General features: G+C 38.2%; 6 protein-coding genes and 1 long non-coding RNA gene across 14 annotated transcripts; 5 read left to right on the top strand and 2 right to left on the bottom strand.

Moving 5' to 3' along the window:
• On the top strand, nucleotides 16,998-17,589 carry LOC109824792. Its single transcript, XM_020391438.1, has 3 exons — nucleotides 16,998-17,130; nucleotides 17,227-17,286; nucleotides 17,360-17,589. The coding sequence occupies exons 1-3, from the start codon at nucleotides 17,010-17,012 to the stop codon at nucleotides 17,569-17,571; spliced, it is 393 nt and encodes a 130-aa protein (XP_020247027.1). The 5' UTR covers nucleotides 16,998-17,009; the 3' UTR covers nucleotides 17,572-17,589.
• LOC109824633 lies at nucleotides 46,975-75,057 on the bottom strand. 5 transcript variants are annotated; one of them, XR_002242714.1, is made up of 6 exons: nucleotides 74,897-75,057; nucleotides 74,641-74,823; nucleotides 52,170-52,265; nucleotides 48,432-48,485; nucleotides 48,059-48,192; nucleotides 46,975-47,849 (listed from the first exon to the last, which is right to left on the bottom strand). XR_002242714.1 is itself a non-coding variant. In XM_020391263.1 (6 exons), the coding sequence occupies exons 2-6, from the start codon at nucleotides 74,797-74,799 to the stop codon at nucleotides 48,157-48,159; spliced, it is 264 nt and encodes an 87-aa protein (XP_020246852.1). In that variant the 5' UTR covers nucleotides 74,800-74,823; nucleotides 74,897-75,057; the 3' UTR covers nucleotides 47,951-48,156. The 5 variants fall into 5 exon arrangements, 4 of the variants coding, with proteins under 4 accessions (XP_020246852.1, XP_020246849.1, XP_020246848.1 ...); XM_020391263.1 differs by lacking the exon at nucleotides 46,975-47,849 and having other exon boundaries at nucleotides 47,951-48,192; nucleotides 74,641-74,685; nucleotides 74,767-74,823; XM_020391260.1 differs by lacking the exon at nucleotides 46,975-47,849 and having other exon boundaries at nucleotides 47,951-48,208.
• LOC109824693 lies at nucleotides 78,060-78,502 on the top strand. The gene is made up of 3 exons (XR_002242738.1): nucleotides 78,060-78,187; nucleotides 78,273-78,375; nucleotides 78,444-78,502. It is a non-coding gene; the product is annotated as an uncharacterized LOC109824693 (long non-coding RNA).
• On the top strand, nucleotides 79,875-89,092 carry LOC109824484 (TLD domain-containing protein 1). Of its 3 annotated transcripts, none has more exons than XM_020391094.1 (9): nucleotides 79,875-79,989; nucleotides 80,075-80,177; nucleotides 80,246-80,350; nucleotides 80,425-80,510; nucleotides 86,576-86,814; nucleotides 87,380-87,560; nucleotides 88,006-88,189; nucleotides 88,326-88,653; nucleotides 88,771-89,092. In XM_020391094.1, exons 1-8 carry the CDS (start codon nucleotides 79,937-79,939, stop codon nucleotides 88,629-88,631), a joined length of 1,257 nt encoding a protein of 418 aa, XP_020246683.1. In that variant the 5' UTR covers nucleotides 79,875-79,936; the 3' UTR covers nucleotides 88,632-88,653; nucleotides 88,771-89,092. The 3 variants fall into 3 exon arrangements, with proteins under 3 accessions (XP_020246683.1, XP_020246682.1, XP_020246681.1); XM_020391093.1 differs by having other exon boundaries at nucleotides 87,371-87,560; nucleotides 88,735-89,092; XM_020391092.1 differs by having other exon boundaries at nucleotides 79,878-79,989; nucleotides 87,371-87,560.
• On the bottom strand, nucleotides 89,674-100,321 carry LOC109824011 (momilactone A synthase-like). Of its 2 annotated transcripts, none has more exons than XM_020390510.1 (3): nucleotides 90,972-91,753; nucleotides 90,391-90,653; nucleotides 89,674-90,320 (listed from the first exon to the last, which is right to left on the bottom strand). In XM_020390510.1, the coding sequence occupies exons 1-3, from the start codon at nucleotides 91,016-91,018 to the stop codon at nucleotides 89,788-89,790; spliced, it is 843 nt and encodes a 280-aa protein (XP_020246099.1). In that variant the 5' UTR covers nucleotides 91,019-91,753; the 3' UTR covers nucleotides 89,674-89,787. The 2 variants fall into 2 exon arrangements, with proteins under 2 accessions (XP_020246099.1, XP_020246098.1); XM_020390509.1 differs by lacking the exons at nucleotides 89,674-90,320; nucleotides 90,972-91,753 and adding exons at nucleotides 98,000-98,100; nucleotides 98,717-100,321 and having other exon boundaries at nucleotides 90,570-90,653.
• Nucleotides 105,769-111,907, top strand: LOC109824124 (lysosomal Pro-X carboxypeptidase-like). The gene is made up of 12 exons (XM_020390650.1): nucleotides 105,769-106,137; nucleotides 106,331-106,517; nucleotides 106,627-106,760; nucleotides 106,982-107,094; nucleotides 107,193-107,328; nucleotides 107,427-107,582; nucleotides 107,683-107,742; nucleotides 107,774-107,848; nucleotides 107,949-108,101; nucleotides 111,391-111,470; nucleotides 111,563-111,612; nucleotides 111,723-111,907. The coding sequence occupies exons 1-12, from the start codon at nucleotides 105,769-105,771 to the stop codon at nucleotides 111,875-111,877; spliced, it is 1,668 nt and encodes a 555-aa protein (XP_020246239.1). The 3' UTR covers nucleotides 111,878-111,907.
• LOC109824123 (lysosomal Pro-X carboxypeptidase-like) lies at nucleotides 119,302-121,982 on the top strand (the record flags this gene model as incomplete). Its single annotated transcript, XM_020390649.1, is given in 10 exon segments — nucleotides 119,302-119,544; nucleotides 120,173-120,359; nucleotides 120,452-120,585; nucleotides 120,683-120,795; nucleotides 120,869-121,004; nucleotides 121,085-121,243; nucleotides 121,332-121,434; nucleotides 121,437-121,483; nucleotides 121,576-121,655; nucleotides 121,736-121,982. Coding segments are annotated over 10 exon segments (1,359 nt in total), but the record flags the coding sequence as incomplete, so codon positions are not given.

Below are 122,056 nucleotides of genomic sequence, written 5' to 3'. Positions count from 1 at the left end.
ATGAGCTCGGCGACGACGAATTGTTCGGTGAACCCTCGTCGTCATCTTCGCCCACCGCCATCCTCGATGTGTTTCCTCTCGCTGCTGTCAGCGAAGACAGGTTCAGCTTCAGGCCCACCCTCGGGCTCCTCCCGTTGTTTCTACTCATTCTTAGTTACGAGAGTAGAACATTGATCAGTGATTGAAAATTTGCTAATTTTGGAAAAGATGAGGGGTTGAGGAGATGTACGTACCTTTGTTGATGTTGGTGATGAAGGAGACTTGAGTGGAGTTTGTGTAATACAAGAAAACAATGAATGAATAAATGAGTGCTTAACTGCTTTGTCTTTCTTTTCTTGTTTAGGCGTGTTTTATATGAGATTGTGTAGTTTTTGACCGGGGATGAATTTGGAGGGAGTTGCAGTAAATTTGAGTTTTTACAGAGATCAAAGCTCGTTCTTTTGCTCGCTGGTTGCATGGTAGAAGTAGTGTTAAATTGATGGAAGGAGAATCTTATAGAGAAAAAAAATCATATGCATGGGAGCTCATACAGAATATATAAAAGAAGGAAAGATGTTTAGAGATAAACCTAAAAGAATTTAGTTGGCAGTAATTAAGAGATGTAAGATAATAGTTAATTTAACCGAGGAAATGATTATTTAAAATTGTACTGATGGAAGCATGTATGTGAAGTGGCGGACTCAAAAAATTTTTGGGATAGTTTTTATTGTCGTTGTTGATGTTGTACTATACAGGGAAGAAGGAGAATTCGATACATATTTCTAAACTAATTTTGAAGTTGATGATTGTATTTGTATTACAAGTTGTATTGATTCAATAGTTAGTTTGCATTTATATGTTAATTGTTTACACTGATTTCTACCGATTGCATTCATTTTATATGCTAAATTAAAATTAAGGGAAAAATTGCAAAATAGACCGTTTTTGCTAATTATTTAGCAAAATAGACCGTTTTGCTAAATAATTAGCAAAATAGACCTCTTTTTTGCCAACAGGCCAAAAAGATGTCTATTTTGCAAAACAGCTCAGAAAACATACGGGACTAGTAGTCCCGTATGTTTTAATCACGGATTAGTAAAAATTTTTACTCAGAAAATATACGGGACTACTAGTCCCGTATGTTTTCTGAGTCACTAATCCGTGATTAGTTAGCTTTAAACATACGGGACTAGTAGTCCCGTATGTTTTCTGAGCCTTGTTTTTTAAAATCGACCTCTTTTTTTCAAAAGAGGTCTATTTTGTTAATTATTTTTCAAAATGGTCTATTTCGCTATATATTTCATAAAAATGGTCTATTTTGCTAATTATTTTTCAAAATGGTCTATTTCGCTATATATTTCATAAAAATGGTCTATTTTGCAAATTTGTCATCGCATTATGCTTTTTTATGCCATGTTTTGCACCTTCGTTTCTTAGTTTGCGCTTTATTATTATTATTATGGGATCAATGAGAAAATTGCATAGTTTTAGAGGGTAAAAGAGGTCTTTTATAATAATTTTTTTATTTGTAATATTCGAGGCATTATGTGCGTCGAGTCAATTTTAGGTTGGATTGACGTGGGACACGGGGGCCTACATTGGATGATGGATCAAAGTCAAAATATCACGAGATGTACACGTGCTACTCGGCGACGAGCTGACGCGAGATTTTAAGGCGAAGAGTTTGATGCTTTAGCTTTGCAAGTTAGTAAATTGGCATGGTTTTTAATTTAAAAATTTGTTAGCTTGTTTTGTTTGTTTGAAAAAGAATTAAATGGAGAAGTAGCGTAGAGCGTTCCTTACTGGTTTCATGTTGAAAAATTGGATCCATGCTTTCTCTTCTTTTGTTGTATTATTTCAAAATTTTTACGGTATATTATTTCATTTTTTATCTCTAATTTACCATTCTCATTCCACAACAATGGTAATGTACGTAAGAAGAGAAAAAAAAAACATACATCATTAGATGTCTTCCTCAGTTTTCTTCGTTTCGTTTCGTTTTCTTTCTCTCATGTTTAAATCACATCAAGAACATGAGAGTTTCTACAAGTTTGATAGTGATTTACTGAAATTTTTAACCTTGAGTTTGGAATCTTTTTATCCAGCTTGCACTTCATCAGTAAGTAAAATTTCAGTGCTCTTATAGTTGTTCAACATCAACTTGATATAATATGGAGTTCAAGAATTTGATTTCAGACTCGACCAAAAAACATTGATGAACTTGACGTACTTAGCTGATCCTTATTTCTGTGTGTTTAGATGCTAAAATTTTGCGTTAGATGAAGGAGTTTAGTTCTACTAATAGAGTTTTTTTTTCGTTTTTGAGAAAGTTGTCTAAGAATTGCTCACAACATTTACTCACTGTTGATAATAGTGTATTGTAGTGGGTTTTAGTCCCACATTGCTTGGGAGAACAAACCTCACACTCCTCTACTTGTATAAATATATGTGCATACTCAATATTCAATTCAAGGAAAATTTACCCAAGATTCTCTCTATCTTACTTTAACATGGTATCAGAGCTAGGGCTATTTCCCTTCCAATAAAATTTTTTAACGCTTCTGCGTTCTTTTGCAAAATCTTGGCCTTATTGATTTGCAGCCGTTTAATGTTTTTTTTTCTGCCAGATATTTTGGCATTGTCGCTTTGCGGCCTCTTAACGCGTTTCGCGTTCTTGTTTAAACCTTCGGGTTTGTTGCGCGCAGCGGAAATTTCGGCAGCACTTCGGCAGCACAACAAGAGAGTCAGGTCGCAATAAGAATTCCCGTCTCACCAAGGAGACAAGAATCTGAAGCGGATATCTCAACCAAGTGAGATATCGGCTCTTCCTCTCATCAGTTCTAGGACTGACCTGTCGAGGGATCCTAAAAAGCTATTACAAATCACACAAAAGCAGTACAACCAATTTTTAACGTGGTTCGGCAAATTGCCTACGTCCACGGGGCAAGGAGGGGGAGATCTACTATTAGAAAGAAAAAGAATACAAATAGGTATCCCTCACAAAATCTCTCTACAAATAAAACAAAAGGACTCCACAAAAGCCTCAACACAACCACAATTTGTCCTCTGTGTTTTTCACCTGCAGCCGCACAAAAGAGACAAACCAAATCTCCTGCTTGCCTTTTCCTGTAGCCGCACAAGTACACCCTCCTTCGCTGCTCAAACCCTATGAATTAACAAGTCTTATATAGGGACATTGGAAGTCGGGTCATGGGCCTCATCACGCGGAAAAAATTAAAACCAAAACCGCGTTCACCTTTTTTTTCTTCTTCAAAGCTTGCACGTGGGTGGGGACCACAGTCCTATCCGCGTTCACAATTCTCCACCTCGGTGAAGTTTTCTCAAAACTGAGCCGACACCAAAACAACCAAATGTCCCACTCATTCGACAACAAGTCGGGAACCCAAACGAGAGCTCAAACAATCTCACCCCCATCAAAATCCAAACCGGCTGCATCAAACATGACTGCCTACGTATCCTCTTGCCCAAGGAATCAAGCCGAACGTAGTTCACCCAAATGGCCGCCAACGGTCTCAACAATCACGAATGTGCAACAAGTCTCGATAATAATCAAACTTGTTGCTCGGAACCACCTTAGTGAGCATATCTGCCGGATTATCCTTCGTGTGGACTTTCACAATCTCCACATCGCCATCTTCAAGAACATCCTGAACGAAGTGATAACGAACATCAATGTGCTTCGTTCTCGCATGAAAAACCTGATTCTTCGTCAAATAGATAGCACTCATGCTATCACAATGAATAGTGATGGACCTCTGCGATATACCAAGTTCCTCCAAAAGTCCTTGAAGCCAAATAGCCTCCTTCACAGCCTCCGTAACTGCCATATACTCTGCCTCCGTCGTAGACAAAGCCACCGTCGACTGTAAGGTGCTTCTCCAACACACCGGCGCACGAGTCAAAGTAAACACATACCCTGTCGTAGACCGGCGCTTATCCAAATCCCCGGCATAATCCGAATCAACATAGCCATTGCACAACTGCCCACCTGTAATGTCCCGCTCATAAACTAAACCAACATTGAGTGTACCTCGAATGTACCTCAAAATCCATTTCACAGCGTCCCAATGACCCACTCCTGGATCATGCATGTATCTCGATACCATGCTTACCGTCTGTGACAAATCTGGCCTCGTACATACCATCGCTTACATCAAGCTCCCAACCGCACTCGCATATGGAGTCTTCGACATTAACTCTCGATCTTCAACTGACTTCGGTGAAAGACCAGCTGAAAGCTTCAAATGGGCTCCCAAAGGTACACTAACTGGCTTCGTATCCATGCTAACATGGAATCGCTGTAGAACCTTCTTCAAATAAGCCACCTGTGTCAAACAAATTCTGCCCTTCTTCTTGTCTCTGCCGATCTCCATCCCTAAAATACGCTTCGCTTCGCCCAAGTCCTTCATCTCAAACTCATTTGAAAGCTGAACTTTCAACTCATCTATAGCCGACCTGGAAATAGAGGCAACCAACATGTCATCGACATAGAGCAACAAAGAAATGTACGCACCTCCTTTCAACTTGCGAAAATATACGCAAGGATCAAACTGGCTCCGAGTGTACGAATGACCAATCATAAAACCATCAAATCGCCTATACCACTGTCGAGGAGACTGCTTCAAACCGTATAGCGATTTCTTCAACCTGCAAACCAACTTATCTTTCCCTGCAGCTCGGAATCCCAATGGCTGAGTCATATATATTTCTTCATCAAGATCACCATGAAGAAATGCCGTCTTCACATCCAACTGATCTAACTCCAAACCATACTGTGCCACCAAAGCTAGCAAAATCCGAATCGAAGAATGCTTCACCACCGGAGAGAAAACCTCATTATAGTCAATACCTTCCTCCTGTGCATAGCCCTTCGCAACCAACCTAGCATTGAACCACCTGCCACGAATCAGCCTCCGAACTCTGCTCGGCCTCTCTGAATGTAGTAGGTACTAACTCATCGATACTCTCCACCGGAAGTGCATACGCAACTGTGTCGGCATACCGTGCTGGCATCTGTATGTTTCTCCTCTGTCTCCTAACCGCAATAGAATCCTAAACCTGAGCCGTCGGTTCCTGATCCTGCACATTTGTACTCGTATCCTCTGTGTCACCGTCGTGCTCGCCTGGCGTCACCTCAGTCGGCACCTGTAAGGATACTGTACCATCTGGACAATGTGGAGCTGCATCGATCTCCACCACCTGCGATATCTCCTCCGTCGGATCGCTCTCCACCTGATGAGAGCTGGGAAGCTTCAAGATAGAAGCCTCATCGAATGTGACGTCCCTACTCAGCACAATCTTCTTATCAACTGGATCCCAAAGCTTGTATCCCTTGACACCACGCTTGAATCCTACAAATATGGCCTTCCTAGCTCGATGTTCTAATTTATCAGTTCTAACATGATAATATGCAGGGCACCCGAATACCTTGAGCTGGTCATAGTCATGTGCTGGCTTTCCCGACCACATCTCCATAGGGGTTTTCCCCTCAATCGCAGATGAAGGCAGCCTATTAATGAGGTGGCTCGCATATGTAAGTGCCTCAGCCCAAAAGATCTTCTCCAAACCACTCTGCGACAATAAGCATCAGATCTTCTCCAGTAAAGACCGATTCAACCTCTCTGCCACACCATTTTGCTGCGGTGTATGACTAACCGTGAAGTGCCTTTCTATACCCTCGTCTCGACATAGCTGCAGAAAGGGGTCAGAAGTATACTCACCACCGTTGTCGGATCGTAACGTCTTGATCTTTCTCCCAGTCTGCAGTTCCAATCTCTTCTTCCACTCCACAAACAAATCTAGGACTTCACTCTTCTTCGTCATGGTGTACACCCAACAACGCCTAGAATAGTCATCTACAAAAGTGACGAACCAATGTCTACCACCAAGTGATGCAGTCTTGGTAGGACCCCAAACGTCTGTGTGCACGTAATCAAGGATGCCCCTCGTCTGATGAATGGCAGTCCCGAACTTCACCTTCGTCTTCTTGCCAAGAACACAGTGCTCACAGAACTCAATCTTCCCACTCTTGGCTCCCTTCAATAGCCCCTGCTTGCACAATGCCTGCAGTGACTTTTCACCTGTGTGCCCCAATCTATAGTGCCAAAGTCTGCTCATGTCCGCTTCTGAAATAACCGAAGCAACCTGGCCAATCTCGGTGCTTCCCTTCAGATAATACAAATTTTGATTGCGGACTCCCCTCATCACCACCAATGATCCCTTAGTAACCTTCGCTACAGCGTTTTCGAAAGTCACCTTGAATCCCTTCGCCTCCAAAGCTCCAACTGAGATAAGATTTTTCTTCAGTTGAGGAACAAGTTTTCGAAAGTCACCTTGAATCCCGTCGCCTCCAAAGCTCCAACTGAGATAAGATTTTTCTTCAGTTGAGGAACAAATCTCACCTCTTTCAACTCACGGACTACTCCATCATGCATCCTAATCCGCACGGTACCTATCCCACAAACGCCACAGGATTGATCATTTCCCATGACAACAACGCCCCCGTCGACTTTCTCAAAAGATGCAAACCAGTCTCGCCTAGGGGTCACATGAAAGGTAGCGCCGGAATCAAGCATCCAATCTGATGCATCCACATGGTTCACCTCCGGAGTAATCAGTAGAGAAAAGCACGAATCATCGGAATCATCGCCTTTCGCAATGTTCACCTCATTGGCCTTCGGGCCCTTTTTCTTGCTATTCTCCTTCTCTTTGAGCTTCGGGCAGTCTCTCTTCCAATGTCCCTGCTCCTTGCAGAATGCACATTGGTTCTTTGTTAATTGGTGGCGGCCTCTAGACTTTGACCTCCCTCTGTTACCACCTTTCGGATATGGGCTTCTACCTCTTGTCGACAAGGCCTCTCCTGAAGTACTAGCGCGGGAAGTCTCCTTATCCTTCCTCCTCAAATCGTAGTTCGTCAAAGCGTTAGTCACTTCACTATAGCTGATAGAAGATCTCCCGTTCAACAAAGTGAGCACGAAGGTATCATACTCCTCATCCGGTAAGGAGCCCAACAAAATAATCGCCTTGTACTCATCCGATATCTTCTCATCAACATTCGCCAAGTCCGACAACAACTTCGTATAGTTGTTCACATGAGCCGCAAGCGAGGTGCCTCTGGACATCTGGAATCTGAATAACCTACGCAGCAAGTGCAATCGGTTCTCAACACTCTTCGTAAGGTACTTATTGTTGAGAATTTCCCACATCTTCATCGCAGACGTCACCCCAATCACATCATACTTCAGCTCCTGTTCCAAACAGGACCTGATCACCCCACAAGCGTTCCTATTCATTTTCTCCCATACCGCCTCTTCATATTTAGGTGGCCTCTCGTGGACCATGATGGTCTCTTCCAAATTCTGAGCATTTAACGCATCCTGTACGTCGCTCATCCACAAACCAAAGTTGATTTTTCCGTCATATTTCACCACACTAATTTTGGTGTTTTGAAAACCAACTTGTATTGTACCCGCCATCGATTTGCTGCTTTCACCTTCTTCTCCCATTGCGAACTAACTCCAAATTGTAGAGAAAGAACAAATTTGATAGAATTAGGAACCACCCAACTGAACCCTAGATCGGATTCCAAATAGATCTCCTATCCACACGAGGAAAGCGAAATCTCCAACGGCAACTCCTAATGCTATCTCCACCGAAGCCGAGAACTCCAAGAACTAAGCTTCACACAAGAATCTTCCTCCACCAAAAAACCCTAGATCTGAAATCTGGGCTCTGATACCACTTGTTGCGCGCAGCGGAAATTTCGGCAGCACTTCGGCAGCACAACAAGAGAGTCAGGTCGCAATAAGAATTCTTGTTTCTCAAAGGGAACAAGAATCTGAAGCCTATATCCTATCAAAGTAGGATATTAGCTCTTCCTCTCGTCAGCTCTAGGGAGGGAGAGATTACAACTAGGGTTTACAATCACTCACAAACTAAACCCTCAAACAAATTCTCAAATCCCTCACAAAATCTCTCTACAAATAAAACAAAAGGACTCCACAAAAGCCTCAACACAACCACAATTTGTCCTCTGTGTTTTTCACCTGCAGCCGCACAAAAGAGACAAGCCAAATCTCCTGCTTGCCTTTTCCTGTAGCCGCACAAGTACACCCTCCTTCGCTGCTCAAACCCTATGAATTAACAAGTCTTATATAAGGACATTGGAAGTCGGGTCATGGGCCTTCATCACGCGGAAAAAATTAAAACCAAAACCGCGTTCACCTTTTTTTTTCTTCTTCAAAGCTTGCACGTGGGTGGGGACCACAGTCCTATCCGCGTTCACAGGGTTTTCATTCTAACCTTCGGGTTTTATTTTAACGGCATTACAGTTTCAAGACCGTCTCTCGGTCTCAAATTAACGGCATCGTCGTTTCAAGCCGTCTCTCGGCCTCAAACGAACGGCATTGCCGTTTCGCAGTCAGTAACGACATCTCGACATCTTAACGTCTCAACATTGCTGTTATGGCTCATTCAGAGAAGATTCCCAAACCATATTTGCCACTCAATGATCAAAGTGACTGGTGCGCTGGTTTGCTTGATCATCTCACCAGTACGGGACCAGTTCCACCGTCCATCAGCACTGTTGCTTCATCTAGTACTATTGCCTCTGACAGTGGTAATGTTGATCTTCAGACTACTCGTGCTCTCTATGTCAAGGAGAGTTCAGAGTGGCAATTGCAGGAATTTCGTGTCATGGATTATCTCACTCGCTGTGTTGGCTCTGGTCTCACTGTTGAGATTGGCTCGCTTCCCTCTGCTCGGGCCATGTGGACTCGTCTCACTGAGCGTTTCACTGAGTGCTCGGGTGCACGGGAGGCATATCTTCTGCAACGCATTGCTCTACAACGCAAAGGTAGTTCATCTCTGCAGTCCCATTTTGGACAAATACAAGCTTTTTGGACAGAGTTACGCTCCATGCTTCCTGGACGTAATTCCACATATGAAGACTGGCTAGCCTGATACGAACGACATGAGGTGCATCAACTGTTTCAGTCCTTTCCTGAATATTCAACTATGGCTGATCAACTACTTCATCAGCCTCAATTTTCGACTTTGGCCTCAGTTATGGGAGCTCTCACTGCTTATGAGACCCGGCAGCAGACGACACGACTCAATTTGTCAACAGACACTGCTACCTCTTCACTCGAGACTGTTTTGTCTTTACCTGTCACTGCTCCTGTTATGAATCATACTTCTCCACAGGCTCCCTCTCCACAGGCTCGATCTAAGCTCTCTTGCAAATATTGCAAGAAGGAAGGACACCGTATTGAGACATGCTTCAAGCTTCATCCTGAGTTACGTTCCTCGGGTACTGGTCGTGGTCGGTGACCCCCTCAGTCTCAACCCTCTCGTACACCAAGATTGTTGGCCAATGCTATACCTTTTACTACTTCAGACTCTACTATTTAAGCTATTGAAAGTCTTCGCCGTCAACTTGATGCTTTCCAACATATCACCTCTACATCCGCCGCACAACTCTCTGGTATGCATTTTGCTAGTTCTTCAGCTAATCCTTCGGTCTCTAGTATGAATGATCTCTGGATTTTTGACTCTGGTTGTTCCTTTCATATGACTTGTAATGCCTCACTTTTATCCTCTGTCTTTACTTCATCCTCTCTTCCTCCTATCTACACAGCTGCTGGACAACCATTGTTCATTACTCAATATGGCTCTATTACCCCCACAAAATGATCCATCTGGTAGTCTAACACTTGGTTCCGTCTATGTGGCTCCTCAGTTGTGCTTGAATTTAATTTCTATTAGCTCTTTATGCATGGCGGGCTTGTTTGTCTCATTTTCTTCTGATACTTGTATTGTGCAGGATCCACAGACGGGCAAGACGGTTGGGGCGGGTCGTAGGAGGCACAAACTGTATTTTATGGAATATCTTCACCTTCCAGAGTCCATACGTCCACGTTCTCTTGTTGCTTCTCTTTGTTCGTCAAAACCCTCTACCTCGCTTCCTGCCAATTTATGGCATAGACGACTTGGTCATGTGTGTAATAAAAGGCTGGAGAGTCTTATTCAGTCTGGAGTACTTGGTCCTGTATCATCTAGTTCTAGTATTGAGTCATGTGCTGGTTGCAAATTGGCTAAATTCACTGCTTTACCATTTAAAATGAGTACATCTGTATCCACTTCCTTATTTGATTTAGTACATTCTGATATTTGGGGGCCAGCTCCTTTGCCTTCTTCATCTGGCTACTTATATTATGTTAGTTTTATCGACGATTTCTCTCGTTTTACATGGGTTTACCTACTTAAGAATCGCTCTGACGTACTTACTGCTTATCAAGCCTTCACTGCTATGATTTTCACTCAATGGCAATCTCGTATTAAAGTTTTTCGTTCTGATTGTGCCAAAGAGTACCTATCCTCTGCCATGCGCTCTATCATGTCCTCTCATGGGACTATCTTTCAACAGTCATGTCCCTACACTCATGAGCAAAATGGTGTTGCTGAACGCAAACATCGTCATATCCTCGATACTGCCCGATCAATGCTCATTTCTTACTCTGTTCCTCGTCGTTTCTGGGCTGAGGCTATTCTCACCGCGACTCATGCCATTAATATCACTCCATCTAGCTCTCTTTCCGGTGCTACTCCTTATAGTCGTGTTTATACTCATCCTCCCCGTTATGATCTAGTTCGCGTTTTTGGTTGTCGATGTTTTGTTCTTCTGCCATCTCACGAACGTGATAAATTGTCTCCCAGAGCTGTTTCTTGTGTTTATTTAGGAATTAGTTCAGAACATCGAGGTTATCGTTGTTATGATCCAGCAACTCGTCGATTTCATATATCTCGTCATGTTCAGTTCGAAGAGGATTCTCCATATTATTCTGCTTCTGATGACTTTAATTTCCTCCACTTTACTAATCATGCTTCCCCGTCAACTGCATCACCCACTTCTTCACCTCAATTTTCCTTTCGAGATCTCCCTGACATATTTCCCTCTCCTTCTGTTGACTCTTCCTCACCTGAGTCTTCTTTTACACCATCTAATCCATATCCCATGGACACAACTCTCACTCCAGAAAATACTGTTGATCTCCACGCACTTGCGCCAGCATCTCCCCCGCCTGAGGTTCCTCTTGCTCTTCGTCGAGGCAAACGCCCACATGTCATGCATGTCCGGTATGCTTCTGTTACTTCTTATTCACCTATCTTTCATAACTTTCTTACTGCCATTCATACTATTGTTGAGCCAAAGTCCTTCCAAGAGGCAGTTCAAATTCCAGAGTGGCGACAGGCTATGGCTGAGGAATTTCAAGCCTTTCAGCAAACTCATACATGGGATGTTGTTCCCTGTCCTCCTGGGATCTCTCTTGTTGGCAGTAAATGGGTTTATAAGGTCAAGTTTCGTCCTGATGGCACCATTGAACGTCGAAAAGCTCGTTTAGTGGCTAGAGGTTTTACTCAGCAACAAGGTATTGATTATGAGGAGACCTTTGCTCCTGTTGCTCAGATGCCCACTGTGCGTACTCTCCTTGCGGTCGCTGCTGCTCATCGTTGGCCCTTATACCAGATGGATGTCAAAAATGCTTTTCTTCATGGCTCTTTATCAGAGACCGTATATATGCAACCGCCTCCAGGGTCAAATATTCCTCCGGGACATGTATGTCTCCTTCGCCGTGCTGTTTATGGTCTCAAGCAGGCACCCCGCGCTTGGTTTGAGTGTTTTCACGATGTCGTGCTCAAAGCGGGCTTTATAGAAAGTCATCAAGATGCTTCTCTGTTTGTTCGCACTACATCGCGCGGCAGAGTTTTATTACTCATCTATGTAGATGATATGATCATTAAGGTGATGATATGGCAGGTATACAATACACAAAATCTCAGTTGCAACAACAGTTCCACATGAAGGATCTTGGATCTCTTCGGTATTTCCTTGGTCTAGAAATTTCTCAAGGCCCGCGGGGTGTATTACTGTCTCAACAGAAGTATCTCTCAGATATTCTAAATCAAGCTGAGTTAACTGATAATACAACTGTCGATACTCCACTCCAGCAGAATGTCAAACTTTGCTCTACTGACGGTGAGCCTCTATCTGATCCTACCCGATATCGACATCTTGTTGGTCAGTTGGTCTATTTGTGCATCTCTCGACCAGATATCTCTCATGCTGTTGGTATTGTCAGTCAATTTGTTAGTGCCCCACGTTCTGTACACTATGCTGTCTTATTACGGATTCTTCGGTACCTCCGGGGTACTAGCACTCGCTCACTTTTGTTTCCTGCTACATCTAAGTTAGAGCTTTGTGCATATTCTGATGCTGATTGGGCTGGTGATCCAACTACCAGAAAGTCTACCACAGGTTATTGTATATTTCTTGGTGATTCCCTTATTTCCTGGCGAAGTAAGAAACAAGATGTTATTGCTCTTTCCAGTACTGAGGCAGAGTATCGTGCAATGTCCACAACAGCTAAAGAGATTATTCATCTTCGTCGCCTTCTCAGTGATTTCGGTATTTCTGTTACGACTCCTACTCCTCTCTACTGTGATAATAAGAGTGCCATCCTTTCATCGTGCTTGAAACCGCTCTCCCACGACTTTTAACCACTTTTTTCGTGGTTTAACCGCTTGTCCACGTCAGCACACGTTCTATTTCTGATATTCCGCCACGTGGACTCCAAAAAATCATCGAATAACTGCCTCACAACTGCCACAATACCTCTCATAATAGCCGCGACACCATGGGCTGCCGCGCCTTAGCCGCGGCACCTTGGACTACCGCGCCTTGGCCGCGACACCATTGGCTGCCGCGCCTTGGCCGCGGCACCATTGGCTGTCGCGCCTTGGCCGCGGCACCCTGGACTGCCGCGCCTTAGCCGCGGCACCTTGTCCTGAGGCGCTGCGTTGTGTTGCCTGATGATGTGTATATTGTTCTTCTATCTTGTCTTAAGAGGTGTTTGGATGTCCGTAAACATTTTTTGACGCCTACAGATACCCCCTCCAAAGTATCTCAGACTCATCATTTTTAGAGAGGAGTCTGGGACACTTTGGATATGATAAGCTTTCCTTGCAATTTCTCCAGTGCTTTGTTGAGGAAGTTGCGTAGAATGGTCTGTGAATGGCTTCAATTCTTGACTTCTTTATCTTTTAAGATTCCTCCGGTGCTGCGTTTATCGCGTGGCCGTTGTCGAAGTCTTGAATCAGAACCGTTGTTGAAAATTGGGGAAATAGTTTATACTCATATACTCTATTGGAGTGTTCAGGAAATAGTTTAATCTCATATACCCGTTGGGAGGTTTAAGGAGATGCAGTTTATACTCATATACTCATCGGAGTGTCCGGGAATGTATTCCAAATACAGAGGGAGATGTATGTGTTCAAACACCGAAGAATTATCATGTATGCACCATGTTTCTGTATGTCGAAGTGGATCTTATTGGGTTAGCTGCCGCGGCAGCTTATACTGTCGCGCTTGAGCGCGGCAGCATAGACTGTCGCGCTCGAGCGCGACAGCATCTTGTGCCGCGCAGCGCCTCAGTCAGTCGGGTTATAAGACTGATGTTGGGCTTCTTCGGGTCACTTTTCCCCGCTTCTCTGAGTTCGAAACAACCTCTTCAAAACCCTATAAAGGGATTTTTTCTGGCTTTCCCCTCTTTCAACTCTTCCTATTCGGGTGCTAGGGTTTTCTTGAGATCTAGGGTTTTGACTCCTCGTTGATTTTGATCTCTTCTTAACTTGATTTCTTCTAATCCCAGGTAAAAATCGCCCCTGCATCTTATGCTTTATGGTCCGATTCCGTTCTTTTGTTTGGGATCTCACAAAAACCCTAGTTTTTTGATTCTTTAGGCCGGTCTCACTATGTCTCCAAAGAAGACTCGTGGTTCGAAGGGAAAATCAGCGGCACCAGCACCTGAGGATGTTGAGGCTGCAGTTCCTTCCTTTGGGGGTAAGTTTCTTCCACTTGTCTTCTCTGAAACTGTCGATTTTGTGCATATAACCTCGTTTATCTCCGTTGAGAGGCATTCGAGAAGAGTTGACATCCCCCACCGAGGGGATTGACACTTCGACACGCATACCTTGTTCAATCGAGGTATGTACCACAGTTAAAATGCGCGTTTTCATCGAACTCGTGTCTTTTCAACATCAAAGGCCGCTGCTCAGTTACCGCGGCAGCTCGTGCCGTCGCGCCTGAACGCGACAGTGTATGCTGCCGCGGTAACGCGCGCCGGCCACGTCTGTCGCGGCTGCTTAGTGCGAGTTTTCTCGTCTGTTAGCCTTTTTGTTCAATTTTTTTCCAACTTTTCTTTGTAGTCCCCTTTCCCTCTGTGGCCTTCTCTGATAGAGAAGACCCAGGCCAGAGTGGTACCCTTCACGCCTCCTTTCGCGGCGACTTTTTGGTTAGAGAGGCCCACCAATTTAGTGAAGATTGTGATAATAAAGTTCCGGAGTTGATTCGCGAGGGAGGTCGCCGCACTCTGCGTGCTTTGCTGACCGACTCGCCCTTAAATCCAACTAGAGATTCTACCGAACCGTTGAAGAAGCCTGACTATCTGTTCGGAGATTCGATAGAAGATCCAGACAATCTCTGCCGTGGCTCTGAAATTTGGTTGAATGAGTATGAAGGTTCTTTTCTATTTCTTCCTCCATTCTCTCGTCAATATTCAATTCTGCAATTAAGGAATCTGGCTGTTTCGAGAAAAATGGCGTGGCATCTAACAGAAGACCATGAGCATATCCATTGTGGATTTATTGGCAATGATGTCAGTGCTCCTGGTTCCACCGGCAGGCATAATGTCCGTGGCCTTCACCCAGGAATATTTGGACCAGATAGCGGGCCCCAGAACGAACTGATGATAAGGGCCAATACTGTAAAGAATAGGCTCGCTCGGGTTGGCCGAGAATTCCCCATTCCAAAATTTAGATGTTATGGATGAGTTCATTCTTTTCCCGACAAATGGTGGGCTAGGATGACCAAGTATGTACTCAATCGTTGGGATCAAGAGTTAAGGAATTTGGGGTTATATGCTCCGATCCGAGCCAGCATGCATGGTCTTCCAGTCAGCGTAGATCATTTCCTTGCTTTATTTGAGTCTTATATTCTTCTTACCAAGTATGGGGAGTTAGGGCTTCCGCTCCACGAAATGATGCAAGTATCTGGACTGCCATTGGGGAACACTCCTTATCAAGAATATTTTCCCAACAATCGTCAGCTCATGAAGATGAAGAAGGCTGGCTCTCCTGCTTATGACATACTCTGGGAATTAACTTGTCACTATCAGATAGCGATAGCCCAGATTGAAGTAAAGAGTAAGAAGGCAGCTCGAGTTAGTTTAAAACAGTTCGCTCACTATTTGTTTCAGAATCTCGAGAGCCCGACCGGTGAAGCTGTCTGCGAATCACCGATTCTGACCCCTTCGGACGTTAACAGGCTGATTACGAAGATTAATGCCCAATCTTATAGAACCGAGTCATCTGAAGGCGGTTTTCTTAAGGGCACTAAATTCAGCACCTTCTTGTGGCAAGCCACCAAGAGAATGAAGCCTGCGACTCTTCTTGCTGGTTATCTGGCCATATGGCTAAAGAAATGTGTAGTGCCGCATCAGTCTTCGGAGGCGCTTCCTCTTGAGGTTCTTCTTCCCGCCGTACAACTAGCCGTTGGAGGTAGGTTATCCTTACTCTCCGCTATGATTGCTGACCTCCATAGCGGTTTGCGTAACCTAGCTACCACTTTTACCAAAGTGGGTGCCGAGCCTTCAATTAAAATTCCATTGTCGAGTGTCGAACTGCCGTACACATATTTAATGGCGTGGCTAGTTCTCCATCGAGCGGACATGATGTCAGCACCTGACGCGTCTGATCCAGAAATCCCCTTGTTGCAGCTCTTAGAAGGATGTAAGTGGTTATATCCTTCCCGACCGTGGATTGACCGGGTGAGGCAATTCAAGAATGCCAAGTGCTGGGAATTTTACAAGTGTTTCCCTCAGTTTTCTGGTGCCTATAATGACACTCTTGTTGACGAGGAGATGCCTGGGGCTGACAGGACCTCTCTCGACATGGGTAGTTTCCACTGGCTCATGAACATTCGCCCAGGCTATAATGTTTTTCGGTCGAAGAACCTTTGCAGGATTGAGCCTTATTTTCCTTGCCGTTTTGCGCGACAATTTGGTTACGATCAACTGTACGTCGGGAATCCCAACAGATGGTTGATAACCTGCGGGAGCCTCATTGATGGAGTACGAGCCTGGTTCTGGAATGTTGCCGGGTGTACCGGAGCTCAATTTAGTCTACCTGTCGCTGAGCCTGGCCTTCATTTAACTTTCCTCTACTGTCGGTGGGTTTTAGCCGCCAACACTCCTCTTGCAAAGAAGAAGCTTTCCGAACTGGAATCCGAGGCTGTGGTTCGGAGAATTATTAAAAAGGACAAGGAGCCCGCTACCTCTTCTCGTAAAGGAAAACAAGCAGTTGATTCCGAGGAGAGCGACGACTTCGAAACATCTAGTGAGGAGGATGAGACTAGAGATGAAGCAGAAGCTGATGTCCCCCTGTCTCCTGTGGCTCACAGAACTCGTCGAGCTTCTTCGCCCAAATCACCTGGTGCTCCTTCAAAGGGTATTAGAATGAAGGAAAAGAACATTCCCCTATCATCCTCCAATAAGATGACCGTGAGATGGCCTGCTCAGGAGGAAGAGGCAGAAGAAGAAGAAGAAGAGGTTGCCCCACTTCTTAGCAGGAAAAGATCTCGGCCTACTGCTCCTTCTGAAGCTCAACCTCAGCCGGCTCAAGGAACCGAATTGCGTACCAAGTTTAGACATGAGAGCTCTGAGGTTCCTCGAGATTCTCGTGCCTCGAAGAGGATTAAAAAGACGGCTCATCGGGAACGCCAACTTTCTCCGTTATTTGAGGAGAAGTTTACTCAGGATCTTCCAGAGGGTAAGATTTCATCATTTTTTTTATTATTTCACCTTTGAATATAGCGTCTTATTTCTCTCTTTGCCATTATAGCTGAGCCAGAAGAGGAAGGGGAAATCGTGCCCGAGCCTTCTTCTCCGGGTTTAATGGATGTTGATGAATCTAGCTTCACTGAACAAGTGCACAAGGCTATGAACGAGGAACCCCTTCATATGGACATTGTTCCTCCTCCAGCCACCACATCGACCTCGCCAACCGCAGATACAGGTACTGATGTTTTCTCTTTTGGGGGACATTTTCGGAAGATAAGTGAATCAGAACGTGTTCCTCTCCTACTAACTTGTGCGCTTTATCTTCTTTTAGTTAAACTAAAGGAGGTGAGTGCGGGTAGTAGCGCTGCTAATCCCGCAACTATTGTTGAAGGTAATCTCACTTTATTTGTTTTGATTCTTTCATATTTCTTGCATATATGTTGACAGATTTTTCTGCTTAATAGACATCCCTGTCAACGAACCGAAAGACATAGAACTTACCCATGATATGGGTATCGGAGATTTCGATGAGCGAGACTTCGATCTTGACATTTCTGAAGATGTACACCAGGAGATCTCCGATATACTATCGACTCCGGTTCCATCCGCTACTACAGGACCAACTACTCGAGTTGATTCAGCTGAAGCAGATGCATCAAAAGGTATACCCTTTTAGACTCCAGTTTTCAACTGTACTTTCATCTGTTATTGTTCTTGAAGAGGACCAACCAACGAAGTTGATGCATCTACCGTCATTGGTGAATGTGATCAACCTGAAGGTTTGGGTTTCTTACTTCTGGCAAGTCCTCCAGCTGAAGTTGAACCACCAGCCGCTGCTCCTTCGACTTCCACTTCGAAGCTGGACCTGTTGTGCCTTTCACTCCGATTCCAGTGGATCATGAAGTAGGAGGGTCGAATGTTATGGTAGAAGAGCAACCTCCTGCTACTTCAGCTCAACTTGGTACGTCTTATCTAATTGTGCTTCGCAGTTAGATTAATACTTGTGAAGTGTTTATTCATTCTTTTCTCATTGACAGAACTTGCTCCTCAAGACCTTGGCGACTTAGACCCGAAGTCGTCAAAAATTGTAATTGAACAACAGCTTGATGTAATGAATCCACCGCCCAGCATTACCTCTACACAAACTTCGGATGTCGTGGAGCAGGTCTCAGCCTCGACAAGTCAAGGTAATCACACTTTGAATTTGGGATAATTCTACTCATTGCCGTATGCGAACGTGTATATTTTATATCTATTTCTCTTTGCAGATCTTTCTTCATCATTGTCCGATTGCATTCGAGCTTTATTGGCAGGTGAAGATCCGGACAAAATTTCCCTTTGTATTGACATCCAAAGCTTCATTCTTTTCTTAAACGCCATGGTTGATCGAATTCTCCTTAAAGGTTCACCATTTGAACTTTTCAAGAAGTCTCTCGATCACCATGTGTCAGGAATTAAAGAACAGGGGTGCACCGAATTGTCTAACTCCCTTGAAGCTTATTTGGTTGATCTTAAACAACACATCGAGCAGTTACAGAATTTCCGAGCTAATGGCGCGCCTTCTTATATCGCTTCTCAAATGGACCTGAGGCTGCAAGTATGGCGTGATTCTCAAAAATCCGTTGAATCTGAACTTCAAGTAGTTAAAACTCGCATCAATCAACTCCAGGTGAGTGTTGCCAAGAAGGCACAAATAAAGGTGGACATGTATCGTGACTTGGAGTCGCGTCGGGCAGAGATAGCTCATTTAGAAAAGCAACTTGCCGAAGCTAAGGATGCTTGTGAATTTTTGGAGTCTGATCTAGCGGAGGTAACTCAAGCCGAGGTGATTACACTCCGACAACTGAATCTTCAGGACAAGATTTTTGCTGACAAGGAACAAGAAGCCGCCAAAATCCGAAGCATCGATGAAAGGAAATTTAAAGCAAATCTGATACCTGAGCTCGAGTTGGCTTTTGCGACAAGGCTTTCCCAATTAGAAGATGAACTCCGCCATTACAAATTATTGTAATTTTGAGAACATACATTTATTTATTTTTTTTATGCTGTCTTGTTTAAACTCTTTTGGTTAATATAGTGAACTATTTTGGTTATTGATATTTTATTATGATTACTCGTTCTTGTTAAGAATAAATAATCACAATACTTATAGAATTTTTGGCAAATCCTCAGCCATCAACGGATTTGATATGCCTTTACCAACTACCGTTTGAGTCGGGCTAGTATGTGAATTATCTAAGTCCGTTTCACATATAACGTTGTGCTAAAAGAATTAAACTCTTTTAGACTTTAAACTATCATATTGAATATGTAGGCTACATGTGTTAGATGTAGGCTTATCTCTAATAAGGGATAGAGATAACATCCCCCATGTGCGAACGACATGGATTTTAGAATGAGAATATGTTATATTTCCTACACAGGAAAATGAACCCGGAATTGGAGAGAAAAAGAATTGCATATTCCGTTTCTCAATCTCTTGTTTGTCGGTAGAGATAAACCCGGAATCGGAGAGGAAGAATTTTATATTCTATCTCCTAGTCTCTTGTTTGTGTTAGACCCTAGAGGGGGGGTTATTAGGGTCTTATGCTAATCTAATCCGATTAAATGCCAATTAAAAATAATTAACAACTTTATTCTTGTAAGATAGGTATACAATCTATTATGGGCAAGAATATGCAATATACACAAAGTGATATATCCTATATGATGAAATATATATGCAAGGATATATAAACTAAGGGTGATATAAACATAAACAAGATAAACAAGATAGTGGACAATGTGAACAATAGATAATGGCGACAAGAATGATATGAACAATAAGCACAAGTGAGACGCCAAGACAATCACAAACACACAAAGATGATCACGGAGTTCGGACCTTCCGTCCTACGTCTCCGCTCCCCACTCCCGGGGAGAAATCCACTATCAACCGGGTTTTCTACGTTCACCCGAACAACGTTTACACCTCACACACTCGGTTTTCTAGCTAACCGAAATTTACAATCAACACACTATTGTAATCACACTCTACACCCACTAAGTGTTGGACCTAGCCGTGTCTCCCTCAAGTGCTCGGTTACAACCTCTCCCTAGGCACGTCAACCGACGCCACTCCTCTTGGGACGATCCCCGACTCTCACCACACACTCCTCGCTCGGTGTACAAGTGTATTACAAAGTGAATCTCACAATAAGCACAATATAACAAATGATTGTTCTCTACAATAGATGAGAACACAATTAAGCACAACTCAAAGTTACAAACTCTCACCACCCAACTATACTATGTATGTAAATACTAAAAGCTCAATGTGGGTGTGTGTAACAATGAGTAAAATGAAATCTAACTCAAATATCAAACTAGCAATAATTAATATATGATAAATCAATAAAAATTGCTAGATAAAAGAGTTAGAAAACTTCTCTAAGAACACAAAGAAGAGGATGAAGGGGATTGAGAATGAATCCCTCAATCTGCAGTGAAAACTTCCTCCTTTGTAAACAGAAACCCAAAAACCCTTGTTTAAAAACTTTCTTAAACTTGTTTTTAAAACTCTCTTAATCAATCTGAAAAGACATCAGCAATGGGGTATATATAGTCTCTAAAGATCTTAGCAAAAACCCCCAAAACAAATGACAAAATAGCCCCCAGAGAAACAGCTCAGAAATAGCCGTTAGTAGCCAAACGGTCATATTGTCGGTCGACCGAAAATCCCGTCGGTCGACCGATGAGAGCAAAAACACGAAGAAAACGTTCGGGACCATCGTCGGTCGACCGGAAATTCTGTCGGTCGACCGATTTGAGCTCTCGGTCGACCGATGCGAGCTCTCGGTCGACCGGACCGGTCGACCGATGACTCTCTGGAAAAATACTGACGAATGGTCAATTGACCGGTCGACCGTACCGGTCGACCGAAAACTGACATTCCAGAAAAAATCGGTTTAGAGCTGATTTTAAAACACTGTTTAAAAATATCAAATAAATTCCAAAAAATGTAAAACTTTGGGGAATGATTGTAGACATGATAATAAACATGCTACAATGACTGGTTTCGAAAAAGGACTTCCCAAATGAAAAATATCATCATTTTACAAAATAGTCCAAAACATGAAAACCTGAAAATTGATATTTTGATATTTTGACTTAAACAACATTTTGGAACCTTATGAAATGATTGTATAGACTTGATAAAAGATATAATATGTTGTTATGAAGTCTATAACCTAGAAATGCAATATTTTCATAAAATTGCATATTCTATGCAATATATTCAAAACACTAAATATGATTTCATTAAATATAAGCTTGTTAAAGATGAAATCATATATAGGCATATAAACATGAAACAAAATAGTATTTTCCAATTCTATTCATTTGTTTCATAGTAAAACTTGAAAACTATCAAACCAAAACATATATGTATATATATAACTATATATATACAAAAACCAAAACGTGTATGTGTGTATATGATTGAGCTTAAAGTACTAACACACATAATATAAATTCCTAAACTAAATTACCCAAGCAATCTTGATCTTCAACGAAGCTCTATCTTGGTAATCTTGCGGATGAAGCTTAAACTTGGATCTTGACTTAAATGTGCATTGCTTCACTCCACTATTCCGCCAACCTCCTTTGGATATGATCGTTGAAGCTCGATTCCATCCATCCTCCAACAACGTTGTTTGTCTATAATAAATAAGAAAACACAAATACTAGACAAACAATATTAGTGGTAAATTGTTTGTTAAACATCATCAAAACAAGAAGGCCAACAATCTCTCCATTTTTGATGATGACAAACAATTTACAAAAATGATATATGCATGAAAGGGAATGAATATATAAATTATAATTCACATGCATATATAAACAAGAAAGAATATACTCACAATATTTCTCCCCCTTTGACAACATCAAAAAGGGACAAAAGAATTAAGAGAGCGAAAGCTCCCCCTATCAATAAGCATAGGTGAGTAAAAAAATATAGAAAGATATAGGGATTGCTCCCCCTATTAAAATGCCTCATGAATATATGAAATGAAAATCATGGCAAACATATGTGAGTAAGCATAGATGAATATGCTAAAAATCACTCACATCCAAGAAATAATGAGAACACATAATGATATGTCACGATAAATAGGTGTCTCAAAATATAAGCCTAAAAACCATGTATAAAAAATAGATTTATGAAATCAAAAGAGAGAAAACATGAGAATCATGCAAAAAGAGTTTTCGAATGAAAACAAATCAACCAAATGAAATCATAAATCAACCATTTAAACCAAAAATGATGTTTGATCAACAAAAAATTCTTTTGTAAGACTTGATCAAACCACTCATAGAATACATTGTAAAGCACGAATAGATGATCCATTAGCACAAACACATAAATATCATCATATAAGTGAATTATAATGAATTCAAAGCAACAAATCAAAACAAAATTTTTAAGAGAGGCAACAATTATATCAAGCTATTTAGCTTGTTCCAACCCATATAATCATTTAAGCATCCGGTCCTTCCCATTTAGGTTCAAATTTGCCTTTCTTCTTGGAAGTGAGAATCATAGGTCTTCGAACAGCAAGGACTAGATCTCCTTCTTTAAAGCTTCGTCGTCGGACCTTTTTATCGAAAGCCCAAGAAATTCTAGCTTGATAAAACTCGATTTGTTGTTGAGCTTCCAAGCGTTTCTCATCTAACATCTCTAATTCCTCGAGACGTTTCTGATGATGTTCTTCCGTCGTCATTCCCGTTACGAGAGCGATACGGAGAGAAGGAATCTGTATTTTCAATGGAAGGACGGCTTCACACCCATATGTTAAAGCATACGGGGTAGTTCCGGTAGGCGTGCGGACGGTCGTACGATAAGCCCAGAGAGCTTCGCCGAGTTTGTCGTCCCAATCTCGTTTATTGGTTTTCACCAATTTTGCCAGAATTTTGATGATAGTCTTGTTAAAAGCTTCGGCCAATCCGTTAGCTGTAGGATTATAAGCAGTCGACGAAACGTCTTTAATCCCGAATTTACCGCAGAACTTGATGAATGCGTTGCTCACGAACTGAGGACCGTTGTCGTGCACTATTCGCCTTGGCACACCATACCGATATATGATGTGGTGTTTGATAAATTTGATAACATCCGCCGTCTTTACTTCTCTAAGTGGAACTGCTTCTGCCCATTTCGAGAAATAATCGGTGATTGCCAAAATGAAACGGTCCCCTTTAACCGAAGGCGGGAAAATAGGACCTACTATATCCATTCCCCAAGTTTCGAATGGCCATGATGTCGCCGATGGGTGTAAATACTCAGGCGGAATGTGCATATAATTTGCATGTAATTGACACGCTTCACATTGCCGTGCGTACTCAACCGCGTCTTTTACCATAGTTGGCCAATAATACCCGATTCTCCTAAGTCGATCACAGAGTTTAGGACCGGGCTGATGTGCACCACATATCCCATCATGCGCCTCTTTGAGTGCTTGTTCTGCTTCTTTGCCGGATAGACAGCGGAGTAAAAGACCATCATACGATCGTCGATACAACGTTTGCGCTGTGGCATTGTAGTAAAATCTCGGCGCTCTTCGCCGAATCGATTCCCTTTCTCTTACATCTTCAGGTAATATACCATGTAAGACATAGTCGATAATGGGAAAGCGCCAATCTCGAACTTCGGGTTCAACTCCAGTTGAGTATACCTCTTTAGCATTCGAATCGTAGATTGGAACAATAAGCTGATGAGTCCTCACTGTAATTAATTGCTCTGTTTCGGGAGGTTGAGCCAAGGACACTGACAATGCTGCCAACGCGTCTGCGTATGTGTTTTGGAGACGCGGAACGTACTCAATGAAAAATTCTTCAAACGAGCTTGCTATTTCGATGGCCACCTGGTGGTATGGAATCAGGTCTCGATTTCTGACTTCATACTCTCCTCGTATTTGATTAACCACCAGTTGAGAATCTCCAAAAGCCTCAAGGTATTCGACCCCCAGCTCTTTGGCGAAATTAAGTCCGATTATTAATGCATTGTATTCAGCCACGTTATTAGAGCATGGTTCAGTCAGTGAATATGCTCTAGGCAAGACGTGCTTTTCCGGGGAAACTAAAACGACCCCCACTCCTGAGGAGATTTTAGAACATCCGGGTACACTTGCCACGTTGGTTGATCGGGAAGCCCCATCGAAGTACAATTGCCACACTTGTTGATGTGAGGTGGTATTAACTTCGTGAGTTTCATCTGGCAGGTCGTCGTACAATTCGACTACATCCTTCGTAGGGTTTTCTGCCAGAAGGTCGCAAATAGCTCGTCCTTTAACAGATTTCTGCTGTTTGAAGTACAAGTCATATTGCGATAAGAGTAAAGCCCATCTGGCCAAACGCCAATTCATGGAAGCCGGTTGGGTCATGAACACTCGGACGGGATTTATGTTGGAAATGACATAAATCGTCTGTCCGACTAAATAATGTCGCATTTTCTGAATCGCGAATACCAAAGCGAGGCATTCCTTCTCAATCATCGGATAACGAGACTCAGCTCCTACCAATGTACGACTCAGATAATACACAGCTTGCTCGTGACCGTTATCGTCGTCTTGTGCAAGTAAGGCACTTAACGAATGGCTCGTCGCTTTGACATAAATCAAAAACGGCTTGCCCGATTTCGGTGCAACGAGAATAGGTGGATTCGCTAGATATTTCTTGATATCTTCGAATGCCTTCTGACATGCTTCATCCCAAATGAACGACACGCCTTTCTTTGCGAGTTTGGAAAACGGTTGACATTTTCCGGACAAGTTCGATATAAACCGACGGATATATGCTAATCGACCTTGCAATCCTCTGAGTTCTTTAAGATTTCTTGGAGGCTGCAGTTCGTTTATCGCCTTCACCTTATCAGGATCAATATGAATACCTTTTGTGGTGACGACGAACCCAAGAAATTTACCGCTCGACATTCCAAGGAAGGATTTAGTCGGGTTCATCTTTAACTGATGAGTTCTCATAAGTTCGAACATTGTCTTCAGATCGTTAATGTGGTCGTTTTTATCACGACTCTTAACGACTAGGTCATCAACGTAGCATTCGACTGTCTTCCTAAGGTGTTCTTGAAAGATCTTCGTCATCGCCCGTTGATACGTAGCACCGGCGTTCTTCAAACCGAAAGGCATAACGGTATAACAAAAGACGCCAAGAGGTGTTCTGAAAGCTGTATGCTTTTCATCATCCGGATGCATCTTGATTTGATTATACCCAGAAAATCCATCCATGAACGACATTCTTTCAAACCCGCATGTGTTGTCGATAATGACGTCCGTAATCGGTAGGGGAAAATCATCCTTGGGGCATGCTGTATTCAGATCTCTGAAGTCAATACAGATTCTGATTTTTCCGTTCTTTTTGAGGACTGGAACGATATTGGCCAACCATTCAGGATGTTGTTCCTCTCTGACAAAACCCGAGTCAATTAGCTTCTTAACTTCAGCTTCTATTGCCTCCATAATTTGCGGACGAAACCGTCTTTGTTGTTGCTTGACAGGTTTAGCATCCGATTTTATGTTAAGGGTATGCATTGCTACATTTGGGTCGAGTCCTGGCATATCTTCGTAGTTCCATGCGAAAACGTCGATATACTCTTTAACGAGGGCAATTAATTCCTCTTTTTCGTCTGGCGGGAGATCACCGCTGATAAATATAGGCTTCGGATTATTTTCGTCACCCATATTAACTTGAACCACTTTATCCTCGGTAGGAGGTTCTCTTTGCTCAAATCGATCACCGTATTGGATATTCATGTAATGCATCCATGGATCTTCCCAAACAGGTAACTGATCGTCTTCTTCTGTTGTGGAAGGGTCAACCGTCGCCATGTTCGACATTAGGGATTTGAATCTTTCACCAATGCTCACGTCAGAATCCCAATTTGAAGTATCGGATGAATGTCCACTCCTGTCTATTAATTGGTTAATAATCTGTTGGCCATAATCGTCTTCGGATGAATCATAACCCAGACCTCTATTACGACTGTAGTAATTATCTGGTTTTCCTTTTGGTACATAGGTAGAACGGGGTGGAACCCTAATACCTTGACCAAAATAAAGGCCTTCACCAAGTGAAAGGTCATAGCCTCGACTCATCATATAATCATTCGCTTGAGAACTATACCGAGAGAAGTGTCGCCCGGGTTTTTCTTCATCCGAATTACTATCTAAGAAATGATCTGGAGTGGGGGATGATTCCCCTTTTCCAAAGATTATCTCTTTTTCACCCCCTGCCTTTGCGGGTAGGATCATAGTTGTTCCAGATGAGCTTTGGAGGTGTTTCGTCGCCGTACAAGACGAACGAAGTGGCATATGTAGACTAGAGTCGTCATACAATTTCTGCATTACGTCATCTAGACAATGCGAGTACTCTAAATCATGGTTTATTATTTCATCGGCAAGCTGCCAGTTACAACTTTCGTCCGACGATTCATCACCGTCAAGATCGATTACAAGAGGTTCAATGTCATTTAGTACAAGACCTTCACTATAATCGAGCCCGGCTTCGGTATCAGCTTCTTCTCCGCTGTCCGTGCCATGGGCCGATGGTTCAGTTTCGGACTCAGCACCATAAAGAAGGGAGTCAGTAAAGTAATTTTCTAACCCCTTGAATGGTTGCTTATCCGCGACCACCGTCTTGACCTCCTCATTAGTGTCGACATATTTCAAACACTGATGGAGGGTGGAGGGAACTATAAGATTACCGTGGATCCATGGGCGACCCAACAGTAAGTTATAGGAAGTCTCCGCATCGATCACATAGCAGGTGACTTCAGACTTCAGATCTCCGAGTTGACACTTCACCCGGATTTTTCCCAACGGTCGTGACCCGCTTGTGTTGAAACCATAGATAACCGTTCCAGTGGAGGCTAACTTGCTGGCGGGAATTCCGAGGTGGTACATCAAACGAAGTGGCATGATACTAACAGCGGAACCCGGATCGACTTGGATCCGGTTAACCATGCTCGAACCGATATATCCAGTAAAATATAACGGTCTATCATGCTTTGAATTCCTGACTTGCATGTCTTCTTTTGTGAAAGCAATGCAAGGAAATTTGGTGGCTGCCAGATTGCAATGCTGCACTGACGATTCTGGCTCTTCAGGAGCTGGCTTGACCTGAGTTAAGAATACTTCAGAATCAGCCAAAGCTTCTTGTAAAGCTTCTCTGGTTTCTTTTGAGAGGCGCAGCAACTCGTACAATGTGATTCTTGCTGGGATATTAGCCAGCTGAGCCATAACGTCGAAACGATATGGTGCGTTCGAGCTTTCCGGTTTGTCTCGTCCAATCGGTCGACTAAAACGAGACTGCTTCGGAATTTGAACCTCTCTGTGTTGAGGTTCTTTTTCTTTTTGCTTAACAACTTTCTGAGGTTTTTCAGCTGCTACTGGTGGAGTTATGGCTACCCCCAGCTCCGTAAGAGTTTTGGCATTTGGATCTGAGGTTTCCGGATACCTATAATGGTACTCGTTTCCACTTCTTGTAGCAAAAACTTCCTGTTCTCCATCAGAAAGTGATAAAGCTGCTATATCCTCATCGTTCTTCTCGGGAATCGCCGAGGCTCCATAGCAGGACTTCTCCTTTCCCTTGCCTTTTGACTTCTTCTTTGATGTGGGTGTCGTCCACTGTTCATCTTCAAGCAAATCCGGATGAACCCAAAGGATTTCGCCGTTGGGGGCTGTGTGAGATACGAGCCCCTTCTGGCGCTGTCCATGAGGGTCATCGTTGATGGTTTGCATCTTGACCTTTGATACTGGCTCGGCTTGAAACCAGGACAAAGGAACCGATCCGAAGCTAATAGAGACCGCGTTTGCGCCTACCTTCTTCTCCTTTGGCTTCGGTGTCACAATACCAACATCAATCAATGTTTGAATTTTATCCTTTAAAACATAACATGTCTTAGTAGGATGGTGGACCCTTCTGTGATATGCACAATACTTTGGGTCATTGATCTTCGTTGCTTCTTCTTGGTTTGTGACCGGTGGAAGCTTGATCTTGTTGTTCTCTAACAAGTATTTGAAGATGACCGGAACTTCATCATCTTTGAAAGAGTATTCCTTTGGGAATCTGGGCTCAGAATTCTTAAACTGCTTCGAAGGCTGTTGATTCTGGTTTGGCGCCAACTGGAAGGATGATTGTTGCGGTTGTTGCGGTGGCTGTTGTGACGTCTGATGTGCGTCCACAGCGGCTACAGACCCTCTTCCTCTGCCTCGAGGGTTAAAGTTCTGCTTTTGATTTTGATTCTGATTATTAGCTGGTGGCAAACCTCGCTCCAAATTCTTTCTCTTGAGGAAGCGTTCAGCTTGTTCACCTCTTACTTTCATCTCTTTCCAAGTTTTAGAGGGAACAACCCCCACCACTTCTAATACATCCAAGGACAGATTATTATGACATGTTTGCAGAATAAATTCCTCAGTGAGTGGATCTCTGCAGTTCACCGCTTTGTCCCGGAATCGTTTGACAAAGACATCAACCGATTCCCCATCCTTCTGCTTCTCATCCAACAACGTGCCGATCGAGACTTCCGTGTCGTCGTCGAAGAAATTGGTGAGGAATAACTCTTCCATGTCTGCCCAGCTAGTGATACTCCCAGGCTTAAGGCGTCGGTACCAATCGAAGGCAGGCCCGCGAAGGGTTCCTACGAATGACCGGACCATCAGGGCTTCGTTCCCAGATATTGCGCCGAGATGCGACTTGAAATAGATCAAGTGCTGAGTTGGTGAACCCCTGCCATCAAAAGGAGTAAAGTTAATCAAATTAAATTTCTGGGGATAAGGAATCAGGTCCCACTCCCTCGGGTACGGGTATGGGATGCCCGTTTTCTTCACTTCTTGAGCCGTCATCAAAGCGTTGACTTTGCTCTCAAGATCGTGCATCTTCTTGTCCTCTTCCTCGCTTTTCTTCAAATAGATCTGTGGAGGTTGAGTGGCTGACTTGGTCGGATCGCTTCCGGAGTTGTCTTTATCTGGAGGAGGATCTTCAAATATCGTCTCATCCTCTTCATTACGCCGACTGGATTCTGCTCTTTGGCTTGATTCCGGTTGGTGTTGCTGAACCTGCAAATCCCGCATCTGCTGCATAGTCAACTCCATTTCGGTTTTGAACTCAGCTCTAATTTCTTCGCGTTGTTTAGCCAACGCTTCCTGCAGCATGTGAGCCAATTGATCTGGCGTAATTGCAAATGATTCTCTGGCTTGTCCAACACTGGATGTGGTGTCGTCAGAAGCGACAGCAGAACAAGTGTCTGATAATTCTTCGTCCGAAGATAACCCCTCGTGCATTCTCTTGTAATCTCGTCGTAGGTTGGCTCTTCTTTGTAATCGCGCCATCCTTTGAGAAAGACCCTGCTCAACTCTCCCTCCCGGAGAGAAATCAGGGTCGGGGTTAACTAACTGTTTCTTTCCTTTGTTGGTCATGTTGATAGTGACCTCAGGGAATTCATCTCGTTGGATTACAGATTTTTTCTTGTTGAAACGTCTCATTTTGGGTTTTGACGCTTCATTGGACAATCTTTGAAATACGGAGACTCTTGTTGAATTATTCTTAGAGCATCCGCATTCTGTCAGCACTGCTTTGATGAGTCTCTCGCAAGCGCAATGGGACTCATTCTCTCGGACAATCCTCTTTCTTAAATTCTTCTTCTGATAGTACAGCTCGTCATTATTGTGATTCGAGCAACCTATCCTTTGCCTCTGAACTTTGTTAACATACATAGGACGACTGGTCGTCGCCTCTGAGCGATCCAAAGTTGAATTTTTGAATCCACCCCCTTGCGGGAGTGGAGTTTTCATAGGTCCTAAACGAGAGTGAACTGGTATTCTCTCGTTCTGGACTTGTGAGGTTCTGACAGGTGGGTGTTTACGACCCCCTGCATATGAAACCACTATGGGTTTATTTGCAGCATCTGATGGTTGTTTAACTGGGGCTTTGCCTCGATCGTCAACCGAAGGACCGAGGCGATCTGCCATTGTCACTTTAAACTTAGACAAATCTGGGCTAACCCAGGGTTTCACCGACGACGCAGTAGATGGGCCCGGAACAGATGCTTGCGGCGTCTTTGGCATCCAGACTTTACGATTTCTCCTCGTATTTGATTAACCACCAGTTGAGAATCTCCAAAAGCTTCAAGGTATTCGACCCCCAGCTCTTTGGCGAAATTAAGTCCGATTATTAATGCATTGTATTCAGCCACGTTATTAGAGCATGGTTCAGTCAGTGAATATGCTCTAGGCAAGACGTGCTTTTCCGGGGAAACTAAAACGACCCCCACTCCTGAGGAGATTTTAGAACATCCGGGTGCACTTGCCACGTTGGTTGATCGGGAAGCCCCATCGAAGTACAATTGCCACACTTGTTGATGTGAGGTGGTATTAACTTCGTGAGTTTCATCTGGCAGGTCGTCGTACAATTCGACTACATCCTTCGTAGGGTTTTCTGCCAGAAGGTCGCAAATAGCTCGTCCTTTAACAGATTTCTGCTGTTTGAAGTACAAGTCATATTGCGATAAGAGTAAAGCCCATCTGGCCAAACGCCAATTCATGGAAGCCGGTTGGGTCATGAACACTCGGACGGGATTTATGTTGGAAATGACATAAATCGTCTGTCCGACTAAATAATGTCGCATTTTCTGAATCGCGAATACCAAAGCGAGGCATTCCTTCTCAATCATCGGATAACGAGACTCAGCTCCTACCAATGTACGACTCAGATAATACACAGCTTGCTCGTGACCGTTATCGTCGTCTTGTGCAAGTAAGGCACTTAACGAATGGCTCGTCGCTTTGACATAAATCAAAAACGGCTTGCCCGATTTCGGTGCAACGAGAATAGGTGGATTCGCTAGATATTTCTTGATATCTTCGAATGCCTTCTGACATGCTTCATCCCAAATGAACGACACGCCTTTCTTTGCGAGTTTGGAAAACGGTTGACATTTTCCGGACAAGTTCGATATAAACCGACGGATATATGCTAATCGACCTTGCAATCCTCTGAGTTCTTTAAGATTTCTTGGAGGCTGCAGTTCGTTTATCGCCTTCACCTTATCAGGATCAATATGAATACCTTTTGTGGTGACGACGAATCCAAGAAATTTGCCGCTCGACATTCCCAGGAAGGATTTAGTCGGGTTCATTTTCAGCTGATGAGTTCTCATAAGCTCGAACATTGTCTTTAGATCGTTAATGTGGTCATTTTTATCACGACTCTTAACGACTAGGTCATCAACGTAGCATTCGACTGTCTTCCTAAGGTGTTCTTGAAAGATCTTCGTCATCGCCCGTTGATACGTAGCACCGGCGTTCTTCAAACCGAAAGGCATAACGGTATAACAAAAGACGCCAAGAGGTGTTCTGAAAGCTGTATGCTTTTCATCATCCGGATGCATCTTGATTTGATTATACCCAGAAAATCCATCCATGAACGACATTCTTTCAAACCCGCATGTGTTGTCGATAATGACGTCCGTAATCGGTAGGGGAAAATCATCCTTGGGGCATGCTGTATTCAGATCTCTGAAGTCAATACAGATTCTGATTTTTCCGTTCTTTTTGAGGACTGGAACGATATTGGCCAACCATTCAGGATGTTGTTCCTCTCTGACAAAACCCGAGTCAATTAGCTTCTTAACTTCAGCTTCTATTGCCTCCATAATTTGCGGACGAAACCGTCTTTGTTGTTGCTTGACAGGTTTAGCATCCGATTTTATGTTAAGGGTATGCATTGCTACATTTGGGTCGAGTCCTGGCATATCTTCGTAGTTCCATGCGAAAACGTCGATATACTCTTTAACGAGGGCAATTAATTCCTCTTTTTCGTCTGGCGGGAGATCACCGCTGATAAATATAGGCTTCGGATTATTTTCGTCACCCATATTAACTTGAACCACTTTATCCTCGGTAGGAGGTTCTCTTTGCTCAAATCGATCACCGTATTGGATATTCATGTAATGCATCCATGGATCTTCCCAAACAGGTAACTGATCGTCTTCTTCTGTTGTGGAAGGGTCAACCGTCGCCATGTTCGACATTAGGGATTTGAATCTTTCACCAATGCTCACGTCAGAATCCCAATTTGAAGTGTCGGATGAATGTCCGCTCCTATCTATTAATTGGTTAATGATTTGTTGGCCATAATCGTCTTCGGATGAATCATAACCCAGACCTCTATTACGACTGTAGTAATTATCTGGTTTTCCTTTTGGTACATAGGTAGAACGGGGTGGAACCCTAATACCTTGACCAAAATAAAGGCCTTCACCAAGTGAAAGGTCATAGCCTCGACTCATCATATAATCATTCGCTTGAGAACTATACCGAGAGAAGTGTCGCCCGGGTTTTTCTTCATCCGAATTACTATCTAAGAAATGATCTGGAGTGGGGGATGATTCCCCTTTTCCAAAGATTATCTCTTTTTCACCCCCTGCCTTTGCGGGTAGGATCATAGTTGTTCCAGATGAGCTTTGGAGGTGTTTCGTCGCCGTACAAGACGAACGAAGTGGCATATGTAGACTAGAGTCGTCGTACAATTTCTGCATTACATCATCAAGACAATGCGAGTACTCTAAATCATGATTTATTATTTCATCGGCAAGCTGCCAGTTACAACTTTCGTCCGACGATTCATCACCGTCAAGATCGATTACAAGAGGTTCAATGTCATTTAGTACAAGACCTTCACTATAATCGAGCCCGGCTTCGGTATCAGCTTCTTCTCCGCTGTCCGTGCCATGGGCCGATGGTTCAGTTTCGGACTCAGCACCATAAAGAAGGGAGTCAGTAAAGTAATTTTCTAACCCCTTGAATGGTTGCTTATCCGCGACCACCGTCTTGACCTCCTCATTAGTGTCGACATATTTCAAACACTGATGGAGGGTGGAGGGAACTATAAGATTACCGTGGATCCATGGGCGACCCAACAGTAAGTTATAGGAAGTCTCCGCATCGATCACATAGCAGGTGACTTCAGACTTCAGATCTCCGAGTTGACACTTCACCCGGATTTTTCCCAACGGTCGTGACCCGCTTGTGTTGAAACCATAGATAACCGTTCCAGTGGAGGCTAACTTGCTGGCGGGAATTCCGAGGTGGTACATCAAACGAAGTGGCATGATACTAACAGCGGAACCCGGATCGACTTGGATCCGGTTAACCATGCTCGAACCGATATATCCAGTAAAATATAACGGTCTATCATGCTTTGAATTCCTGACTTGCATGTCTTCTTTTGTGAAAGCAATGCAAGGAAATTTGGTGGCTGCTAGATTGCAGTGCTGCACTGATGACTCTGGCTCTTCAGGAGCTGGCTTGACCTGAGTTAAGAATACTTCAGAATCAGCCAAAGCTTCTTGTAAAGCTTCTCTGGTTTCTTTTGAGAGGCGCAGCAACTCGTACAATGTGATTCTTGCTGGGATATTAGCCAGCTGAGCCATAACGTCGAAACGATATGGTGCGTTCGAGCTTTCCGGTTTGTCTCGTCCAATCGGTCTACTAAAACGAGACTGCTTCGGAATTTGAACCTCTCTGTGTTGAGGTTCTTTCTCCTTTTGCTTAACAACTTTCTGAGGTTTTTCAGCTGCTACTGGTGGAGTTATGGCTACCCCCAGCTCCGTAAGAGTTTTGGCATTTGGATCTGAGGTTTCCGGATACCTATAATGGTACTCGTTTCCACTTCTTGTAGCAAAAACTTCCTGTTCTCCATCAGAAAGTGATAAAGCTGCTATATCCTCATCGTTCTTCTCGGGAATCGCCGAGGCTCCATAGCAGGACTTCTCCTTTCCCTTGCCCTTTGACTTCTTCTTCGACGTGGATGTCGTCCACTGTTCATCTTCAAGCAAATCCGGATGAACCCAAAGAATTTCGTCGTTGGGGGTTGTGTGAAATACAAGCCCCTTCTGGCGCTGTCCATGAGGGTCATCGTTGATGGTTTTTCCCTTGCCCTTTGACTTCTTCTTCGACGTGGATGTCGTCCACTGTTCATCTTCAAGCAAATCCGGATGAACCCAAAGGATTTCGCCGTTGGGAGCTGTGTGAGATACGAGCCCCTTCTGGCGCTGTCCATGAGGGTCATCGTTGATGGTTTGCATCTTGACCTTTGATACTGGCTCGGCTTGAAACCAGGACAAAGGAACCGATCCGAAGCTAATAGAGACCGCGTTTGCGCCTACCTTCTTCTCCTTTGGCTTCGGTGTCACAATACCAACATCAATCAATGTTTGAATTTTATCCTTTAAAACATAACATGTCTTAGTAGGATGGTGGACCCTTCTGTGATATGCACAATACTTCGGGTCATTGGTCTTCGTTGCTTCTTCTTGGTTTGTGACCGGTGGAAGCTTGATCTTGTTGTTCTCTAACAAGTATTTGAAGATGACCGGGACTTCATCATCTTTGAAAGAGTATTCCTTCGGGAATCTGGGCTCAGAATTCTTAAACTGCTTCGAAGGCTGTTGATTCTGGTTTGGCGCCAACTGGAAGGATGATTGTTGCGGTTGTTGCTGCGGTGGCTGTTGTGACGTTTGATGTGCATCGACAGCGGCCACCGACCCTCTTCCTCTGCCTCGAGGATTAAAGTTCTGCTTTTGATTATTAGCTGGCGGCAGACCTCTCTCCAAATTCTTTCTCTTGAGAAAGCGGTTCAGCTTGCTCACCCCTCACTTTCAATTCCTTCCAAGTTTTAGAGGGCACAACCCCCATCACCTCTAACACATCCAATGACAAGTTGTTGTGACATGTCTGTAGGATGAACTCTTCTGTGAGTGGATCTCTGCAGTTCACCGCTTTATCCCGGAATCTTTTGACAAAGACGTCAACCGATTCCCCATCCTTCTGCTTCTCATCCAACAACGTGCCAATTGAAACCTCAGTATCGTCGTCGAAGAAATTGGTGAGAAATAGTTCTTCCATATCTTCCCAGCTAGTGATACTCCCAGGCTTAAGGCGTCGGTACCAATCGAAGGCAGGCCCGCGGAGGGTTCCTACGAATGACCGGACCATCAGGGCTTCGTTCCCGGATATCGCGCCGAGATGTGACTTGAAATAGATCAAGTGTTGAGTTGGCAAACCCCTGCCATCAAAAGGAGTAAAGTTAATCAAATTAAATTTCTGGGGATAAAGAATCAGGTCCCACTCCCTCGGGTACGGGTATGGAATGCCCGTTTTCTTCACTTCTTGGGCTGTCATCAGAGCGTTGACTTTGCTTTCGAGATCATGCATCTTCTTGTCTTCTTCCTCGCTCTTCTTCAAGTAGATCTGCGGAGGTTGAGTGGATGACTTGGTCGGACCGCTTCCGGAGTTGTCTTTATCTGGAGGAGGATCTTCAAAGATGGTCTCATCCTCTTCATTACGCCGACTGGATTCCGCCCTCTGGCTCGACTCCGGTTGGTGTTGCTGAACCTGCAAGTCTCACATCTGCTGCATAGTCAACTCCATTTTAGTTTTGAACTCAGCTCTGATTTCCTCGCGTTGTTTATGATTCTCTGGCTCGTCCAACACTGGATGCGGTATCGTCCGACGCAAGGGCTGAACAAGTATCTGATATTTCTTCATCTGAAGATAGCCCCTCGTGCATTTTCCTGTAATCTCGACGTAAATTGGCTCTTCTTTGTAGCCGTGCCATCCTTTGAGAAAGACCCCGCTCAACTCTTCCTCCTGGAGAGAAATCAGGGTCGGGATTGACTGACTTTTGCTTCCCTTTGTTGGTCATGTTGATAGTGATCTCAGGGAACTCATCTTGTCGGATTGCCGGTTTCTTCTTGTTGAAACACCTCATCTTGGGTCTTGACGCTTCATTGGAAAGTCTTTGGAATACGGAGACTCTTGTTGAATCAGTCTTGGAACATCCGCATTCTGTCAGCACTGCCTTAATGAGTCTCTCACATGCACAATGGGACTCATTCTCTCGGACAATCCTTTTTCTTGAGTTCTTCTTCTGATAGTACAGCTCGTCATTATTGTGATTCGAGCAACCTATCTTTTGCCTCTGAACTTTGTTAACAAGCACAGAACGACTAGTCGTCGCTTCTGGGCGATCCAAAGTTGAATTTTTAAATCCACCCCCTTGCGGGAATGGTGTCTTCATCGGTCCTAGACGAGAATGAACTGGTATTCTCTCGTTCTGGACTTGTGCAGTTCTGACAGGAGGATGTTTACGACCCCCTGTATAAGAAACCACTAAGGGTTTACTTGCTGGGTTTGACTGCTCTTTGGTTGGGGCTTTGCCCTGATTATCAAATGCCAAACTAAGGAGATCTAATTCTGTGAGTTTGACTTTCAATATGTCCGGCTTGTCCTGAATCTTCACTGGTGACGCAGCAGACGGGCTTGGGACGGATGCTGAAGGAGTTGAAATGGGGTCTTCATTGACCTTCTCTTTGCCGCGGCAGCCATAACTGTCGCGGTTGTTTGATGGGCCGCGGCAGTATGGGCTGCCGCGGTTATATGATGAGCCGCGGCAGTACGTGCTGCCGCGGTTATATGATGAGCCGCGACAGTCTGTGCTGCCGCGGTTGAAGACTGACTTCCTCTGTATTCTTTGGGTGTTCTCGTTTTTGGGAACCCAAACTCTACAGTTCTTTTGTGGTTTTCCAGATACCACTTCCTTCTTGTTTTCCTGCGCTTGTTGACGAAGGGCACGAGCGCGAGCAGCTTTTGCTTGACGCCTTTGTATACGCTCCTTCAGGGTAGAACGGGCTTTTTTGACCAGAGTCCATTCCTCTGTCGTAAGCTGTGCAGAGATGTGATTATCTTGCCTTTTAGGCGACTGAACCATCTTTTGATTTCTCGACTTTAGGTCTGTATAATAATGGACCCCGTCGGTTTGTTGCAAAGCCTTTGCCAATTGACGAGCGCGACGTTGACGCTGTCTTTGACGAGCTCTCTTCGTCAATGCTGGTTCATTTTGATTCGGTGACTCCTTAACTGGTGCGGGGTCACTCGGAGCAGAAATGTTGCAGGCAGATTCCTTGGAGAGAACTTGGCGAGAATCTTCGCCTGTGGTCTTCGTTGGAATTGAAGACTTAGAAACTCTTTTAGGAGAGGAAATCTTCTTACACCTGCGGGGCGAGGGAGATTTTGAAGATGAGGATGACAGATATTCCTCAAATTTGGCTTGATCGAACTCATATTCGATCTCTTCAGTGACGATGATCTTAATCGGCTGCGACACTGCGGCCTCGACAGCGAGGCCGCTGGCTCCCACTGTGGTCGCCAGTTTGTTTTCAGCGAAAGTTGTTTCCATTGCAAATTCCATTAAAACTTCGATCGTTTACAAAGAATTACAATGAAAATAAAAGAAAATACAACTCTCGAGAAAATAACACAGAAATTGTCTATCAACTCCTGCTTTTGTGGGACTTTGCCTATGCCGGGAACGCTTTAGTTCGTGGACCACCGATTCGTAGATCGAGAGGTTGTTTAGGGATCTCTCCTTCGTTTATCGAAGTACAGATTTGAAAACGAATATCTTATCGGTGTAAGATGTTCGTTCTTCCAAAGATCAAACTGAGCTTAGATCTCTAGGATTCACCAAATGATGCTTGTCAAAGGGTGAAAATTCTCTCTTTCTTTCTCAAAATCACCAAAGACTCAAGTCTCCTCTGCTCCAAAATGCTCTCTCCTCTTTATTTCGTGCTTAGGGAGGTATTTATAGGGGTCTCAGTGCACCACAGTTGAAACGGAGGTGAAACAACTGTCCAAGTGTTTCCTCTTTGGCCGCTGCAGTCTATACTGCCGCGGCTATTGGCGCGGCAATACAGGCTGCCGCGGCCAAAGAGGCGGTTACCAGCACGTTTCATCGTGCTTGAAACCTCTGATCCTACCCGATATCGACATCTTGTTGGTCAGTTGGTCTATTTGTGCATCTCTCGACCAGATATCTCTCATGCTGTTGGTATTGTCAGTCAATTTGTTAGTGCCCCACGTTCTGTACACTATGCTGTCTTATTACGGATTCTTCGGTACCTCCGGGGTACTAGCACTCGCTCACTTTTGTTTCCTGCTACATCTAAGTTAGAGCTTTGTGCATATTCTGATGCTGATTGGGCTGGTGATCCAACTACCAGAAAGTCTACCACAGGTTATTGTATATTTCTTGGTGATTCCCTTATTTCCTGGCGAAGTAAGAAACAAGATGTTATTGCTCTTTCCAGTACTGAGGCAGAGTATCGTGCAATGTCCACAACAACTAAAGAGATTATTCATCTTCGTCGCCTTCTCAGTGATTTCGGCATTTCTGTTACGACTCCTACTCCTCTCTACTGTGATAATAAGAGTGCCATCCAGATTGCTAATAATCCAGTATTTCATGAAAGGACCAAACATATTGAGATCGACGCTCATTTTGTCCGTCACCAAGTTATCAAGGACAAGACAATTCTACTTCCTCATGTTTCATCCGCTGACGAGCTTGCAGATTTCTTTACAAAGGCTTTACCTGTTCATCGGTTCCAGTTTCTTGTACGCAAACTCACTTTGTTTGATCCAACATGAGTTTGAAGGGGGCTGTTGATAATAGTGTATTGTAGTGGGTTTTAGTCCCACATTGCTTGGGAGAACAAACCTCACACTCCTCTACTTGTATAAATATATGTGCATACTCAATATTCAATTCAAGGGAAATTCACCCAAGATTCTCTCTCTTACTTTAACACTCACAAAATTAAGTCATGTGGTTTTCAACATTATGGTCTCTCTCTCTCTTTTATTATTATAATTGTATCTTTTTTTTTTTTTTTTTTGGCGGTGGGTGATTATGGGACGTATGACTCCAAATATCATAGCGAAGCAAAGTAAACGGTATTGAATGCATCTATTGTTGTCTTAGAAATAATTGTTATTAAATACTTCTATTCTACCTTTAAGCAAATGAGTCCTTGCTCAAATTTAATGAAAGATGCGAGACGTGTAGCTCCACAAATCATTGCTGTGAGTGTGAGATAAGCACGAATTAATGTTACTTGTTTTTGATGCATGTGAATGTAATTTAGTCAAGAGGAGATCAATTAATCCTAATGTTTTTTTTTCTTCTAATTGTCCTCATTCGTTTTGGTTGAAGACAGGTTAGCAAAAAAGTTAAAAGGCTTAATGTGGGATCTTACTCTCATATCACTTGCTTAAACTAGCATAGATTAGTAGGAGTCAGTCTAACACAAAGGCACTACTCCTTGCTTATATTATAATTTGTAAGTAGCTTATTAATGCCTCACTTAATGTCCAAGTCAAAAGTAAAAGAGAGATAATGTGGCCATTAATGAAGAGTCAATAATTTAGCCTAAGAATTAAATGAAAATTTTTCCCCCTTAAAATTATCCACCATCCATCACGATTCATTGTAGGTGGGGAGAGATTAATGGTGCTTTTAATTTTTAAAGAAAATTATATTAAGTAGATTTGACTTGGGGCAATCCAGCTAGGTAAGTTATGAGAAGGGGGTATGGTTTAATAATGGGGTGATTAAATAATTATGTAATTAGTTGGTATAATGGGCACAAGGCCATGTGATCTAGGGAGATTATTACAGATGGGCAAAGGATTAATGGTAGACGATTAAATTTTTTTTTTCCTAGGCATTGATTGTGGGAGATATATTACGGCTATGAAAGAGCAATCAGTTGAAGGTCTCCAAATTTTCAGTCACACCTTTTAATTTCATTGTTTTCCAAGTGAAGGCTTAGTGTTTCCAACTAGTATTTTTCCTTTGCTCATTTCATATTTGCGTATTCGAGGAACGAAATATGCGGTAGCACCTCATTTAGCAAAATGAATTAGATAAAAACGACCTGACCCGCACCCTATGCTTATTTTTTTGATTTGTATAAATCTAAGTGTTTTTTTTCCTTCTCAAACGACCAAAAAGATTTTTAGGCTTTTCTTGTAATCCAATTTTCTTACTAATATGTGGACCCATAATTTGAGTTGTCACCATCGGCTACTAGATGACACATAAGAGAGAGGTAGGACCAAGAAACAAAAAGCATATAGAGAAATGTAGGGAACTCCATCATTGAGCAAGGACTCACTCAAAGATTTCCTCCTCAAAATTCTAAGTTGAAGAAATAGTAGGATACATAGTCAGAAGAAAGCTCTTTGAGTCTTGACTAAACAGATGGGGCCGTTTATGATGTCGACAAAGCACATAAGGGGTTATTATTAATTTGTAATAAATTTACTCTTTAGCCATTTGTGAAATCCTTAGGGTTGAGGCAATGTTTTTGCTTCCTTGTAAACAAAAGAGAGCTCCTCAGTCACTTGTAGGCTTTGCTTCTAAATTTTGCATTATCAGTAGAGGGTTAGTAATTAACCATGAGCTTGAGTCGTGCAGCCCACTAACTCAACCTCTGATATAGGATGAATTTTTGTTGGGTTCATGCATCTGAATATTTTTTAGTATTGTACCCCATACAAGCTAAAAACCTCCAGAAGAAATTAATATAAATAAATGAAGGCAGGCATCCAGCCCAAATAAGTAAATAAAATATTCTTAGCACGAAGAAAGATTACTCGTAGGAAAACAACAAAAGATTTGCTCAAGATTTGCTCTGCTCCCCCAGTTCTCGCCATAATCATCTCTAATGCGATTCGCATCTAATGAGAAAACAGATAGGTCTCAAGAGAAATAAAAAATATCCACCTAACACACACTTTTTCAAAAAGATATTCTTACCTGGCTACAAGAAAATTCAGCAAACAAAAAGGACCTTGTCATTGTCGACGGGTTCTCCACAGAACCCCACATTTTAAGGAAAATTATCTTTTAGAAATGTAAGAGACACACCCTTAAACCACACTCCCAACCACATCTCTCTCTCTCTATAGTGCTTCTTGGGACCCACATGTTTCATTAAAAAAAATCTAAAAAACACTATAGAGAGAGAGGGATGTGGTTGGGAGTGTGGTTTAAGGGTGTGTCCCTAGCACCACTTATTATCTTTCAAGTAGAAATTGTATAATTGTTTGCGTCAAAAATTGACTTTGTCATGGAATTCATTATATCTTCGGTCGATTACAATAAATTCAAAAAAAAAAGATAGCCTTTTTATAAGACTCCTTTTACACAACAAAAGGAAAAATTACAACTCTTAAGAAACAAACGCAGGATCGTTGTTTGGATCGCTGCTTGCGTGGGATCTTTGCCTGTGCCGGGAGCGCTTTGACTCGTGGACCACCAAATCACAGATTCTGATTAAATCGTGAGGGGTTTAATGATTCTTCCTTCGTTTATCGAAGTAAGAATTTGAAGCGAATATCTTATCGATGTAAGATGTTCACTCTTCCAAAGATCAAGTCTGAGCTTAGATCTCTAGGACTCGCTAGAAGCTTCTTGAGGATGTTTGTGAAGAAGGAAGACTCTCTCTCTTGCTCTAATTCACCAAAACTCAAGGCTCTCTGCTCTAATCTCTCTGGAAAATGCTCAGCCCCCGTCAATGATGGCCATAGGGGGGTATTTATAGCCTCCGAGCCAGTGTTTGCTGTCTCGGCGGGTGAGACAGTGTTTGCTGTCTCGGCCCGCGAGACAATAAACACTGTCTCGGAAAAGGAATATTCCTGGCAGTTTTCGCTGTAACTGTCTTTCCATGTTTCAAACTCCGTTATTTTGGCAGTTATCAACGTGATTCTCGCCCACGACGTTTCCCCCGTTCTTGAACAGTTAGTGGCCACGTGTTGGTGGTTATGCAAAGTAGTTTTGACCCTCTGAGAGCTGTCTCACGTGCGAGACAGTAAATTCTGTCTCGCACAGTAAGACAGTAAAGACTGTCTCGCACGGCGAGACAGTAAAGATAGTGAAGACTGTCTCGCGTGGGCGAGACAGTAAAAGTCTGTCTTGCCCGCGAGACAGTAAAGACTGTCTCGCACGCGAGACGATCTATACTTGTGTTCTTTTTTGACATTTTAGATGACTTCCTTTTGAGCTGTGTTTGGATATCTCTCAGCATTTTTTTTGACGCCTACAGATACCCCCTCCAAAGTATTCCAGACTCATTCTTTTATAGAGGAGTCTGTGATACTTTGGATAAGATAGATCTTATCTGCAATCCCTTCAATGCTTGATTGAGTAGATCGTACGGAAGGATCCATAAATGACTTCAACTTTTGACTTCTTCATCTTCTAGCCTATTCAGTGCTTTGTAGAATAGCTAGAATTTTTGCGGTGCTGCGCTTATCGCGTGGCCGTTGTCGAAGTCTTGAATTGAAGTTGGTATTTGCTCTTGTGGGTTCAGCTTTTATCACTGAATTGATATATCCATCGAGAGCTCATTAGGTTATCCTCAAGAATATTCAGATTAATATTCTTCAGAAACTTCCTGTTGGGCGTGGGCGTAGGGAAACAGTTTAAACTCGTGTACCTATTGGAGTATTCAGGTTATTCTTAAGAATATTCTGAGTGATATTCTCTAGAAACTTCCTGTTGAGATTAGGGAAATAGTTTAGACTCGTATACCTATTGGAGTATTCGGGAAATAGTTTAACCTCATATACCCGTTGGGAGGAAGTCGGGTCTCTTTTTTGTTGGTAGAGATGAACCCGATGATGGAGAGGAAGAATTTTATATTCTATCTCCTGGTCTCTTGTTTGTTGGTAGAGATGAACCCGATGATGGAGAGGAAGAATTTTATATCCTATCTCCTGGTCTCTTGTTTGTTGGTAGAGATGAACCCGATGATGGAGAGGAAGAATTTTATATTCTATCTCCTGGTCTCTTGTTTGTTGGTAGAGATGAACCCGATGATGAAGAGGAAGAATTTTATATCCTACCTCCTGGTCTCTTGTTTGTTGGTAGAGATGAACCCGGTGATGGAGAGGAAGAATTTTATATCCTATCTCCTGGTGCAAAAGAAACTCAAAGTGGGATCTCCACTTAAAGGATCTGGACTGGTTTGAATAATCCTGACTGTTATAGGGTTTGATTATTCAATTCAAAAGTAGACCTCTCGTTCATGAAATGAATCGAAAGGGGATTTTGGTTAAGGTTTGACCAAGTGGGAGTTTTGAGGCGATCCTGACTGTTTAAAGATTTGATCATTCGATTTGTGGACTTCTCGTTCATGGAAAGAATCGAGAGGGGGTTTTGGCTTTGGTCCTAACTGTTTAAAGGTTTGACCATGAGAGAATTTTGTGAGGGAAGATTGATCCAACGAAGTGATCGAATCTCACCTCAGCAAAAGAGTATTCGTAAATCACCGTGGGGATGTAGTGTTTATCACTTTGTTTGTAATGATCGGGTTATCCCTAAGAAAATTACATATAGCATTCTTCCGAGAACTTCCCGTTACATGAAGCATCCACCCCCAGCTTTTCTTGCGAAGCTGGGTTTATCATCATGTTTAGCTGTATGATCGGGTTATCCTTAAAAGTACCATGCATGACATTCTTCAGGAACTTCCCGTGAAGGAAAGGAAATAGTTTAGACTCATATACCTGTTGGAGTATTAATGAGCAGTTTATACTCGTATACTTTTCGGAGTGAGATGGAAAAGCAATTTATACTCGTATACTCATCGGAGTCAGGGGAAAACAGTTTATACTCGTGTATCCTATGGAGTATAGTGTCGTCTTTATTTGGCTTGTTTCGCCATTATGACGCCGGAGTCAATTAATGTTTGGATCTTATTTTTGAGTCCAAAGCAAATATTGGTGGGATGAAGAATCCTTCTGTGGTATGCACAGTAGTTTGGATCTGTAATCATCTTAGCACCCTCCTGATCTTTAATAGGCGGTAGCTCGATTTTATCATTGGCGAGGAGGTATTCCAATATGGCTGGAGCTTCATCATCTTGGAAAGAATACTCCTTTTGGAACCTCGGATCGAGAGTCGCGTTCACAGCGATTGTAGATGTTGTCGGTTGGCTTTTCTCAGCTTTCTTTCTTTTAAGAAAGTGTTCAGCTTGTTCGCCACGTAATTTTAACTCTTTCCAAGTTTTGGATGGTACGACCCCCAGGGCTTCCAGGACATCGATGGGGAGATTATTATGGCATGTTTGCAGGATGAACTCTTCTGTAACAGGATCTCTGCAATTCATTGCTTTGTTACGGAAGCGCTTGACAAAATTATCAACTGACTCTCCGTCTTTTTGCTTCTCATCTAGAAGGGTTCCGATCGACACTTCGGTGTCATCATCGAAGAAATTACTGAGGAACAAACTTTCCATGTCATCCCAGCAATTGATGCTCCCTGGCTTGAGCCGTCGGTACCAATCGAAGGCGGGCCCACGAAAAGTGTCAACGAATGACCGGACCATTAAAGCCTCATTTCCAGAGATCATGCCCAAATGAGACTTGAAATAAATCAAGTGTTGAGTAGGCGCGCTCTTCCCGTTAAACGGTGTGAAGTTAATCAGATTGGATTTTGACGGGTACGGTATTGAATCCCATTCTCTTGGATAGGGACATGGAATACCTATCTTTTTTACTTCTTGAGCCGTCATCAAAGCGTTGATTTTGTTTTCAAGCTCTTGCATTTTCTTATCATCATATTCATCTCTCTTTGAGTGATGTCGAGCAGAAATAATTGGACCACCCCCAGTGTTACTAAGCGTTGCAATTGAACCACTCCCAATGTTGTTATTGGGAGGATCTGTTGAACCACCCCCAGTGTTATTGTCATTGGGAGGTGTATCAGTCATAATGACTTCATCCACTTCTGGATCACTGTCATCTACAACATTCTGAGTGTGGTGGCTGGATTCAGCTCGCTGACTGGACTCAGGAGGTTGAGGTTGTTGAGTTAGCAACTCTCTCATTTGTTGAATAGCTAACTCCATCTCTGTCTTCATCTCGGCTCTAATTTCTTCACGTTGCTTCGTTAGAGCTTCTTGAAGCATTTGAGCAAATTGATCAGAGGTGATCGTGAGTACTTCTCTGGTTTGTCCCATGCTAGACATTGTATCGTCAGAAACGATTGCAGAACAAGTGTCCGAGAATTCATCCTCCGAGGACATTCCTTCTTGCATTCTTTTGTAATCTCTGCGTCTGATGACTCCTAATTGGAGTCGAGACGTCCTTTGAGCAATTCTTGGATTGACTTTTCCTTTCGGGGAAAAGTCAGGATTTGAGTCACTTGAATGCCGCTTAGACTTTCTTTTATCAGCCACGTTGATGGTGACTTCAGGGAATTCATGGGCAGCTGATTTTCTTTTGCGGAAATGTCTCGGCTTAGGCTTCGACAATACAGAGACTCTTCGTGGGATGGCTTCTCGTTTGAAACAGTCACATTCTGATAATGCTGCTTTAACGAGTCGCGCACAGGAACAATGAGAGTTTATTTCTCGAATAACTCTCTTTCGAAAATTATTCACAACCCCAACTTGATAATACGATTCATCGGTATGATTGCCAAAAAATCGTATCGTCTGTTGGCATGACCTCCCAGGTATGACGATATCATTTGGTGAATGCGCAGGACAATTTATTTCTGTCTTTGAGCGATCCAAGGTTATGTCGGGAGTCGCACGTTTAAAACCACCCCATTGCGGGTATGGAGTCTTAACGGGATCCGAATGCTGATTTTGCATAAGTCCAGACTTTGGAATCCAAACTTAGCAGAGTTTCGGTGGTTCTTTGGTCACCGTTTCCTTCCTCCTTTCTCGTCTTTGTTGTAAGAGAGCACGGGCATGAGCAGCGTTTGCACGACGTTTTTGTATACGTTCTTTGAGGGTCGATCGAGCCCTCTTGACAAAAGTCCATTCATCCATCGTTATTTTAGCAGAGATATGAGTGATTGGTTGTTGAGACAACTGAACCAATCGATGTCTCCTTGACTATAGGTCCGCGTGATAACGAACCCCGTCGGTTTGTTCCAACGCCTTACCTATTTGGCGAGCACGGCGTTGGCGTTGTCTCCGACGAGCTCTTTTCGTCAATGCCGGTGGGCTTTGATTTAATGACTCTTTACTTGACGAAGAGCCATTATGAGCAGAGAGGTTGTGAGTAGAATCCTCAGCAACAATCAGGCGAGAGTCTTCATTCTGTGCCTTCTTTGGCATGGAAGTCTTCTTCAATGGTGAGATCCTCTTGTACTTGCGAGACAATGAAGATCTTGAAGAGGATGATGAGAGATATTCCTCAAACTTGGTTTGGTCGAATTCGTATTCGACCATGGATTTAACTGGAATCTTGATCGGCTGCGACACGACGGTCTCGGCAGCGAGACCGTTGGCTCCCACTATGGTCGCCAGCTTGTTTGCGTCAAAAGTTGACTTTGTCATGGAATTCATTATATCTTCGGTCGATTACAATAAATTTAAAAAAAAGAGATAGCCTTTTTATAAGACTCCTTTTACACAACAAAAGAAAAAATTACAACTCTTGAGAAACAAACGCAGGATCGTTGTTTGGATCACTGCTTGCGTGGGATCTTTGCCTGTACCGGGAGCGCTTTGACTCGTGGACCACCAAATCACAGATTCTGATTGAATCGTGAGGGGTTTAATGATTCTTCCTTCGTTTATCGAAGTGAGAATTTAAAACGATATCCTATCAAAGTAAGATAGTCGTTCTTCTTAAGATCAAGTCAAAGATCGAATCTCAAGGAATTGCTAGAAGCTCAAGAACTCTGCTCTCTCTCTGCTCTGGATTGCTCTGAAGTGCTCAAAATGACGTGGGCGAGACAGTGAAGACTGTCTCGCGTGGGCGAGACAGTAAAAGTCTGTCTCGCCCGGGAGACAATAAAGACTATCTCGCACGCGAGACGGTCTATACTTGTGTTCTTTTTTGACATTTTGGATGACTTCCTTTTGAGCTGTGTTTGGATATCTCTCAACATTTTTTTTTGACGCCTACAATAATCGTCATTCACAACCAAAATTGTTAACCACACCTCCTCTATGTATTTACCCTCATTAATTTTTATTTTGCGTTAATGGGAATCATAGGTCCTTAAAACAACAACAACAATAATAATAGAGGTGAAAGATAGAGAAAAATGAATAGCTCATGGGCTCCCCTGATTTGCATTAATTTCTGTGCATAATTCATTTCTCTCTCTCTCTCCTCTCTTATAGAGTGCTCATGGACACTCCATAGAAAAACAGTAATAATAATAAGTGGCTTCAAATTTTAGACCCCTAAAAGCAAACACATTAACAATGTTGAACTTCCAAGATCATTTATATATTGGGAAGAAAATATGACCCCATATTAGTACAAGTAGTAAAAATCTGCTCAGCTCATTGAGAATCCTTGCCCCCAAACTCGATGCTGGACTGTTTGGTTGGGATCTTAATGCCACTGATATTCATTAATAAGATGAAAAGAGAGAGAGAGAAGGGGGGAGAGGAAATGTGAGCGCAACACTAAATTCAACCAAGTTGATATCTTCCCATTTAAGGGACTACAACCCTAAACTCAGCCAAGTAAATGGACACTGGCCCAAGTCTCTCTGGACTCATTAAACAAGCAGCTTCCACTATCAATGTGAGCAGTTACCTTGATACGAGCAGCGTCAAGTCATCAACACCTGATTATAATGAAAGAGAGCAGTAGTCGATGCCAACCAAGTCCATTTAAGATTTTCATTCAAGAGTCTCCTTTCATTTCAATCTTTATGGGTGATAAAGGAGGGGGAGGAGGAGGTGGTGGTGGTGGTGGTGGTGTTTTAAAGCAAAAGAGATGCCTTCCTCTGCTCTGCTTTTATCTATGGGCCATCGCTACTATGCGTAAATAATATTGCGCCCCAACTTCCTACGTCTCCTTTCAATGCCCATCAATTTCTCTTAGTACAGAAGCCGTGTTAATAATGCATTTCCTCTTGGTTTTCTACCTAAATTTATGAGGTGTGACGATGTAAAATTTACAAGAACTAGCTCCTACGAACTCGTCTCAGCATGCAACCGAAGTTTTCGTGTCAAGAAATGACGCACGCTGTTATGCCACTGAGCTAAGCTGGTACGTTTGCGTAAACAGCAACATTTATCTGTTGGGTACATGTAAATCAATGATGCCATTTATTAGAATTAAAATGCAACAGCACAGAAGGGACTCACCCGCACCATAGAAATAAGAGGAAATTGCACGTAATAAACAAGCCGTCCTTAATTAATTTTGGTATAAATGAGATGGATGGTAAGAGTATCAGCACGCAGAGCAGAAAACAGAACATTAATGGCATAAACAGTCGCGTACCTCCTGGAGATGTATTAGGCATCTCACCGAATGCTACAGGAGATAGAAAGACAGAGAAGAAGATACCGCCGATCTTGCATTTATAACAGAAGATAACATCAGCTTATAGTTTGTGGCCTTTCATCGGCGCTCACCTGGAATATATAGTTGCTGTGACCAACATTGGTATAGTTTCAAAATGCAAAAACGTAACTTGGGTATTGCATGAAATTGAGAAACTAGATCATTTGCAACTATGCTAAACTTACAAGCTACGATTAGGTGTTCAAAAGCACGCATAACTTCAAACATCATAAGCAAATAGAAAACAGTTTCAAGACCAAGACTCACTTTATTTGCTATAAGGATAACCGGCAAGCGTACAGTCACTTACCTCGAGCCACCTCCCACTATCGTGCACACATGATGGCGAGAACCTCTCCACGCTCTTAAGCATCACAATTACGAAGACCAGAAGGAAAAAAAAAAAAAAGAGAATTGAGCATATTCAGATCCAAAGGAAAGAAAATACATGTATTATTCAAAGGCAAGATTCAGCATTTAAAAGTTCGATTCACTATTTGATTCTTACATGGAGGACTATAACTAGTGAAAGAAAACACGCAGTTCCACAAAAATCGTAGTACTGCTGGGAATACCCAAGTTACATTTGTCCACCAGAAACAAAGACTTCATGCCATTGTCGCTGAGTACAGGCGAGAATTATGCGAACAGATTGTTTCACGTCTTGACGGTGTTCACAGCAATGGGAAGGTAATTCAATAATTGTAAACCATAATACACATTTAAATTCAGCGGTGTAAGCATTGCTTAATTAATAAAAAGATAGCTAAAAAAGTAATCTTCAGATCCCAGTATGTTAAAGAATATGTATATAGTATAATACCAACGGGAATAGACCCCGAAAGAAACTGCGTTATGCATGTCTGAGGCAAGTAACCTCACCATCTAACAGGAATTAGACAACTCCTTCGTTCCTATTGAAACATGTGTAACATTCATGTCATAGAAGTACACTTTCTGATGTGAATTTAACAAGCAGGCACTCAGTTAAAGGTATTTATTTATAGACTTTCAGATTGATCCCACCTTCAACTACCTCCAGCTTTACACAGCTGTNTCACAAGCAACCACACAATTGATGAAGGTCGCATACTTTCACCATTGTTCCCCTAGAAGGGAAAACATCTGCATCAGAGCTTTCAAGCCACTAACTAATAATCTTGATTTCCTCTGACCATCGAAGTTTTTGAAAGGGACATCTAAAACGGTCTCAAATCAGCCGTGCCATCCACGTATGCCAAGGATGCTAAAAAAAGAAAAGATTCTAGCACCATAGTTGCTGACTGTCTGCTACTCCTTAAACAAAAAGTGTAAGCACATCATGTTGCTCAAGCTCATCCAAAAGCATAGAGCCTTTCCAAAGGTGAATAACAAAGGCATTGTCGCTTGTTCATTTGTCTGCAAGTGGAAAAATGATATCCATTTCCACAGGAAAATAGGATCGAAGTTAGTGAGTCGTAAATCTATGGGCGCCTGAGTTTGTATATATACAAACTCCAGATTCATTTTTAATGTAAAATACATCAGTGTTTCACGAACTATGCGTCCAAACTAAGCCTACTCATGTGTACAGGTACAGCTTCTTCAGGTACTCTATGAAACTGATTACTAGCGAGATCTATAAAGGGAGTCAAGTCACTGCTCTTTAATATCCTAATGTTGATGTCCATGCATCACAGATCTAAAGGACGTAGCCTACTAAACTTGGGAGAACATGAAAATGTGAAGTGGATCAGCAGGTGGTTACTGATATAGAAGATGCTTTCTCCTATTTTTCTTTATGAGGTCATCATTCTGTAAGAACCGTTCGCAAAGGATGTTTTGAAGGTAAATAGAAGGAAACACTACTTTGAAGAATATAGTTGAATGCTAGCAATGTGATTTCCATTCATCTCACTATGGCAGTTGTGCCGCAAAATCATATGTGACTACTTCAAATTGTTGATCATTTGATATGATATGAAGATCTAAATTTTTTTAAAAAAAAAATAGTAATGAAAAAAGGAAAAAAAAGGAAAAAAGTCTGTCGACTCTTAGAGGTAGCAAAACGACGAAGTCTTATCATTTGCAATGAACATATATAGAATGACGGGTACTTCTTAGGTCAACTACCCTACATGAGATGATATCTGGTACTCAGGTATTCCCATGCTACAGAGCTGCCTACCTGGTACTGAGCATGTCAAGCACAAAGAATGGTGCAAAAGCTGAATACCATGATGAAATAAGTAACATCTGGAAGTATCACGATGCAAATTATCAACAAACTGAACTTCTGGCATTCATTGAATAGCAAGAGAGAAGGGTTCTTAATATAGTCAAGGTAGAATTATAAGGTTAAACATCATATGAACAGAGGTTAAAATGATGTTTAAATACAAAAATTACTTTTAACGCCAATTATGGATTGGACGGATACAAGACAGTTACCATGAACTTGATGAGAGCTTCATGATCTGCTTTCATCATTCTAAATGGCAGCAAACTGTTGCTGAGGCCATAAGCCTAGACTCTCAAGCAGTAGGGAAGGGGAATAAATTCTAGTATTCTCATTGCCTTTTAAGCACAACATGAGACTAGGGCTTCCCTCTGATAATTAAATATCCGAAGCTAGAAGAATCCCAAATATATCAACTCAAATAAGCCGTGAAAGTAGATATGTCAATACATGCACAAGTGATGTCCCATTATAGCACAATGACAGATCCTCTTGAGGTGATGCACGGGAGGTCTGGGACTAAAATCTTTCTTACATCATGCTATGGTTTTTACTCCAAAAGAGGAGGGTGGTGGTAGTGGTGGTGGTGGTGGTGGTGGGTTTTTCTTTTATTTTCTCTTTTTTTGTGGGTGGGGGTGAGGGGAAGCAGGTCAAGAACATTACATTCTATTAAAAAGGTCTTTCTTGCGTCAAACCATTGAAGTTAATGGAGTCTCTATTTTAAGTTTAAACTTTGCCTCTACTTACTGAGTTTACATTTTCAAAAACAAACCACAAACAGAAGAAATTCATGACCAGAACACAGAATAAGTATCGCATAGCAAAAACAAGGAATCACCCTGAATTCAGAAGTGTATCTCATCATAATATGTCTTCCTTTAAGCATTAATATTGGTGAAATGTAAGCACAAAGATACAGAGAGTGTCGGCAAAAGAAATAGCACAAGTTTTAATTAAAAAGAGAAACCTCCAAAGAAGAGAACAAGGCAGTCACACCTTCTAAGTAAGAAATAAAATCCATCAAGTCACATCACCACCTTTTAATCTGCAAAAGCAGCTTCATGTTCCGAGCTCTTTACACGAATTAAAACAAAATACATGAGCTTGTACTCAGTACCCATTATTTATATTCCCTTTGCTATAGAGCAAACCACAATCATCTTTAGTGCTAAAATCAGTAAATTTAATTGAACTATTTCCATTCATTCAATAAAAGATAGCCTTCTGTACTCTCTCTAACGAGCTCTCTCCATCTAGACAGCCAAGTAAATCAATGAATTGCCTTAACAATGACTTTCCATCCAGCCAAAAAAGAAAAAAAGAAAAAGAAAAAGAAACTGGAAAGTTTGGGATTTTGAAGAAGTCTGAATTTGTCAGAATTCCAAAACCTGATTTCTCAGTCAAACAACCCCTAAACTTCACAACTGTCTGCTACTACCTGATAGGTCCCAAATAGTTCATTAAACAGATAACCATTTCAAAGTTCTTTTGTGACTCAATAAACTCTGCCACTATTTAACACACATTTATATTGGCTCAAACAGTGAGCTGTGACAAATTACTCAGGAAATTTTTTATGGCATGAAAGATTGTACTAGCAGAATTCAAGCAAACTATTAAAAAAAACACATTTCCTTCTAGTATTTTCAGGTGAGTAACATCCTTTCGGCTATAATCAAGGCGTAGTGATTCTTTAAGGTAGACACAGCCAGTCCAACTCATTTACAAACTATAGACAGTACAACAGTGAAGGCTTCATTAATCTTCCAGGCGATGTTGCCTTTTGTTCTCATTAACACTTGCATCCAAAGAATTTCAAGAGATATTTACCGTGTTTTTTATTTCTCGGCATTGCAGCAATTGCTGCTGTAGGCTTTGAACAAGCTCATTAAGTTTTTGAATGTTCTTCTCTTGAGATAAAATTATCTGTAACAACAAAAAACATGTGATCAGTGACAAAACATCAAACACCACTTCTGGGTGAAAGCCAAAGAACTTTTGACGCCTAAAATATTAAACCTCTTAGATAGGGATAATAACAAAAAAACGTAGCTGTTGGACCCCTAAAAGGAAACAGACAAGACGGAAAAAATTGGATAAATGCTTGACTATGCTAGTATTTCCAGACAGAATAATGTAACACAACTGGCATAAAAGGATTCTAATTAACTTAATTCATGTAATGTTGTGCCATAACTCTTGTTAATTCTTATTATTTTTCTTTACCTAATTGAGTTTCTGAAATATGTATTCTCTACTTCAAAAATTTAAATACCACTACTGCCCAAGAGTTTTTTTACTAAGCTCGTGAAAACATCATATTTTTTTAATATGGATAAGCTCCAATATTTACACCCTTAGATGTGATTTTCTTTAGTACCAGCTAAAGGGCAATAGGCAAAATACTGAAGACTGATTCTAGAAATAACATTGTCAGGAGTCCCATCCGTACATAGTCCAAGTCCAAACCCTAGCTATCACTACTGAAAGGTCTCTAACTAAAATAGTCCTGTCTTATATATATATATATATATATATATATATATATATATATATATATATATATATATAATATATAGAAGAGATGGAGAAACTTGGTACCAAGTTTCTTCATTGAACTTGGTAGTGAGGTGGCCAAATCCCCACCCTACATCACACCTTGAAGAGAGAGCCTCATCACTATTCACCTACTTTTAAAAAGAGGCTCCATTTTCAAGGTGTGATGTAGGGGGGTGATTGGCCACCTCACTACCAAGTTCAATGCAAGAACTTGGTACCAAGTTTCTCCATATTTCTCTCTCTCCTCTCTCTCTCTCTCTTATAATATATATATAATATATATATATATATTATATATATATATATATATATATATATATAATATATAATATGAGGGAATTAAAGAAAAAGAAGAAGAAAGCAAAACAGGTTGCAATTCTAAAAAATGTGATCCCTTGAGTAGAGAAAAAGAAGAAGAAAACAAAACAGGTTGCAATTCTAAAAAATGTGATCCCTTGCGTAGCTTTATGTTATGTGTTAGAACATAAAACTATAACCTTTAACCCTCACCACAACTTCAAAGTTTTGGTGTCACAGCTAGAGGTTTATACTTTTATATTCTAACATGCCCTCTCAGGTTGAGTGTTATAATTTTATTTATATTAATTCTAACCTTGCGTAACCTTGGTATGATAGAATGACAACAGATGGAGATCATGTAGTTGCTATCGTAATCCAATCACCTTACGATAAGTCCCTATGCACAATAATTCTAGAAATTGTGGCTCCATCGACTAGAATTCTCAAGAACCTATAACCTATGATCTTTTTTGCCAATTTTATTTGTTTTGATCCCAAGGCAAATAATTTAGTGCAGTCCAAAATTTCACGATTTCATGAATCATTAACCACGATCTTTTGTTATTTTTAGTCGTTATGGCCCATTTGGAAATAATTTCACGGTAGCCAAAATTCATAATTTCATGAGCTATAACCCATTATTTTTTGTCATTTTTAGTTGTTTGACCTAATGGCAAATATTTTGCGAAGTCCAAAATTTGCGATTTCATGAGTTATAACTCATGATTTTTCGCCATTTTAACTCGTTTCAATCTACTGAAAATTTATTTTGAGGAGTTCAAAATTTACGATTGCATGAGCAAAATCCCATAAGTTTTTGCTATTTTTAGCCATTCCAAGCTATTGGCAAATAATTTTGCCACGACCAATATTCACATTTCATGAGCTATATCCCATGATTTTTTTGTCACTTATATTCATTTCGACCTAGGTAGTAAATAATTTTGTGGAGTCTTCATGAGCTGTATCCCATGATTTTTGGCTATTTTTAGTCATTATGACCCATTGATATATAATTCATGATTTTTGGCCATTTTTAGTTGTTTGCAACCATTGGCAAATAATTTTCAAAGGTCAAAATTTTTTGACATGAGCTAACCGATGATTTTTGGTCATTTTTATTCGTTTCAAACAACTGACAAATAATTTTGTGTAGTCCAAATTCACTATAATCCTCGTTTGGCTATTTTTATTCATTTTGACTCGTTGGCAAATAATTTTGCTGAGTCTAAAATTCATAATTTCATGAGCGATAACTATCAATTTTTGATCAATTTTGTCCATTTCGACCTATTGCCAAATAATTATGCGGAATTCAATATTTAAAATTTTGTGAACAATAACCAATGACTTTTTTCCATTTTCATTCATTTCAGTCTGATAGGCAACAATTAAATGGATTTCAAAATTCATAATTTTCATGAACAATAACTCATGATTTTTGTTTACTTTTATTCGTTTCAACCAATTGAATAATGATTATGTAGAGTCAAAATTTCACAATCTCATTAGCTATAATGCTCGACTTTTTATCCATTTGCAATTATTTTGACCCAATGACAAATATTTACTCGAGTTTAAAATCAAGATTTCTTGAGAAATAACCAATGAATTTTGATCATTTATGTTCGTTTTGGACCAAGAAGTGAAACATTATGTGGAATGCAAAATTTATGATTTCATTAGCTACACCTACGATTTTTCTTCGATTTTGTTCATTTGGACCAAATGATAAATAATTATGTAGAGTTCAAAATTACTGATTTCGTAATAATCCATAGCCTTTGTCCATTCTCCCTTGTTTTGACCCAGTGGCACATAATATCTTTAGAGTTTAAAATTCACAATTTCATGAGCTATAACCTTCGATTTTTGGTCAATTTTATTCATTTCAACCTAAAAACAAATAATTATGCGATACTTAAAATTCACGATTTCATTAGCTATAGTCTTATGATTTTTGTCTATTTTCAATTAGTTTGACCCAATGACAAAAACTTTGCGGGCATGGTCGGCCGACATGTCAGATCAGATGCTGGAGCGACATGATATGACCATTTCAAATTCGGATATCATTTTCGAGGCCCATGTCAGATATATCGAGGGATATTGCGGATATATTGGCCGATTTTCAGCCCTAAAAAAATTAAAAATTGGCCGATTTTTTTATTTTTTATTTTTTTTTGTTGATAAGTATTGGGGTTTGGGTTTAATACTCAAAAGTCTAACCTGATTAATTCTTTTTTTAACCTTTTGTTCCATAGTAACCCGATAACATATAATACAGATTAGGGCAAATAAAAAAAATATTGCTCTCTTTCCCGTCGCGATCTCCTCTCGTTCGTTTTCGTCTCTACAAATTGAAATTAAGAATTCATAAAAGCGTGCTGTAAACAATAAGTTCGAACAGTAGCTTGAAATCAATTCAAAGTCTTAATACTTTATGTCAATTTTATGCAAGACACTTTACTTCATGTTAATTTTATGCAAGATACTTCGAAAGTCCTAGTTTGATAAAGTGTATTTTATTTATTTGTTGGCATAATATTTTAATGTTTCCCTTCAAGAAATGAAAAACAACTCATGTCTTGATGATGAATACTCAACTCAAGTAGGATAGGCTATAACAAAACAAGTGCATTCCATCTTGGTGACCAAAATTGAATAAAAATCCATCCAATATGACAATCTGTATTTAGTATATGGCCCCTGACATGTCCCCGATTTTTGCTATCCAACATGAATTTTAGCTGTCCGATATGAATTTTACTTGTCCGACATGAACCCAACATCTGACATTTAAAACCTTCTTTGCGAGGTTTAAAGCTCAAGATTTCATGAGCACACAGTTTTTTTTTCAACCGAATGATAAATGACTATGTTTTTCATAAGCTATAATATACGAATTTGGTCATTTTGATTCATTTTGACCCATTGATAAATAATTTTGCCGAAACACAGGTTTAGGATTTTGTGAGCTATAATTCATGATTTTTTATTATTTCTTTATAATTGTAAATAATTTAGAGCAGTCCAAAATTCATGATTTCATGAGCCATAACCTATGATTTTTTACCATTTTAATTCTATCAGAACCATTGATAAACTATTTCGCAGAATCTAAAATTCACCAATTCATGAGTTATATAACCCGTGATTTTTTGCAGTTTTTATTCATTTCGACCTAAGGACAAATAATTTCGTAATCCAAAATTCATGATTTTATTAGGTAAACCATCATTTTTGATCATTTTTATATTTGCAAATAATTTCGTGGTGGTCAAAATTCACGATTTCACGAGCTATAAACCATCATTTTTTTAACATTTTTAGTCTTTACAACCAATTTGCAAATAATTTCATGACGACCAAAATTCATGATTTTGTGAACTATAACACATAATTTTTGGCCATTTTAAGTTATTTCGGCCCAAAGACAAATATTTTGTAGAGTCCAAAATTCACAATTTCATCTATAACCCATGGATTTTTGACCATTTTAACTTGTTTAGATCTATTAGCAGATAATTTTGAGTGGTCCAAACAATTTTGAGCCAAAACCCACAATTTTTAGCCATTTCAACCTACTGGAAAATAATTTCGCCATGGTCAAATTCACGATTTCACAAGTTATAACTGTTTTTTGCTACATTTGTTCATTTCAACCTATTGATAAATAATTTTGTGGAATCCAAAATTCACAAGTTTATAAGCTATATCCCATGTTTTTTGTTCATTTTTAGTCATTCTGATCCATTGCAAATAATTTTATATAGCCCGAAATTCATGATTTCAAGAGCTATAATCCATTATTTTTGATAATTTTTAGTCATTTCTATCCATTTGCAAATAATTCTGTAGATGTGAAAATTCTCTATTTCATGAGCTATAGCCCATGATTTTTTATTATTTGACAAATAATTTTGTGGAGTCCAAAATTAACTATTTTATGAGCTATAACTCACAAATTTTTTTATTTTTATTCATATAAACTCATTGGCAAATAATATAGTTGAGACAAAAGTTTAGGATTTCATGAGCTATAACCCATGATTTTTTTGCTATTTTTAGTCATTTCTACCTAATTGCAAATAATTTCGTGGAGTTCAAAATTCATGATTTCATATGCCATAGCCCATGATTTTTTTGATCATTTTTATTCGTTTTGACCCACTGACAAATAATTTCACTAAGTCCAAAATTCATGAATTCATGAGCTATAACCCATGATTTGCAGGTATTTTTGCCTCTCCGATTCATTGACAAACAATTTTGTAAAGTCTAAAATTCATGATTTTATGAGTTGTAAGTTGTAACCCACGATTTTAAACCATTTTTAGTCATGTCTACATATTTGCAAAAAATTTTGCAAAAGCTAACATTCACGATTTAATGAGTTATAACCCATGATTATTTACTATTTTTATTCATTTCAATGCAAATAATTCTGCGCAGTCTAAAAATTCACAATTTAATGAGCTATAAACCAATATTTTTAATCATTTTCAATCGTTACGACCCATTTGTAAATGATTTCTGGGGGGGTCAAATGTTAGGATTTCATGAGCTATAACCCATGATTTGTGGCCATTTTAACTTGTTTTGGCCCAATGACAAATATTTTCCGAAGTCTAAAATTCGAGATTTCAAGAGCTATAACTGATGAATATTTGGTCATTTTTAATATTTTCTAGCTATTGGCAAATAATTTTGCGAAGGCTAAACTTCTCGATTTCATGGGCTACAACCTCTAATCTTTGGCCTTTTTTATTCGTTTCAACCCATTAGCAAATAATTTTTTAGAGTCTAAAATTCATTATAACAAATGATTTTTTAGCCATTGTTATTTATTTCGACCCATTTACAAATAATTTTATAGAGACAAAACTTTACAATTTCGTAAACTATAACCCATTTTTTTGCTATTTTTAGTCATTTCTACCTAATCATAAAAAATTTCGCGGAGTCCAAAATTCATGATTTCATGAGTCATAACCCATGATTTTTGGGCTTATAATTCTTTTCGACCCATTGACAAATAATTTTGCAATGTCTAAACTTCTCGAATTCATGAACTATAATCCATGATTTACAGCTATCTTTATTCGTTTCGATCCATTGGCAAATAATTTTACGGAGTCCAAAATTAAAGATTTCACGAGCCATAAAACGACAATTTTCAACCATTTTTAGTAACATTAGCAAATAATTTTGCGAAGGCCAAATCTCATGAACACATGAGTTATACCAATGATTGTTTGCTATTTTATTCGTTTCTACCCATTGGCAAATTAAATAATTTTGCAAAAACTAAATCTCACAATTTCATGAGCTATAACCAATGATTTTTCGTTATTTTGATTCGTTTCAAGACATAGGCAATTAATTAATAATTTTGTGTAGTCCACAATTTACGATTTCATGAGTCATACCCAAGATTTTTGGTCATTTTTAATCGTCACGACCAATTTGCAAATAATTTCGCGGCAACTAAAATTCACGATTACATGAGTTATATAACCCATACTTTTTATCCATTTTAAGTTTTTTCCGACCCAATGGAAAATCTTTGCGGAGTCTAAAATTTATGATGTCATGAGCTATAACATATGATTTTTCACCAATTTTATTTGTTTTAGCCCAACACATTACTTAGTGCAGTCCAAAATAAGTGATTTCATAAGCTATGAACCACGATTTTTTATCATTTTTAGTCATTACGATCTATTTGTAAATAATTTCGAGGCGGCTAAAATTCATAATTTCATAAACTATAACCCATGACTTTTGATCATTTTAAGCTGTATCAACCTGATAGCAAATATTTTGCAAAGTTAAAAATTTGTGATTTTATGAGCTATAACTGATATTTTTTTGCCATTTTAACTCTTTTCGATTCAATGACAAATAATTTTGAGAAGTCTAAAATTCACGATTTCATGGGTCAAATCCCATAATTATGGGCTATTTTAAGTCATTCCTATCCAATGACAAATAAATTTGTCACAACCATAATTCACGATTTCACGAAGTATAACCCATGATTTTTTACCACTTTTCTCATTTGATTCATTGGCAAATAATTTCTCAGAAGCCAAAATTCACAACCTATGATTTTTGTTATTTTCATTTGTTTCAACCCAATGGAAATTATTAATGTGTACCTCAAAATTTACAAGTTATAAGTTATAACTCATAATTTTTGTTCAATTTGTTTGTTTTGATTGAGTGACAATAAACTTTCATAAGTTACGATTTCATGAGCCATAGCTCATGATATTTGCTTATGTAAGTTCGTTTCAATCCAACGAGAATTAAAGATGTGAATTTAAAATTTTAAGATTTTTATAGGCTAAAAACCATGACTTTTAGCCATTATCATCTATTTTGACCCAATGACGATTAATTATGCATACTTTAAAATCACAACTTTCATATATTACCCATGATTTTGTCCATTTTTGTAAGTTTGGATCTCAATGATAGTTAATTATGCGTTTTTTAAATTTTACAATTTAAATGGGCAACCTAAGATTTTTGTCCATTTTTTTATTCATTTCGACCCAACATCAACAACTATGCATACTTCAAAATTCGCGATTGTCATGGTCTAAAACCCATGATTTTGGTCAATTTTCGTTCATTTTGACCTAATGACAATCAATTATATGTACTTTATAATTCACGATTTTTCATGTGCTGACCCATGATTCTTGTCAATTTTTGTTCATTTCGATCCAATAGAAATTAATTATGTGTAATACAAAGTTCACGATTTTCATGTGCTATAACCCAAACTTTGCCCATTTTCATTCGTTGTTTATCCAAAGACTACTAATATTAGTTTGTACAAAGTTCGCAATTTCGTGCACTATAACCCACGATTTTTCCTCTTTTTCATTTATTTCAACCAAATGATGATTAAGTATGTGAAATTAAAAACCCACAAATTTCATGGTTTATAAACAATTTGTCCATTTTTCAACTTTTTTCGAGTCAACGATAATTAATTATTGTACTTAACAGTTCACGATTTTGTAATGCTATAACTCACGAAATCTGTTTATTTTTTATTCATTTTGACCAAATGGCAAATGAGTATATGAACTTACAAAATTCAAGATTTCATTGGTCACGATTTTTGTTCATTTCGACCTAAAGGCAAATGATATACGGACTTAAAGATACAAGATTTTCATGGGTTACAACCTACAATATTTTTCCATTTTTGTCTGTTTCGGACCAATATAGTAAGGTGTAATTCTTAATTCACAACTTTGATAGACTGTATAGCCTACAAATTTTGTTCATTTTCTTTCATTTTGACCTAATGACAATTAGTTACACGTACTTCAAAATTCATAATTATGAGCTTACCCACGTTATTTGACATTTTTTATTTGTTTCTATCCAATAGCGATTAATTATGCATACTCTAAAATTAATGATTTTGATGGGCTATAACTCACGATTTTTATCAATTTTTGTTCATTCCAATCAATAGCAATTCATTATGTGTACTTCAAAATTCACGATTTGCATAGGCTACAGCCGAAAATTTATCAATTTTCATTTGTTTCGACCTAATGACATTTAATTATGCATATCTCCAAATTCACAAATTTTATGGTTTCTAAGTTTCTAACCCATGATTTTTGTCTTTTTTGTTCGTTACGACCTAATAATAAACAAATTTTAAAATTTCACGATTTCATAAGCTATAGCCGACGATTTTTGCTTATTATTGTTAGTTTCGATCTAATGACAATTAAGTATGTGAATTAAAAAGTTACGATTTTCATCGTCCATAAATAATGTTTTTTGCCATTATCGTTTGTTTCAATTCAATGAAAATTAATTATGCATACTTAAAAGGGTCGGTTGCGGATAGACCCCTTGTAGTATATCCCACTTGTGAGTAAACCCCCAATAGCGGATAGACCCTTTGCATTGTTTGCACAATTTTGGATAGACACCCTCGCCTCTCACTTCCTTTTTTACTTCTTTAAGAGAAAATTGGCGATTTGGGGTCTATACGCACCAATAGGATTATAAGGGGTCTATCCGCCTCTACAAAAAAAACTATTTTAAGAGTAAAAAAGATGGGTAAATAGCAATTAAATACCTTATAATTTCACTCCCTTGGCACTTATATACCCTAAGTTGTATTTCTTAGCATTTATATATCATGAGTTGTTCAAAATTAGCACGTTAACAACCTCTATTTTTCAAGCGTGAATATTTTTATCTGAAAGTTCTCATAAAATATTCATTATGCTAATTTCATAACTTTCTATCACGTTTGTCGAATTCATAGTTAAATCTTTCCAATTTGTATTTTTAAAATAGAATTAGAATACATTTAAATTAGAATTTGGGTAGGTCAAATAGAAATCTAAAAAATGTTACGGTTAAGAAATCTTTAAATTTTACATATGAATGTTATATGAGAACTTACAGATGAAAATTTTCACATTTGCAACATTCTTAAGCTATAACCTATGATTTTTGTCCATTTTTTGTTTTAACCTAACGACAATAAATTATGAGTACTTCAAATTCACGATTTTTATGAGCTATAACCTACGTTTTTTGTCATTTTTTGTTCATTTCGACCAAATGCCAATAATTATGCATACTTTAAAATTCACAATTTTCAATAGATATAACCTACAATTCTTGTCCATTTTCCTTCCCTTCCAAACCAGTGGCAATTAAGACTTTAAAATTCACGATTTCATAAACTATAACCCATAATTTTTGCTCACGTTCCTTCATTTAGATCTTATGAAAGTTAATAACCCATGATTTCATTAGTTTGTATCCAGCAATAATTAAGTATGCATACTTCAAAATCATGCTTTCATGAGCTGTATAACCCATCATTCTTGTCATTTTTCATTTGTTTCAACACAAAGATAATTAATTATTTTACTTCAAAATACGCAATCTTCATAATCTATAACTAATGACTTTCATCAATTCGTTTTAATCCAATAACAATTATGACATGTTTTTAAAAAAATAGCGATTTTCTACGCAATAACCCATGATTTTTGCTCATTTTTATTAGTTTCGAATATATGACAATTAAATACATGAAATTAAACCTTTACAATTTTCGTGGACCGTAACCCACAAAATTTTCCATTGTTTATTTTTTTGACCGAATGACGATTAATTATACATACTTAAAAGTTAAAAAATAAGTATTAAGACTTCAAAATTCACAAATTTTATGGACTATAACCCAAAATATTTGTCAATTTTCTACTGTTTGGGCCTAATGACAATAATTAGGCTTATTTTAAAATTTACAATTTTCATGAGCTATAGTCCATGCTTTTTGTCCATTTTAGTTCATCTTGACCCAAAGACAATCAATTATGCGTAATTCAAAATTCGTAACTTCCATGGGCTATAACCCATGTCTTTTTGTTAATTTTTATTTGTTTCGACCCAATGAAAATATAATATACGTACTTTAAAATTCATGCTTTGGCTATAACCCACAATTCTTTCCACTTCTCTATTTCAAGCTAATGCTAATTAGACGTATGTCAAAATTCACAATTTTCATGCGCTATAGCCCATAATTTTTTCTCCAACTTCATTCTTATGGACTCAATGACTATTAATTATGTAATATTCAAAATTCATGGTTTTCATAGGCAAGGATTTTTTGTCAATTTATGCTCATTTCAACTCTATAGGACTTCAAATTTGTGATTTTTATGACCTGTAACTCATGTTTTTTTTTTATTTTTGTTCCTTTCGACCCAACAATAGATAGTTATGCATACTTTGAAATTTGTAATTTTTATGGACTATAACTTGCATTTTTTTTATTTCTTTTATTTCGAGCCAATGCTAACAATTAGGCATATGTTCAAATTCTAAATTTTCATACATTATAACCCATGATTTTCCTCCGTTTTCATTCGTTTTGCCCTAACAAGAAGTAATTATGCATACTTCAAAATATTTGCATAGATTATAACTCACAATTTTGGTCTATTCGTTTGTTTCCACTCAATGACAATTAATTATGCGTAGTTCAAAATTCTTGATTCTATAGGCTATATAACCCACGATTTTTGTTCATTTTTATTGTTTTCAACCTAATGTCATTCAATTATGCGTATTTCAAAATTCATGATTTTTCTCTTATTTGTTTCGACACAATGGCAATTAATTATTTGTACTTAAAAATTCATAATTTTCATAGGGTATAACTCAGATTTTGTCAATTTACATTCGTTTCTACCCAATGGAAACTAATTATGCATACATCAAAATTTGTAATTTTTGATTGGCTATATAACCCACAATTTTTCAACTTTCATTCGTTTCAAGCACGACAATTAATTATGTCTTTTGTGTTTTCAAAATTCACGGTTTTAACGGGCTATAATCCATAATTTATGGTTATTTTCATTTTGACCTAATGTAAACAATTATTCATACTTTAAAATTTGCAATTTTCTTCATCTATAACCCACAATTTTTGTTAATTTATGTTTGTTTCGACCTTATAACAATTAACTATGTGTACTTTACAAATTCACGATTTTCACGGAAAACGCTCGATATTTGTCCATTTTCGTTTGTTTCCACCCGATGACAATTAAGTATGCATAATTGAAAATTCATAATTTTCACTGCAATCCATTATGCGTATTTGAAAATTCATGATTTACATGGTCTATAATCCATGTCTTTTTGTTAATTTTTGTTCATTTCGATTCAATGGCAACTAATTTTGCGTGCTTCAAATTCATGATTTTTGTCTATTTTGATGGGCTATAACATCTTTTGTTAATTTCTATTTCCTTCTGTTCAATGGTAATTGTTTGTGCGCATTTCAAAATTCACAATTTGGGTATTACTATGATTAACGTTCAAGGTTGCATAAAGCGCTAGGTGGCTAAGTGCTATACACGCCGCCCAAATCTTAGGCGCCTAGGTGGGAGCCTGGGCAGGGCCTAGGCATTTCGCTTTTTTTAATTAAATCAATGTTCTATAAAGTGGTGGGCACCACGAGATGCCAAACTAGACCCTAGTATCTACGCCAGGCCAAAAAGGATTTCTTTTTTTGTTAAAGTCATGGCGAAGGAGGCTTTGCTATAAAGATCAGAGAAGTTAGAGGAGGTGTTCGTAGTTGGAGTTCCAAGAAAGTTAAGAGCACATGGACGTAGCAACGAGAGAAATTACAACTTAGACATGAACGGTGCAAGTCTGCATAAGCAGCCCACACTACGGTAGGTGCTGTCCAAGACCTATGAGAGTGGCTTAGATACCACTTAGGTCTAGCTTCTAGACCGAGGCCTAGATGAGTTAAAACGTTGCCTGCGATTTTTTACCATTTTCATTCATTTCAATCTATTGGCAATCAAAACTGTGTACTTCAAAACTCGTGTTTTTAATGGTCTATAACCCATGATTTTCATTCATTTCGATCCAATAGCAATTAAGACTTTTTTACAAGATTCGAGATTTTATACACTATAACCACGACTTTTGCTCATTTTCATCATTTCGACCCAATAACAATTAAATATGAGAAATTAAAATTTTGCGAATTCCATGAGCTATATAAGTTATGATTTTTGTCTATTTTTATTTCTTTCAACTGAATAGCGGTTAATTCTACATAATTAAACAAATATGCGATTTTCTTGGATTATATCCCAGGTTTTTGTCCCTTTCATTCATTTCAACCTAATGGAAACTAGGTTTGTGATTCAAAATCACGATTTTTATGGGCTATACGTAGTGTTGTAAAAAGCAGTGGACGGATAACATCAGGCGCTAATTTTTAAGTTTGGTCCTGACCAACATTTTCCCAGCGGCCGCTCTGACAGCGGCGCAATCACCCGCTAATTCGAGCGAATAGCGGTTTTTTCCGCCTAACCATCCCAACCCGGGCCTTTCTCACCTCCTCGCTTAAGGGTTTTGCGATGGTTAGGCGGAGAAAACCGCTATTCGCTCGAATAGCGGGTGATTGCGCGCTGTAGCGGCTGAAAAGCGGTGAAAACTAGAATTTCCACTACAGTTTTTTCATAAACATCTCCTCAAACCCGACCGCCGAACAACCCTTCCAGCACCGACTCCCGCACCAACGGCAACTGACTCACCTTTCTCTCTCTCACTTCCTCCGGTCAAGTCATCTCTCATTCACTGTCTCTCTAGTCTCCAACCCTCCGACGACGACTTCCATCAACGACTTAAGAGTGCGTTCTTTACTGATCTGATGACAAAAGCTTGTCTCCAAGTGCCGTATGTTTCCATTAGCAAGAACAGGAATCCGGAGAGCGTTCTTTACTGATTTGATGACATTCCAGTCAGCTCAAAATTTCTTCCCGTCCTTTTCGTCCCTCGTGCGACCATGGACAGCTAGAAGAGAGCAGCCAGCTTCCTCAAGCATCTTCGCATATGAGATTGTGTCTTGCAGATTTGGGAAAATGCGGATCTTGCATGGAGCTGGAACTTGGAGATTGGGTGAAAGCTACATATTTTGGATAAACATGAACGTTTTTTCATTCTTAAATATTTATAATCATAGTACTTTGTTAATATTATGTAATTATTACACATCTATTTCATGTTTAGGCATCAAATATGCATTTGTAGAATTTTTAAATTTTTATATGATTTTTCTTATTATTTAGAATATTTAAATATATTTATATTTGACCGCTATTTAACTGTGCGCTATTTGCCGCTATTTCGTCGCAATAGCCCGAAATAGCCTTAACGGTATTTCGCTGTGACGCGCCGCGATCCGCTATCAGCAACCTTGGCTGTACGTCATGTTTTTTGTCAATTTTCATCACTGACAATTAATTATGCTTCCTTATTATGGGCTATAACCCACAATTTTTGTCTATTTTCGTTCATTTTGATCCAATGAGAATTAAGATTTATTTTTAACAACATTTGTGATTTTGTAGGCCATGATTATTACTCATTTTCATTAGTCTCCACCCAATAACAATTAAGTATATTTAATTAAAACTTTACGATTTTCATGGATTATAACTCACGATTTTTGTTTATTTTTTGAGACGTATTTCAAAATTCATAATTTTTCACAGGTTATACATGTTGTCAATTTGACTATGTTTTGACCCAAAACAATAAATTTTATGTACTTTAAAATTCACAGTTGTCATAGACTATATAACCTACAATTTTGTTCCTTTTCATCTATTTTAGCCCAATTATAATCAATTATGTGTACTTCAAAATTATTGATTTTCAAAGGCTATAATCCATGTTTTTTGTCAATTTTTGCTCATTTCGACCAAGCGACAATTAATTTGTGTTCAAAATTCACAATTTTCATAGGCTATAACTCATGATGTTTTCCATTTCTTAAGTTTAGACCCAATGCTAGTTATGAGTTGTATGTCATAATTCATAATTTTTATGCGTTATAACCCATGATTTTTCTCCATTGTCATTTGTTTCGACCCAATGACAATTAACTATGCGTACATTAAAATTCATGATTTTCATGAGCTATAACCCATGATTTTTGTCCATTTATATTTGTTACGCATAATGACAATTTATTATGGATACTTAAAAATTTATAATTTTTTATAGGCTATATAACCCATAATTTCTTTTACCATTTTTATTTGTTTCAAAGTACGCAATTTCATGAGCCATACCTTACAATTTTAGTTTATTTTTCATTTGATTTTACATAATGACAAATAACTAGGCGAATTTAAAATGTACAATTTTTCATTTAATTTTCACTAGGCGAATTTTAGTTTTGACCTAATGACAATGAATTATACGTACTTAAAAATTCACTATTTAATGAGATAATAATCCACAATCTTTGTCCATTTTTGTTTGTTTTGACATCAACAACTACGAATTGTGCGTTCTTCAAAATTCACGCTTTAACAGGCTATAACATGATTTTTGTCCATTTTTGTTTGTTTCGACCCAATGTTACTAATTATGCGTACTTCAAAATTTGTGATTGTCATGCTCTACAACCCACATTCTTTTGCCAATTTTCATTAGTTTCAACCCAATGACAATAAATTATATGTTTATTAGAATTCACGATTTTCATGAGCTATAACCATATTTTTTTCCATTTTCTTCTATTTCAACCCAATGCTAATAAGTAGGTGTATGTCAAAATTCAAAAATTTTCTTCTACGATATAATCTACAATTTTTGCCCGTTTTCGTTAGTTTGGAGCCAACAACATTTAATTATACATACTTTAAAATTTGTATTTTCATGGCTACAGCTCAACTTTTGTCCATTTTTGTTCATTTTAACTGAATGCAATCAATTATACGTACTTTAAAATTCGTGATTTCCATGGGTTATACTCATGTTTTTTCTTAATTGTCATTCTTTGCAACCCAACCATAACTAATTATGTAGACTTCGAAATTAACGATTTTCATAGGATCCAAAGTTTCAAAGTTTCCATTTTCTTCTGTTTCTAGCCGATGCTAATAATTAGGCATATGTCCATATTCTCAATTTTCATGCGCCATAGCAAAAGATTTTGTCCATTTTTATCATTTGAACCAAATGACAATTAATTATGCGTAATTCAAAATTTGCGTTTTCATAGGGTTATAACTCATGATTTTTGTTTATTTTCTTTCATTTCGATCCAATGACAATGATGATTTATTTTATAAAATTCACGATTTTGTGCAATATATCCAACAATTTTTGCTTATTTTTGTTTATTTCAACTTAATGACAATCAATTAGGTGAAATTTTAAAAATTTATAGTTATCATGGGCAATAACCAATGTTTTTCCATTATTTTGGTCAAAAGACAATCAATTATGCATATTTATTAGGTTATAACCTACAATTATTTTCTCTTTTTGTCATTTCAACCTAATGACAAATAAAGGGACTTCAAATTCATGAATTTCATGGGATGTAAGCCAGTAGTCTACGATTTTATCCATTTTCTTCTATTTGGGCCAAATGATTATAGTTAGGCGTATTTCCAAATTTGTAATTTTCATGGGATATATAACCCACGGTTCTTGTCCACTTTCGTTTAACTTGACCCAGTAATGATCAATTATGTGTACTTCAATTTTCAAAATTTTCTTGGCTATAAGCCACACTTGTCAATTTTCATTCATTTTGAGCTAATGACAATTAATCATACCTACTTCAAATTCGCATTTGGTTAAACCACAAGTTTTTCCATGTTCTGCTTTGACTCAATGTTAATAATTAGACCTATGATAAAATTCACAATTTTCATGTGCAATAACCCACAATTTTGCTCCAATTTCATTTGTTTGGACCTAAGAATAATTAATTATGCATAGTTCAAATTTCATGATTTTCATCGGCTTTAACCCACAATTTTTATCAATTTTGTTTTTTGACCCAATGACAATTAATTATGTGTACTTCAATATTCATAATTTTCAAGGGTTATAACTCATGATTATGTCTATTTTGTTTCGATCCAATGACAATTAAGATTTGTTTCCAAAAAATTCATGATTTTATGCGCTATAATCCACGATTTTTGCTCAATTTGTTTATTTAAACCCAATGAAAATTAAGTATGTGTCTATGTGAAATTAAAAGCTTTACAATTTCATTGCATTATAACTCACTGATTTTTCTATTTTTTTTTTTGACCAAATGGTAATTCTTATGTATACTTAAAAAAATAAGCAATTTTCTTGGGCTATAAGCCACAAAATTGTTCATTTCTATTCATTTCAACCTAATGGCAAATAAGTATGTGGACTTCAAAATTCAAGATTCATGGGCTAACCCATAATTTTTGTACATTTGCTTCTCTTTCGACCAAAAGATAATTGTCATGCATATTTCAAATTTGCAATTTTTATGTGCTATAACCCACGATCTGTGTTAACTTCATTCATTTTGAGCTAGTGGCAATCTATTATGCATACATCTAAATTTTGTGATCTTCAAAGGCTATAACCTATGTTGTTTGTCAAATTTTTCTAAAATTTTCATTTATCTGATTTTGCGGATTTAAAATATATAAATATCTACAGCGTAAAGATCTTGTAAACTTAACGGGATAGGAACACTTGTCCACCAATTTTTGTATCCAATACGTGGGCTTTGAGAATCGTGTTGGGGCACACATCTCAAAGATAGCTTTGATGTGCATCGCATGCCTAAATGAATCAGAAAGCAAATTCCAATAGGTAAATAAGTTGGAGGATAGAGTCCCCAATCAACTTAAGTTAAGGTTTTAAATATCGGATATCGGGGAAATATCGGATGATCAAAATTCATATCGGATTGCGGATATCGGGGAAATATCGGGGATATATGGTAAATATCGGAATGTCATAATGAATGTTTGCATACATAGTATAATGCATTAAAAATTTAAAATGTAATCTCAACATATGTAATGAAATTTAAGCATACAAAATATGAATAATATATGTTTAGGATCACTAATCAACCTTCTAAAACAAACAAAAGTGCAAAACAACGTTGCAACATTCGATCTGCTTTTTTTAGGGCAAAATATCATTTGATATAATGGGAAAATCTTGATATCTCGTTCAAAAATTCCAAACACGGTATATTATTTTACAACAAGCTATATAAAAAAATATATTGGTCCACATATCGGCTAATATATCGGCCATATCGGGGATTTATCACTCAAAATAGCCAAAAAGCGGTAAATGATATTTAAAGACCATATCGGTTGCGGCAAGCCCTGTAAAAGGATATATCGAGGTATATATCGGGCCATATCGAGGATATTTAAAACAATGACTTAAGTTTATCTTGACTTTACTCAATAAATGTGTATGTGCATGTATAGTAAGGGGATAGTTCTTTGTTTCTATTTTGACTAGAAAAAAATTCATTTCAAATGCCAAATATTCCATGGAGCTTAGCATATAAACTGTAAACCATGATTTTTCTATTTTCGTCTATTACAACCAAATGCCAGTAATTAGGCATATGTCAAAATTCATAATTTTCATGCGTTATATACACTAGGACTTTTCTCCATTTTCATTGGTTTTGAGTTTTGACATGGCAAATTATTATGATTACTCCAAATTCGCGTTATATACACAACTCCAATTTGTATGTTGTAACCTAATGATGATTAATTATGTGTACATTAAAATTCATGATTTTTATAGGTAATAAGCCATAATTGTTGTTCATTTTTGTTCGTTTCGTCCCAAAGGCAATAAGATCTCAAAATTCGCTATAGCCCACACTTTTTGCTTATTTTTGTTCATTTAATTAAGTGGCAATTAAGTATGCGAATTTAAAAATTTACGATTTTCATAGGCTATAAATTAGATATTCTTTAGCCACAATCGCCTTTTTCGACCCAATAACAATTAATTATGCGTACTTAAAAATCGACTATTGTGGATTATATCCTACAGTTTCTGTCCATTTCTATTGATGTCAACCTAAGACAAATAAGCATATGGACTTCTAAATTAATAATTTTCATAGGCTATATCCACGATTTCTGTTCGTTTTGTCTCCTTCGACCCAATGAGAATAGATAGGCATATTTCAAAATACGCAATTTTTATGAGATATAATCCATAGTTGTTTTTCCATTTTCATTTGTTTTGACCTTGTCTGATATTTATCCGTTATCTGATATTTAAAACAATGGCCACGATTTTTTTTCCATTTTTATTTGTTATGATCTTGTAGCAATTAATTATGTGTACTTTAAAATTCGTGATTTTTAGAGGTTGAAACCTATGTTTTTGTCAACTTTTGTTCAACGCAACCCAACAATTAATTATGTGTACTTAAAAATTCAAGATTTTTATGTGTAACAACCTACAAATTTTCCATTTTCTACCATTTCAACCCCATGCTAATAGTTAGGTGTATTTTAAAATTCACAATTTTATATGCTATAACAAATGATATTTCTCCATTTTTATTCATTTCGACCCAATGACAATTAATTATGTGTACATCAAAATTCACGATTTTCATAGTCTATAACTCACAATTTTGGTCAATTTTTACGCATTTCGACCTAATGGCGTATGAAATTCATGTTTTCCATAAGTTATAACAAGAATATTTATGCATTTTGTTTTTTCAACCGAATGGTAATAAGATTTCAAAATTTGCGATTTATGAGATGTAGTCCATGATTTTTACCTACTTTCATTTGGTTCGATGCCATGGTAATCAAGCATGTGATATTTATGATTTTTATGGTCTATAAAGCATGATATTTCGCCATTATCAATCCAATGACAATTAATTATGTCTACTTAAAAAATTATGAGTTTCATGAGTTATATAACCCATGATTTTTATCCATTTTTATTTATCTGACCTAATTTCAACCTAATGACAAATAAGTAATGTGGACTTCTAGATTCATGATTTTAATGGGCTACCCATGATTGTTATCCATTTCCTCTGCTTAGGCCCAATGACAATAGTTATGCATATTTCTAAATTCCTAATTTCATGGGCTATAAGCACGATTCTTGTCCGTTTTTGTTCCTTGCGATCTAGTTGCAATCAATTATGCGTACTTCAAAAATCATGATTTTCATGGGCTATAACCCACATTTATAGCAATTTCGTTCGTTTCAACCTAATGACAAGTAATTATCCATAGTTTAAATTTTATTATTTTCATGGGCTATAACTCACAAATTTTTATTCGTTTTCTTTCATTACGACCCATGCTAATAATAATTAAATGCATGTCAAAATTCATAATTTTCATGTGCAGCCCATGATTTTTCTCCATGTTCATTCATTTTAGCCGAATGACAATTAATTATGTGTACTTCAATATTCACGATTTTTCACATGTTATAACCTACGATTTTTGTCAATTTTCATTCATTTTGACCTTATTGCATATAATTTACGCATACTTCACTATTCACAATTTTCATGGAATACCACCATGATTTTGGTCAATTTTCGCTCGTTTCAACCTAATAACAATTAATTATAAAAATTCATCAGTTTTATGACTTATAGCCCATAATTTTTGTTCGTTATGAACCAATAGCAATACAATTCCAATATTCGTGATTTCATGAGCTATAGACTATGATGCTTTCTTATTTATCACTTGCTTTGATTTAATATCAATAAAGTATGCTTATTTTAAAAAATTACAAATCAATAGGCTATAAACAATGATTTTCAACATTATCATTTGTTTTGATCCAATAATAGTTAACTATGCCTACTTTTAGCGACGTTCATGGGCTATAACTCACGATTTTTGTCCATTTTTATTTATTTTGACCTAATGACAAATAAGTATGTGGGCTTGAAATTTCATAGTTTTAATGGGCTATAACCCATGATTTTTGTCAACTTTCATTTGTTTTGACATTACGGCAATTAATTATGCATACTTCAAACTTCACACTTTTCATGGGCTTTAACCTATATTTTTTGTCAATTTCTGGTCAAATCGATTTTCAAAATTTGTGATTTTGTGCGCTTTTTCGACCCAATGATAATTAAATATGTGAAATTAAAACTTTATAATTTTCATGGACCGAAACCTACAATTTTGTCCATTCTATTTTTTTCAACCTAATGGCAATTAATTTTGCGTACTTAATAAATGAGCGATTTTATTAGGTTATCAGCCAAAATTTTTGTCGATTTTCATTCAGTTCGAACTATTGGCAAATAAGTAAGTAGACTTCAAAATTCACGATTTATATGGGCTATAACCAATGATTTTGTTCTATTTTCATAAGTTTCGACTTAATGCCAAATGTGAGGCATATTTCAAAAGTCATAATTTTCATGGGATATAACACCATGATTTTTGTCCATTTTTGTTTGGTTTGAGGTGAAAATTAATTATGCACACTTTAAAATTCATGATTTTTATGGGCTATAACCCACATTATTTATCAATTTTTATTCTTTTCCACCCGATGACAATTAATAACACGTATTTCAAAATTCACGATTTTCATAGGCAAGAACCTATTATTTTTTTCCATGTTCTTCCATCTCGACCTAATGCTAACAATTTGTTGTATGTAAAATTTCATAATTTTTACATGCTATAACCCATAAAATTTCTCCATTTTCATTCTTTTCAATCTAATGACAAGTAATTATGCGTACTTTAAATTTTGTTATCTTCATAAGCTATAACTCACAATTTTTATCAATTTTGTTTGTTTCAAGGCACTAACAATTAATTATATGTACGTCAAAAATTCACAATTTAATGAGTTATAATCCATATTTTTTTGTTCGTTTTTCTTCGTTTCGACCAAATGGCAATCAAAATTTCAAATTTGTAATTTCATGAGCTACTGTCCATAATTTGCTTACTTTCGATCGTTTCGATCCAATAGCAATTAACTATGCAAATTTAAGAAAATTACAATTTTCATGGCTATAAATGATGATTTGTAGCCATTATCATATGTTTTGACCTAATAACAATTAATTATGCATACTTAAAAAATGGCGACTATCAAGGGTTATAACATATGATTTTTCTCCATTTTTATTCTTTTTGACCTAATGTCAAATAAGTATATGTACTTTAATATACACAAATTTTATGGTCTACAACCCATGATTTTTGTCCATTTCCGTTCACTTTGATCCAATGGCTATCAATTATGCATATTTGAAATTTTGTTATTTCCATGGGATATAACCCTTTTTTTTGTCAATTTCCACCCAAGACAGTAGATTATACACACTTAAGATATCACGATTTCATGGGCTAACCCACGATTTTTTTCAATTTCCTTCTGTTTCGACCCAATGCTCATAATTATGCATATATCAAAATTCATGATAATATACGATTATTCTCCATTTTCATTCGTTTCAATGCAATCTGTCTAAGCCAACATGCTACTTCTAACAAGGAATGACGATAAACCTTTGAAATGGTTGCTATATTGATATGTACTTTAAAATATCAAAGAATGCAGCACTCAAACATTGTCTAATAATTATATGAAAAGTCCTTATGTGCCACTAATACTTGAAATTGTTTAAAGGATCCAAGAACTATAAATCCTCCAAAAACTATGATGAATCGCTTTGTCTATTTATATATGTACAACAATTCTCTTTTGCTATGAAGTTGCTTCCTTCACTGATATTATACATCTAGAAACAAGCCGCTTTATATGAAATCTCAAAGTCTACTTATGATGCATATCTAGAGTAGCATGTTCATTTCTCACATTCCGCCAATTCTTTCATAGCATTTGAGGATGCCCCTAAATGCATACAGATGCTGGGCATTCTACGGAAAACCCCTGGAATTTTCGATAGTTAGCGTAAACTAAACATGTAGAGCACTGTTTATTTCATAATACACTGTGATATACTAAGCTCACTTTCAATTCCCAATCAAAGATATCGAAATCTAGCACATTAGAAACTCACTTTCTCTTTGACGACCTCTCCTCTTCTCAAATTAGCCTCCTGCTTCTGCAAAATGCTAGGGTTAGCTTCCATTTCGTTCACAAACTGCTGTTTCCACTCAAACTGAGACGTAATTATGAGTATCACCAGCAGAATAACAAGAAACAGGGGCTTCGACATTATCACGGGTAGAAATCAAAGATCCTGCCAAAATTTTCCAAAATTAGAAAACCCTAGAGATTGCAACTAAGAGATTACAGGAGAGGAGAAGACTCACGGAGCATTCATTGGATAATTTAGGGTTGAGATACGAGGATGTCGGTGGAATGAAAGAACAAAAAAAAGGTGTGATTTTTTTGGGGAATATTTCGGCTGTCAATGGCCGCCGGTGATTCTTTTGACTTGACTGTGGTTATTTCCCCCACTGTATTCTGTGGCTGGGAGCCATGGGCTTGGGCTAACTAAGCCCACTCAAGCCCATTTAAATAAGCAGATTAGGACAGGGCCCCCCTCGGAAAATTGGTCAGGGCCGATCGACTCGTGGCTTACTTTTACACTAGACTGGTTTCATTTTGGTCGATGGGGGTTGATCAAAACAAAACCAGTTCTAAGGGTCAATTAATCATAGAAAAACTGGGTCAATGCGGGTAGAATTTTATTCAAATATAAATTTATCTAAAAACTATGGTCAAGACCAGACCTAGCCTGATTTTGACAATGCAGAAGTTTGCAAATCAGAGTTCATTGTATTTTTGAGATATCTAAAGAACTAGCATTATATTTTAAATCTCCAAAATCTGTTTTAAAATTAACTAATTTAAGCCTACACAAATTTAACCTTTTATAATTGGTGCATATAATCGGAATATTTCGATATCGGTCTAAGTAATTTACTTACTTTGTATCTACATAAGTGTCTACCATAAAATAGAAAAGACATACATAACAAGTCTAAATCCTATAGGATATATATTTAGCATTTTCTACATTCGTATTCATACCCTACCCAAAATGGGCGTTGGTACATTCCTCAATATCCATTTGTATTTTTTTAACCTATATGATATGCTGGCTTTTAGCTTTTATGGTAAACTAGTATAATACATGTGCTTTGCATGTGAACATACATGTTTTAAATTTTAATTTTTTTAAAAATAGTAAAACTATGTGTTAATAAATAAAATTTTATAATAAGATTGCTTAAAAAAAACATATGAATTAATTATTATTGTATAGTTATTATAATTGAATATTTTTTATAATGATCGCTCGGTATTAAATTTGTTTATAAATAAGCCCCTAAATCTAAAATTGTTCTTAAATAAAACTGTTAATTCTATAATTTCTCTTAAATATGGCCCTCCAACTTGAAAGTTGTTAACTTAAATCTAAATTAATTAAGTTGCATTAATATTGCTAGCTTTTTTCCTAGTGTCGTCGAGATAGTTACACTTGATACATACAACATATTGCAGTAGTTACTTCTCATTATAATTATTTAATAGGGTAAGTTCCACTAAATCCTTGTGAACTTTCAGCCATATAAACTTTCAAAGTTACACTAAACCCCTGATGACTTTTATGTTTCAAAGAAGGCTCATAATAACTTTCTGAATTTTACAGATAACCTTGTAATTTAGACCTAGAAAATGGCATAAAAAGGCTTTTTGAAAGTTATCGGCGGTTTGGTGTAATTTATTTAAAAAATATTGGGGGCACTCTACAAAAGTTATTAGGGGTTTAGTGTGATTTCAAAAGTGCATAGGGTCTATTTACTGCAAAATGTTGAAAGTTCACGAGAGTTTACTACAATTTACCTTTTTAAATATTATAATTCTTAGCTCAAGTAATACTATTAAAATAATTATATTGTATGTATACTATAAAATATTTCTTTAATTTAATTTATTAAATTATGCTATTATATAATTTAGTACTATAAATATTTTATAAATTTTTATTATACTATTGTTAACAATTAATAGTATTATTATTAATATTAAATAGTTTTTTATAAAAAGTTTAGTTTTCAATCATTACCAACTATAAATTATTCAATATAATGTAATAATATTTAAGAAAATACTCTAAAAATAATACTAAATTAATATAATACTACAAAAATAGTGTAATTCGTAATTAATGTGATATTATTAAAATAATTATACTTTATGTGATTCAAAATTTATTCTACTTTTTTTACTGCTCATCGAATTATAGTATATTTTTAATAGTATTTAGTAATATATTATTTTATGTATACTATTATTTTAATTATTTTATCATAATTTATAAATAATTATTATAGTATTTTAATTGATTACTACTATTAATTGTGTATACTTATATTATAAATTATTTTATTTTATTATTTTTAAATAATTAATAGTTATAATATTATTGATAATTATAATTGTTTAGGAAGGTAAGGAGGTGCATAATTAATAAGAGGTTATACTTATTTAATAAAAGATTAATTAGAGATAATGGTATGGTTAGAATTTATTACAATTTAAGAGGGTAAAAAATTAAAAGTTTTAACACCCCACTCCTTATTTTATAGTAGTATATAGATATAGATAGATATAGATATAGATATAGATATAGTTTTGGATGAGTACAAAAGTCATTTATTTGGTCAGATTTATTTTATTTAGATAAGTTTATTAGATAGTTTTTTCAAAAGATAGGAAATTCTAACTCTTAAATTGATCTTAAAGACGAGCTTAAAAGGTAGTTCGACAAAAAAATAAGCTCCCCAAATAATCTCTTAGCCAATTCAATGATTGGATTTGGATCAAACTATAAGGGGGTGTTTGTTTCACCAAAAAATTTGGCATTTGGTATGAGTTATAAGTTTTGGGATAAAAAAGTGAGTTTTTTTTTTTGTATTTTGGGGTTCCATATATAGTGTTCGTTTTAAGAAAATTTTTAGAATATTAAATTTTAAAAATGCAAAAAGTGGCCAATTTTTAGAATTTGCCAAATCCTCTCAATTTGAGAGGATTTTGACAAATCCCATAAAATGGGTGTGCTTACCTCTCAATTGGAGAGGATTTAACAAATCCCAATTTTGTTTTTTGTGGAGCAACCTCACCAAGATAGCATATTCATCATATTACAAAATTTTGGCATTTGATAATGCTACAATTTGAGTTTGAAACAAACAAAATATTATAAATTATAGTATTTTAAATCCCAAAATATTAATAAAACAAATAACATTTTAGAAATCTCAACCTATAACAAAACACCTATGGATATCAAATCCTATGGTGAAATCCATATCCTAAAATTATAGGATTTGAAACAAACACCCCCTAATAGGATAATGCAGGCCAATCTTTAGCAAAGCCCATGAAAGACGCAGTGTATTTCACTGACTATCTTCCCGCCACCTCATCGCTTGTTGGGCTTTTGTTGAAAAAATTACAGGCCCATTATTTTTCTATTATTGCTTATTTCCCATTTTCTGGTTGAAGAAGCAGAGGAGGAAGAGGAAGAAGCAGAATCGAATGGGCAACGCACAATCGCCTCCCGCTGACCCTCGCTTCGCCATGGCCAGCAGGTCAAAAGTCAACTCCCCCCCTCATTTGTTTTCACTCAAGGCTTAAAAGTTACATTTTTTTTTCATTTATTGGGGACAAAATTAGGGCATTCTCGAAGCAGGAGCTGGACGATCTGAAAGCTCTCTTCGATTCCCTCGCCGCTCAATCGCAAAGCAACGCCAAGTTCATCTCTTCCTCCGTTTTCCAAGTAATTCAATCGATTTTACGAAACCCTAGTTCAATTTTACCACCTTTGACTGATTCTTGAAATTGTAGGGGTATTTTGGGATTAAAGGCGTGCTTGGTGTTAGGATGTTTGATTTGTTCACTCAGAAAATACTCTAAAAATAATACTAAATTAATATAATACTACAAAAATAGTGTAATTCGTAATTAATGTGATATTATTAAAATAATTATACTTTATGTGATTCAAAATTTATTCTACTTTTTTTACTGCTCATCGAATTATAGTATATTTTTAATAGTATTTAGTAATATATTATTTTATGTATACTATTATTTTAATTATTTTATCATAATTTATAAATAATTATTATAGTATTTTAATTGATTACTACTATTAATTGTGTATACTTATATTATAAATTATTTTATTTTATTATTTTTAAATAATTAATAGTTATAATATTATTGATAATTATAATTGTTTAGGAAGGTGAGGAGATGCATAAATAATAAGAGGTTATACTTATTTAATAAAAGATTAATTAGAGATAATGGTATGGTTAGAATTTATTACAATTTAAGAGGGTAAAAAATTAAAAGTTTTAACACCCCACTCCTTATTTTATAGTAGTATATAGATATAGATAGATATAGATATAGATATAGATATAGTTTTGGATGAGTACAAAAGTCATTTATTTGGTCAGATTTATTTTATTTAGATAAGTTTATTAGATAGTTTTTTCAAAAGATAGGAAATTCTAACTCTTAAATTGATCTTAAAGACGAGCTTAAAAGGTAGTTCGACAAAAAAATAAGCTCCCCAAATAATCTCTTAGCCAATTCAATGATTGGATTTGGATCAAACTATAAGGGGGTGTTTGTTTCACCAAAAAATTTGGCATTTGGTATGAGTTATAAGTTTTGGGATAAAAAAGTGAGTTTTTTTTTTTGTATTTTGGGGTTCCATATATAGTGTTCGTTTTAAGAAAATTTTTAGAATATTAAATTTTAAAAATGCAAAAAGTGGCCAATTTTTAGAATTTGCCAAATCCTCTCAATTTGAGAGGATTTTGACAAATCCCATAAAATGGGTGTGCTTACCTCTCAATTGGAGAGGATTTAACAAATCCCAATTTTGTTTTTTGTGGAGCAACCTCACCAAGATAGCATATTCATCATATTACAAAATTTTGGCATTTGATAATGCTACAATTTGAGTTTGAAACAAACAAAATATTATAAATTATAGTATTTTAAATCCCAAAATATTAATAAAACAAATAACATTTTAGAAATCTCAACCTATAACAAAACACCTATGGATATCAAATCCTATGGTGAAATCCATATCCTAAAATTATAGGATTTGAAACAAACACCCCCTAATAGGATAATGCAGGCCAATCTTTAGCAAAGCCCATGAAAGACGCAGTGTATTTCACTGACTATCTTCCCGCCACCTCATCGCTTGTTGGGCTTTTGTTGAAAAAATTACAGGCCCATTATTTTTCTATTATTGCTTATTTCCCATTTTCTGGTTGAAGAAGCAGAGGAGGAAGAGGAAGAAGCAGAATCGAATGGGCAACGCACAATCGCCTCCCGCTGACCCTCGCTTCGCCATGGCCAGCAGGTCAAAAGTCAACTCCCCCCCTCATTTGTTTTCACTCAAGGCTTAAAAGTTACATTTTTTTTTCATTTATTGGGGACAAAATTAGGGCATTCTCGAAGCAGGAGCTGGACGATCTGAAAGCTCTCTTCGATTCCCTCGCCGCTCAATCGCAAAGCAACGCCAAGTTCATCTCTTCCTCCGTTTTCCAAGTAATTCAATCGATTTTACGAAACCCTAGTTCAATTTTACCACCTTTGACTGATTCTTGAAATTGTAGGGGTATTTTGGGATTAAAGGCGTGCTTGGTGTTAGGATGTTTGATTTGTTCACTCAGAGTAGAAAGGATGGTAGGCTTACTTATGAGGATTTTGTCATCGCGAAGGTAAATCTGAACTTAATGTTGATTTGGAATGTTTTAATTACAGTAAATATATTGTGGTTTGGGGTGTTTGGTAGGAGATATATGAGAAGGGAACTCGCGACGAGATTGAGGAATTTGTTTATCAGTTGTGTGATATCAATGGCGACGGCATCATAAGCAGGTAGTGAAAATTATGCAGTTGTTAGCAAAGAGTTTTGCACCTTTTTTTTTTAAATCAAATTGAGACTTAGCTTATGATATTGTATAACTTTGCTTTAGAATTATAACTTATGATGATTGTAATATGAAGTTTTGAGTAATGGGAAAGATATAGAATGGGAAACGAACTAGGATATAGAGAAAGCTTTCTTGAAAAGGATGAAAAACAAATTGGTCTTTCATACAATTCATCTATGCCTTGTATTCTCATAAGGAAGGAGTTTAAGAAAGAAAAGAGAAATATTATAAAAGATATGATTTTTTTAAACAAATAATTGGTACTATATGAAATGATTTCTTTTAAGTTGACAATAGACAAAAATTTTGAGGAACAAAAACTTATTTGACATTGATTTGAAATGAATGAAATACACAGAAATCATTATTTATAGCCCATGAAAATTAAGAATTTTGTTGTACACTAATTATTTTCCATTGAATAGAGATAGATGAAAATGGACAATATTGTAGGTTATAATTTATGCAAATCGTGAATTTTGAGGAAAGAAACTTAATTGTATATGGTTAAAACAAACGAAAATGGAAGAAAATCATTTGTTATAGCCAATCAAACTTGCACATTTTGAACTACCCCAACTAATTGTCATGAGGTCGAAACAAACAGAAATGGACAAAACTTGTGGGTAATTGCCTATGAAAATCGTGATTTTTGAAGAAGAAACTTAATAATAAATATGCTAGAACGAACGATGAAAATCATGGGTCATAGGTCATGAAAATTGTGATTTTCGAAGCGCGCCAATTATTTGCCTCTTGGTTAAAAGATGTAAATGAGAAAAATTATATATAAAGTGTGCCATGAAAAATTTCAATTTTTAAGAAAGCTAATTAATTGTCATTGAGTTGAAACAGATGAAAATGAACAAAAAATGTGGGTGAAAAGCCGTGAAAATTATGAATTTTGAAGAAAGAAAACTTAATTTTCATTGGCTCGTAGCGTACGAAAATGGGCAAATTTGTGATTTATAGCCCATTAATGCAAGACAATCGTGGACCCTCAATGTAATGCGATTAGGATTTATTAGAATCTTTCCTTTTCTGGTAGGATTATATTTTATTCTATATATTATTCTTTTTAGTTAGGACTTCTTTAGGATTTGATTATGACATCTCTTTCTATTTTAGCTATGATTTTATTTCATTGCATCTTTTAGTTTTGGTAGGGTTTGATTTGATTAGGATTTTGATTTACTTCCTTACCTGTTAGATTTTTTTAGAAATAAGAAATGTAATCTTCCATGAGGAATAAACATTGATGAATAAAAAAATTGAGTTTGAGAATTCTCTCTTGAGCATGTGAGGTGTTCATTGGCATGTGATTTGCCACTTTGGAGTGTGAAGCCCTTGGATGTGAGGCCCCTATGTGTGAGACCTAGTTATTTATCTAATCTTTCTCCACTTTCAATTCTAACCATCCAATATCAATCTTAAATAAAAAAAAAGTTCATGGATGAACAGTAACCCATCAACTATTCATCTATGGGAATAATGATTTGTTACTCCTCGAGATCCGTCGCCACCTGCCTACGATGATGTCACAGTCCTTTGTGTCCGACTACAAACCCCGACAATGACCTTCATTCGAGTATCGTCGTCACCAAATCTCCTCTGACCGACCCTCAATGAGTTATGATCCCTTACCAGCACGACCTTACAATACAGCTCTAGAAAGTTATTGAAGACTTAAAAATCTACCCGCTTCCCCTTTCAGATCCCATTCAGATTCGGATACTCGCCAAAGTATACAATATTGAGAATCTCGTGCTCTACGAGTGGATCTGGATTGGGGTCGATGGCAATACATTTGGGAGCCCTCTACTTTCGGATCGGAGCCCCTGCCTCGATTCACATTACCCATGAAAAATTGTAAACTTTTAAGTACGCAAATTATTTGTCACTGGGTAAAAAAAAAGGAAAATGGACATAATTGTTGGTTAATGGTTGAGCAAATTGTAAAATTTTGAGGAAAGAAAACTTAATTGGCATTAGGTTAGAACTATAAAAAATGGATAAAAATCATGGGTTATAGCTCATGAAAATAGCCATTTCTGAAGTATGTCAATTAATTATCACTAGGTCAAAATAAATGAAAATAAACAAAAATAAGAGTTACAGCTCATGAAAATTGTGAATAATGAAGTATGCCAATTAATTATCATTAGATTGAAACAGATGAACACGGACAAAAATCTTCGATTTTGAAGAAAGAATACTTAATTGCATTAGGTCAAAACGAACAAAAATGGACAATAATCATGATTTATATAGCCTATGAAGACTGAGAATTTTGAAGTGCGCCAATTAAGTGGTATTGGTTCAAAGCAGATAAAAATGGATAAAAATTGTGAATTTTAGAGTATGACATTTAATTGGCCTCAGGTTGAAACAAATGAGAATGGATAAAAATTGTCGGTTAGCTCATGAAACTCGTGAATTTTGAAGAAAAAATGTGATTGCCATTTGGTCGAAATGAACAAAAATAGACAAAAATCATAGGTCATAATAGCTCATGAGTTCATGAAATTTGTGAATTTTCAATAATGCCAATTATTCAGCATGAGTTGAAAGAGATGAAAATAGACAAAAATTATGGGTTTATAGCTTTTGAAAATCGTGAATTAAAGGGAAAACAACTTGATTGTCATCAAGTCGAAAAGAACACAAATGGACAAAAAACATGGGTATATAGCCTATGAAAATTACAAATTTTGAAGTACGCTAATTATTTTTTATTGGATTGAAACAGACAAAAATAAACAAAATTATCGGCTATAGTCCATAAAATTTCGAATTTTGAAGTACACAAGTTAATTGACATTGGGGGGAAGTCGATGAAAATGGAAAAAATATTTAATATAGCCTATGAAAATCACAAATTTTTAAGAAACCAAATTTAGTTGTATTAGGTCTAAATGAACGAAAATGGGTTAATATCATAGGTTATAGCCAACCAAATTGTGAATTCTAAAGTATCCCAATTAATTGCCATTGGGTTGAAATAGATGAAAATGAACAAATTTTTTGGGTTATAGCCCATATGGATATCATGAAGTTTGAAGAAAAAACTTAATTGTCAATATGTCGAAAAGAACAAAAATGAACAACATCGTGGGTTATGACTCATGAAAATTGTGAATTTTAAAGTTTGTCAATAATTTGCCATTGGGTTGAAAGAGATTTAAACGGAAAAAAATTTGTAGGTTATAGGCTAATAAAAATGTGAATTTTGAGGTACATCAATTAATTGTCATTGAATTGAAAACAATGAAAATAAACAAAAATTGTGGTGAATGCCTAAGAAAATCATGAATTTTGAAGAAAGAAAACTTAATTTCCATTGGCTCGAAGTGAACGAAGATGGGAAAAATTATGATTTATAGTCCATGAAAATTATGCACTTTTAAGCACGCAAATTATTTGCCACTAGGTAGACATAAATAAAAATGGATATAATTGTTGGCTAAAGCGTGAGCAAATTGTAAATTTTAAAGAAAGAAAACTTAATTGTCATTGGGTCGAAACGATAAATGATCAACAAAAATTGTGGGTTATAGGCCCTGAAAATTTTATTTTTTCAAGTATGTTAATTAATTGCTACCGTGTCAAAATAAATGAAAGTAAACAAAATTTGAAGTGCGCCAATTATGTGACAATGGATTGAAACAGATGAAAATGGACAAAAATTATAAATTTTGGAGTTACACCAATTAATTGGCCTTGGGTAGAAACAAATGAAAATGGGCAAAAAATGTGGGTTAACTCATGAAAATCGTGAATTTTGGAGAAAAAAATTTAATTGCCATGTGGTTGAAATAAACGAAAATTGTAGGTTATAATAGCTCATGAATTCATGAAATTTGCGAATTTTGAAGCATGCCACTTGTTTACCATTGGGTTGAAAGAGATGAAAATGAACAGAAATTATGGGTTATAACCCATAAAAATCATGAATTTTAAAGAAAAGCAACTTAATTATCATTAGGTCGAAACGAACACAAATGGACAAAAAAACATGAGCACATAGCTCATAAAAATTACAATTTTTTAAGTACACTAATTATTTATCATTGGATCGAGATAAATATAGACAAAAATATGGGTTGTATTTATTCCATGAAAATTACAAAATTTTAAACTACAATTAATTGCTATTGGGTGGAAACAGATGAAAACAGACAAAACTATTTATTATAGCTCATGAAATCGTGAATTTTTAAGAACAAAACTTAATGGCATTGAGTCAAAATAAACGAAAATGGACCAATATCGTGGGTTATACCCAACCAACTTGCCAATTCTAAAGTAACCCAATTAATTGCAATTGGGTTGAAACTGATGAGAATAAACAAAAATTGGGTTATAGCATGTGAAAATCGTAAATTTTTAAGAAAAAGTTTAGTGGTTAATATGTTGAAATGAACGAAAATCATTATAACTCATGAGAATTGCAAATTTTGAAGTGTGTTAATTATTTTCAATTGGGTTGAGAGAGATGTAAATGGAAAAAATTATAGGTTATAGGCCATGAAAGTTAAAAATGTTGAAGTACGCTAATTAATTGCCATAGAGTTGAAACAGATGAAAATGAACAAAACTATGGGTGAAAGCCCATGGAAATCATGAATTTTAAAGAAAGAAAACTTAATGTTCATTAGCTCGAAGCGAACGAAGATGGGCAAAATCGTTCTTTATAGCCGATGAAAATTGAGAACTTTTAAGTACGCAAATTTAGCATTGGGTAGAAACAAATAAAATTGGACATAATTATTGGTTGTAGCAAATCATGAATTTTGAGGAAATAAATCTTAATTCCTATTGGGTCGAAATGATAAAAATGGATAAAAATCATCGATTATATATAGTTTATGTTAATTAATTGCCACTGGCTCGAAACAAATAAAAATGGACAAAATTGTGGATTATAGCGTATGAAAATTGTTAAATTTGAAGTATAGCAATTAATTGCCCTTATAGCAATTAATTGCCCTTGGGTCAAAACAAATGAAAATGGAGAAACTCGTTTAATATAGACCATCAAAATCGTGAATTATGAAGAAAAAAAGTTAATTGTTATTGGGTGTAAATGAATGAAAATGGACGAAAATCATAGGAGTCAATGAAAATTGCGAATCTTGAAGTACACCAATTATTTGTCATTGGGTTGAAACCGATGAAAATGGATAAAATTGAGGGTTATAGGCCATGAAAATTACGGATTTTAAAGTATGCCAATTAATTGACATTGGCTCGAAACAGATGAAAATGGGTAAAAATTGTGAGTCATAGCTCAATAAAAATGGAGAATTTTGAAGTACGCTAATTGTTTGCCGTTGAGTTGAAAGAGATGAAAATAGACAAAGGTTATAGCCCATGAAAATCATCAAATTTGAGAAAATAAAACTTAATTGTTATTAGGTTGAAATGACCGAAAATGGACAAAAACATTGGTTATAGCATATGAAAATTGCAAATATTGAAGTATGCCAATTAGTTGTCATTGGTCGAAATTGATGAAAACGGACAAAATTTGTGGGTTATAGTCAATTAATTGTCATTCGGTCGAAACATATGAAATGAAAAAAAATGGAAAATCGTGGTTTTATTTAATTGCCTGTTCTAAATAGTATATTTCATTATATCTTATGCATAATTAAATGTTAAGAGGCTGTCTTCAAAAGTACTTGAAAATTTGATGATGATTCTACATCTTATTTTCCATGCAGATTTTATACTATCCTTCCCTCTAAATCTAGCTAAATTTATTCAATGTTACTGGAGTTTTCTGCTACTTGAATTTCACTACACTTCTGGAAAATATTTCCTGTCCATTTTTGTCTCAAACTCATGCATCTCTGCATTTATTTACTACGCTCAGCTAAGTTTATGTTTGAAAATTATCAACTGGCTCGCACCAAAATGTTCTGTTTCATTAAAATATTTAGCATTTTATCAGGATTTAAACCATCTCTACTTACTCATTTGCTAAATCATTGAATGATCTTTCAGGTCTGATTTGGAAGCAGTTATGCATTTCATATATGATACTATATTCTCCCCTGATGGTGCTCAACCTTGCTTGAGCTCCGGTCGGGATACTATGGAAGTATTTCTCAGTGCTGCAACTTTATCCAAGGAAGTTGAAGGAACAGAAAGCCGCATGTCCTTTGTGGATTTTAGGAATTGGTGTAAAATACTGCCATCCGTGGGAAAGTTTCTTGGGAGTTTGTTGATTTCACCAGATTCAGGTATTGTTATTTTTTCTTGGGAGACAAGGCTCTGATCACATTAGTGCTTGGTGCAAATTATTGAAATTATCACTGCAAAAGAATGCTTTCAGAAGGGCCTAGGAATAGAATCAGAATTCCATCAACCCAGTTATATCATTTTTTGTGAACAACAGAACCCACCAAATGGGCAGATTCGTTCCTTGAGCTTGACGTATTGCATGAACTGAATTTGGCTTTACCTCCTTGGCGTCTTATTGAAGAGTTAATCCTATCCAGCTATATTTGCAGCATTTCCTTCCATAATAGCACCCAGTAGTCCAAGAGAAGCTTGGCAGATGAAGTCCAGATACCCTTCAGTAACAGTCAATAAATATTGTTTTTCTTGATGGTCATATTTTCATCTAGGGATGTCCTTTTGGAAGTTAACTTGTATTATGCATTGCAACATGGTACTGTGGCATAACATTTTATAAGATGATCGCAAAATATGCCCTTGTTATCTTACTGATATTTGATGGAGATTTCTGCACTTTAAGCATGAATTAGAGTACCCATTGACTTATCTTTGTTGTAGGTAGACCAGGTTTTCAGGTTCCTTACCTGCACCATCCAGAAAAACTGAGTCATGATTTGCTAAGCTTAAGGAAAGAATACGCCTGGCACATTGGAGGAGCCCTTGCTCAACAAGAGTTGGAGGAATGGAAGCTCTTATACCACAGTGCTATACATGGACTTAGTTTCAACACTTTTATGGCCCATATAACGTGAGCATATTTATTTCCAATAGTTTGTTAGATATGATCATTATAATCCCTTTCAGTATCAGTTTGTGCAATGTGTTATAAATTGGATCGCAGATTTCATTATGAATCTAGATAAATGTAAGTATTATTTACGTTAACATACTGCGATGGCTGCATCTGCAGCGTTCTTAAACAAAGAAGCAGCATTGTTTGGTATAATGTACTGTCATCCTGTTATTATTTACTAAATATAATTTTGGCGTGAAAGTAATTTGAGGACTAAATGGCTCTATGGTTGATGTATATACCAAAAACAGTTTACTATTTTTTTTTCTGTAAGATTAGGAAATGATAGATCGTTTTATCAATTAGGTGTAGGATTACATGTAAATGATGAATCCATTTCACTTACTACTTGAATCATTTGCACACTACTGAATGTAATCCATTTTCCTAATATGTGCAGTAGTGGAGATGGCCCAACCATTCTGGTTATAAAAGATACTGAAGGTTACATATATGGAGGATATGCCTCTCAGCCTTGGGAGAGGCAAAGTGACTTTTATGGTGATATGAAGTCTTTTCTCTTTCAGTTGTATCCCCAGGCATCAATATTCCGGCCTACAGGAGCGAACAATAATTTGCAATGGGTAATTATCTATTTTAAGTTTCCTTCACATGTTATCTGCCCCTCATATCAAAGGAAGATTTGCGTTATTCTCTTCTGGTAATTTACTACAACGTGTTGGAAATAATTTTAGATTTCTGATACTTTGCTTTTGGTAGTGTGCCCTGAATTTCAGCTCAGATAGCATTCCTAATGGTGTTGGCTTCGGTGGCAAAGCAAACCACTTTGGCCTCTTTCTCTCTGCAAACTTTGATCAGGGACACACTTTCGAGTGCACCACCTTCAGCAGTCCTTGTTTGTCCAGGACGAACAAAATAAGGCCTGAGGCAATTGAGTGCTGGGGAATCCAAGTGAAAGGTCTGGAGAATGAACAAAATGATGCTATCAAAGAAACTGTTCTAGAGAGATTCAAAGAGGACAGGAACATGCTCAAGATGGTTGGATTAGCGAATTCAAGCGAGTGATTTTTTACGAACAATGTTGCTGGTAATTTTCACACCACTCTTGAAATTTACTTACACATCACAACTGAAAACCTACTGTCTGTTTGATTTTCAATTTGATTAGCAAGAAGGTTGTAGCTTTTGTCTCCACTTACTGCAGGAGAAGCAGTGCTTCATAATGGCATATATGATGCATGCCTCGGCTTTGAAAACATGCAATATATTGCTGAAGAAACATCAAAAGATGGAGGTTTGCGGTCTCAATTTAAAACAGAGAGCAAGTGTTGTAGATTTTGTAATTATGACTTGGAGTTATGCTTGATCGTACCAGTGTATATCTAAGCTACGAGAAACTGCGAGTGTATTGCCAATCTATTTACCAACTATGGGTGTACATAGCTGATAGGGAGTATTGTTTTTCAAGGCCAGTAACGTTATTCTTTCTAATGTATTATTATGCTTAAGCCGGATTAGTTGATTTATTTGCGGTATGCGCATTGCAAAATTTAGACTGTATCATGCTAGTGTCTCAATGCACAATATGAGAACATAATTTCAGGTTAAGATAAAAGGATAATATTATTAAATGGATAATTTTATTAAGGGTCACCTTCTGTATTATGTTTATTAGTTATTTTTCTAACTTTTTTTTATTAGCAAATACACTCCGTGAGCCTTATAGACACCGAAACCAAGATTTACCTGCAGAAATGTATTAAGTAGTTTAGTAGTTTAGACGTATCATGCAGTAGGTTGCGAATGGTTCCCACAATCTTGGGTTCAACTCCCGGTGGTTTCATTAAAAAAAAAAAGAGGTATCCAGTAGTTTAGAGGTAAACATGAATAACTTTAATAATAGTTCAAAGAGGCGAGGGTCCGACGCCAAGATGTATCGGCAACTATCCCTTTTATTAAGATAAATAATGGAGAACAACAATGTCGTGCCCACGCTAACGTAGAAATTGAACAATTTCATAGTCAGATACTTTTTTTTGATTGACAGTGAAGAATAGGTGAAAACATTGCTAAAGCTATAATGTATATACTCGAATAATTTAATAGTCAAATATGATAGAGAAGAAGAGGTGAAGACATTGCAAAACTTGGAAGTAAAAGCATAAAACGCTTATTCATCAGTTTTTGCGGTAACCGAACTCAAGTACAGATAACATCTCTATCAAGCCTCTTGCTTGAAGAGACCAAATGAATTATTCACAGCAGTAAACCCCCCATCAACCACAAAATTATGCCCACTCACATACTTAGACTCATCACTCCCGAAATAAACTGCAGCCTGCGCTATATCCTCCGCTTTCAACACGGCCCCTCTCTTCAAATTCGCCATCCCACAAATCCAATCCTCAATGCTCCCCCCTTCAGTCTCGAAAAACCCCTTTGACATTGGTGACGCGATCAGGAACGGCGATATACAGTTAACTCTGATCCCGTACTGCCCGAGCTCCGCCGCTGCGTTCTTCGTAACCCCCAGTGCTCCATGTTTCGCTGCCACGTACCCGTAGGGAGCCATTCCTCCGACCACTGTGCACACACTCCCGTTGTTTATGATGCTTCCCTTTGTGCCTGCTGCCACCATCGCACGTGCTGCGTGCTTCGTGCCGAGGAAGACTCCAGTGCAATTGACAGTGATCGCACGTTCGAACTCTGAGAGCTCGGCGTCCATGATTTTATTGCAGGGCTTGTCGATAACACCTGCATGCAGCAGCTACGCTGAGTAAATCCAGAAGAAACAACTGACGCTGGTTATTGTTGAACACGGTACCTGCGTTATTGAACATTATGTCAAGCTTCCCATACTTGGCAAGGGTAAAGTCTACAGCATTCTTGACATCGGATTCATTTGAAACATCACAGTGAACAAAGGTGACATTGTCGTCATAGCTGATGTCAGCACAGAGGGCTCGCCCGAGGTCATCTTTGATATCAGCGATGACCACCTTAGCACCGTGGTGGCAGTAGAGCTTGGCAGTGGCCGCACCAATCCCTGCGGCACCTCCTGTAATTATTGCCACCTTGCCTTCTAATCTGCAAGAACAAAGCCAGAACAGAGGAGGAAGGCTGCATTAGGTAGCTGACAGCCAACATACAACTTAGTCACGTAAGAGTATAAAATAACAATGCTCAACTCTACAACAACTTCAGAGTTTTATGCAATGAGCGAGACTTCAAGACAAAATTGGAGCAATTTAGATACAAATCCAATCATACATGCATTTAAAACATATGTTGTAGTATAAAATAGTCCAGTTTTCGGTCCAAAAAAGGAAAGTACTTAAAGAGATGGGAGCTTTGTGAAATGAATCCTAGAGAAACAATCAAACGAGTATGTCAACAGAGAATTACCTCTTTCCAGAGGCTGGAGAGGGTGCGTTACCATTCGGCAAGGACATTTTTGAGATATGTAAGTAGATAATCTCCTCTATGGTTGTTTGAGCTTTGTTTTGGGATTATCCTATTTATAGAAAGAAATGGAAGTATAGAGCATGTGCTTTGTGGTTGGTAAACTGTTCTATATCATTTTTCAAATTCAAGCTCATTGATTATCACTGCCCCCAAAGTTTGAAGAAGTAGGCGAAGACTTTAGAATTTAAAAATCTTTGCTTACTAAGTTGTCACATGATCCTATCATCAACTTAAACGAAACCTAGAGAAGTCAGAAGCAACTAGCAAAGGTGTTAGTAATTTGGGCACTCATTGAGTAGGGTCTGCAATAAGTACCATGTGCATGCTAATATGAGGTTCTTAAGCCATAACAAACATTATAATATAGTCATTATCCTATAATAAACTCAATGGCAAAACTTGGATGACTGAAGAAAAGGGATTCGTGCATCTGGCATCAAAGACTTCTGGTAAAGACTTTGTTCATAGTCTCATCAGATGTTATTCAAAGGTTATTATCCTATTACATACACAAATTAGATATGATACACAAATATATAGAGTACTTTAACTTATGAAATCAATAATCAATAACCTATACTCCATGATTATGAGATCTTTATCCAAATCCAGTGATACTTTTGCATCATATAATCATAATAAATTTCAAGGGCAAGAAACAAGTGTATAGTTATACAAAGACATGACCTGGATACCGATCCTATAAGACATTAATCCAACTAGCTTTTGCACGGACAAGCTTCACTTTTTTAAAGAACTTATCACTTATATGCATGAAACGAAAGGAAAAGTGGCATAATCACCACAGTAAAGAGCATAATCTGTGAGTGGCCCATGCTGTGAGTGGAAACAAGCATGGGGGGGGGGGGGGGGGGGGGCACAAGTACAATGCCCCTATTCTGCCCATGCACACAGCCTCATACCTCCCATGCTCTCTTAGTTTAGCCCATACTCTCTCTTGCCATAAATAGAGAGGAAGAGAGAAGGGAAAAAGGGTGGGGGAAAAATCTTAAGAGGAGGAAAAGAGAAGAGAGAGGAAGAGAAAACTTGTATAAGTTTGGTTATTTTTCTTCATAGTGAAACCCTCCTCCCGTAGACGTAAGTAAGTTTGCCGAACCACGTAAATGTCGTGTCTGTATTGTCTTAACTGTGAGTTTGTCATTGCTTGTAGGTTCCCTCGATATTTCAGTCCTAGAACTGATGAGAGGAAGAGTGTATATTTCACTTTGTTAAAATATTTTACTTTCTATTCTAGTTTCCTTTGAGAAACAAGAATATGGAGGTTGACTTGTGCTTTTGTGACAACAAAAGTCAGGGCTCTCTCTCAGATGATATCGCTTCCGCGGCGTGAGGACGTGTCTCCGCGTCCAATAATTGGTATCAGAGCCCTTTATTCAGATTGGAGGTGGTAAAATTTCTAATCTAAGGTGGTGCTTGATTATTGTGTGGTGAACACAAGGTATTTGTTGGAATTCCTGAGAAGCGGATTTATTTATACAAGCAGAGAATGACGTCAACAAGTAAAACAGTTAAAGTTAGAAAGTACGAGATCGAAAAGTTTAATGGGAAGAATGATTTCTCCTATTGGAGGATGCAGATGAAAAACTCGTTGATTTCGCAAAAGTTGCACAAAGCTTTGGCGGGAAAAAAGAAGCACAAGGACATGTCTGATGAGGATTGGGAAGAGCTAGATTTGGAAGCACAAGCGTCGATTATCCTATGTCTTGAAAGTGATGTGGCTTTTTTGGTGGATGGAGAGGAAACGACTGCGGGCGTGTGGTTAAAGTTAGAGGGCACCTTCATGACGAAGAGTCTAACGAACCGGATCTATTTAAAATCCAAATTGTACACTTACAAGATGGAGGAAGGCTCGTCAATCCGGGAGTATATCAACAAGTTCGATAGGATCTTATCGGATTTGAAAGACATTGAGGTGACAGTGGAAGACGAGGATCAAACACTTCTACTACTTCTATCTCCGCCGAAGTCTTATGAGAATCTGGTTCAAACACTGATGTTTGTGGGTGATAGTTTGTCTATAGATGAGATTAGAATGACGCTTCTAGCGGATGATATTCGAAAAATTACAACTAGTGATGTGACCACTGGTGGTAACAAAGAACAAGCGCATGGGTTTTTGCAAGGGTAATGAGTGAGGAAAAAGCAAGAGAGGAAAGTCTAGATCAAAATCAAGATCTCTTGCGGAAAGACCGTATTTCAAATGCGGTAAGCTAGGGCATTTCAAAATCAATTGTCCTAATAAGAGAGTAGGTGGGAAGAAAAACAACAATAAGACTGAAAGACGAGAAGGCAAGAAAAATACGAGCCACGCTTCAGGGGAATGGAGCGATAAGAAATGCTATGTCGTCACGAATGATGAGGATACCTCCGGAAAGTGGATACTTGATTCTGATTGCTCTTACCACATGTGTCCAAATAGAAAGTGATTTACTACCTACAGGAGCATTGATGGTGGAACCGTATTGATGGGGAACAACCATGCTTGTAAAACGGTGAGGCTAGGTGATACCAAGATCCAGATGCATGATGGAGTGGTTCGAACCTTGACGGATGTAAGGCACGTTCCCGACTTGCGAAAGAATCTTATCTCAATTGGTGCTTTGGACTCCGGGGGTTGTAAGATTGTAACAGAGAACGGAGCGAAGAGGGTTGTTCGGAGTTCCTCAGTAGCGATGAAGGGCATTCGTCACGGTAACCTATATACTCTCTTGGGTACGACGGTGACGAGAGATGCAGCTGTTGGAACTGATGGAAGTGGTGAGACCTATATAAGCACACACGGTTATGGCATAGGCGGCTTGAGCACATGTCAGAGAAGGGTCTAGCTAAGCTCGGTAAGGATGGTTTGTTGAAGAATTTGAAGAAGCCTTGCATGAATTTTTACGAGGACTGCGTGTATGAAAAGGCACACATGGTCTGATTTCTGACAAGCAATCATAAGAACAGAGGGATACTAGATTATGTGCACACGGATGTTTGGGGTTCGGCTTCGATAATTTCCAAGGGTGGTTCTAGATATTTTGTCTCATTCATAGATGATCATTCGAGATATGCTTGGATTTATTTTCTGAAGTATAAGAATGAGGTATTTGGGACATTTAAAAAGTGGAAGGCGATGGTTGAGAACATGATAAAAAAGAAATTGAAGACATTGAGATGTGATAACGGTACAGAGTATACAGATGGTGCCTTCAAGGAGTTCTGTGATCAGGAGGGGATTACCAGACACTGGACAGTTAGATCTACACCACAGCAAAATAGGATCGCGGAAAGATTAAACCGAACACTGCGGGAGAAAGCAGTGAGTATGCGATCATATGCTGGTTTGGGCAAAGAATGATGGGCAGAGTCAATTGCTACAGTTTGCTATATTATGAATCGATCCCCACATTAGACATTGGACAGTGATACACCCTATCGGGTGTGATCAGTGGAGCATACAGATTACGATAGGCTCCGAATTTTTGGGTGTACCGCCTACTATCACGTCAACGAGAGAAAGCTTGACGCGAGGATCAAGAAGATAATTTGCTTGGGTATGCAAATGGTATAAAAGGCTATTGCTTTTGGTGTACAGAAGATTCAAAGTTCGTGATCAGCAGAGATGTTACCTTTGATGAGAAGTCCAAGATTGCTAGGGTGTCTAGGGATGATGGTGTTGAGACTGTTGGGAATTCTAAGTCTCAGGTTATTGAGATAGAACCTAAAGACCAACCAGGTTCTAGTCGTGTTCAAGTGGGAAATCAGGTAGATGATAAGCTTGAGCAGGAGAATGTTCAACAGGAGAATACACATGCATTACAACAACAGCAGCTCGAGGATAGCTTAGCTTCCACTAGGCCAAAGCGAGCATATAAACAGGAATAGAAGCTGGTGGCTGATCAACCCCTGAAGCACTATGGGCAGGTTAATTTGGTCGAGTACGGAGGAAGATGAGCTGGTCTCCTTCAAGAAAGCTATTCGGGATAGAGATAGCGAGAGCTGGTTGGCTGCGATGGAGGAGGAGATGAAATCTCTCCGAAAGAACCAAACATGGGAGGTGGTCTCATTGCCCGTAGGAAAGAAAGCTATAGGTTATAAGTGGTTGTATAAAAGAAAGGAAGATTCTTCAGAGCTCGGTGGTACGAGATACAAGACGAGGCTAGTGGCTAAGGGTTTGCACAAAGAGAGTGTGTGGATTACAATGAGATATTTTCTCCAGTGGTGAAACACACTTCTATTCGGGTGCTATTGAGTATTGTTGCTCATGGTGATCTTGAGCTGGAACAACTCGATATCAAAACGACCTTCTTACACAGAGACTTGGAGGAAGAAATCTATATGCATCAGCTTAAGGGTTATAAGGTTGAAGATAAGGAGAATCATGTATGTCGCTTAAGAAAATCACTTTATGGATTGAAACAATCTCCTCGACAGTGGTACAAGCGATTTGACTCCTTCATGCTAAGACATGGGTTCTCCAGAAACGATTATGACTGTTGTGTCTATATTCGAAAGCTTCGGGGAGGTGATTATATCTATCTTCTTTTGTATGTGGATGACATGCTTATTGCTTCTAAAAGCAAGATGAAGATAGATAGGCTAAAATCTCAACTTGGTAAAAAGTTCGAGATGAAGGACATGGGCGTTGCAAGGAAAATACTGGGTATGAAGATTAGAGGAGAGCGGTCGAATCAGCGATTGTTCTTGAGTCAGAAGGGTTATATAGAGCGGATGATCGCGAGGTTCGAGATGCAAAGTGTTAAGTCGGTGGATACTCCATTGACTCCACACTTTAGGCTTTCAGACAAACAATCTCCCACTACAACAAAAAAAAGACACACATGGAGCATGTACCTTATGCTAGTGCAGTTGGCAGCTTAATATATGCAATGGTGTGTACACGCCCAGATATTTCATAGGCGGTCAGTGTGGTCAGCAGATTCATGGTGAATCCGGAAAAGATGCATTGGGAAGCAGTAAAGTGGATCTTGAGGTACTTAAAGGGTACCGTTGATACGGGTCTGTGTTTTGATGGAGATACGTGTCAGATTGATGGATTTATTAACTCTGATTATGCGGGCGATCTAGATAGACGACGATCTACTACTGATTATGTATTCAAGATACATGAGGCTCTAGTTAGTTGGCAATTGATGTTACAGGCTATAGTGATACTTTCTACTACAGAGGTCGAGTACATGATCATGACGGAGGGAGTGAAGGAAGCATTGTGGTTGTAGGATCTTCTAGATGATTTGGGGATTGAGCAGGAGAACGCGAACTAGTGGTGCGACAGTCAGAGTGCGATTCACTTGGCGAAGAATCAAGTTCATCATGCTCGTACCAAGCATATCTCAGAGTGCGATTCACTTGGCGAAGAATCAAGTTCATCATGCTCGTACCAAGCATATCGATGTCAGGTATCATTGAATCAAGTTCATCATGCTCGTACCAAGCATATCGATGTCAGGTATCATTTTGTGCGGGATGTCATAGAAGAAGGTAATATTTCTCTCATGAAGGTGCACACGAATGAGAATTCCCCAGGCATGTTAACCAAGATGGTGACAAGCAGTAAGTTTCAGCATTACTTGAACTTGCTTCATATCAGTTCGTGTTGATTTGCCCGTGAGGACATGGCCCTGTAGGATGGTGATGGGGGTGAGGTGGAGACTATGTTGGAGAATAATTATAGAACTACGGTTAGTTTGATTCCGGTGGAGGGTATGTAGGCAGCCGCGGTATAGTGACACAGCTGGTTTGACATGATTTGGTCTTTCATATCACTCTGGTGGTGTTCGTGGGACTTCTTTTGATGTTCGTTCAAAATTTAAGGTTTATCAAATGATGAACGAGATGAAGAATTGTGAGTGGCCCATGCTGTGAGTGGAAACAAGCATGGGGGGGACACAAGTACAATGCCCCTATTCTGCCCATGCTCACAGCCCCATACCTCCCATGCTCTCTTAGTTTAGCCCATACTCTCTCTTGCCTATAAATAGAGAGGAAGTGAGAAGAGAAAAATGGTGGGGGGAAAATCTTGAGAGGAGGAAGAGAGAAGAGAGGAAGAGAGAGCTTGTATAAGTTTGGTATTTTTCTTCATAGTGAAACTCCCTTCCCGTGGACGTAGGCAAGTTTGCCAAACCACGTAAATCTCGTATCTGTATTGTCTTAACTGTGAGTTTGCCATTGTTTGTAGATTCCCTCGACATTTCAGTCCTAGAACTGATGAGAGGAAGAGTGTATATTTCACTTTGTTGAAATATTTCACTTTCTATTCTAGTTTCCTTAGGAAGAGTGTATATTTCACTTTGTTGAAATATTTCACTTTCTATTCTAGTTTCCTTTGAGAAACAAGAATATAGAGGTTGACTTGTCACTTTGTTGAAATATTTCACTTTCTATTCTAGTTTCCTTTGAGAAACAAGAATATAGAGGTTGACTTGTGTTTTTGTGAAAACGAAAGCCAGGGCTATCTCTTAGGTGATATCGCTTCTGCGACGTGAGGACGTGCCTATGCGCCCAACATAATCAGATGGTTGTTCTAAAATTATTAGGAAATCAAACTAGACCACGAGGATAAGATATAGAGAAATTTGTCCTTAGGCCTCTCTTCTTTCTTGATTTCTTTTAGGACTTTGGAACCAACAATTCACCCTATCAATCCTCTTATAGAATGTTGCAAACTGAAAATTTCTATAGTTAATGTCTAAAATTTTGTGAAAGGAAGGAAGTTAGACTGAAAAGTTTCTACATTTAGTGAAAGATTTTGTATCAGGATAAAGAGAGGTTAACAAGGTGAATTATCAATTGGAAAGGCCTAAAAGAAATTGAAAGGTGTATGGTTGCAGAAGAAAATTGTTACCTCATGAAGTTCAAAAAGTAGGAAATTTCCTACCGCGGAGGAGACTGTAATTTTGATACAAGTAAACAATACTAACATGAGATTTAGAGAAAAAAGATACCTGCTGTTCTATTCACCCATTAAGAAACTAACGATCACTGGGAGAAGTTACCAAGCAACTCTTTTCAGAAACTCCAAGTCCTTTATCCTCTTTGTACGTAACTGGCAAATTAAAATTAAACATTATGATTCATAAGACTATTAAAGAATAAGATGGCAAAACAGTAGTTTTTAGGTGTAATTACCTGTTCCACACAGCAACAGAGGCTTCAATCTTCTTTTTGATTGATACCAATATTTCCTTTATCCATTAAAATTTCCTCATACAATCATGAATTGTCAATGCACAAAAAAGCCACACATGTACATGAATGTGATCAATTCAAGCCGATCCAAATATCTGACCAAGGCAACATAAACTTACTTGTGCTAATTTATAAAATATCCAATGATCAAGGGTAAAACAATTCATGGGGCATCCTGTAGCATAAATGACACCATATCAAAGTAATGGCATAATCTCACAATGTCTCAGCAGGACATGTCCTTAAACCTTGGGTTAGCTAGGGCTGTAATTTGAAATTTCATTATGTGATACTCAGCATGTAGCACTAAGATTGTTCTCCTCAAAATGTGAAAGGCAGAACATTTAGCACCTAAATCCATGTATGGCCTGGTATCTTTCTTAACCCTTTCCTCCTCATCACAGCCCTTAATTGCAAAACATTTGCCCATCTACCATTTGCCGCGTAGATATTCGACAACAAAACATAATTACCTGTACTGTGTGGCTCAATTTCAAAAAGCTTCTGTGCAGTAAGCTCTCCAAGCTCACTGTCACAATGTATTCTGCAAGCCCCCAACAATGCCCCCAAAACACCAGCATGTGGCTCCATAGGCATCCTTTGTATAACTTCATCAGCCTCTTTTAAGTGCCCAGCTCTCCCCAAGAGGTCAACCATACATGCATAATGGTCTTGAGACGGTTCAATCATATATTCATTCTTCATCATCTCAAAATAATGCTTCCCTTCTTCAACTAAACCAGCATGGCTACATGCATTAAGAATCACAGTAAAGGCAACACCATCAGGCAAAACCCCTTCTTTAAGCATTCTAGAGAAGAGTCCTACAGCTTTATCTCCGCACCCGTGAAGAGAATAGCCTTGCATCATTGAGCAATACATGAACAAGTCCCTGCTACGCAATGACTCAAACAAATGAGCGGCTCTTTCCATGTTACCACACTTTGCATTCATGTTTATCAATGCAGCGGACACATGGGTTCTCTTGACATCAATCTTGCTTCGTGTGATATATGAGTCCACCCATTTTGCAAATGAGAGGCCACCCAATTGAGAACATGCCGACATCAAACCTACCAAAATGTGTTCATCGGGTTTAATGTTATTACCATACATCTCAAGAAATATCTTTATGGCTTCTGCAGGATGTCCATTTTGAGCATAACCCGATAGAATAGACGACCATGAGAACACATCTCTATGATCCTTTCCTAGTTCAAATATGGACCTCGCAGTTGTCATGTCCCCAATTTTCGCATACCCATCAATCATTGAAGTAAAAGTAACCGAATTCTTCTCGGTCATATCATCAAACAAACTTCTTGCATTGACCATGTCCCGAACCTTCACATACCCATCGATCATCGCATTCCAAGTAACCACATTTCTGATTGGCATTTCATCAAACAGCTTTCTAGCCGAACTCAAATCGCCAAAACTTAAGTACCCAACAAGCATTGAAGTCCAAGACACCACATTGCCATCTGGCATTGCATCAAACACCTTCCGGGCATCATCGAGCTGCCTGCATTTCCCGTAGAAATCGACCAACTTCGCCTGCAGATACACATCAGAATCCAACCCGCAACGGACAATGCAGCAGTGGAGAGAAGACCCAAGCGAGAGATTTCCCGCATCGGAGCAAGATTTGAGCAGAGAAGTGAAAGTATAGCCATCGGGGAGAAGAGGGCAAGTGTTCAGCAAGAGATTGAAGAGAGAGAAAGACTCAGAGAGGGGGGATCCATGATCACAGTGGGCTTTTAGGAGAGCATTGTAGAGATAGAGATTTGGTTCGGAGACGCGATTGAAGACTGAGACGGCGTAGTCGAGAGCAGAGAAGGAGTTGCAGAGGACGAGAAATCGAGAAATGAAGAATGGGTGCTGCTGGAATTGGTTGAGGATGATGTGGGTGTGGATCTCTTTGAGGGATCGAAGAGTCCTGCAGGAGCTCAGCAGAGTGTAGATTGAAGGAAGAGGACGCATTCGCGCGCTTTTTTTTGGTTGTTTCTTGAAGTTTTGGATCTTTGAAGCTATTTCTCGCCACTGGTTTATGTTGACGCTATCAAATCCTCGGTCGGAATCCTTGATTCAAATCTTAACTTTAATAGTTTTTTGAAGGGTTTTTTTTAGATATTAGTTCCTTTCATGTTTAGTAATTACATATTAGTCCCTTACATATTTAAAATTGTATATAGTCCCTCAATCCTATAGGATCTTGCAAAATGACCCCTCTTTTAATTTTTCCAGTTAAAAAGCTAACCAAGGTTTAAGCCAACAACTGCAATCAGCGAACTACCCCTCTCTGTCTAATGTTTCAATTCTTCGTAAAGCTCAGCTTTGAGTTAGGGTTCTCTTCTAACCATCAGCGAAGCAAGTGGGTTTGGGTTTAAACCCATTGAGAAATGAGTTTGAGAACATAATAGAAGGGTAAAACAATCATTTCATCTCCAACAGTTAGACGGAACAATCCCCTCGAATCTAACGCGTGTTAACTAAAAGGACTATTTTGCAAGGTCCTATAAGACTTTTGGAGTATATAAGTATTGCCGTAAACAAAATGAGGATACATAAATGAAAGTTTCATAAACTGTGGGGTATATAGATAGAGGGTATTTAAGTGCAAGAAACAAGTGAAGGGTATTTAGGCGCAATGTAGTTGAGACGCAATGGTGTTTAAATGCGATTAAGCCCAGAACCGACGGCAAGCTGAACAATATATAATACAGGGACATGATAATAAAATTAATTCGGTTGGCCCTCCAATGCGGCAAACTTTCCTCTTTCTTTTTTCATTCCCCCCATTTCAGCTTCCTTCTTACGGATGACACCCCGTCCGCTATCAAACAGTCACCGTTAATAAAAAAAATTCTTTTATAATTATTTTGAAATTAAGACATATTTTTGATGGTGGGGAATATATTCAACGATTTGTAACCTCGTTAGTTTATTTCTTTTCTCCCTTTTCCTTTCAACCAAATAATTTTTCTATCAACTTTGCATCTTAGCCCTCTTGGCTATCGCTGCTATCGATCAACACACCTTCCCCCAATTTTTGTCAGTCTTAATCTATATCCCGAAGATACTCAGTATAATTTGGTTAAAAACTTTATCGATCCAATGCATCTATAATTTTAACCCCTAACAAAACCCGAAGATTGTTTGGTGATAAAATTATCCATATTGGATTACAGTTTTTTAATTATGCCTCATCTTTGGAGGGAAAATGACTTTGAACTGTTTTTATTAAAAAAAAATTATTTTTGAGTCACATTATTTATGTTGGATATTTTTAAAGAAAAGGCAATTTTGCCTTAATAAATTCTAATAAATTTTTGTAATTAAAATATGCAATTAAAATATGTTTTAATGTGTTTTAATTTGTAATTAAAATGGCCATAATGACTATACATTATGACGAACGTTACGAAATTTATTGAGGGATTTTGTAACGGCTCTTTTCAACCCCTATATAAACAACATATGTTGAGCTCAAGAAAAATGAAGAAAAATGTGGAAAACTTATCTTGTTTTCTTTTCTCCTCTACATATCATTTTCATCTATACTTTAGTTTTACTTTATGGGCAACTTCTTCATCTGAGCTGAAGCTCTGCACTCTCGCCCGAGTGCAGAGGCCGGGCCGTTTCCGGGGGTTTTTACCGCTAGGGGAGAAGGGATCATCTGCGCCAGGGCGATAGGCGGGTCCTCAATCTTCTAGGGCAGTGTTTACACGACTGCTCCCGTCAGGCCTGTTTCTCTAATTTATATTATCTATCTTTGATGTATTATTTATTTAATTTCCGGGTTTAAATTCATGCTATAATCTTTATTTATTTGATAAATTTCCAACAATCTAGAAGATTGAGATGTTTATAGCTTTTGATTTAAATCCGGAAAAAATAATTTTTAAAGTTACTGTTCATTTGAGATAGTACTGTTCATCCGAATTAAAAAAAATTATAAAAAAATTTGCTATTACTGTTTGCAATTTAATCAGAATTGTTGCTCATTATAAAATAATTTACTGTTCATAAAAAAACAGATTTTAATTTTATTTAAAAAAAACATTACTGTTCATTTTTAACAGTTTTTAATGTTTTTAAAAAAATTTACTGTTCATTCTTAAAAAATGAAGTTACTGTTTAATTTTAAAAATGATGTTACTGTTCATTTATTTTGAAAACGACACTGTTCATTTTATTTAAAAATTTACTGTTCATGTAAACAGTTTTGGTTATTTAAAAAAAAATTAATAATTAAAAAATTGTAGTTAAATATTTCTGTTAATTCAATTTAACAGTTAATTACATTTGTCTTATAGTTGGTTTATAATCAATAATTATTGTAAGTTACGAATATCAAAGAACCTTTATTGGTTTCTAAAAGCCTAGTTTATATTTGTTAGAATCATCTAAAACCTACCCTTATCCCCTTGTGCTAGTGAATATGCACGCATTTGAAAAATGCTATAAATTTGCAGCAGTGTATATTTTTATTCTTAAAAAAAAATTCATATGCATGGTTTTGACAAGAATAAAGAGAACAAACTCTGGATGCATAGATGCTTTGAAATATCTGGATTGTTTTGTTTATGGTTTAATGCTTTCATTTCTTTAAACTATGAATATGGTACCTTCTATTATTAATAATTCCATACTTTGAAGTGCTTATACATCTAATAAGCTTAGTACAGAAGGTGGTAAAAGTGAATGCAGATTTGTTCAGCAACTTAAGTGGCAGCTGTCTGCAGCAGATGAGTTTGACTCTCAAGACATGAAAATCATGAGGTTCGAACATCAATAGGTAAACCCCTCCTCGGCCTTATCCAACATATGCTTGCAGTATAATTGCTTAGGCAAATCAAATGCTTGCAGAAAATATTTTAAAGTTTTCTGTTACTGTTAAGAAACAAAAAACTCATTGAGTGAACCGATTCAAGTTTTCTTGGATTAGTTGGTGTCTAAGGCAAGGTTTAAGGGTTGCGTAATGCGCTCTGCAAGGAACGAGGTACTTAATTGATCTTTGATCAACCTCTATTACTATCCTTACCTGGCTAACTACCCGGATAAAACTTTAATCTTTTCACTTTAGGAGTTTTTGGTTTGGAATAAGAGGACCGGAATTATGGGAAAAAAAAATTCATATGCATTTATTTAATTACGCTTCTTGCATCATATTTTGCCTAATGATAAATGATCAATATATGAGCGAACCAAATCAAAGAGGTGCATTTTTTAAAATTCTATTTTTATATGGTGGATTATATTTCAAATCTTCAAATGTAAAGTTCATCATTTTTATTGCATTTTGATGAATATTACAATAAATGCTCATATATCTTTTAGATAACTTGCATTTGTTACATGATTAATTACAAGGTTTTATGCAAGAATGCACTTGTAAAATTTAAAGCACCGTATGTACAAATATTATTATTATTATTTGTATAAGAGGTGGTACTAGAAAATAACAGCATAAATTTGGAAGGTCTCCTTTGTAGACAACCAATTTAAATTTGGAAGGTCTCATTTGTAGGCAACCGATTTAAATTTGGACGGTCTCCTTTGTAGGCAACCAATTTGTAACCTCTTATAATAGAATAATTTTAAAAAGAAGAATTTTAAAAATTTTATGCATTTGAATTATGAAGTATGAAATATATTTTAAGCTACGAAAATATTTTTTAAGATACGAAATCCTATTATGCTCTGCATGTATCTATTATTAATTTCATTCATGTATGTGCATATGCATAACTGCAGAATTTTTAGTTCCACATTAGTTTGAAATGTTCAGATATTAAGGTCAATCTCTTCAGACATAGACTATGATCTTTTATGATCATAGATCATGACCTAATGTCAATTTCAAACAATATGATGGACTAATTATAAAATAAGAACTTGATAAATAAATACAACGCCTGCTAGGCAAAATTATGATTCTAGACTTTGTAAAGTCTGTGAAAAGAATCTTGATGACCCTTTGACTAAGGGATTATCCAGGAGTGTGGTTCTGGATTCATCGAGGGAGATGGGGTTAAGCCCATAGATGAGGTCACTGACAGCGGCAACCCAACCCTTATTTGGAGACGTAATCCCAATGTCGGTTCAATGTGGTAGAAACAAGCTGGACTAGTGACACTCGTGTGGAGCATCGACCTAGATATATTTATATATCATTATGTAGCATTTGCTACTACCCCTTCTCTATGATGACGATGCTCTTATGATACAGCTGGCTAGGCTGAGTTTTACTCTTAATAAGTCCAACGCGTGTATTGTGGGGGGTATTAAATAAACAGCTGTAGTACCCTTTGAGGACTTACCTACGTGAGAGGAACCGTGATGGCCGCGGTTAGGGGGGGCTGGGCTAACCCCTAGAAACTCTCATGAGTCGGTTTTTTGTGAGCATGGCCTTTAACGCTCAACCCGCTTTGCTCAATAGATGAAGCGTATTGTGTGTGTTTTCATCAATATCTGATTAAAGGGGCCTAATTCAAGGCCTAGTCCATTATGTCCCTCAGGTGGCGATGAACTCACTAAGGAAAGGTTCAAAGCCGAAAGCTACATTTCCCGAATTCACGATACGATAGGTTGCCCAACCTATTTTCATTTTGTGATTTATTAATTTATTTATTGATTTTTAAGTTTTCAGTCAATATTGCATTTTGGGGGGGACTGTTGGATATTTTTAAAGAAAAGGCAATTTTGCCTTAATAAATTCTAATAAATTTTTGTAATTAAAATATGCAATTAAAATATGTTTTAATGTGTTTTAATTTGTAATTAAAATGGCCATAATGACTATACATTATGACGAACGTTACGAAATTTATTGAGGGATTTTGTAACGGCTCTTTTCAACCCCTATATAAACAACATATGTTGAGCTCAAGAAAAATGAAGAAAAATATGGAAAACTTATCTTGTTTTCTTTTCTCCTCTACATATCATTTTCATCTATACTTTAGTTTTACTTTATGGACAACTTCTTCATCTGAGCTGAAGCTCTGCACTCTCGCCCGAGTGCAGAGGCCGGGCCGTTTCCGGGGGTTTTTACCGCTAGGGGAGAAGGGATCATCTGCGCCAGGGCGATAGGCGGGGCCTCAATCTTCTAGGGCAGTGTTTACACGACTGCTCCCGTCAGGCCTGTTTCTCTAATTTATATTATCTATCTTTGATGTATTATTTATTTAATTTCCGGGTTTAAATTCATGCTATAATCTTTATTTATTTGATAAATTTCCAACAATTTATCTAGTAACAAATAGTTTATGTCTATTCAGAACCCAAAACAGGCATTCTATAAGCAATCATGCATACATAATACTTACAAATACCTCAACCTAATTGCTAGTGTAACTGACATACTCGTTTATTGCTAAGAGAGTAACTTCCATACTAATGCAAAAAATAGCTTTAATTAGGTAAAAATTAACACACCTTAAACTCTACTTCCATCTATAAATTAAGAAGCTTAATTTCCTTCTCTTCTCCATCCAAGTTCTCATTCTCTATAGAGGAAATGGGTATCCTGAAGCCTATTCTCTTTGTTCAGGTCCTTCTCATCTCTCTCTTCTCATCCTCTCACTCTCTACTCCCTAGTCGGCATCATTTTAGACATCACCATCATCCTCATTCCCATATCGTAAATGGCAGCTATCACATAAAACACTTCACTCAAAACTTAGACCATTTTGATTATACCCCTGAGAGTTACAGAACTTTTCAACAAAGATATCTCATCGACACCACGTGTTGGGGTGGCGCAAAGAAAGGATCTCCAATATTTGTGTTCATTGGAGATCAAGAAGATATTCAGCACACTGCGGGGACCAAGGGTTACATGTTTGAGATCAATAAAGTTTTTAAAGCTATGGTGGTCTTCATTGAGGTAAACTATCGAATTTAACTTAACAAAATGTACATAAATGAAAACTTTTGTTCCTGTAGTTGGCTATAGGTCAGAATTTTGGCCTCATCAAAAAATCAATATCCAAAAAATATATAGTCGGAACAATCGAAATATCATTATAGCAACTATGTTAACTTATTAATGTTTTTTTTGGTGTTGTTTAAATTTACAGCATAGGTATTATGGGAAATCAATTCCTTATGGTAGCAAAGAGGTGGCATATAAAAATTCAACCACATTGGGATATTTGAATACAAGACAAGCCCTTGCTGATGTGGCAACATTGGTCACTGATTTGAAGAAGAATGTGAGTGCATTAGACTCTCCTGTGGTGGTATTTGGAAGTGGATATGCAGGAAGTAAGTCACTTCTAATTACTTACCTCTATTGTGGTTAACTTTTTACACTAATTCTTGTCATTTTCTACAATTTATATTACCTGTACCTCTTTATTTTGAATTTATGCAGTTATGGCTACATGGTTCAGATTGAAGTATCCTCATGTGGCTCTTGGAGCCTTGGCTTCATCTGCTCCAATCCTTGACTTTGATAATATGGTTTCTCCTCACAGTTTTACTGACATTATCACAAAAAACATCAAGGTCTCTCCCTCTCTATGTACTACTGATTTTTTTAGAATTTGATTAACTTGTTAAATTTGTTGGTGATTATGAAAATACTATCATTGCATTCCATATATTATCCAAAAAAAAATATAGAATTATAATGCGTGAACATTTCAAATTGAAAATTTCAAAGGAAAAAAGCTTTATCCTATATCCATTTGTCTAACATCTAAGTTCACAATTTCTTTTGCTATCAGTCGGAGAGCGAAAGCTGCTACAAAACTATAAAGAAATCATGGGGTGAATTTGAGAAGATACTCAAACAAAATGGTGGGGGTGATAAGCTATCCAAATCGTTTAAGATATGCGCGTAAGCATTTTCATCCTCACTTTTTTTTACGGCAAATACAAGAATAAAAACAATTTTTAATGCAGTTATCTACTCTTAATTTAATTTTCTTCATACAGTCCTCATCCAATCAAAGATGATCTCCATGACAAATTGTTTGGTCTCATTGAACTCGCTTTGATATATTCTTCGTTATCGGATTATCCATATGAATCCCACATCCACACTCCTCTTCCTCCTTTTCCCGTGAAAAGGGTAAAATGAAAATATATTAAAAAAAATTTCTTTTCCCTCTTCTAGTTTTTGAAACTTTTAAGAACAAAAATTATCGATATTTTTCTTTCTAATTGCAGATGTGTGAGGTTATTGATTATCCTAAAGGAGCTAGAGACACTGCATCAAGAATACTAGGCGCACTAAATATATTCTACAATCACACAGGAAAATCTCCATGTTTCAATCTTACCTCCGAGAGTAAGTCCAGTGGTATCCAAGGATGGAAGTGGCAGGTAATAATTTCCGGAAAAAAAAAAGTTTCACTAAAAAGAAATTGACGAAACAATCTTATTTTCGACATTAATGTAACATAAATTTTCTTTTGCGATGCAGGGATGTACTGAACTGGTTGAGCCATCAATAAAGAACAAGAATGATAGCATTTTCCCTCCTGACTCTAGGCGCACTAAATATATTCTACAATCACACAGGAAAATCTCCATGTTTCAATCTTACCTCCGAGAGTAAGTCCAGTGGTATCCAAGGATGGAAGTGGCAGGTAATAATTTCCGGAAAAAAAAAAGTTTCACTAAAAAGAAATTGACGAAACAATCTTATTTTCGACATTAATGTAACATAAATTTTCTTTTGCGATGCAGGGATGTACTGAACTGGTTGAGCCATCAATAAAGAACAAGAATGATAGCATTTTCCCTCCTGACTACAAGCACCAACACAAGCAAAAAAGCTCTGATTGTCCCAAGGACGTGAAGCCTCGGCCTCATTCTATCACTACAGAGTTTGGTGGTCATGTGAGCCTCCTCTAATTTATGGCAAAATCACAGAAAGCCCCCCTGAGATTTACAGGCATAACAGAAAGAAGTTTTAAAATTAACACTTCCATCCCCTTCTTTTGCAGGATTTTTTTTTTTGAAGCAAAAAAAACAGGGTGAGGTTCCTGTTCATGGTAATGTATATAAAAGCATGAAGAATAATTACATAATTACAGAACAAAAACAAAAAAGTCAGGGGGGATAGGAACCAAAAAGGAGATTTGGACAATATGGAGCGGACCTTGTCGTCACCCATCAAACAAATCTACTAGGTTCCTACTACCCTTAGAACAAAAGTTAGGCTTGTCTAAGAAGTGACAACTGAGTATGAAGATAAATATATAATCATTACAATAAGCTAAAAGTAGTAAAAACTACCACCCTGAACACAAAACTATCCGAAATTGTCCCCTACATCATCTCCCGCTCCACCTTTAATAGAATAAATTTGAGGAGGGTACTAAAGCGATTTAATTTGAATCTCCACCTTTAATAGAAGTACTTCACACAGAATCTAGACCACTTTAATTTCAACCCCCAAAGCTACAAAACTTTCCAACAGCGATACCTGATTAACGATACATATTGGAGAGGAAAGAAGGAAGGATGAGTCCCCAATCTTCTTGTTTTAATTTGGGTCATGGAGACAGTATCAAGGACATTGCAGCGGAAGGCGGTCTCTTATATGACATTGCTCCCACTTTCAATGCTCTGATTGTGTACATTGAGGTAAGACTTTGTTAGTAGGGTAAATTTTACAAATGTATGCCTGAACTTTTTAGGTTTTTGCACAAAAACTTCCATAATTATAAAAAACTCAGGATATGCAAGTAAGGAGCTTCAGCTTTGACTTTCTCAATACAACCAAAATTTACATCAAAAAAATAATTTTTCTCTCTCTCAGAAACTAAACAAAATGTCGACCGAAATTATGGTAGAGAAAGTATTTGGTTTGCTCGAGACGATGCTCCTATTTTCTGCCATATCGGATTATCCAGTCAGTACAAGCATTCATGCCAGTCTCCCAGCACATCCGGTGAAAAAGGTAAAATTTCTCGGAAAACATTTAGCTTCAAAGATTCTAGTCTTCTCAAGGAGTAAAGTTTCTCGCAAAATATCGTGCAGATATGTAACGCCGTTGATCATCCTAAACTTGGTAAAGATACATTATCAAGACTCTATGGTGCCCTGAATTTATTCTACAATAGCACGGGACAAGAAAAATGCTTCAGTATCAAGTCGGACAGTCATAATGGATCTGCTACTCATGGATGGGACTTTCAGGTGAAACTAAAATCCATATGTAAATAATTTTATGACAACTATTTATTTGAATCTAAGTTGTACTTTTGTTGATTATATGCAGGGATGCACAGAATTGATTCAGCCACCGGTAAGAAATTCTAACGACAGCTTATTCCCTCGTACTTATAAGCACAAAACCATAGATAGGGGATGCTCAAAGTTCTCCGGCATCAAGCCTAGGCCTAATTGGATTACCACAGAGTTAAGGGGAAAGCTGCACAAGCTTCAGAAGTGAATGTTGCAAAAGCTATTGGTGAGCATTCAGATTCAGATTCTTCAGGCTATTCATGCCCTGCTTTACCGTCGGTGTGCTATGCGGATTCCACGGAGTGGATGATGGATTCGGGAGCTACATATCACATCTGCCCTAAGAGGGAGTGGTTTTCTAGCTTTGAGGAGCTGGAAAGAGGGGATGTCGTGCTTATGGGTAATGATCACGTATGCCCTATTGGTGGTATTGGTTCAGTCCGGATCAGGATGCATGATGGTGTAGTGAGGGAATTGGGTAATGATCACGTATATCCTATTGGTGGTATTGGTTCAGTCCGGATCAAGATGCATGATGGTGTAGTGAGGGAATTGAAGAAAGTGAGGTTCGTGCCACAGTTGACGAAGAACATCATTTCTCTTGGGACTTTGGAGGCAGCAGGATATCGAGTGATCTTAGAGGATGCTACAGTGAAGATCACGAAGGGTTCTATGGTGGTGATGCGAGGTGTCAGGGAAAACTACCTATACTACTTGAAGGGCAAGACAGTTACAGGGGGTCTGGCAGCTTCTATCACTACAGAGGAGGACACTACCACCTTATGGCACATGAGACTTGGACACACAGGTGATAAGTCCCTACAGTCATTGGCTAAACAGGGGCTATTGAAAGGTGCTAAGACCTGCAAGATGGAGTTGTGTGAGCATTGTGTACTTGGGAAGAAGACTAGAGTGAAGTTCGGCACCGCTGTTCATAACACCCTAGGTACATTGGATTATATTCACACGGACGTTTGGGGTCCTTCCAAGAACACATCTCTTGGTGGCGCCAACTATTTTGTCACTTTCATTGATGATTATTCCAGGAGGAATTGGGTATACCCGATGAAGCATAAACATCAGGTCCTGGATATTTTTGTGGAGTGGAAAAAGAAAGTGGAGCTGCAGACAGGTAGAAATGTGAAGACTCTACGTTCAGATAACGGTGGAGAGTACAAGAGTGATCCATTTCTGCAGTTTTACCGGGATCACGGCATTAGAAGACACTTCACAGTTCGAGAGACACCACAACAGAACGGGGTGGCTGAGAGATTGAACCGTACCTTGCTGGAGAAGGTGCGGTGTATGATGACGCAGAGTGGATTGCCTAGATCCTTTTGGGCCGAGGCGTTGGTTTATGCGAGCCATCTTGTGAACAGGTTGCCGTGCACTGCGATAGACGGGAAGACTCCTTTGGAGCGTTGGTTTGGTTCGGTGGCTAGTGACTACGAGTCGCTTCGGATATTCGGGTGTCCAGCTTATTATCATGTCAGTGATGGTAAATTAAATCCGAGAGCGAGGAAAGCAGTCTTTGTGGGATTTAGAGATGAAGTCAAAGGCTTCAAGTTATGGGATCCACAGGACAAGAAGGTAGTTATTAGCAGAGATGTCACATTTGACGAGGCGTACATGATGAGGCCTCGAACCCCTCAGCAGGTGGAGGGAGACCAGACAGGAGAGATATCGCAGCAGGTGGAGGATGATGTGACTCCACCCACTCCAGAGAACACTGTATCCATTGAGGCTCCTACAGAGGTGACACTGGGAGGAGATGAGATGACAGATGGGCAGATACAGGATACAGTAGATCATGGGACTCAGGAACAGGGTCATGTTCAGAGGACCATTGCAGCAGATAGACCGAGGAGAGAGATTCGTCGGCCAGCTAGGTATAATGATGTCATGGTCGCATCACTTTCATCCCCTTCTATCGCAGGATTTGAGGAGGGTACTGAAGCGGTTTGGCAGCAACATCATCTTCTATAACGGGAAAAGGGATCCGATTAGTGCCGGAGGGTAATTCTACATTTTATTTACTAATTTTTATCTTTATGTGGCATTTTTCAAGTAATTTACTGACATTGTTAATATTTTTTTCGAGCAAACAGTGTTTTGGAGTCTATTTCTAAGAGCATTGTTGCCATTGTTGCACCAGAAGGTAGGACATATTAACCCATATGTTAAAAAATATTTATGCAACTTTGGGTTTATCTAACAAAATAATGAGTTTTACTTGTTTATTTTATTTTTTGAAATATGCGTATATAGGTGCCCATGAAGCAGACCTCCTGTATCCTAAAAAGGAAGATGCAGAATGGCTTGAAAAAGTTAGAAACAAGGAGGTCAAGATTATACAAAAATGGCTTGAAGAGTATTATAACGATGACAATGATAATGATGACAATAATCAAGATGACGACTAATTAAGGCAGCTCGGAGTTAATTTCATCTGAGAGATTACTAGCTTTTGAGTTCTCTTCGTTTTTGTAGTAACGGAATTAACATTTTGTAATACTTTGTCATGAAAATTACACTGATCATGAAATGAACGTTCTTCTTATTTTATTATCTCTACGTGGGTCTATATTTTCTTCATTTGAGTTGGCAAACGTTACGAATTGAGATATTACTCACAAACTCGACGACTTGCCTATACTTTTGCCTAATTTATAAAAATAAAAAAGGGAACTTGTGTGCATTTTGATTTTTTTTAGAGCATTTATCAACTCATTAACTCTTTTGTTAGGGAGATGGAGTATATTTTGCTTTAGTTTGAGTTATTTAACAACATAGTTTATAACCAACTGGTTGTGCTGTTCTGAGGCAAAGTATATGATAAACAGATCCAGAGCATATGATAAACAGATACACTCACCCTAAGTTAGGCTCTAATACCACTTTGTTGCAATGGGAGCTCCACAGACACAGAAGATGTCTATACAAAATGGATAATAGCACTGTACTATGTAATCATAGTAGAGACTGAGAACATCATACAAGGATTTAACGTGGTTCGGTCAATGTGACCTACGTCCACGGGCGAGAACAACAGAAAAATTTACTAATCACAAAAGAGAAGATTACAAAGGAGATCACTCTCTAATCTCACCAGAGAATCACGTAAAGAAAGAAATTAATTCTCTATATAAATTAATTCTTTCTATCCCTCTCTGTCCCGATGTTCCTAACGCCCTCACCATTCCTCCTCATTTATAGCCCTTTAATATAATAAAAAATTGCTAATGGTTAGTGAAAAAGTATTGGAGGCAAGTGAAACAGTGGTTTGTTGGATCAAAATACTATCCTGATTTCTCTTCTCTTCATTCGAAGTCACACTTCACACCAATTGATGTAATTGAAATTGAAAATCAGCCAAGTGAATAAAGGGAGTAACTGAAGAAATTACAGAAACTCAGAAGAATCAGTCAAACCAGGCGGCGGTCGACCGGCTCGGTCGACCGCATTCGTGCACAAGGCTTCCTGTGCGTCTGGTAGGAGGTCGGTCGACCGGCCCGGTCGACCGCAGATGATTCGGTCGACTGGTGCGGTCGACCGACGGTTCTCTGGATTTTTGGGGCTTCTGCTGGATGGTGATCGGTCGACCGGGCCGGTCGACCGGAATTGATCGCGGTCGACCGGGCCGGTCGACCGACGGAAATCCCGATTCGTTTTGTAAGTTCTATATATACCTAAACCTGTTTGTTTAGGGTAGAGGTTGGACGAATTTGAGCAGCCAAAGAGAGAGAATCATTGCATCCAATTGTGAGAGAGCTTTGAGAGATCTAGAGCTTTGTTTTAGGGTTTGGTCTGAGAGATTTGTAACCCTATTTGTATTATCTTGATTTCTAGTAGAAAGAACTCCCCCTTCCTTGCCCCGTGGACGTAGGCAACTTGCCGAACCACGTAAATTGTGTGTTCTTGCTGTGATTGTTGTTTGCATATTGTTTGTGGTTTAGTTCGAGTTATTGTTCGTGTTGCCCAAGAAAGCTTCCGCCGCGCACAACATTATTGTTCGTGTTGCCCTAGAAAGCTTCCGCCGCGCACAACAATTGGTATCAGAGCTAGATCGACAACATGGGAGATGCAAGCACGTCAGGTTCGTCTCTAACAAAGGCGATACAGAGTCTGAGCATCAATAACACGAAGATTGATGTTCCGAAGTTCGATGGCAAGATCAATTTTGGATTGTGGAGGTGTCAGGTGATGGATGCTTTGGATGCACAGAATTTGGAGGAGACTCTTGAGTTAAAAGAGAAACCCGCTGAGTTGGAGGATAAGGTTTGGAGAAAGATGAACAGTAGAGCTTGTGGTGTTATTAGGTCATGCTTGACGCCGGATCTTATTTATGATGTTATGAACGAGACGTCGGCGAAGAAGATGTGGGAAACACTCAATGAGAAATATCTTACGAAGAGCATTGAGAATCGGCTTCACTTGAAGAAGAGATTTTACCAGTTCAAGATGAAGAGAGGGGTTTCCATCAGGGAGCATGTCAACAATTTCACTAAGCTACTTTCAGATATGGCCAATGTTGATATTATAGTTGAGGATGAAGACAAGGCGATGCTACTTCTGTGTTCGTTGCCCGAAGATGATTATGGTACGTTCGTTCTCACTATGATCAATGGAAGAACTACAGTTAGCTACAAGGAGGTGACCTCAGCTTTGGTGAACTATGAGTTGAGGAAGAGTGATGGTGAACCCTCCGAGAAGGCATCGGGAGATGCGTTAGCAGTTCGAGGCCGAGATCCAAACCGTCGTCAGTTTAACCGCTCAAAGTCAAAGAATAGGAGTGCCTATAAGAGTGTTGGTAGAAATCAATGTCGGTATTGTAAAGAAGAAGGACATTGGAAGATTGACTGCCCAAAGTGGAAAGAAAAAGCCGGAAAGAATAAGGGGAAAGCTGCACAAGCTTCAGAAGTGAATGTTGCAAAAGCTATTGGTGAGCATTCAGATTCAGATTCTTCAGGCTATTCATGCCCTGCTTTACCGTCGGTTTGCTATGCGGATTCCACGGAGTGGATGATGGATTCGGGAGCTACATATCACATCTGCCCTAAGAGGGAGTGGTTTTCTAGCTTTGAGGAGCTGGAAAGAGGGGATGTCGTGCTTATGGGTAATGATCACGTATGCCCTATTGGTGGTATTGGTTCAGTCCGGATCAGGATGCATGATGGTGTAGTGAGGGAATTGAAGGAAGTGAGGTTCGTGCCGCAGTTGACGAAGAACATCATTTCTCTTGGGACTTTGGAGGCAGCAGGATATCGAGTGATCTTAGAGGATGCTACAGTGAAGGTCACGAAGGGTTCTATGGTGGTGATGCGAGGTGTCAGGGAAAACTACCTATACTACTTGAAGGGCAAGACAGTTACAGGGGGTCTGGCAGCTTCTATCACTACAGAGGAGGACACTACCACCTTATGGCACATGAGACTTGGACACACAGGAGATAAGTCCCTACAGTCATTGGCTAAACAGGGGCTATTGAAAGGTGCTAAGACCTGCAAGATGGAATTGTGTGAGCATTGTGTACTTGGGAAGAAGACTAGAGTGAAGTTCGGCACCGCTGTTCATAACACCCAAGGTACATTGGATTATATTCACACGGACGTTTGGGGTCCTTCCAAGAACACATCTCTTGGTGGGGCCAACTATTTTGTCACTTTCATTGATGATTATTCCAGGAGGAATTGGGTATACCCGATGAAGCATAAACATCAGGTCCTGGATATTTTTGTGGAGTGGAAAAAGAAAGTGGAGCTGCAGACAGGTAGAAAGGTGAAGACTCTACGTTCAGATAACGGTGGAGAGTACAAGAGTGATCCGTTTCTGCAGTTTTGCCGGGATCACGGCATTAGAAGACACTTCACAGTTCGAGAGACACCGCAACAGAACGGGGTGGCTGAGAGATTGAACCGTACCTTGCTGGAGAAGGTGCGGTGTATGATGACGCAGAGTGGATTGCCTAGATCTTTTTGGGCCGAGGCGTTGGTTTATGCGAGCCATCTTGTGAACAGGTTGCCGTGCACTGCGATAGACGGGAAGACTCCTTTGGAGCGTTGGTTTGGTTCGGTGGCTAGTGACTATGAGTCGCTTCGGATATTCGGGTGTCCAGCTTATTATCATGTCAGTGATGGCAAATTAAATCCGAGAGCGAGGAAAGCAGTCTTTGTGGGATTTAGGGATGGAGTCAAAGGCTTCAAGTTATGGGATCCACAGGACAAGAAGATAGTTATTAGCAGAGATGTCACATTTGACGAGGCGTACATGATGAGGCCTCGAGCCCCTCAGCAGGTGGAGGGAGACCAGACAGGAGAGATATCGCAGCAGGTGGAGGATGATGTGACTCCACCCACTCCAGAGAACACTGTATCCATTGAGGCTCCTACAGAGGTGACACTGGGAGGAGATGAGATGACAGATGGGCAGATACAGGATACAGTAGATCATGGGACTCAGGAACAGGGTCATGTTCAGAGGACCATTGCAGCAGATAGACCGAGGAGAGAGATTCGTCGGCCAGCTAGGTATAATGATGTCATGGTCGCATATGCATTATCAGTGGAGGTCGTTGATGATATGGTTCCAGCCACATTCAGGGAGGCAGAGTCTAGCCCCGATTCGATCAGGTGGAGGGAAGCTATGGAGGAGGAGATGCGGTCTCTTCAGAAGAACGACACTTGGACACTTGCACATCTACCTAAGGGTAAGAAAGCTATTGGTTGCAAGTGGGTATATGCGAAGAAGGAGGGATCTTCTATTGGGGACATTCGGTTCAAAGCCAGATTAGTTGCCAAGGGATATGCACAGCTTGAGGGCATTGATTACAACGAGGTATTTTCACCCGTTGTGAAGCATTCGTCGATTCGGATTTTATTGGCGTTGGTGGCACAGTTGGATTTGGATTTGGTCCAGATGGATGTGAAGACAGCCTTTCTACACGGTGATTTAGATGAGGAGATCTACATGACACAACCACAGGGTTTCAAAGCTGCAGGAAAGGAAAATTTGGTTTGTAAGCTGAAGAAGTCTCTTTATGGTTTGAAGCAGTCACCAAGACAGTGGTATAAGAGATTCGACGGCTTTATGATTGGCCGAGGGTACACGAGGAGCCCATATGACCCATGTGTTTATATGCACAAGCTACAGGATGGTGAGCTCATATATTTGCTTTTATATGTTGATGATATGCTTATTGCTTCCAGGAATTCTTCAGCTATTCGAAAGCTGAAAGAGGAGTTATCATCCGAGTTTGAGATGAAGGATCTTGGAGAGGCAAAGAAGATATTGGGTATGGAGATCGAGCGAGACAGGGTGAAGGGGAAATTGAAGCTTACACAGAAGAGCTACTTGCAGAAGATGTTGAAGAAATTCAGCTTTGATGGCAATGCAAAAGCAGTTAGCACACCATTGGCTCCCCACTTCAAGCTTTCAGCGTTGATGTCACCTGTTTCAGTTGAGGACAGAGATTATATGTCGAAGGTCCCATATGCTAGTGCAGTAGGTAGCTTGATGTATGCGATGGTGTGTACGAGGTCAGATTTGTCACAGGCCGTGAGCATGGTATCGAGATACATGCATGACCCGGGGAAGGGTCACTGGGAGGCCGTGAAGTGGATTCTACGGTATGTTCGAGGCCCCGTGGATGTTGGTTTAGTATTTCAGAAGGATGAGAAGGATGGGCAGGCTTGTATTGGATATGTGGATTCAGATTATGCTGGAGATCTTGACAAACGCCGGTCTACGTCAGGTTATGCTTTTACTTTGGCAGGTGCACCTGTATGTTGGCGTTGCACGCTTCAGTCCACAGTGGCTCTCTCTACTACAGAGGCAGAGTATATGGCAGTTACTGAAGCAATTAAGGAGGCTTTATGGTTGCGTGGATTATTGGAGGACTTGAGGATTGCTCAGGAGACTATTCGGATATATTGTGATAGTATGTCGGCTATCTATTTGGCAAAGAACCAGGTTTATCATGCGCGCACGAAGCACATCGACGTCAGATTCCACTTTGTACGGGACGTCTTGGATGATGGAGATGTCATATTGAAGAAGGTCCACACAAATGACAACCCTGCAGATATGTTGACCAAAGTAGTTTCAGGAGTAAAATTTGGTCATTGTTTGAAGTTGTTGAACATCCTTCAGTGCTGAGGCCGTTGGCGACCATTTGGGTGAACTACGTTCGGCTTGATTCCTTGGGCAAGAGGATACGTAGGCAGTCTTTCAGATGCAGCTGGTTTTGATCAGTTGATTCAGATGGGGGGGAGATCGTGTTCCAGCTCGAGTTTTTTTTTTCCTGGACTTGTTGAGGAACTATTGGATGATTTGGTGTCGGCTCAGTTTTTGGTGGAAACATTCGCCGAGGTGGAGAATTGAAGAAATTACAGAAACTCAGAAGAATCAGTCAAACCAGGCGGCGGTCGACCGGCTCGGTCGACCGCATTCGTGCACAAGGCTTCCTGTGTTTTGTAATCTATAAATACCCTAAACCTGATTTGTTAGGGTAACCTCAAGGACGATTTTGAGCAGCCTCCAAGAGAGAATCATTGCATCTAATTGTAAGAGAGCTTTGAGAGATCTAGAGCCTTGTTTTAGGGTTTGGTCTGAGAGATTTGTAACCCTATTTGTATTCTCTTGATTTCTAGTAGAAAGAACTCCCCCTTCCTTGCCCCGTGGACGTAGGCAACTTGCCGAACCACGTAAATTGTGTGTTCTTGCTGTGATTGTTGTTTGCATATTGTTTGTGGTTTAGTTCGAGTTATTGTTCGTGTTGCCCAAGAAAGCTTCCGCCGCGCACAACAGTAACTTTATTACTTAAAAATTAAATTGGCTTGCATTATTTAGTAGGATTCAGGTACATTACATGAGAGAATCCCCTCATATGTCGTATATTTCTGTTATTCTCTATACAAAATATACCGGAAAGTTTATCACCACATATATAGTTCTGACAAATCAAATTAATTCAAAGACCCACATTCATCAAAATACAAATACGGGGTTGAGTCTTGAAGCAGAGGTGGTGAATATACAAAACTAGAAACTACCCCTCATCAATTAAGTTCGGCTCGAGCCGATACTTTTTTTTTTCCAAAAAAAATTCGAGCCGATACTTTTTTTTTTCCAAAATAAATTTCCACAGAATTAAATGAAATGTATAACAGAGGATATTTCTGATAACAAATTAATGTTTTCACCTCATCAAATTACTCGAAAAAGCTCTTAGGGAGGCAAAAAAACTGCTTTATAAAAGATCAGTGTTGAACCAGTGCCATGCCAACCTAGTGATTCCAAGAAGAATGATGTAGCTATCAAGATAGAATAAAGGTTTTCGGTTTTTTTTCTTTTTCTTTTTCTTTTCCCCTTCAAATTATGAGTCTGTACCAGTATCAGTGTATTTTTGGAACTCAGGATGTGCATCATGTTACCTTTCTTCAGAGGCTACTACTCATTTGACTTTGTCCATTATTTTCAAAACTTCAAGATGGGGACTTAAACCAAAAACATTGCTGATCAGTAATTCTCTAATTCAGTGCTAGCTTTAACCCAACATCGGCTGTTCACAAAAACATCAAGCCATAACTTCATGAAACTGCCGTATCAGTTCACCACCTAAATTCCAATAAAACCTCATAAAATCCAACCGTTAGCAATTTGGCCAGCTCCTCCCGTAAGCCTCGCCTACATAAATCAGCAGGTTTCTTCTCCGTTTTCACCGTTTCAATTCTAAGAGCTTCTCCCTAGACATGGGAGTCTATAGGCCTATCCTCTTACTCCAGTTCTTTCTCCTCATTCTAATCCCTTGCTCGCACGCAGTTTTCAAAAAAGAACCTCAACGGTCTAAAAGGTCCCTCACCGCGAGAAGTACTTCACGCAGAATCTAGACCACTTTAACTTCAACCCGCAAAGCTACAAAACTTTCCAACAGCGATACCTGATTAACGATACATATTGGAGAGGAAAGAAGGATGAGTCCCCAATCTTCGTATTTTTGGGTCATGGAGACGGTATCAAGGACGTTGCAGCCGACGCCGGTCTCTTATATGACATTGCTCCCACGTTCAATGCTCTGATTGTGTACATTGAGGTAAGACTTTGTTAGTAGGGTAAATTTTACAAAAGTATGCCTGAACTGCGAACCGCGACCCCAATCTTCGTGTTTTTGTGTTTTTAGGTTTTTGCACAAAAACTTCCATAATTATAAATCTTAAAAAAAAACCTTGAACCGCGAAATGTGCAATCTTAGAAACCCCCTTACTTTTTAACAACCCTTACCCACAAAAGAGTAACATAGAGGGTAACAGGCATGTTTGGCCTCCTTAAACGGGTCCGAGACTGGTCCTAGCACCATTTTGAGAAGAACCTTGTCTGGGAAAAACTCGGACGGTATTGACCCAATTTTCACTAGGCCAAAAAAAGCCCGCCTAAAACCGGTTTTGTTTTGATCCTCCTCTCCCGGGATCAAAACTGAACAAGTTTTTCTCAAAAAACTGGTTTGGATTAATTCTGGACCAGCTTTGAGGCGTTTGCCAAACTTACCCAAATTATTCAGAAGTCATGTGACAACTTAAAAGATTTATGCCAGTGTGTGTGGGTGAGTGGAGTGGGGGGTGGGAGGTGTGCAAAAGTCCCCAAGAGGATTTTGTGAAATTTACCCCTACTAGTATTTCTCAAGGAAAAAAAGAGACTAATTGGCTAAGTATTGAAATTTGCAGCATAGGTATTTTGGGAAGTCAATTCCCTTTGGCAGTTTAAAGCATGCCTATAAAAATGCAAGTACACTCGGATACCTGAGCGCATCACAAGCACTTGCAGACACAGCAGTATTGATCAGATCACTAAAGGCGAATCTAAGCACTACAGGATCGCCCGTCGTGGTATTTGGGGGTTCCTATGGAGGAAGTAAAAAAAAATTTAAAACCTTTAATATCTATTAGAATTTTTCGATGAATATATTTTATCACTTACATTTATCGTTCTTTGACGACTTGTAGTATTGGCAACATGGTTTAGATTGAAGTATCCGCATGTAGCTCTTGGAGCCTTGGCCTCATCTGCTCCAGTTCTATTATTTGATAACCTTGTTTCTCCCTACAAAATAACAGATATCGTCACCCAAGATTATAAGGTACTTATACAATTCCTTTTGCAATTTTTTTGGAGAATTCTTTTTGAAATTTAAATACATAATATAGACTGTCGATAACCATCTTTACTGATACCAGAGTGTGAGCAAAAGCTGTTACAGTACAATCAAGAACTCGTGGGAAGAGATAAAGAAAACTGGTCGCAGAAAAGGAGGGAGAGATCAGCTAACTAAAAAACTCAGGATATGCAAGTAAGGAGCTTCAGTTTTGACTTTCTCAATTCAACCAAAATTTACATCAAAAATAATAATTTTTCTCTCTCAGAAACAAAATGTCGACTGAAATTATCGTAGAGAAAGTATTTGGTTTGCTCGAGACGATGCTCCTATTTTCTGCCATATCGGATTATCCAGTCAGTACAAGCATTCATGCCAGTCTCCCAGCACATCCGGTGAAAAAGGTAAAATTTCTCGGAAAACATTTAGCTTCAAAGATTCTAGTTTTCTCAAGGAGTGAAGTTTCTCGCAAAATATTGTGCAGATATGTAACGCCATTGATCATCCTAAACTTGGTAAAGATACATTATCAAGACTCTATGGTGCCATGAATTTATTCTACAATAGCACGGGACAAGAAAAATGCCTCAGTATCAAGTCGGACAGTCAAAATGGATCTGCTACTTATGGATGGGACTTTCAGGTGAAACTAAAATCCATATGTAAATAATTTTATATATGACAACTATTTATTTGAATCTAAGTTGTACTTTTGTTGATTATATATGCAGGGATGCACAGAATTGATTCAGCCACCGGTTAGAAATTCTATCGACAGCTTATTCCTCGTTCGTATAAGCACAAAACCATTGATAGGGGATGCTCAAAGTTCTCCGGCATCAAGCCTAGGCCTAATTGGATTACCACAGAGTTCGGTGGCCAGGTGAGTATATTTTATTTTAATTTAATTTATTTTATTTTTTTATATACTCTTTTACAACTCTTATAATTTTTCTGATTTCTCCTTGATTATAGGATTTTAAGAAAGTTTTGAAGAAATTTGGTAGCAACATCATCTTCTCCAATGGACTAAGGGATCCGCTCAGTGCTGGAAGGTAACTGAACTCAAATATAGGTTCTATAAATTAAAGAAATGAAAATTTGTTAATTTTCTGATATGGTTTTTTTTAAACAGTATTGTTAAATCAATTTCGAAGAGCATCGTAGCAGTAACGATGGAAGAAGGAGCGCATAACGGAGATCTCTTCTTCGCTACGAAGGAAGATCCAGAATGGCTTCAGAATGCCAGAAAGAGAGAGATGAAGATCATAAAGAGGTGGCTCGAACAGTAGTACTACATCGATGCTGCCAGTTTGTAACAGTCATTGTATTTTGATCTTCTAAAATTTGAACCTCGGGGGTTCTTTTTCCCATCTTTTTCTTCCAAGGGAATAATAGAAATTTCAAGTGTTATGGTGACATTAAGATGGCCATGTTATTGTTTACTTTCATTCGT

Source organism: Asparagus officinalis, chromosome 9, assembly GCF_001876935.1.
Source record: "Asparagus officinalis chromosome 9, Aspof.V1, whole genome shotgun sequence".
Lineage (NCBI taxonomy): Eukaryota > Viridiplantae > Streptophyta > Magnoliopsida > Asparagales > Asparagaceae > Asparagus > Asparagus officinalis.
The sequence above is the reverse complement of the archived record's forward strand: the minus strand, read 5'-3'. Positions and strand labels throughout refer to the sequence as shown.

Excerpts from the sequence above, each read along its gene's own strand:
- LOC109824011 (XM_020390509.1), bottom strand. The coding sequence starts at position 100,226 with ATGCGTCCTCTTCCTTCAATCTACACTCTGCTGAGCTCCTGCAGGACT. Across the intron at positions 98,101-98,716 it reads AATTGAGCCACACAGTACAG|TTACGTACAAAGAGGATAAA; the intron begins GTAATTATGTTT and ends TTAATTTGCCAG.
- LOC109824484 (XM_020391093.1), top strand. The coding sequence starts at position 79,937 with ATGGGCAACGCACAATCGCCTCCCGCTGACCCTCGCTTCGCCATGGCC. Across the intron at positions 79,990-80,074 it reads CGCTTCGCCATGGCCAGCAG|GGCATTCTCGAAGCAGGAGC; the intron begins GTCAAAAGTCAA and ends GGACAAAATTAG. Across the intron at positions 80,351-80,424 it reads AGGATTTTGTCATCGCGAAG|GAGATATATGAGAAGGGAAC; the intron begins GTAAATCTGAAC and ends GGTGTTTGGTAG.
- LOC109824792 (XM_020391438.1), top strand. The coding sequence starts at position 17,010 with ATGGATGTTGATGAATCTAGCTTCACTGAACAAGTGCACAAGGCTATG. Across the intron at positions 17,131-17,226 it reads CTCGCCAACCGCAGATACAG|TTAAACTAAAGGAGGTGAGT; the intron begins GTACTGATGTTT and ends ATCTTCTTTTAG. Across the intron at positions 17,287-17,359 it reads TCCCGCAACTATTGTTGAAG|ACATCCCTGTCAACGAACCG; the intron begins GTAATCTCACTT and ends TCTGCTTAATAG.
- LOC109824633 (XM_020391259.1), bottom strand. The coding sequence starts at position 74,799 with ATGTCGAAGCCCCTGTTTCTTGTTATTCTGCTGGTGATACTCATAATT. Across the intron at positions 48,486-52,169 it reads GCCGAGAAATAAAAAACACG|AGCGTGGAGAGGTTCTCGCC; the intron begins GTAAATATCTCT and ends GTGATGCTTAAG. Across the intron at positions 48,193-48,431 it reads ATAGTGGGAGGTGGCTCGAG|GTGAGCGCCGATGAAAGGCC; the intron begins GTAAGTGACTGT and ends TATATATTCCAG.
- LOC109824124 (XM_020390650.1), top strand. The coding sequence starts at position 105,769 with ATGGGTATCCTGAAGCCTATTCTCTTTGTTCAGGTCCTTCTCATCTCT. Across the intron at positions 107,329-107,426 it reads CTCCTTTTCCCGTGAAAAGG|ATGTGTGAGGTTATTGATTA; the intron begins GTAAAATGAAAA and ends TTCTAATTGCAG. Across the intron at positions 111,613-111,722 it reads TGCCATTGTTGCACCAGAAG|GTGCCCATGAAGCAGACCTC; the intron begins GTAGGACATATT and ends ATGCGTATATAG.